The sequence below is a fragment of the Rana temporaria genome, chromosome 2 (assembly GCF_905171775.1).
Source record: "Rana temporaria chromosome 2, aRanTem1.1, whole genome shotgun sequence".
NCBI lineage: Eukaryota > Metazoa > Chordata > Amphibia > Anura > Ranidae > Rana > Rana temporaria.
In genome coordinates this window covers 475,131,421-475,247,819 of record NC_053490.1, presented here as the reverse complement: position 1 = coordinate 475,247,819, position 116,399 = coordinate 475,131,421, and the positions used below count along the sequence as shown (strand labels likewise).

The 116,399-nt window shown below is 45.9% G+C and overlaps 2 protein-coding genes across 2 annotated transcripts; both read left to right on the top strand.

Moving 5' to 3' along the window:
• Positions 1-24,859: 24,859 nt before the first annotated feature.
• Positions 24,860-53,180, top strand: LOC120927824 (zinc finger protein 654-like). Its single transcript, XM_040338746.1, has 8 exons — positions 24,860-24,958; positions 30,806-30,887; positions 32,736-32,871; positions 34,634-34,836; positions 37,809-37,948; positions 39,305-39,446; positions 40,056-42,363; positions 52,929-53,180. Coding segments are annotated over exons 1-8 (3,024 nt in total). The 5' UTR covers positions 24,860-24,956; the 3' UTR covers positions 52,940-53,180.
• A 19,286-nt stretch (positions 53,181-72,466) lies between these two features.
• LOC120927823 (uncharacterized protein C3orf38 homolog) lies at positions 72,467-91,820 on the top strand. The gene is made up of 3 exons (XM_040338745.1): positions 72,467-72,694; positions 76,555-76,760; positions 90,788-91,820. The coding sequence occupies exons 1-3, from the start codon at positions 72,568-72,570 to the stop codon at positions 91,337-91,339; spliced, it is 885 nt and encodes a 294-aa protein (XP_040194679.1). The 5' UTR covers positions 72,467-72,567; the 3' UTR covers positions 91,340-91,820.
• Positions 91,821-116,399: the final 24,579 nt, after the last annotated feature.

Genomic DNA, 116,399 nt, shown 5'->3' with positions numbered 1-116,399 from the left:
CATAGACCTCTATGGAGATCTCTCTGTATGAACTACAAGTCCCAGCATGTCCCCATAGGCCTCTATGGAGATCTCTCTGTATGAACTACAAGTCCCAGCATGTCCCCATAGGCCTCTATGGAGATCTCTCTGTATGAACTACAAGTCCCAGCATGTCCCCATAGGCCTCTATGGAGATCTCTCTGTATGAACTACAAGTCCCAGCATGTCCCCATAGACCACTATGGAGATCTCTCTGTATGAACTACAAGTCCCATCATGTCCCCATAGACCTATATGGAGGATTCTCTCTGTATGAACTACAAATCCCAGCATGTCCCCATAGACCACTATGGAGATCTCTCTGTATGAACTACAAGTCCCAGCATGTCCCCATAGACCACTATGGAGATCTCTCTGTATGAACTACAAGTCCCAGCATGTCCCCATAGGCCTCTATGGAGGATTTTGTGTATGAACTACCAGTCCCAGCATGTCCACATAGACCTCTATGGAGGATTCTTTGTGTATGAACTACAAGTCCCATCATGTCCCCATAGACCTATATGGAGGATTCTCTCTGTATGAACTACAAGTCCCAGCATGTCCCCATAGACCACTATGGAGATCTCTCTGTATGAACTACAAGTTCCAGCATGTCCCCATAGACCACTATGGAGATCTCTCTGTATGAACTACAAGTTCCAGCATGCCCCCATAGACCTCTATGGAGGATTTTGTGTATGAACTACAAGTCCCAGCATGTCCCCATAGACCTCTATGGAGGATTCTCTCTGTATGAACTACAAGTCCCAGCATGCCCCCATAGACCTCTATGGAGATCTCTCTGTATGAACTACAAGTCCCAGCATGTCCCCATAGGCCTCTATGGAGATCTCTCTGTATGAACTACAAGTCCCAGCATGTCCCCATAGACCACTATGGAGATCTCTCTGTATGAACTACAAGTCCCAGCATGTCCCCATAGACCTCTATGGAGATCTCTCTGTATGAACTACAAGTCCCAGCATGTCCCCATAGACCTCTATGGAGATCTCTCTGTATGAACTACAAGTCCCAGCATGTCCCCATAGACCACTATGGAGATCTCTCTGTATGAACTACAAGTCCCAGCATGCCCCCATAGACCTCTATGGAGATCTCTCTGTATGAACTACAAGTCCCAGCATGTCCCCATAGACCTCTATGGAGGATTCTCTCTGTATGAACTACAAGTCCCAGCATGTCCCCATAGACCACTATGGAGATCTCTCTGTATGAACTACAAGTCCCAGCATGTTCCCATAGACCTCTATGGAGGATTCTCTGTGTATGAACTACAAGTCCCAGCATGTCCCCATAGACCTCTATGGAGATCTCTCTGTATGAACTACAAGTCCCAGCATGTCCCCATAGGCCTCTATGGAGATCTCTCTGTATGAACTACAAGTCCCAGCATGTCCCCATAGGCCTCTATGGAGATCTCTCTGTATGAACTACAAGTCCCAGCATGTCCCCATAGGCCTCTATGGAGATCTCTCTGTATGAACTACAAGTCCCAGCATGTCCCCATAGACCTCTATGGAGGATTCTCTCTGTATGAACTACAAGTCCCAGCATGTCCCCATAGACCTCTATGGAGATCTCTCTGTATGAACTACAAGTCCCAGCATGCCCCATAGACCTCTATGGAGGATTTTGTGTATGAACTACCAGTCCCAGCATGTCCACATAGACCTCTATGGAGGATTCTTTGTGTATGAACTACAAGTCCCATCATGTCCCCATAGACCTATATGGAGGATTCTCTCTGTATGAACTACAAATCCCAGCATGTCCCCATAGACCACTATGGAGATCTCTCTGTATGAACTACAAGTCCCAGCATGTCCCCATAGGCCTCTATGGAGATCTCTCTGTATGAACTACAAGTCCCAGCATGTCCCCATAGACCTCTATGGAGGATTCTCTCTGTATGAACTACAAGTCCCAGCATGTCCCCATAGACCACTATGGAGATCTCTCTGTATGAACCACAAGTTCCAGCATGTCCCCATAGACCACTATGGAGATCTCTCTGTATGAACTACAAGTTCCAGCATGCCCCATAGACCTCTATGGAGGATTTTGTGTATGAACTACAAGTCCCATCATGTCCACATAGACCTCTATGGAGGATTCTTTGTGTATGAACTACAAGTCCCAGCATTTCCCCATAGGCCTCTATGGAGATCTCTCTGTATGAACTACAAGTCCCAGCATGTCCCCATAGGCCTCTATGGAGATCTCTCTGTATGAACTACAAGTCCCAGCATGTCCCCATAGACCTCTATGGAGGATTCTCTCTGTATGAACTACAAGTCCCAGCATGTCCCCATAGACTATTATGGAGATCTCTCTGTATGAACTACAAGTCCCAGCATGCCCCATAGACCTCTATGGAGATCTCTCTGTATGAACTACAAGTCCCAGCATGCCCCATAGACCTCTATGGAGGATTTTGTGTATTAACTACCAGTCCCAGCATGTCCACATAGACCTCTATGGAGGATTCTTTGTGTATGAACTACAAGTCCCATCATGTCCCCATAGACCTATATGGAGGATTCTCTCTGTATGAACTACAAATCCCAGCATGTCCCCATAGACCACTATGGAGATCTCTCTGTATGAACTACAAGTCCCAGCATGTCCCCATAGACCACTATGGAGATCTCTCTGTATGAACTACAAGTCCCAGCATGTCCACATGGACCTCTATGGAGATCTCTGTATGAACTACAAGTCCCAGCATGTCCCCATAGACCTCTATGGAGGATTCTCTCTGTATGAACTACAAGTCCCAGCATGTCCCCATAGACCTCTATGGAGATCTCTCTGTATGAACTACAAGTCCCAGTATGTTCCCATAGACCTCTATGGAGATCTCTCTGTATGAACTACAAGTCCCAGCATGTCCCCATAGGCCTCTATGGAGATCTCTCTGTATGAACTACAAGTCCCAGCATGTCCCCATAGACCACTATGGAGATCTCTCTGTATGAACTACAAGTCCCAGCATGTCCCCATAGACCTCTATGGAGATCTCTCTGTATGAACTACAAGTCCCAGCATGTCCCCATAGACCTCTATGGAGATCTCTCTGTATGAACTACAAGTCCCAGCATGTCCCCATAGACCACTATGGAGATCTCTCTGTATGAACTACAAGTCCCAGCATGCCCCCATAGACCTCTATGGAGATCTCTCTGTATGAACTACAAGTCCCAGCATGTCCCCATAGACCTCTATGGAGGATTCTCTCTGTATGAACTACAAGTCCCAGCATGTCCCCATAGACCACTATGGAGATCTCTCTGTATGAACTACAAGTCCCAGCATGTTCCCATAGACCTCTATGGAGGATTCTCTGTGTATGAACTACAAGTCCCAGCATGTCCCCATAGACCTCTATGGAGATCTCTCTGTATGAACTACAAGTCCCAGCATGTCCCCATAGGCCTCTATGGAGATCTCTCTGTATGAACTACAAGTTCCAGCATGTCCCCATAGACCACTATGGAGATCTCTCTGTATGAACTACAAGTTCCAGCATGCCCCCATAGACCTCTATGGAGGATTTTGTGTATGAACTACAAGTCCCAGCATGTCCCCATAGACCTCTATGGAGGATTCTCTCTGTATGAACTACAAGTCCCAGCATGCCCCCATAGACCTCTATGGAGATCTCTCTGTATGAACTACAAGTCCCAGCATGTCCCCATAGGCCTCTATGGAGATCTCTCTGTATGAACTACAAGTCCCAGCATGTCCCCATAGACCTCTATGGAGATCTCTCTGTATGAACTACAAGTCCCAGCATGTCCCCATAGACCACTATGGAGATCTCTCTGTATGAACTACAAGTCCCAGCATGCCCCCATAGACCTCTATGGAGATCTCTCTGTATGAACTACAAGTCCCAGCATGTCCCCATAGACCTCTATGGAGGATTCTCTCTGTATGAACTACAAGTCCCAGCATGTCCCCATAGACCACTATGGAGATCTCTCTGTATGAACTACAAGTCCCAGCATGTTCCCATAGACCTCTATGGAGGATTCTCTGTGTATGAACTACAAGTCCCAGCATGTCCCCATAGACCTCTAGAGAGATCTCTCTGTATGAACTACAAGTCCCAGCATGTCCCCATAGGCCTCTATGGAGATCTCTCTGTATGAACTACAAGTCCCAGCATGTCCCCATAGGCCTCTATGGAGATCTCTCTGTATGAACTACAAGTCCCAGCATGTCCCCATAGGCCTCTATGGAGATCTCTCTGTATGAACTACAAGTCCCAGCATGTCCCCATAGACCTATATGGAGGATTCTCTCTGTATGAACTACAAGTCCCAGCATGTCCCCATAGACCACTATGGAGATCTCTCTGTATGAACTACCAGTCCCAGCATGTCCCCATAGACCACTATGGAGATCTCTCTGTATGAACTACCAGTCCCAGCATGTCCCCATGGACCTCTATGGAGATCTCTGTATGAACTACAAGTCCCAGCATGTCCCCATAGACCTCTATGGAGGATTCTCTCTGTATGAACTACAAGTCCCAGCATGTCCCCATAGACCTCTATGGAGATCTCTCTGTACGAACTACAAGTCCCAGTATGTTCCCATAGACCTCTATGGAGATCTCTCTGTATGAACTACAAGTCCCAGCATGTCCCCATAGACCACTATGGAGATCTCTCTGTATGAACTACAAGTCCCAGCATGTCCCCATAGACCTCTATGGAGGATTCTCTCTGTATGAACTACAAGTCCCAGCATGTCCCCATAGACCTCTATGGAGATCTCTCTGTATGAACTACAAGTCCCAGCATGCCCCATAGACCTCTATGGAGATCTCTCTGTATGAACTACAAGTCCCAGCATGTCCCCATAGACCTCTATGGAGGATTCTCTCTGTATGAACTACAAGTCCCAGCATGTCCCCATAGACCTCTATGGAGATCTCTCTGTATGAACTACAAGTCCCAGCATGCCCCATAGACCTCTATGGAGATCTCTCTGTATGAACTACAAGTCCCAGCATGTCCCCATAGGCCTCTATGGAGATCTCTCTGTATGAACTACAAGTCCCAGCATGTCCCCATAGGCCTCTATGGAGATCTCTCTGTATGAACTACAAGTCCCAGCATGTCCCCATAGACCACTATGGAGATCTCTCTGTATGAACTACAAGTCCCATCATGTCCCCATAGACCTATATGGAGGATTCTCTCTGTATGAACTACAAATCCCAGCATGTCCCCATAGACCACTATGGAGATCTCTCTGTATGAACTACAAGTCCCAGCATGTCCCCATAGACCACTATGGAGATCTCTCTGTATGAACTACAAGTCCCAGCATGTCCCCATAGGCCTCTATGGAGGATTTTGTGTATGAACTACCAGTCCCAGCATGTCCACATAGACCTCTATGGAGGATTCTTTGTGTATGAACTACAAGTCCCATCATGTCCCCATAGACCTATATGGAGGATTCTCTCTGTATGAACTACAAGTCCCAGCATGTCCCCATAGACCACTATGGAGATCTCTCTGTATGAACTACAAGTTCCAGCATGTCCCCATAGACCACTATGGAGATCTCTCTGTATGAACTACAAGTTCCAGCATGCCCCCATAGACCTCTATGGAGGATTTTGTGTATGAACTACAAGTCCCAGCATGTCCCCATAGACCTCTATGGAGGATTCTCTCTGTATGAACTACAAGTCCCAGCATGCCCCCATAGACCTCTATGGAGATCTCTCTGTATGAACTACAAGTCCCAGCATGTCCCCATAGGCCTCTATGGAGATCTCTCTGTATGAACTACAAGTCCCAGCATGTCCCCATAGACCACTATGGAGATCTCTCTGTATGAACTACAAGTCCCAGCATGTCCCCATAGACCTCTATGGAGATCTCTCTGTATGAACTACAAGTCCCAGCATGTCCCCATAGACCTCTATGGAGATCTCTCTGTATGAACTACAAGTCCCAGCATGTCCCCATAGACCACTATGGAGATCTCTCTGTATGAACTACAAGTCCCAGCATGCCCCCATAGACCTCTATGGAGATCTCTCTGTATGAACTACAAGTCCCAGCATGTCCCCATAGACCTCTATGGAGGATTCTCTCTGTATGAACTACAAGTCCCAGCATGTCCCCATAGACCACTATGGAGATCTCTCTGTATGAACTACAAGTCCCAGCATGTTCCCATAGACCTCTATGGAGGATTCTCTGTGTATGAACTACAAGTCCCAGCATGTCCCCATAGACCTCTATGGAGATCTCTCTGTATGAACTACAAGTCCCAGCATGTCCCCATAGGCCTCTATGGAGATCTCTCTGTATGAACTACAAGTCCCAGCATGTCCCCATAGGCCTCTATGGAGATCTCTCTGTATGAACTACAAGTCCCAGCATGTCCCCATAGGCCTCTATGGAGATCTCTCTGTATGAACTACAAGTCCCAGCATGTCCCCATAGACCTCTATGGAGGATTCTCTCTGTATGAACTACAAGTCCCAGCATGTCCCCATAGACCTCTATGGAGATCTCTCTGTATGAACTACAAGTCCCAGCATGCCCCATAGACCTCTATGGAGGATTTTGTGTATGAACTACAAGTCCCAGCATGTCCACATAGACCTCTATGGAGGATTCTTTGTGTATGAACTACAAGTCCCATCATGTCCCCATAGACCTCTATGGAGGATTCTCTCTGTATGAACTACAAGTCCCAGCATGTCCCCATAGACCACTATGGAGATCTCTCTGTATGAACCACAAGTTCCAGCATGTCCCCATAGACCACTATGGAGATCTCTCTGTATGAACTACAAGTTCCAGCATGCCCCCATAGACCTCTATGGAGGATTCTCTCTGTATGAACTACAAGTCCCAGCATGCCCCATAGACCTCTATGGAGGATTTTGTGTATGAACTACAAGTCCCATCATGTCCACATAGACCTCTATGGAGGATTCTTTGTGTATGAACTACAAGTCCCAGCATTTCCCCATAGGCCTCTATGGAGATCTCTCTGTATGAACTACAAGTCCCAGCATGTCCCCATAGGCCTCTATGGAGATCTCTCTGTATGAACTACAAGTCCCAGCATGTCCCCATAGACCTCTATGGAGGATTCTCTCTGTATGAACTACAAGTCCCAGCATGTCCCCATAGACTATTATGGAGATCTCTCTGTATGAACTACAAGTCCCAGCATGCCCCATAGACCTCTATGGAGATCTCTCTGTATGAACTACAAGTCCCAGCATGCCCCATAGACCTCTATGGAGGATTTTGTGTATTAACTACCAGTCCCAGCATGTCCACATAGACCTCTATGGAGGATTCTTTGTGTATGAACTACAAGTCCCATCATGTCCCCATAGACCTATATGGAGGATTCTCTCTGTATGAACTACAAATCCCAGCATGTCCCCATAGACCACTATGGAGATCTCTCTGTATGAACTACAAGTCCCAGCATGTCCCCATAGACCTCTATGGAGAATTATCTGTATGAACTACAAGTCCCAGCATGTCCCCATAGACCTCTAATTATTATTATGTATATGAGGAATATGTTAGAAGCCTATTTGTGGGAGGAGTCTGAGGGTATATATCCCTCCTCCTCTGTCGGCTCATCTTTCAGGGTTGAAGCGGCTGAAGTACGTCACTTCTGGGCTCCGTACAGAGCGGCGGTTGGCCGCTGCAATGGTGTCGGTTCTTCTCCCGGGTCACGCCGGGCAGCATCGTGGGAGCCACACACCCCGCTTATCCCCGTTTCTCATCCAGCTTAGGGTATCCAGGTCACAGCCCCCTCCCCCTCACAGTGATCGGGTTACACCTTGTCCCCGCCCCCATGTCACACACAGGTGTCACCTGCCAGACACACACACAGCGCCCGCACACCATCACTCTTCATTAATGATCCAGCCGCCCTGCCCACTTTTATGACAGACCATTCTCTCCTCTATTAATGACAGGTCGGAACCGAACCAATGAACGGGGCCCAGCCTTCTACGTCAGCTCTTCCGGAGACAGAGTATTGACGGATATAGCGGACGTCCAATCACCTGCAAGCCGCCGAATGCTTGGCGTTCTCTTCACGCCCCTCCAGCAGGCTTCCCATGGATTGACATGCTTTTCACCCTATCACGTGGGAGAGTAGGCGGAGCAGGAAGGGGAGGGGGCGGTTGCCCGGCGGTAGCAGTACGCGCAGGTCGGAGACAGCGGCATGGCGGAAGACGAGAGTGATCAGGAGTCGGAGAGGCTGGTGGAGGAGCTGGAAGCCATAGTAGATGAGGAGCTGACGGGGATAGAAGTGGGCGAGCGCCGCTGCCGGGAATACTGCCGTCGGTTCTGTGAGGTGAGAAGAGCGGAGAACACAGAGAGACTGTGCGGGCAATGGCCCGAGCCTGCCATCTACATAGTGCCCTGCCTGCCCCCCCCTCCCATCTACATAGTGCCCTGCCTGCCCCCCCCCCTGCCATCTACATAGTGCCCTGCCTGCCCCCCCTGCCATCTACATAGTGCCCTGCCTGCCCCCCCTCCCATCTACATAGTGCCCTGCCTGCCCCCCTCCCATCTACATAGTGCCCTGCCTGCCCCCTCCCATCTACATAGTGCCCTGCCTGCCCCCCCCTCCCATCTACATAGTGCCCTGCCTGCCCCCCCCTGCCATCTACATAGTGCCCTGCCTGCCCCCCCTCCCATCTACATAGTGCCCTGCCTGCCCCCCTCCCATCTACATAGTGCCCTGCCTGCCCCCCCTCCCATCTACATAGTGCCCTGCCTCCCCCCTCTACATAGTGCCCTGCCTGCCCCCCCCCTCTACATAGTGCCCTGCCTGCCCCCCCCCCCTCTACATAGTGCCCTGCCTGCCCCCCCCCCTCTACATAGTGCCCTGCCTGCCCCCCCCCTCTACATAGTGCCCTGCCTGCCCCCCCTCCCATCTACATAGTGCCCTGCCTCCCCCCCTCTACATAGTGGCCTGCCCCCCCCCCCCTCTACATAGTGCCCTGCCTGCCCCCCCCCTCTACATAGTGCCCTGCCTGCCCCCCCTCCCATCTACATAGTGCCCTGCCTCCCCCCCTCTACATAGTGCCCTGCCTGCCCCCCCCCTCTACATAGTGCCCTGCCTGCCCCCCCCCTCTACATAGTGCCCTGCCTGCCCCCCCCCTCCCATCTACATAGTGCCCTGCCTCCCCCCTCTACATAGTGCCCTGCCTGCCCCCCCTCTACATAGTGCCCTGCCTGCCCCCCCTCTACATAGTGCCCTGCCTGCCCCCCCCCCTCCCATCTACATAGTGCCCTGCCTGCCCCCCCCTCCCATCTACATAGTGCCCTGCCTGCCCCCCCTCCCTCCCCATCTACATAGTGCCCTGCCTGCCCCCCCTCCCCATCTACATAGTGCCCTGCAGGTGTCAGGGTCTCTCACCTCAGCTGCCTGTGCCAGCTCAGCAGGTCCTTGCATGGCTCCCTCCAATCCTGGGGCTGTTAAGTGATGCTCCTGTCCTGGGGTGAAGTAAACTTGCAGCCCGAGCCAGTCACGTGGGTCCTGACTCCCGTGCTGCCCTGAGTTGGACTGACAACACCCAGGCCCCCCCCCCCGGATCAAATAAAGCAAGGGCCCCCCTATCAGGCCCTGCCCCTGGCCCAAACATGATCACCCCCCTGGCCCACACCTTTATTTTGCACAAAGTACAACTTCTGCCTTTTTTTAAAACACTGATTAACGGAGTCTAATGGGACCTGGAGGGGGTCTTTCTATAACCGTGTCCATTGGACAGTCTGTTAGAAAGGTTCTCCTCCACGCCCAATTAGAGTCTACAACAGAGTCTAATGGGACCTGGAGGGTTTTTTTTCTCTAACAGTGTCCATTAGAAAGCCTCTGTGAGAGAGAGATCCCCCCTCCAGGACCCATTAGAGACTTTCAAGGAGTCTAATGGGACTTGGAAAGGGGTCTCTCTAACAGAGGCCCATTCAGTGTCCATTATAGAATCTGTTAGAGTGCCCCCCAGGGTCCCATTAGAGACTGAAAAGGAGTATAATGGGACCTGGAGGGGGCCTCTTTCTAACAGTGTACAGTGAACACCATCATACACTGGTCCTAATGGGACCCCCTCCTTGTGCCATGACTCTCACCCTGCCTCAACCTCTCGCAAAGTAGAAATAAAATTGGTACTGTGTAGTGATCCTCTTACCTTAACTATGGGTATTGTGGCTGACTCCTGCATCCTCTGTGGGTGGCTGACTGGCTCCCTGGTGTGGGAGGGTCACCATGGCTGGCTGGCAGGCACCCTGCTGTGGATGGTCACCGTGGCTGGCTGGCTGGCCGACACCCTGGTGTGGGTGACTGGCTGGCATCCTTCTGTGGATGGTCACCGTGGCTGGTTGGCTCCTGTGACTGGCTACTTAATCCCTGCTATGGGTGGGCCACCGTGGCTGTCTGGTTTCCTGGTGTAGGTCATCATGGATGGCTGGCACCCTGGCCCTGCTGTGGGTGGGTCACCGTGGGTGGCTAGCTTCCTGCTGTGGGCAGGTGGCTGGCTGGCACGGTACACCCTGCTGTGGGTGGCTGGCCTGGCTCCCTGCTGTGGGTGGCTGGCACGGTGCACCCTGCTGCAGGGTGGTTGATGGCTGGCACAGTGCACCCTGCTGCAGGTGGCTGGCCTGGCTCCCTGCTGCAGGTCAGTGGGTGGGTGGCTGGAACGGTGCACCCTGCTGGGGCTGACGGAGAGTATTGCATAAAGCGGTAGTCATCAACCCTGTCCTCAGGGCCTACTAACAGTCCAGATTTTATGTATTACCTTGAGGAGATGCTGAGCAGCTAATGATATCACCTGTGATGTATTTCAGTTATCTTGTAAACCTGGCCTGTTGGTGGGCCCTTAGGACAGGGTTGATGACCATTGGCATAAAGGATTGTAACTTCACTCACACCTTACTTCAGGCTGGGTGTCTCAGTGCAAATCCAGGTCCTTGCACCTCTTCAGGGGGGGTTCTTGGATTCTTTCTTTCTGTCACGTCTTGTCTTCTCCTAAAGCCAGCGCCTTCCCCGGCCCCAACTCACAAGCTCAGCATGTGACTTTCGTGATGCCACTCATCCCCTCCCCTGACGTGCCACATGACCTGCCTTAGTCTGAGACTCCTGAGAGGTGGGAGTTGTAGTTTGCTGCGCTTAAGTTCCTTATCTTTAGTGCGGCCAGACTACAACTCCCACAATGCAGCGCAGCCTGCACAGGAGCAGCCACTCCAACTAACCAATCGAAGGCCGACTTCTAGCAGGGTTTCTAGCAATTTTTTTTTACAGCCAGCCTAGCAGCCTTTAAAGATAATGTGGACACCGGCCTGGGGGAAAATCTCCGCCCAGCCTGTGCCCCTCCATCTACATAGTGCCTTGCCCCCCTTCATTCTACCCTCCTATGTCTGCTGACACTGAGCTAAGAACCCTCTGTGTGCTCATATCTGACCCATCTACCTACCTGCTCATATCCGACTTGACCACCTCACTGTCCTGGATATGTCCATCTTCCCCCCTCTATCTGACCTGAGCACTTTTTGTCTTGTATGCCAACATACATGTCCATCTACCCGTTGTCCTCTCACTACCGTTCTCCTGTCCGATGTCATCTCTCTGACCTGTGCACACCCTACCCTTCCTTCTGACCCGACCACCTTCTCCTGGCCGATGTCACCAATCGCCATCTGCAGATCTTCCTGTTCCTCTTCCTACTCTTAAAAGGTGTCCGCTAAGGATGAGCTCAGGCGTGTTCGCAACTCCACGTGCTCCATTAGCGATGCGGAGTGTACGTTTACTGATGGGCCCACCAAGAAGCTGACACTCTGCGTCGCTAATCTCAGGCAGTGAGACATTTCCCGATCTGTGCAGCCACGGATCAATAAATGTCTTGCTGCCTGTGATTAGCGCTGCAGAGTGTCAGCTTACTGGTGGGCACATGGAATTGCGAACACGCCTGAGCTCATCCTTAGTGGCCACCTATCTCCTGTCAGGAGTCGCCCATATGATATAAGTGCCCGCTGTCTGCTGACCTCATTGTCACCTCACTTCGCTTACTTGACTTCCTTTCTGTGTGATGTCCATTTCTCTGATCCAAGCACTGACCTCACTTTCACTCTTCCGCTCCCTGATACCTGGCTACCCTTCACTGACTGATGTCACCTATATCATCTGAGCACATTTTGTTCTGTGTGATGACCTAGCCACTTACCTGCTCATCTAGCTGTCCTGTGTATTGTCACCCACCCAGCCTAAATGCACCGAACACCTCATATCTCACTACCACTCGTGTCACGCAACTAAGAACTCCCTGTCCTATCTGCTGACCTTGTCTACCTATTACTGATACCTGACCATCTTCTCCTTTCTGATGTCACTTGTCTACCTTTTACTGATACCTGACCATCTTCTCCTTTCTGATGTCACCTGTCTACCTTTTACTGATACCTGACCATCTTCTCCTGTCTGATGTCACCTGTCTACCTTTTACTGATACCTGACCATCTTCTCCTGTCTGATGTCACCTGTCTACCTTTTACTGATACCTGACCATCTTCTCCTTTCTGATGTCACTTGTCTACCTATTACTGATGCCTGACCATCTTCTCCTTTCTGATGTCACCTGTCTACCTATTACTGATACCTGACCATCTTCTCCTTTCTGATGTCACCTGTCTACCTATTACTGATACCTGACCATCTTCTCCTTTCTGAGGTCACCTGTCTACCTTTTACTGATACCTGACCGTCTTCTCCTTTCTGAGGTCACCTGTCTACCTTTTACTGATACCTGACCGTCTTCTCCTTTCTGAGGTCACCTGTCTACCTTTTACTGATACCTGACCATCTTCTCCTGTCTGATGTCACCTGTCTACCTATTACTGGTACCTGACCATCTTCTCCTTTCTGATGTCACTTGTCTACCTATTACTGATGCCTGACCATCTTCTCCTTTCTGATGTCACCTGTCTACCTATTACTGATGCCTGACCATCTTCTCCTTTCTGATGTCACCTGTCTACCTATTACTGATACCTGACCATCTTCTCCTTTCTGAGGTCACCTGTCTACCTTTTACTGATACCTGACCGTCTTCTCCTTTCTGAGGTCACCTGTCTACCTTTTACTGATACCTGACCGTCTTCTCCTTTCTGAGGTCACCTGTCTACCTTTTACTGATACCTGACCGTCTTCTCCTTTCTGAGGTCACCTGTCTACCTTTTACTGATACCTGACCGTCTTCTCCTTTCTGAGGTCACCTGTCTACCTTTTACTGATACCTGACCATCTTCTCCTTTCTGATGTCACCTGTCTACCTTTTACTGATACCTGACCGTCTTCTCCTTTCTGAGGTCACCTGTCTACCTTTTACTGATACCTGACCATCTTCTCCTGTCTGATGTCACCTGTCTACCTATTACTGGTACCTGACCATCTTCTCCTTTCTGATGTCACCTGTCTACCTATTACTGATACCTGACCATCTTCTCCTTGCTGATGTCACTTGTCTACCCTTTACTGATACCTGACCATCTTCTCCTGTCTACCTTTTACTGATACCTGACCATCTTCTCCTGTCTGATGTCACCTGTCTACCTATACCCGATACCTGACCATCTTCTCCTGTCTGATGTCACCTGTCTACCTATTACCGATACCTGACCATCTTCTTCTGTCTCTCACCTGTCCGCCTGTTTCTGATGCCTGACCATCTCCTGCCTGATGTCTTTTCTGCTGACCTGTCCGCCTACCGACTGATACCTGACCATCTTCTCCTGTCTGATGTAACCTGTTCACCTATTACTGATAAAAAGTTCATATGCAGTGCTTAATGGATGTATGAAACCCAAAGGGACAAGTGGAAAGGAAGGAACAAATTTGTTCATGGTGAAATGGGAGGGGGGGAACAGAAGACCCGAGCTTGTATTCTTGGGTTGGCATATTGATGACGTCCTCCTCTCATGGGATGATGATCAGCCATCACTATGTTCCTTTTTAGAGCAGCTGAATAGCAACTCTTTGGGGATTCGGTTACAATATGAGGTTGGTCCTTCCCAAATTCATTTTCTGGACCTTAATATAGAGGTGAGGGAGGGCTCTATCGTGACCTCTAACTATTTTAAGTCTACAGACCGGAATGGCTATATTGGCCAGGGGAGTTGTCGTCATCCCAAAGATACCATTTCTTTTTCCTAAATAGCTTCCTTTACCTTAGTGCAGTCCTCCTTCAGTTACCTCATCCTTCGATTTTGCTTTTAAATGTCCTTATTTCCTCTGAGAAATCCTCACTTCCTGTTCTTCTGTCTGTAACTCCACACAGTAATGCAAGGCTTTCTCCCTGGTGTGGAGTGTCATGCTCGCCCCTCCCTTGGACTACAGGAGAGTCCAAGGGAGGCCGAATTAGGCCGATTTTTAACATGGCCGCGGCTTCGGCCTAGCTCCGGAGCCGCGGCCATCTTGGTACACCCTGCGCGGCAGCCAACCAGCGGGCCTGTAACAGCCAATCGGCGGCGGCCACTGCCGACATCCTCCACTCTGGGGGGAAAAAACCGTCCCCTGACATGCTGCGCGCCCTGCCTCTGCCTACAAATCCCAGAATGCAGCGCGGGCTGGTAACTGCCGGCCCGCGCTGCATTCTGGGATTTGTAGGCAGAGGCAGGGCGCGCAGCATGTCAGGGGTCGTTTTTTTTCCAGAGTGGAGGATGTCGGCAGCAGCCGCCGCCGACTGGCTGTTACAGGCCCGCTCTGCCTTCTGGGGATTGTAGGCAGAGGCGGGGCAGCACGTCATGGCCAGGGATATTGGAACTTTCTTGTGCTGGGAGATGGAACGGAGCCTGGAGCGCTCCGCTGGTGGCAGTGAGGTGGCAGTGAATGACATTGGGCTGTACTGGTTGGGCACTGATGAGGTGATGCACTGGTTGGCACTGATAAGGTGATGCGCGCTGGTGAGATGCACTGGTGGGCACTGATGAGATGCACTGGTGGGCACTGATGAGGATATGCGCTGGTTGGCACTGATGAGGTGATGCACTGGTTGGCACTGATGAGGTGATGCGCGCTGGTGAGATGCACTGGTGGGCACTGATGAGGAGATGCACTGGTGGGCACTGATGAGGAGATGCACTGATGAGGAGATGCACTGGTGGGCACTGATGAGGAGATGCACTGGTGGGCACTGATGAGGAGATGCACTGATGAGGAGATGCACTGGTGGGCACTGATGAGGAGATGCACTGGTGGGCACTGATGAGGAGATGCACTGGTGGGCACTGATGAGGAGATGCGCTGGTGAGATGCACTGATGAGGTGATGCACTGATGAGGATATGCGCTGGTGAGATGCACTGGTGGGCACTGATGAGGTGATGCACTGGTGGGCACTGATGAGGTGATGCGCTGGTGGGCACTGATGAGGTGATGCGCTGGTGGGCACTGATGAGGTGATGCGCTGGTGAGGTGATGCGCTGGTGAGATGATGCACTGGTGATATGCGCTGGTGGGCACTGATGAGGTGATGCAATGATGGGATGCACTGGTGGGCACTGATAGACACCAATGAGGTGGCACTGATAGGCTGCACTGGTGGGCACTGATGGGCTGCACTGATGTGGCACTGACAGGCTGCACTCCACCCTAAACAATTATCTCCTCTCCACCCTAGGTTTTTGGAGATGAGTGGAAAAAAAAAAATATCGGTCGCAAAAATCGGCAACACATATCGGCATCGGCCAGAGAAAAACCCATATCGGTCTACCTCTAGTTGAGTACATATCATTTATATGTGTTGTAAAATACAGTTGTGCTCAAAAGTTTGCGTCCCCTCGAAGAATTGGTAATATACAGTATGTACCTTTTTATGTTTTCTTAAAAAAAAAAAAAGTGAGCAGGCAAAACACATTTCTTATGGGATTCATATTGAACTGTAGGTCATAACAGAATGGCACAATCCTAAAATAAAACAAGGCAACAAGTAAACCCATGAGATGACTCTTGTTCAGAAGTCTGCATGCATGCAGTCTTTTGTAATAGTTCTCTATAAGGGCCCAAATTCTTGCAGGTGTTATAGCTGCCCATTTGTCTTGGCAAAATGCCTCCAGGTCATGCAACGTCTTTTGGTCATCTTGCATGAGCCGCACGTTTGGGATTTCCCCAGAAATCCCTGATATTAAGGTCAGGAGACTGTGATGGCCACTCCAGAACCTTCACCTTTTTATGCTGTAACCACTGTAAGGGCAACCTGGCCTTGTGCTTGGGGCAATTGTGCCGCAAAGTCAAACTCCCATGCACAGCTTTCCTGCAGAAGAATGCAAATCGTCTGCCGGTATTTTCTGATCACATGCTGCATTTATTCATCTTACTATCAATGTTCCCAGGATTCCCTGTGCCTTTTAAAGCTCCCCCTAAAACATCAGCAAGCCACCACCATGCTTCACAATGGGGCCTGTTGACCAAACATAAAGCTTATGGTTGTGATCGTAAAGCTCCATTTTGGACTCCTCACTCTAGATTAAAGTGTGCCAGATGCTGTAAGGCGTGTCAAGGTGTTATCGGGCATATTGTAACCGGGCTTTTTTGTGGCATTGGCACATCAAATGCTTCTTTCTGGCAACTCGACTATTCAGCTCATTTTTGTGCAAGTATCGTGTTACTTGAAACGACCATGCCGTCTTTTTCCAGAGTTATTTCTTCATTTTCCGCTGTGTTTCTCCTCGGGTTTTTCTTTTGTATCCCAAATAATTCTTCTGGCAGTTGTGGCTGCAATCTTTCTTGCTCTACCTGACCTTGGCTTGGTATCAAAAAGATCCCTGAATTTTCCACTTGCGTGATTGAACAGTACTGACTGGCCTGTTCAAGGCTTTGGCTTTTTTTTTTTTATCCTTTTCCATCTTTATAAAAGTTAAATTTCCTTGTTGCGCAGGTCTTTTGACAGTTCTTTTTCTGCTTCTCCTAGCTCAGTATCTAGCCTGCTCAGTGCATCCGCAATTTAAAAAGCAACATTTTAACCTGGGTGTGCCACCTTGTGGGCCTGTGCCAAGGCCAAACATTCCAGGGTATGTAAACTTTTGAGTCATTTGGGTGATTTCTGTTATGATTTTACTGCTTCCAGACCACCCACCATCGTACGTTGGTACTTTGAAGTAGAATACCAGGGTTATGGCAGCAGATGGCTGCCAATAACCCCGGTATATTCTTAAATGTCAGACGGTCTTCTTTCTGATTTTAAAAGAGGTCTCTGCAGCGGATTTGCCACAATATCACTTTTATTGGGGGTGAGAGAGGGCCCCCCGAGCTCCATTTGTCTCCTCTGCTTACTAGAGCCGTCGGTAGCGGCAGAGACCATCGGGTCCTCTCCCCTCTGAGACAGGGAGCCGAGTGAGGGAAAGATGGCACCCACTCGGCTCCATAACATTGGATGAAGGAAGCGACTTCAAATATCGCGTCCACCCAATGGTTTTTAAAGGGGAAATCTTTATTTTTTTAAGACCTAGATTTAATTGCATTTAAGAGGTCTTGTCATGCTTTATTTTTTATTTATTTTTCTCCAGTCGCCTTTCAGGACAACCTTGGAGAGAGCGCAGCTCCGCCTCTTCATTAGGAAACACATGCTAATCTTTAAAAGCCCTCCTCTTCCACCATGGCCTCAGTTATTGTGTTTCCTCCGCCATGGTGGAAGCGCATGCTTGTGGACCAGGGGTGCTGCGCTCTTTCCAAGGTTGGAGGGGTAAGCCTTACCTTTTCTGTTTGGTGTGCAGTGGCCATCCCAGGCTCCCCTAAGGGTGGGGGGAGTCCTCCGGAGTCTCCAGCCTCTCCCTGCTCAGTGGAGTGAAGGCTCTACAGGAAGCGGCGCTGAGTGCCCAGGGGTCCGCTGTTTTGGCTCAGGTGGCCGGGCGGCTCACTACCGCATTGGCGGTGTTTATTTTTGAAACGCCGCATGACGGTCCCGGGTCCTGGCGGGCGGGTGACGTCATGCACAGCAGCGTTCTTTCCTGTAGAGGCGCGGTGACACGTGGTCCACGTCGCCTAGTAACGCAGAGGTCAGGGGACAGGCCTAAGAGCGGCGTCTTCCGGTTCCGGCCGTCTTTGATGACGCGCGGGCCCGGGAAAGATTTAAAAATCATTCAGTCCCGGCTGTGTTTCTCTCGGCGATGGAAGAACCTACAGCCATGGCGGAGACAGGCGCCTCAGACGCTGCTCAGGTCCAGGTAGGGGGGTACAGCGGTGCCTCTATCCTTACTATTGGGCTTATATGGTTGTTTGTTATTTGTCCTCCTTAAGGAGCCTGTACTGCAGGGTCAGAGGTAACTTCTCTTGGTCCCTGACAGTTGCACTGGGTGGTGTTTGATTAGCTGTGGATCTTTCTATCACATCCTCCTTTTAAAGTGGTGGCGGTTTTTTCCTTGTTTGTAAAAAACCTATTGTTTCTCCAATGGTAAAATACCCTCTTTTGTGTTTTAGGAGAAACAAAAAACTAAAAAGCCACCAACTCAAAGGAAATGTCCTTCCTGCAAAAACCCTCTCAGAGATTCATGGCAGAAGGCAATGTGTAAATCTTGTATTAAGGATTTAGTGGAAGAAGAGACATCCCAGCAATATAAAATGTTATTTTCTTCAGTGCAAGAACTTGCAAGTTCTTTGAATTCGGTCAAATCTATGTTGGTTCAGACTCCAGCAGTGCAAGCTGAACCCCAACATTTACCACCCAGCCCAAAAGCTTCCACCTCGAGGTCAGAGGTTGTGGATTCAGGGGATGAAGGGACAAGTACTCTTCGCTCACTCAGGGATTCAGATGAGGAGGAAGAGGAAGGAGAGTACAGAAACTCCAGATATAAAGTCTCTCTAGATGAAGTAGATGACCTTCTTGAAGCAATTTATACTACACTTGATATTCAAGAAGAGGAGGTACAATTATCTCTTCATGACAAAATGTACCAGGGTCTGGATGCCTCCAAACACAAGGTTTTTCCAGTTCATAAAGTAGTATCAGATACTATAAGAAAAGAGTGGAAAGATCCAGAAAGGGGCCCCTTCTTTTCTAAAAGTCTAAGGAAAAGATTTCCCTTTGAAGATAAAGACTCTGAAGCCTGGAATAAAAAGCCAAAAGTTGATGCTGCTTTTTCCCAGGTGTCTCGACGCACGGATCTTGCGTTCGAAGACATGGGGATACTAAAAGATCCCATGGACAAAAGAGCGGACTCCCTGTTAAAGAAAGCCTGGGACTCTACTTCTCTTAGTCTAAAACCTGCAATGGCCTCCACAGTGGTGGCAAGAAACTTGGAGTGTTGGGTGGAAAAGCTGATGAACCATGTTGAAGCTGGTACACCAAGGAAGGATATCTTGGAATCCTTTCCATTGATTCTAAAATCAATCAGGTACATGGCTGATGCGTCAGCTGAATCAATTAAGTTGTCAGCTAGATCCTCTGCCCTGGTGAACTCAGCCAGACGTGCAGTATGGCTGAAAACCTGGACAGGGGACACAGCCTCTAAAGTCAAACTCTGCGGGTTACCCTTCTCAGGGGACTTACTGTTTGGACCAGATCTTGAAAAGATTCTGGATAGAACAGCCGACAAAAAGAAGGCTTTCCCGGCTAAGAAACAACCTGTTAAAAAGAATTTTCGTTCTTTTCCACAAACCTCCAAAAAAGAAGAAAACAAAAAGCGCTGGTTTCCTCAAAGAGGTAGAGGAAGAGGAGGTATCCTCTTTAAGTCGCCCCAGGATCAGTCATCAAAAGACAAGTGACAATCTGACTCCTGTGGGGGGAAGACTGTCCATTTTCTCTTCTCAGTGGAGCCTTCTGACCAAGAGCCCCTTTGTGAAAAACATAGTTACACAAGGATACAGTCTGGAGTTTTCAGAGTGCCCTCCTTGCAGGTTTTATGTGACAACCCTACCAAGGGATCTGGAAAAAGCTTCCGCAATGATGAACCTTCTAAAGGATCTGATCCAACAGGAAGTTATTGTCCAAGTCCCAAAAGATCAGGAGGGAAGAGGGTTTTACTCCCACATATTCTTAGTAAAAAAGCCTTCAGGCAAATATCGCCTAATTTTGAACTTGAAGATCCTGAACAAAACTATAAGGTACAAGCACTTCCGGATGGACACCATTTATTCCATCACAAAGTTGTTAACACCAGAGTGCTTCATGGCCTCTCTGGATCTAAGGGATGCGTATCTACACGTGCCAATAGCGCAGGCCTCACAAAAGTTTCTACGCTTGGCAATAAACTTGGGAACTTCAATATGGCACCTCCAATTCAGAGCTCTGCCGTTCGGCCTCTCATCCTCACCAAGGATCTTTACAAAAGTGATGGCGGAAGCCTTGGAGCCTCTGAAACTGAGAGGGGTCTCAGTTGTTCCTTATCTGGACGACCTCTTATTCTTTGCAGGTTCAAGGGATCAGCTGGTTTCAGATCTCCAGACGTCCCAGGCTCATCTCGAGAGCCTGGGGTGGATATTGAATCTAGAAAAATCAAACCTAGACCCCTCACAGAAAATGAGGTTCCTCGGTTACACCATCAATTCAGTTCTGCAGAAGGTGTTTCTCCCTCAAGAAAAAGTAGAAAAGGTAGTTTCTGCAGTGAGCCAGATTCAAACGAATCTCCCAGTGTCAGTACGTTCTGCCATGGCAGTCCTAGGTCAACTTACGGCCTCGATTCCTGCCATTCAATGGGCAAGGCTTCATTCCAGACCCCTACAGAGGAACATCCTACAGGAGTGGTCTCACCAGGAGTCACTGGAGAAAACCTTCTCTCTATCATCAAAGGTAAAGCGGTCCCTCTGGTGGTGGAGAGATCCTTCCAATCTCACAAAAGGTCTCTCATGGGTCCTTCCCTCGGACAAACGTCTGACAACGGACGCAAGTTCGTGGGGATGGGGAGCCCACTTGGATGGACAGACCGCACAAGGGTCATGGACCAAAGTGGAGGCAAGGAGGTCTTCGAATTGGCGAGAACTAAAAGCCATTTTTATGGGTCTCCTGGCTTTTCAACAGATGCTGAAGGGTTGTCATGTTCAAATTTTGTCGGACAACACTACAGCAGTGGCCTATGTGACCAGACAAGGCGGGACCAGGAGCCAGGGATTGATGGAGCTGGCCAATCAGTTACTGACTTGGGCGGAGAGAAATGTGGCCTCTTTGTCAGCAATCCACCTAAAAGGATCCCAAAACCTGCTGGCAGATCTTCTCAGCAGAAAGAAAGTAATAGAAGCAGAATGGAGTCTAAGTCAGGAGATTTTCAACATGGTCTCCAAGGAATGGGGACATCCTCAAGTAGACCTTTTTGCCAGTCAGCAAAACACGAAAGTTCAAAACTTCTTTTCTCTCCACAGAGAAGACCAGGCGATAGGCATAGATGCTCTAGCCCATCCCTGGGATTACCATCTGTGCTACGCCTTCCCCCCCTTTCCCTTAATTCCATTGGTCTTAAGGAAATTCAGAGAAGAGAAAACAGACCTAATTCTGATTGCTCCCTTTTGGCCAAAGAGGCCTTGGTTCGCAACCATACTGAACCTGGCCGCAAAACCTCCATGGAAGTTGCCTCCCAAGAAGGACCTTCTAACACAGGGATCTGTGTGTCACCCAGAAACAGACAGGTTACATCTAAGCGCTTGGTTTCTGAGGAAGACATTTTGAAAAATAAAGGCTTGTCGGACAAATGGAAAAAGGACTTGCAGCCAGTACCTTAAAGACACAGGTAGCGGCTCTTTCTGTTTACTTAGAAAAAACTCTGTCCAGAGAACCTTTAATTTCCAGGTTTTTTAGGGCACTAGCTCGAAATAGGCCAGTGATCCTCAAAAGTTTTCCCAGTTGGGACTTATCGGTTGTACTACAAGGTTTGACGGGAGTTCCGTTCGAACCATTGGAGAATATTTCTTTGAAAAACTTAATCCTCAAAACAGTTTTTTTGGTGGCTATTACGTCAGCAAGACGAATCAGTGAGCTCCAAGCTCTGGCCATCACTGAACCCTTCTTAAGAATTTTTCCAGACCGAGTGATCCTTCAAACGGATCCTTCGTTTCTTCCGAAAGTATCATCAAAATTTCACCGGTCACAGGAAATAGTGTTACCCACTTTTGCTTCAAACCCTTCTAATGCTGGAGAAGAAGCGTTCCATACACTAGACGTGAAAAGGTGTCTTTTACAGTTTCTTTCAGTCACCAGAGATTTCAGAAAGTCAAATGCTCTCTTTGTAGCTTTCTCAGGTCCCCGCAAGGGGGAAAAAGCAGCCAAAAGTACTTTAGCCAGATGGCTTAAACTTGCTATTTCAGAAGCCTATAAAGCCAAAGGAGTCGTGCCTCCCTCAGGTATTGTGGCACACTCAACAAGGTCAACTGCAGTCTCCTGGGCCGAAAGAGCCGGCGCTACACCTGAGCAGATCTGCAAGGCCGCCACTTGGAGCAACTACTCAACGTTCCTAAGGCACTACAGGTTGGATCTATTGTCTGCCGCAGACCAAGCCTTTGGCAGAAAGGTTCTGCAAGCAGTAGTCCCACCCTAGGGTAAGTTACTTGTTTATCCTCTCCAAGGTTGTCCTGAAAGGCGACTGGAGAAAGACTTAGTTAGACTTACCGGTGACGGTATTTCTAAGAGCCTTTCAGGACAACCGCTGTTACCCTCCCTAAATGTTAAAGTAATAAGTTATAAAATCTATCATGGTGTTGTGGTTTTCTGTGCTATGTCTTCCAGAGAGTCGGACCACAATAACTGAGGCCATGGTGGAAGAGGAGGGCTTTTAAAGATTAGCATGTGTTTCCTAATGAAGAGGCGGAGCTGCGCTCTCTCCAAGGTTGTCCTGAAAGGCTCTTAGAAATACCGTCACCGGTAAGTCTAACTAAGTCTTTTTCTATTACAAGGGATGTTTTAAAAAATTCAAGCGTCCTGTCCCACCGAGCTTGTGCGCAGAAGCAAACGCATGCATAAGTCGCACCCGCATATAAAAACTGTGTTCAAACCAGGGCTGTGGAGTCGGTAGATAAATGTTCCGACTCCTCAGTTTTATGTACTTCCGACTCCGACTCCTCTATTAATATGCGAATGTATTTTATACATTCCTTGAGGGAAAGAAACGCAACCTACCACAGGACTACTGGCTGGGAAGCCAACAGTCTACTGTATTGCACAGTTTAAGCAAAAGACAAACACAATGAAAACAGTTTTTTTTATTCTAAAACATGATTTTCCTAGGAGAATCCCATAGTCATGTTTAAAGTTTAAGCTAACAATCGGAGTTTACAAGTTTTTATAGCCTTAGCTAAATGACAGCAGTTTTTCCAATGGTTTACAGCTTCAGTCTTGAACTATTGGCCCTCCATTCCCTTCACTTATACAAGTGTCTCACTCTCTAGTCCTGCAAAAAACATATTTATTTAATCCCTTATCAGTGAGAGGCTAGGTTACACATGGACGCTGCGTTCCCTGTAACACCAGAACACAACACTATGGAAAGTATAAGTATTGCAGCTCCTAATTGTGCGTGCGTGCCATATAGTGAAGCACATGAAAAGCATGCTTCTTCACGGTCACTCAACGTGTTCGTTTTGCGGTTACGTGAGGCACTGCATGCATTGGTCTTTATTCTTACAGTAGAGAAGTCATTAATTATAACTTTTTGTGAATTGGGACATTTAAACTTGCTTTTTTTTTTTTTTTATTATTCCAATCTAAATTTAGTCGGAGTCGGTGCATTGTTTGCCGACTCCAGGTACCCAAAATTTCCCTCGACTCCGACTCCACAGCCCTGGTTCAAACCACAGATGTGAGTTATCGCCACGATCGTTGGCACAAAAATGCCTCTTCTGTAACTCAAAACGTGCAACCTGTAGAATTTTTTTTTTTTTTATGTCGCCTATGGAGATTTTTTAAGGGTCAAAGTTTGTCGCCATTCCACAAGTGGATGACATTTTGAAGCGGGACATGTTTGGTATCTATTTACTCAGCGTAACTTCATCTTTCACATTATGCAAAACATTGGGCTAACTTTACGGTTTATGATATATTTTTTTTTTTGCATGAAACTTATTTCCCTAAAGAAACACGTTTGAACAATTGCTGCATAAATACTGTGGGAGATAAAGTTGCAATGACCGCCATTGTATTCTCTAGGGTCTCTGCTAAAAAAAAAATGTATGTTTGGAGGATCTATTTAATTTTCAAATGTAGAAGAAAAATGTCAGAATTGGCCTGGTTGGCAAGTGGTTAATTGTTAATGGCACCCCCCCCCCCCCCACCCATCTGTTAACACTTGCATTTTCACATGCACTAAACCACATCTTAGGCCCCTTTCAGACGTGCGGACCATGTGTCTGCTTTTTCATCCATTCGTTGCGGATGAAAAAGGGACATACATTGGTCCCTATGTGATTGCGGGTGTCGGCGGATGAACATCCGCTGACACCCGCAATCACCCGCCTCCGCAAATATCCGATTTTGCACATGGAAGAATGTCCTATTTTTTTCTTCCGTCATCGGATCGGATGAACACGGACACACGGTCCGTGTTCATCCGATAAGCCCCCCCCATAGGGGAGAGCGGAGAAAAGACTAGACAGGGAAACTAGATCGACAAGACACCGGCACTGATCAGGTGCAGAGAAAATGAAAGTGCATATGATTGGATGATGGAAGTCAGCAGAATTAATCTGGTCCACTAAGCCCTGGAAGAAAAAAAAATCTGTACAACTTCCCATGTCAATGTATAGTCTGTCTTTTAGTAAATCGAACTCCATGTCTATAAGATAATGATCATATTGTACATATGACAGGGTATTTCTTCATGTCTTTCAGATTGTTGAAGACTACACTGCTCGGTGGCACGTCCCATTGCCTCAGCTTCAAGTACTACAGACTGCACTTTGCTGCTTTACATCTGCCAGCGTGTCTTTCCCGGATGAATGTGAGCACGTTCAGTATGTTTTGAGTAGACTAGCTTTGTAAGTACACTTTTCCCTTTTAACACATTAGTATGATGTTTGAGAAAAGTTGTTATTTAGGTCACTAACACAAGCTTTAACCTATTGTGTCTATCCTGCTTGCTGTAGTTCATTCAGAAAGACATTCTACTGCCCTTCTGGCCCATATGAATATTTTGTTTCATTTTGCACTAAAATGAATGCTGTAGAGCGGCAGCTTTTCTCCACCAGGGTTCCTCTAGAGACGGCTGGGGGGTACCTTAAGGCCCCTTTCAGACGTGCGGATAAAAAAGGGACATACATTGGTTCCGATGTGATTGCTGGTGTCAGCGGATAAACCGCAGACACCCATAATCACCCGCCTCCGCAAAGATCAGATTTTGCGGACGGAAGAAAACCCTATTTTTTTTCTTCCGTCATCGGATGAACACGGACACACCGTCCGTGTTCATCCGATCCCCCATAGGGGAGAGCGGAGAAAAGACAGGGTGGTCCCTGCACAGTGTGCGGGGACCGCCCTGTCATCCGCCGGCTCAGCGGGGATATACAGAGCGATCCCCGCTGAGCTTACGGACACATGGAGGTGGATCATTACTGATCCGCCCCATGTGAAAGGGCCCTAAGTCAGGGTTTGCCAAAATTAGTTTGAATCTAGGAGCCAGCTAAAAAAAGTTAGGAGCCAGGTTTTTTTTGTTTTTGTTTTTTGTTAGTATTATGGTACTTTCACACTGCGTCGCAGGCGTTGGAGGTAAAGTTTACCGTAGTTTTTGCTGCGATTTTCAGCCGCTAGCGGGGCGCTTTTAACCCCTGCCAGTGGCTGAAAAGGGTTAAAACAGCCCGCAAATCGCTACGGTCGCGCTGCCTCATTGATTTCAATGGGCAGGGGCACTTTAGGAGCGGTGTATTCACCGCTCCTACAGCGCATCAAAGATGCGACTGGCAGGACTTTTTTTACTGTCCTGCCAGCGCACTGTTCCAGTGTGAAAGCCTTCGGGGCTTTCACACTGGAAAGACAGCAGTGGCTGTTTCAGGGCGCTTTGCAGGCGCTATTTTTAGCACAATAGCGCCTGAAAAGCACCCCAGAGGGATCTTGCAGATTCAACGTCTACGTCATATATTGTCCTTGTTAAGAAGGCTGCACATAGGGGCGGGCGGTGATGCATTTCAGGTATTTCTCCAGTACTGGACAATTTATGCAGAGGGCTGCGCACCATGCTCTCATACGCATGGCAGGGCTCATATTACATTGACAGTATCCACTTCAATGCTGCACTAGGAAAATAAAATATGCAATAAAGTTTTAAGGACTACTAGGCTCAGCAAGCCTACTATGGGAAAATATAGAATAAGATAAAGCAATTATCAGAAAAAATATATATATAAAAAAACAGATTTATAAATTCTGCATCTTATTAATAAAAAAACAATTTAAAAACTTTTGCTTTGTGCCCGGCAAGTAGGGGATGTCCTCTAGAGCTTGGGTGATTTTTGACCCCCCCAAAAAAATCATTGATTTAAAAAAATAATAAAAAAAAGATTTTTATTTTTAGCTATCTATAAGGCTGCTTTCACACTGGGTGGAGTCGGGGCGGCGCTGGGGGTAAAGCACCACTATTTTTAGCAGCGATTTACCATTGTTTTTGCGGGTGTATTCGGCTGCTAGCGGGGTGCTTTTTAACCCCGGCTAGCGGCAGAAAAAGGGTTAAAACCACCCGAAAAGTGCCGCCCCAGCAGCGCTTTGCAAGCAGTTCGGCCACCCTGCCTATTAATTTTAATGGGCAGGAGCGGTGGTGCACCGCTCCAAAGATGCTGATTGCAGGAGTTTAACGTCCTACCAACGCATCGCCTTAGTGTGAAAGGAGGACTTTCACACTGAGATTGCAGGGGAGCCATTTTTCAGGCGCTATTGTTAGCCCAAAAGCGCCTGAAAATCGCCCCAGTGTAAAAGGGGTCTAAGGGGGGATTCTTCCCAATGATCACAAATGTAAGGAGCTTTCTTCCATCACACTAATATACTGCGAGCTGTAGATACAGCAATTATTGACATTTTCACAGCTTGTGGTAAAGCACACTGTGGTGCCCCATTCATTTTGAATGGAAACCACATTAAAAATGCATATGCATTGCAACGCACAGTGTCCTGTGCATTGTGTTGCAGGAAAATGTAAACTGCCCCATATTTCTATTCATTGTGATGAGTTACAACCTGTTTGTCTTGAATGGGTTGTTTATCACAACATACGCACACGTGTTGTGATGCTAATTTGCTATGAAAGATGTAATCTATTAAAATCAAAGAGCTCAACCAGTTTCTAAGATCATACATCTGTAACAATGGAACAACAGATCATTCCTTGCTCAAAGATACCTAGATCATACATTTGCAACCACGTAATTTACTCTGATAATTGTGTTTAAAGTCTCCCTCTCCAGCGGGTAAAACCAAGTATTGAACAAGGCACCATTTTTCTAGGTAAATTTGTTTCTAAAGGTGCTATTGACATGAAATTCTCACCATATGTCGGTAACAATCCATACATTAAAAAAACAATATTACACAAAACTTTACAACCTGGAGTCCTCTAACCAGACTCCCGTCCAAAAGGCCCGGAGGGCGGAGGCAATTGGGAACTTTTTGACCCAGTAATGTCCAGGGCAAATTCGGGAGGCACTGTCTTGTCCTCTAAGATGATAGACACCTTTAATGCTCTAGCGTCCCCGTCTATCCCAATGGGTCGTCTGTTGGAAGCTCGCATAACGGTTATACCGAAAGAAGGCAAAGACGCTTTGCAAGTCCAGAACTACAGACCGATTTCTCTTCTCAATGTGGACATTAAACTGTACGCCAAGATCTTAGCAAATCGGCTATCCCGCTCTTGCCCGTTTTGGTCTCCCAGGACCAGGTAGGATTTGTCCCTGGAAGAGAGGCCAGGAACAACACTATCAGTTCATTGAATCTACACCATTGGCTTACTGTTTCCAAGACACAGGGCTTATTCCTATCCCTTGTCGCGGAGAAGGCGTTCGATAGGGTGGCCTGGGACTACATGCGGGAAGTTTTGAAAACAATTGGCCTTCACCCTCGCATGTTGGCACATATTTCTGCATTGTATTCTAATCCCAGTGCGAGTGTACCAGTTAATTCTCACCTATCGGACGCCTTCTCCATAAGCAATGGTACCCGCCAGGGCTGTCCCCTATCTCCCCTGATTTTTGTTTTAACCTTGGAGCCCTTTCTGAATAAACTGCGCTGCAATCCCGATATTAAAGGTCTGACAGTGGGAGGTAGGGAATATAAAGTTGCAGCTTTCGCTGATGTACTCCTTTCTTTGTCACTGCCGAAGATATCCCTACCAAATCTCCTGAAAGATATAGAGGGCTTTGGAAAACTATCCTATCTTAAGATTAATTATTCAAAATCCCACGCCCTGAATGTGTTGCTCCCGAGGTGAAAGGGTGCCGGAGTTCCTTTCCGTTCCTCTGGAGTGAAAGAGCCATTGCATGTCTGGGCATTCAAATTACGACAAACTTGACTCACCTCTATAACGATAACTTTCTAACTGCCTTTAGAAAGGCCCAACAGGATTTAAAAGACTGAGGAGCCCTCAATGTTTCTTGGTTTGGCTGTTCCGCTCTCCTGAAAATGATAATTTTGCCACGCTTCCTGTACCTCATGCAATGTATCCCGATTGGCTTACCTCCCTCTTTCTTTGCGATGTACAAGATGGCCGCCTCGGCGTTTATCTGGAAGAATTCTCATCCTCGTATCAGATATACGCGACTTACTCGCCCAAGGGCGGCATCGGTCTTCCAGACCTATTCAACTACTACCTGGCGGGCCATCTTGTGCGAGTCGTGGACTGGAATGTTCATGAGACTAGGAAGGGATGGGTGGTGCTGGAAAAGTCCTTTACAGTTTCCCCTTGATTCACTTCCTTGGATATCACTGCGATACTGGCCTCCAGAACTTAAGGTACATCCGCTCATCCAACCTTCTCTTAGGGCCTTCGGGCGAGCGACGAAGACTCCGTCATTCTCCTCGGTTCTGGGGCCATTACCCCATTAAGGGGTAACCCGGAATTTTTAGCAGGCCTATCCTCTTCATTCCTGAAACAAGAATGGCCGCATGACCAGGGTCCAAGCACGTCCGTTCTTCTTTCGCGGATCCCCCCGTTCCTACGAGGATCTGGTGTCCGAATCCCCGTCCAACTCCTTCCCCTTCTGGTCCTATAGACAGTTAAGGCACTTCTTCTCCTCACAAACGACCTCCAAAATCTGGACAAGACGATTAACGCCCTTCGAGAACCCTCCTACACAAATTCTCGCCAGCGGTCCCGGAGATGTGCTGGAGATGCGGGAAGGGGGACCATGCTCCACATATGGTGGGAATGTGACTCCCTCCAGCCATTCTGGAAAGAAGTGCATGACCTTATTGCACACGTTACTACCTATAACCCTAGATTACTCCCCAGCTCAGTATCTCCTCCACCACACGCATCTGACCAGATTCGAGTACTTTAAGTCCTTGGCCATGCACATGGTGAATGCGGCGAGGCTCTGCATCCCGGTACATTGGCGCTCTACACACACTCCGACGATTAGGGAATGGTTTAGCAGGATCTCCAAAATTGAAGAAATGGAAGAGCTAGTCCATATCTCGCAAGAGCGCATCGAGAAATTTACAAATACCTGGGCATGTTGGACTCGCTTTAAAACAACTCAGCATTTCCAAACCCATGGTTCTTAAACAGCAACCACTGTGTACCTATCCCTACTGAATTGCCGTTGCAGTGCCCAGTTGGAGTGACCCCCTCGGTGGAGGACCGCCGACACTGACGAACCCCCACCGCTGGTCCCTCTCCTGAACCCCTCCTCCCTCCGCTTTTCCTCCTTTTCTCTCTTCCTCCTTCCTTTTTCCTCTTCATGTCCTCCCTTCTCCCCTCTTTCTATCTGCTTTTCTCTCAGAAAATACTCTGTTTTGAGTATCGGCCATATTGCCACAGCTTAACAGTCCCAGACGATGGGTTGACTCTTATCAGACATGCTTACCCTAACACTTTTTTTTGCTGTATGTATAGGCCATGTAAACCTGCATCAATCTATCTACGTACTTTTCATGTCTGTACATTGCATTGTTCCAATATTTCTCAATAAAATTGTTTATGGAAGAAAAAAAAAGAAAAAATACAAACAATTCAGTTCAGAAATTATCCGTGGGTTTTACGCCTTCGTTCTCAAGAAACCTCATGGAGGAGCGGAAGGTCTCTAACATCCACCAGCTCTGTGATGTCACGGGGGAGTGGAAGAGGACTCCAGTGGCAACCTGTGAAGCTCTGGTGAACTCCATACCCAGGAGGGTTAAAGCAGTGTTGGAAAATAATGGTGGCCACACACAATATTGACACTTTGAGCCCAATTTGAAAATTTTCAGTTAGGGGTGTACTCACTTTTGTTGCCAGTGGTTTAGACATTATTGGCGGTGTGTTGCGTTATTTTGAGGGGCCAGCAAATTTACTCTGTTATATAAGCTGTAACTCACTACTTTACATTGTAGCAAAGTGTCATTTCTGCAGTGTTTTCACATGAAAAGATATATTTACAAAAAGTGATTACATCCATACAGGGGGGGGACTCAGAGCCCTGAAAGCAGTCAGTCTGGAATACTTTTCCCTGCCAGGCACACAAGCAAAGCCTCTCTGCATGCTTTTCAGATCTCTGTGTAAATGAGCCCAAACAGTGGGCTACTTGTGGTGTGAATGCTTGCAGTGATTTAATTTTTTTGCCAGTGTTATTATTTGATGTGTTTTTTATATTGTGGTCTTTCCTTTTAGGAGTCTTTTTGAATTGATGCTGTTTTTTGGAAAAGATGAGTTTTATGAAACTCCTTTGAAAGACATTCTTGGCTCAGTGCAGGTAATTTGTTTTGTCATCTTACGACTCGTTCATACTAGTCCACGTGCATGCTAAAACAGGTGCGAGCTGATGTCCACAATGTAGCAACAGTGAGGAGTGGTGCCTTTGTTGCACTGCAAGGCATTGTTTTAATAAAAAAGAAAAAAAAAAGCACAAAAATAACATTTCCTTCACTTCTGTGGACCACTGCTGTCAGGTTTTATTGTAGATCTCAAACTGGAGGAGCGTTAAAAAATGATCTTAGAAAGTACTATTTTACTGAAAGGGTAGTTGATGCTTGGAGTAAACTTCCAGCAGAGGTAGTGAGACCGTCAACAGTAAATGGCTTTAACCATGCTTGGGACAAACATGTATCTATATACAAGAAAAAAAACGGGTAGACTCGAACTACTGTTTGTGTGGGTGGGTTTTTTTTTTTTTTTTTTTTTTTTGCCATCATGTTTCTGTGTTGGGGAAATTCTTTCTGTTTTGTCATGATTACCATTATCACCGAGAGTGAATGTGTGAGAACATTGATTTTTGGGATGTCACCAGAACAGGAAAAGAAGAAAAACCCTCCAGGGTCACTAGTTCTTGTCCTTTACTTTTCGAGGGGTTTCCTCTCAATACTTGGTTTGGTGTTGGGATAGGAAGTGGAGGAAAATCTTCCCTATTGTACATATAAAACCTGACAGGGGTTAAACCCTCCCTTGCTCTATCCAAAATGGGGGGCGGGTGGATTTAGTTCTACGCAATAATGCATGTATGAAATGAAGAGAAAATATATCATGTGTATTTGGATCTTGAACCTTAGTGGTCGATAAGATTACAGGACCTAGAAAAAACCTTGAGCTGGGCATTTTGGCCATGGGATCCAGAATAAAAACCTAAAGAAAATAAATCTGCTGCCAGAAGCAATAGATTTTTAATAGAGAAGTATGGACTTTGTAAAAAAAATATATATATTTCTATATCGAGAGAGAACCGCTGATTGCTCCATTTCCCCCTCCGCTCTGAGCAGAGAACCATGGCGGTCAATCTCCTCCGACTCTCTGCTCTCTCCTCCAGCACTCACTGGAGCGCTGGGCTGTGAAGGGGGTGGGAGCAGCAGGCTCAGGCTCTCAATGAACAGAGGCTGGTCCAGGCTGCTGGGCGGATCCTGGCTATATGGCCGGGATCTTTTTAGAGCCTAGACTGGCTCCTGTGACCCGTTTTCAGCTGACAGTGGGCTGAATGAGCTGCACTCTTGTGATCCATAGGAGAAGTAGGGCAAAAAAGCTTTGATCATATTTCTCCTTTTTTTAAAAAAAAAAAAAATTATCTTTTTAAATATATAATTTTTTAATGAAGTAAAAAGTAGTGTAAATATCCTTTTATTTTTATTTTTTAAATAGTCTTGTCACGTGTGAGGGAGCGCACAAACTCCCCCCAAAGTTGCTGGAGTGGTGACCTCACTAATTGGCTCCTATTGACTAAGTGTTGTCCTCCCTCCTGTCCTCTGCAGCAACCCCTCTCTGACCACAGGGGAGCCAAAGCTGCTGGATCACATGACCAGACCGGACTAATAAAAGATATTTGCACTGTTTACTTTATACAGACTATGCGGGGGGGGGCAGAATTTTCAAGACTAATTATTAGCCTCATCTACCACTTTAAGAGGAAGAGTTTTTTTTTTTTTTTCTCTTTTATCTTAAACATTTGACACCATATCCCTATTTCCCCAATGGATGATCTCTGCCTCCATGATAATATTGCTAGAGGAAGGCGGCTTTGTTTTAGTGGAGTCTGCTGTTTCCAACACCTTCTGCGCTCCTTGTTAAATAAAAATGGCTGTCTAAATAAAGCATTATGTCTTTATAACTTTTTCAGGAATGCCATGACCTTCTAATGCGATATGACAATATAGACCTACGATTAGCCACGTGTGTAATCAAGGATGGAGGACCCTGGGAGGATCCTGTATTACAAGCTATACTTAAAGGGAAATCTGAACCTCAAGACATTGGTGAGCAATTTGCTTGGAGACTAAATGTCTGGGAAAACTATAAATATAGGAAATGCAATATTTCTGTGCTCCCTGAGTGAGCAAATAAATAGAATACATGCAACAATAAAATGCAGATAATCTGTACTGTAATGTGGTGTTTTTTATTTTATCTATTACTGGTATAGTACCATGAATTTACGCTTTAAATGCATATTGTACATTCACATCAGTTCCTGCCCTAAAGGAGCTTACAATCTAAGTTCCCTAACTCACATTCATACATACACAGGAGCCAATTTCCCCTTTTCACCCCCTGGAAAAATTGGCTGCTCATGACCAAGCCTTTTTTTGCGATACAGCGCTTTAACTGCTGTACCCAAACAAAAAAGAGAAAATTTTGAAAAAAACACTATTTTGTACCTTTTGCTATAATAAATATCCACCTTTTGCTTTAAAAAAAAAATAAAAAAATGTTCCCTCCGTTTAGGCCGATATTTATTCTTCTACATATTTTTGGTAATAAAAATCTGTGTATATTGATTGATTTACGCAAAAGTTATAGCATCTACCAAATAGGGCATAGATTTATGGCTTTTTTTTTTTTTTCTACTAGTAATGGCTGTGAGCTGCGAATATTTATTTTTATACATCGGGACAGCGACATTATGGCGGAGAGATTGGACATATTTTTGGGACCGTTGACAATTTTATACAGCGATCAGTGCTATAAAAAAATACACTGAATACTGTGTAAATGTCACTGGTAGTGAAGGAGTTTAACTGTAGGGGCATGGGACTGACTAGAAGAGATGACAGATTGCTGTTCCTAGCTGGTAGGAACTCACGATTTGCCTCTCTACTCCTCACAGAACAGGGATTTGTGTGTTTATGACAGCAGCTGGTCGGCAGTCGGTTACTCTACCTAGCTGCAGCTGTACCCCACTAGCTCTAAGACCAAGAACTGAGTAATCACATGACAGCTGATCACTTAATTTTCGGTAGGGATACACTGATATATCTGCCGAAAATTGGGTTATTGGCATTTTGCTAATAGAAATAAAATAAGGTGCCGATAATGGCATGTTGTATCCTGTTGCCTTTAATGCAAGGTCACGTCCCGTTGCCTTCAATGCAAAAATGCCATCCACATTATTTAAATTTAAAACTTTTCTTAACTGTTGGTTTTTGGCCAAGTGCATTCTGAATTTTCAGTTTCGGTTTCAGCACGGGAATTTTCATTTCAGTGCATCACTAGTTTTTGGTCTTCAGTGTCAGTCACCATTATCTGCTATGATACTCCTCCAGCACTGGAGCGTCAGGATGTGGAGGGGGTGGGAACGGGTGGCTCAGGCTCTCAGCTGTGTGCTGGGAGACTGAGCCAGCTGCCAGTCAAGCATCTGGGTAAATCCTGACTTTAACTTCGGGATCCTTCAGGAGCCTGAACTGCCTAAGTGACATCAGCCTACAGTACTTTTAATCCACTGTCGGCGGAATCTGGGCCACAGAAATAAGTGTGACCCAGAAAGAGCAGTATGGCCAAAAAAGCTAAAATGTGTTGGTTTTTAATTTACAGTAAAATATAGTTTTAATGTAGCTTTAGACAGTTATTTTAGCCTTTTTTTATTTTCTGAATCTTCAATATAGGAAAAGGTTCACTTAATTTTAAATCCACTTTATAAATGTTATATATAATGTTTTATAAATGTTAATTATGATTTCATAATGCAATTTATTCTGTAGGTTTTCAACAGTGTTAATATCTTGTATGTTCCCTTGGCAGTGGACAAATACCTGGAGTCTGAGAATCAGCTGTTCTTTGAATTCAGAGTGAGATACCTCATTGCCTGTGAACGCATTTCAGAAGCCGTGGCTCTGATAACAACCTGTCTGAGTCATCCGGAAGTCAGCAGAAATATCTATTACCATCAAGCATACTTCATATGCCTGCACATGACCAAACTAACTGATAAGTTGCTTCCTGAGGTATGTTCATTATATCTAAAGAAAATATCCGTTTCTAATGTGTAAACATTGGATTAAAATGGAGCTCTTGGTTTTTTTTTATAATGTCCTTGAAGCACTCCTAGGTTTCTAGAATTTTTAAAGCCCAACGCTGGAAAACTTGTAAATTCTCCATTTCAATGGGGCTGTATTTGTCTACAAGGATTTAACTGCAGCATCCTATGGAGCCGCCACCCTTGCAGGCAGGCAGGGAGTAGAGCTTTGCTCTCTACACTTTGTACATAGAAACACAAAGCCCCATAGGCCTAGGCTGGTAAGGCACTCTCCCGCTCCTCCCTTTTGCTCTTTCGCTCCTCCCTTTTGCTCTTTCGCTCCTCCCTTTTGCTCTTTCGCTCCTCCCTTTTGCTCTTTCGCTCCTCCCTTTTGCTCTTTCGCTCCTCCCTTTTGCTCTTTCGCTCCTCCCTTTTGCTCTTTCGCTCCTCCCTTTTGCTCTTTCGCTCCTCCCTTTTGCTCTTTCGCTCCTCCCTTTTGCTCTTTCGCTCCTCCCTTTTGCTCTTTCGCTCCTCCCTTTTTGCTCTTTCGCTCCCCTTTTTGCTCTTTCGCTCCTCCCTTTTTGCTCTTTCGCTCCTCGCTTTTTGCTCTTTCGCTCCTCGCTTTTGCTCTTTCGCTCCTCGCTTTTGCTCTTTCGCTCCTCGCTTTTGCTCTTTCGCTCCTCGCTTTTGCTCTTTCGCTCCTCGCTTTTGCTCTTTCGCTCCTCGCTTTTGCTCTTTCGCTCCTCGCTTTTGCTCTTTCGCTCCTCGCTTTTGCTCTTTCGCTCCTCGCTTTTGCTCTTTCGCTCCTCGCTTTTGCTCTTTCGCTCCTCGCTTTTGCTCTTTCGCTCCTCGCTTTTGCTCTCCCGCTCCTCGCTTTTGCTCTCCCGCTCAGCAAATAGTTTACTGGGGAAGGTTTATTGTAGGGTTGTCCCGATACCGATACTAGTATCGGGACCGATTCCGAGTATTTGCGGGAGTACTCGTACTCCCGCAAATACCTCCGATACCAGAATAGAATACTTCGCCGCCAATGCCGTTACGCCGCCGCCAATGCCGTTACGCCGCATCCCCGCTACCGCCGACTGACTGTGTAATACGCGCGCCGTTCCATTACAGCTTTGAATAGCTGTAATGATTGGCGCCGCCTATAGACACTCCCCCTTGCTCGGGTGAACTGTCCAATCCCGAGCGAGGGGGAGTGTCTATACGCAGCGCCAATCATTACAGCTATTCAAAGCTGTAATGGAACGGCGCGCGTATTACACAGTCAGTCGGCGGTAGCGGGGATGCAGGACAGGTAAGCGGGACATGGCTGGCTACATGGGGGGAGACATCGCTGGCTACATGGGGGAGACATCGTTGGCTACATGGGGGAGACATCATTGGCTACATGGGGGAGACATCGTTGGCTGCATGGGGGAGACATCGTTGGCTGCATGGGGGGGAGACATCGTTGGCTGCATGGGGGGGGAGACATCGCTGGCTGCATGGGGGGGAGACATCGCTGGCTGCATGGGGGGGAGACATCGCTGGCTGCATGGGGGGGAGACATCGCTGGCTGCATGGGGGGGAGACATCGCTGGCTGCATGGGGGGGAGACATCGCTGGCTGCATGGGGGGGAGACATCGCTGGCTGCATGGGGGGGGGAGACATCGCTGGCTGCATGGGGGGGGGAGACATCGCTGGCTGCATGGGGGGGGGAGACATCGCTGGCTGCATGGGGGGGGGAGACATCGCTGGCTGCATGGGGGGGGAGACATCGCTGGCTGCATGGGGGGGGAGACATCGCTGGCTGCATGGGGGGGGAGACATCGCTGGCTGCATGGGGGGGGGGACATCGCTGGCTGCATGGGGGGGGAGACATCGCTGGCTGCATGGGGGGGGAGACATCGCTGGCTGCATGGGGGGGGAGACATCGCTGGCTGCATGGGGGGGGGAGACATCGCTGGCTGCATGGGGGGAGAGACATCGCTGGCTGCATGGGGGGGAGACATCGCTGGCTGCATGGGGGGGGAGACATCGCTGGCTGCATGGGGGGGGGGGGAGACATCGCTGGCTGCATGGGGGGGGGGAGACATCGCTGGCTGCATGGGGGGGGGGAGACATCGCTGGCTGGATATGGGGGGAGACATCGCTGGCTGGATATGGGGGGAGACATCGCTGGCTGGATATGGGGGGAGACATCGCTGGCTGGATATGGGGGGAGACATCGCTGGCTGGATATGGGGGGAGACATCGCTGCATTTGTGGACACATTTAAAAAAAAGTATCGGTATTCGGTATCGGCGACTACTTGAAAAAAAGTATCGGTACTTGTACTCAGTCCTAAAAAAGTGGTATCGGGACAACCCTAGTTTATTGTGTTTAATGGATTAACATTAAAATATTGTGGGTTTAATACTATTTTACCACTTCCCAACCGCGCTAAAGCCAAAAGTATACTAAAGCTCAGTCGTCTAGTTCTGGGAGACATCCTCATAGTGGTGATAACATAACACCAAAAGAAAGCTCTGTCTAAAAAAATTATAAACATTTCATAAGTGTACAGCACTGAAAATTGGCCTGAGCAGGAAGGGGGGGTGAAAGTGCCCAGTATTGGAGTGGTTATGTATCGGCGTGTGCCATCTTTCCTGTTCAGCACCCTGAAAAAAGGGCATCTTTCGGAATGGTGTGTGTGTGTCTGTCAATTTTAATCTTGTACTAGACAGTCTTAAGATACATGCCTGTTAGGTCAAAATAGTGTTTTTGTCAAGGGCAGCATCAGTGAAGTGAGACAAGGTGGGAAATTTCACCACTGGAATCAGAAATATGAAGCCAGTGAACCTTTAAATTTGCCAGTAATTGAGGTATCGATACCACTTTGAGTAAACTGGCCCTTTATAGACCATTATCAGTTAGGTTGGCATAACACTGTGTGTGTGACAGATGATGCTATATAATATGCTGTTTTTTCATTTTAGCATGTGCTGAGAATGGACACCAGTGATGGTGTAAGCATCATCTGCCGCATTGAAAAAGAGGGCAAGACGGCTTTGGCACTGCAGCTGAGTGAAGCTTTTCTCATCACACAATTGCAGACCGGAAAAATGTATTGTGTATGGTAAGTGTGACACGGGGGGGGGGACAGTAAGTCGCATTTTTTCTTTCTTCATATGGCAAACTTGTTAAAGGGTTTGTAAACCTTTACGGTTTTTCACCTGGTGAAAAACCTTTTGTGCTTTCTTACCTGAACCTGGTCGCTTCAGCGATGGGGATGAGCACAGCATGCGGCTCTCCGTGGGGGCAATCGAGAAGAGAAGGAGCCAGGAGTGCAACGGGGGGATCCCAGAAAAGGAGGACCGGGGGGCCACTGTGCAAAAAACAAAGCTTTACAATCACTTTAATTTTTAGGACTAATTGGCAGTTGAAAGATCACAGCATCTTTTCCTTGCATGTTTTACATGGTGAAGATTGTTCACACTTGTGGGGTCCTTCATTTTTTTTTATTTTTTGTTTTTTTTTTTTCACTAAAGAAACCCCCCTTGTCTCTGCTGGTGAACACGGAAAACAATTTTATTTATTCACGTATGTTTACCTAAAGAAAAAAAAAAAAAAATCCTGTTCCCTAAAATCATGTTATATAGCGCAGTGCTTGTGCTGTGTCATTTGGCCCCTTCTGTCACCTAAAAACCTGGCTGATCTTGCCTGGTTATACCCTCCCCCCTGTAAACTGACAAAGGTTTATCATGGCTGCTGAGTCCTGACACCGTGGTCAGTTTACATGCCTTTGTTATCCACAGCTCTGCTCTGTCCTCCTCTTCCCCCCCCCTCACTCCCTGCCTGTCTGCTCGTGTCAGTGCCTGCCCCTGCTCTCATAACTACTATGAAATTCTTTTACCCCCCCCCCCCCCCTCTGTAACATAACAATGTGTGGCTGTGTTATATAAAAAAAAAATGTTAAAAGGGGCGGGAAACTTGGTTTCCAGGTCCATCCCAAAACGGCTGCACACTGGGGACATTAATCCTCCAAACATTTTATCCAGGACATGCATACTCCTGAGTAAGCGGAAGAATTTACATTATTGGTGTGTGGGCAATTTTGTATGCGACATGCTTGAGTGAGAATGGGCTCCCACGGCCAGCACTTTTTTTTTTTTTTTTTTTTTTTTTTTTTATACTTCCAATTCGAAGGAGCGCTCCACACGATGTTAAAAAAAAAAAGTAGTTATTGTATACCACCAAAGTAAGGTTTTCTCTAACTCAAAAAATGATATAATCATTTTGGATAGAGCATTGTGTGATGAAGTAGTTTTTCAAGCTATCACAGCATGAAAAATGGCCTGGACAGGAAAGTGGGGCGGTGGTAAAATGCCAGTACTGAAGTGGATAAAGGTAATTTAGAGCATTTCTAGGTGTCAATTCTAAATTCTCTCCTGATATGTATATACTGAAAAATCTAAAATTCTGCTATTCGCAGGGAATTGGTTTTCATATGGAGTAAACTTCAGTTAAAAGTCAACCCTTCAAAAGAAGTCTATGTAGAACAATGCTACAACATGCTGAGGATTGCAGCCAATGTTAAAGTCATCTTTCCCTTCATGAAGACCATCAGAGATGAAGTAAGTGCGTATATGGTTTAACATTTGAGAAAACAGAATTGCATTGAACAGGCCACATATGCCACCCCACACTTTTTTTAGATATTTATTTGTAAAAAAAAAAAAAACTTAAAAAAAAACATTTGATATATTTTCGTTTTTGGCTGTAACATGACAAAATTTGGAAACTTTTTAAAAGGTATGAATACTTTTTCAAGGCACTATATGTATTTTTGTGTGTTCTCCTGAAGACACCTAGAGTGCATGGGGGTGCGTGTGAACTCTTACACAAACATGTTAAACCAAGTATCTAGATCTTATGCCTGTATATTTTATTAAATAAAAAAATATTTCAATATAAGAAGAAACATTTTAGAAGCGAGTGCGGTGTTCATACGTTTTCAGAAGAGTAGTGGTGATGTGTTCTTACTTGAGGTCGATTCTTAGGACCTAAGTAAATGATACCTGTGGATTTTAATACATTTTGTTTTGCATTTATTTTTTTCAGGCTGGTAATAGAATTTAAATCCTGTTTCTGCATGAGAACAGAGAAAGCTTTAAGAAACACAAGAGTAAATAAAATGGACTATTACTGAATTGAGATCTTCTAACACTGGTTTTTCATTTCAGGTTGGTGAAGCTGGAGTGCAGCTGTCGGTGGAGCTGTGTGGATGTGCACTACAACTGGATCTTCATAATAATCCTGAAACAAAATCTTTAATTTATAAAACTATAGCTTACCTGTTCCCCACTGACTTGGAGATTTGCAGAATCTGTGCACTATCGGTTTTCTTTTTGGAACGCACTGTGGAATCCTACAAAGACGTGGAACGTTTGTACAAATACTCTGATGAGGATTATAATGAGTTTAATAGCTACGTGGAGAACCGGGTGCGTTTTGAATTGCTTCCTATCTTAAAAAGAGGCTTATTATTTGATCCAGAATTCTGGAACTTTCAGATGATTGAACAAAACTGTGCAGAACTCCTTGGGGAAAAGGCTGCCTTGGTTACAGATACACAAGAACAATCGGATAATCCGCTGGAACCCAATTTGCCTCCGGATGATTCTGTGATGCAATTACGTAATGGAGTATTGAAGCTCAAAGAGAGAAGCTGTAAGCTAAGACTGCCTTTTCATTCTAGAAGGAATCATACCATACCTAGTCCTAAGCAAATGGAGCATAATGTTCCTAAGCATCCATGTATTTTGTGCAAAAAGGAATTTTTAGGTGGTCACATATTTAGACATGCGCAGACCCATCACGAAGGAGGCTTCTTTACATGTGTTCTATGTGCCAGAAAGTTCAGAAATAAAATAAATATGCTTCGACATTTAAAACATCACCTAAAGAAAATGCAAAGGCATTCAATGGTGAAATCTGCTGATGCTTCCTCAGACAATGCTATGCAGGTTTGTTCAGATATCGGTGAAGTTAACTCCTCCGAGTCATTGGTGGTTTTGGAAAATGGCAGCTCTAGTAGTTCGACCAGTGAAGGGCTGAACATCCTTCACAGTCAAGAGACTGAAATGCAATGCATGGTACCTGATGAAAACCACCTAACGGATCATAACATTGAACTTTTACATCATTCAACAGCTACTCAGACCTCTTTCTCCACTGATGTTAGTAATACAGATGATGTGTCTGCTGCACTAGGTGAAATGGAAGCAGTGGAGGAAAAGTCTGACAAGGCCTTTACTGAATGCATTAAGCTAAATGGGTCTGTCTTTGATAAAGGAGAGCCTGATGTCAGCCACAAGGTTAACTACCAGTGCCCTGCTAAGGGATGTCACCGCGTATTCCAGCGTGTAAGGGCTTTGAACAAGCACGCACGGAAATCCCACCCATCTGATGAAAATGTACAGCAACACATAATGGCGTGGAATAAGGGCAAATGCCGGTTCTGTCAGAGAAAGTTTACCAACGGTAGGCATTTCATGGACCATTTAAAGCGACACACTTACCCAAATGTCTACTTTTGCCAGCAGCAAAGCTGCAATAAAAACTTCAAGTTTGTAACTCATCTTGCAGAGCACCAGCTAAGCCACGAATCTCTAATATTTCAGTGTGGCTTCATAAACTGCACTGAGGTTTTTGAACAAATCTCTTCCCTTTATGAGCATGAAGCTCAGCACTATGAACAAAATGCTGGAGAGGTTGGTAACGCTTTACCAGTCGAAGAGCCAGTAAGTCCTGTTCCTGTATGTAGCCTGCCACAAGAGGACATGGATAACAATCAGCGGCTTACAGAATCTACTAAAAAAGTACAGACTGTCAGTGATGAAGTAGTAGACTTGCCAGTTCCCACCTGGAAGTCTAGAAAAGAAGTTGTAGAACCAAAGACTTATAAACAGACTGAGAAAAAAATGAATGGGGAAGTGCAAACAGCTGAGCAAACTCTACAACCGAGTTGTAATGACTCGGAACCAACCAACGCCGATAGCTGTCAGGAGACCGTTCAGGAAACGCCATCAGTTGTTGAGGAACAAATTCCAAATGGATATATTGTGCAGGAACAGACTGTTTCAGAAGAAGTAGACACACCTGTAACATTGGATGGCACTAGAGAAACTGCTACAGACATAACGCTGCATTCGGATACGGCACAGGACGTTGAGCAAAAAAACATTGCAGTGGAAAATCGTCTTGAGGACGCTAAACCAAATCAACCCGCTAAATCGGCACCAGGTGGTACACGGCTCTATAGCAGGCCCTTGCCTCCGAGTTACCTAGATGAACAGTATATTAGCATGCCAAAACGTAGAAAAAGTAGCCAGGATCGCTTTCATGAAAACCATTGCGAGTCAAATACATCAGTAGAGAAACTGAGATGCGGGAAGTGCCTAACGAACTACTGTAGCTCAGAAGCACTTGAAGAGCATCTAGCACAAAAGAAATGTCAGCTGTATTTTGGGTTTGACTCAGATGATGAAAGTAAGTAGTGTGGCTGCACAAAATGGTTTGGTTTTAAATGCCAGTTGTCAAATAGAAAGCCCCCGGTACAAAAGATTTTGAGCAGCCAAAAGCAAGTCAGATTGTCACATGTAGAAAGATTCCTCCTGAAACATGCATGTGTGTGACAGACAAAGCTCTGATACTTCTGGATAGTGTCGGCTCTTTCTTCTACTGCCCTTCTTCCCCCTTCCTATGGCCTTATTGATGGGTTGTCCCATTAGTAATAGAAATATATGTGAGGCAGGAGGGGACAGGCAATCTGTCACTGCTGGTGGCGGAGATTTTCCTGTATTGAATGACTCCGCCATATAAGGGACAAGGAGAGTCGCTGATCCAGAATATGCAAGGAGAGTCGCTGATCCAGAATATGCAAAAGGATAAAGTATTTTGACACGTATAACATTTTTGTTCCTGGTCTGTAACTTAAAGCGGATTTTCACCCTCATATTCAAGTTCCCTCTTCTCCACCCCTCTTCCCCTACTTTACATGGGGAGTGTGTGTGTATATGTATATGTATGTATATATATAATATAATATAATTTATTTATTTTTTTTCTTCATAAAGAAGTTCCGCTAGTTTGACTAGACAAATGACTAGACATGTGATGCGCTCCCTTTGCCTCCTGGGATATGTATGTTTCGTATCCCAGGAGGCATAGGACTCCATTGAAAAAGGAGGGGGAGCAGGGCTAGGGGCACGTCATCACAAGGCCTGGCTGCTGAACCCGGAGTGTCAGCAGGCCTTGCGATGTATAAGAAGATGATGAATGGCGTAGGGCAGGATTCTAAAGGACACCACTGGATTTACTGGGCGGGTAAGTATCCAAAATGTCCCGAACCAGCATCAAAGTAGGATGGGGTTTGGTAAAAAAATAAAAGGGGGGGGGGGAGCTGTAGATCTGTTTTAAATTATTGAAACCAGACACTGCTAGGCAACTGGTATTTTTAGATGGAGGTCAGCAAAGGCAGTAGCTATGCTTCTAAATACTAAACTTAATGGCATTTTTAACGTGTATGAAGGAAAGGAAATGATAGGAAATCTTTATACTCCTACATTGTGACAGCAAAAAAAAAGGAAAATTGGGTTTACATCCGCTTTAAGTCTGTAATTGGTGCCAAAGGTGCTTCAACAAAGTTGAGCAAAGGCTGTGAATACTTGTGTACGTGTGTGTGGTTTTTTTTTTTTTTGTTTTGGCAAAGATTCCAAACGAACGAGGTTGTCATTTATATGGGGTATTTTGTAGCATTTTGAGGGGGTGGGATTTTTTTAATCCATTTTGGAATAAGGCTGTAGCATAACAAAATATGGAAAAAGTGAAGTGCTGTAAATGCATTTAAAAAAACAAAGCCTTTATTCACTGCCTCTCCAAATAATAGTAACACCTTAAAGTGGAACTTTACCCATAAAAACTTGCATACAATAATGCTCTTTAGCAAAGAACAAATATTTCACATTAATAATCTAATTCTATCAAAATTAATGTACGTTGTAAATTTGCCTCCAGCACTGTTTCTTCTTCCTGGAGGCTGCCATTTTCCTGAGTCGCTAAGCAGCAGTAAATCTTTAGGCTGTCAGAATATTGGCTTCTACAAATATGACCGTGCCTAAAAATAGAGAGCAACTGAGCATGTGCAGAGCAGGGTGAGTTTTTTGCTGTATAAACAGGATAGCCACTTATTTTTAAAGTGAATAAACGGGTAGTACCTGCTCTGTGCAATGGGGTGCCCTGCAGGGTGCCAATGGATTTCCCCCCCCCCCCCCCGCTGCTTCCTATGAGGGCACCCGTGTCAATCGCGAGCTAGGCTGCTTGCCTCTATTCAGACACTCGGACCCACCCCATGCTCTCAGGTTTTGATTGACAGCAGCAGGAGCCAAGCCTCCGAGAGCAGGGACCAGGGAGAAGAGCTGTTGCAGATGTGCACAGCCCTGGATCCAGATTGGGTTCAGATTAGGGGGAGCTGTGCTACCATTAAAAGGATTTTTTATCTTAATCCAGAGAATGCATTAAGGTTGGGAGGGGACTTTCACCTTTACAATTACTTTAATGTTGCATATAGCTACAGTGAGGAAAATAAGTATTTGAACACCCTGCTATTTTGCAAGTTCTCCCACTTGGAAATCATGGAGGGGTCTGAAATTGTTATCGTAGGTGCATGTCCACTGTGAGAGACATAATAAAAAAAAAAATCCAGAAATCACAATGTCTGATTTTTTTTTAACTATTTATTTGTATGATACAGCTGCAAATAAGTATTTGAACACCTGAGAAAATCAATGTTAATATTTGGTACAGTAGCCTTTGTTTGCAATTACAGAGGTCAAACGTTTCTTGTAGTTTTTCACGAGGTTTGCACACACTGGAGGAGGGATTTTGGCCCACTCCTCCACACAGATCTTCTCTAGATCAGTCAGGTTTCTGGGCTGTCGCTGAGAAACACGGAGTTTGAGCTCCCTCCAAAGATTCTCTATTGGGTTTAGGTCTGGAGACTGGCTAGGCCACGCCAGAACCTTGATATGCTTCTTACAGAGCCACTCCTTGGTTATCCTGGCTGTGTGCTTTGGGTCATTGTCATGTTGGAAGACGCAGCCTCGACCCATCTTCAAAGCTCTAACTGAGGGAAGGAGGTTGTTGCCCAAAATCTTGCAATACATGGCCCCGGTCATCCTCTCCTTAATACAGTGCAGTCGCCCTGTCCCATGTGCAAAAAAACACCCACAAAGCATGATGCTACCACCCCCATGCTTCACAGTAGGGATGGTGTTCTTGGGATGGTACTCATCATTCTTCTTCCTCTAAACACGATTAGTGGAATTATGACCAAAAAGTTATATTTTGGTCTCATCTGACCACATGACTTTCTCCCATGACTCCTCTGGATCATCCAAATGGTCATTGGCAAACTTAAGACGGGCCTTGACATGTGCTGGTTTAAGCAGGGGAACCTTCCGTGCCATGCATGATTTCAAACCATGACGTCTTAGTGTATTACCAACAGTAACCTTGGAAACGGTGGTCCCAGCTCTTTTCAGGTCATTGACCAGCTCCTCCCGTGTAGTCCTGGGCTGATTTCTCACCTTTCTTAGGATCATTGAGACCCCACAAGGTGAGATTTTGCATGGAGCCCCAGTCCGAGGGAGATTGACAGTCATGTTTAGCTTCTTCCATTTTCTAATGATTGCTCCAACAGTGGACCTTTTTTCACCAAGCTGCTTGGCAATTTCCCCGTAGCCCTTTCCAGACTTGTGGAGGTGTACAATTTTGTCTCTAGTGTCTTTGGACAGCTCTTTGGTCTTGGCCATGTTAGTAGTTGGATTCTTACTGATTGTATGGGGTGGACAGGTGTCTTTATGCAGCTAATGACCTCAAACAGGTGCATCTAATTTAGGATAATAAATGGAGTGGAGGTGGACATTTTAAAGGCAGACTAACAGGTCTTTGAGGGTCAGAATTATAGCTGATAGACAGGTGTTCAAATACTTATTTGCAGCTGTATCGTACAAATAAATAGTTAAAAAATCATAAATTGTGATTTCTGGATTTTTTTTTGATTATGTCTCTCACAGTGGACATGCACCTACGATGACAATTTCAGACCCCTCCATGATTTCCAAGTGGGAGAACTTGCAAAATAGCAGGGTGTTCAAATACTTATTTTCCTCACTGTATACCTGCAAAAGGGACCAGCCTGATGCGATCTAGCAGGACTTAATTTTCCCTTTTTAGTTTTATGGTTGTTTACAAAGTCACTGCTGATGTATGATTCACATGAATGAAATAAATACACACACGTCCATTTAATAATTAGACTATGACACAATCGATAAATTTAACACAAGGCATGTAAGATGTGATACACAGTTGGTGTACAGAACGCCCCAATAATTGTAATTTCCTGCTTTTTGATTGGTTCACTGATTGTCCTAGAAGTCTGCAATAAGATACAAGTCAGATTTTAGGCATTCTCTGTAGCAAAAAATGTATTTTGGGTGAGATGCTCCAAATGGTTATTCACTTCACAAGAGATGCGCCTTCAAGTTTCCTTGTTAGAACCCTGCAAGCGCATCAGCTGATTAATAATGAAAGTCACTCCCACTCCCTCTGCAGACAACAAACCGCTACTTATTCAGAACAGAAGTGGATAGAAATCTGCGAGAGTTTACAATTTTTGCCATGTACATTGATCGCCCATGGAGGATTTTTTATTTATTTTTTTAAATAAAGGTTACTCTTGGAGCTCCTCATTTTCAGGGACTCTAAAGTGATTGGACAAGTTAATACTATTCTAAATTGCCCGATTTGTTTCTCAATAATGTTGAAAATAACTTGCAGCAAACTCCTACCTCTAGTCCAGAGTTTCTCAACCAGGGTTTCTAGGGTTCCTCCAGAGGTTGTTAGGGGTTCCTTGAGCAATTTCTGCCTCTCGGATAAGTTACCCCTGACGCCAATTATATTTTTAGCTATCTGTAAGGGGGAAAGTCCTCCCACAAGTGTAAGGAGCATTCTTCCCACTGACCATCACACTAATTATGAGTTGTAGATATAGTATTTTTTAGTAGGGGATCTCTGAAACCAAAATTATTTAAAAGGTTGCTCTAGTGCAGTGATGGCGGACCTTGGCACCCCAGATGTTTTGGAGGTACATTTCCCATGATGCTCCACTACACTGCAGAGTGTGTGAGCATCATGGGAAATGTAGTGCCAAAACATCTTGGGTGCCAAGGTTCGTCATCACTGCTCTATTCTAATGGACGTTGCCAATTGCTGCATTTTCTCCCTAGTAGTACTTTCCAAGCCTTCACGGTAGCTGTCGTCATTTGCTGCTTGCTTGTTGATCTTTCTGCCTTTTTAGTTTCATATATATTTTATTTATTTATTTTTTAAGAAAGGGGGAAAAAAACAAAAGAGAAACAGACAGCATATATGGATATTACATTACAGCTTCCTCTTCAGCTATATTACATTGCATATATTACATCAAAAGAAAATAATACATCCACAAGGTCTTAAATTCCAATATAACGGGGAAAAATGGCAAAAAAGAATACTATTCAGTTTCATTTTTATTAGATGAAAGACCTGTTCAGTTGGGTTGAGGTCAGGTGACTGACTCAACCATCGAAGAAAGATCTTGTGTTGCTTTGTCTGATTGCCCATCTGTACTGTGGGGCCATCCTTTCAGTTTTTAGCAATTGGCTGAATCTAAGCAGATAACAACCCTCTTGTATGCTTCATACTTCATCCAGCTGCTTCTGTCCACAGTCCTCATCGATAACAGTGACCGAGTTTCGTTGGGAGCCATACATGTACTGTAATACTGCCTCCCAACATCTTTTATGGATTGTGGTGTGCTTTGGTTCATGAGCCACTCCTCCACTTCTCTCTACTCCTTCTTTTCCCATCACTCTGGTAGATATGGTCAGTTCAATTTGTGTGAAGAATATTGTTCCAGAACTGGGTAGAAATGTTATGTTTATCGGTGGTTTGCAGCTTGTTGGGAAAAATCTGCTTCTCTTGATTGTAGACAATAACATTGCTATGCTTGCCTCCCAGAGAGTGTTTGTGACTTGGGTAGATGTTGTGAAGGTGCCCGTCTAGCATCTCATTCGGCATAGTAGCGTGAGCTACAGTATGCCTTTTATATATTTTTTTTTGGCGCCGTACTCACTGTGTAATCGCGTACTAAAGTTTCCGGGGAATGGGCGTTCCTATTCAGAGGGCTCGTGATTGACGGCCGGCTATGGCGCGTCACGCTTCACGGAAATAGCCAAAATAAGTGTTTGCTCTTCACGGCGCCTGCGCAGTCAGCTCCGATGTCTGTGCGCAGGAGCCCTATAGCGCCGGGAAGAGCCGAGACCTACTCCGGCTATCTTCGGGGAGCGTGACGTGCCATAGCCGGCCGTCAATCATCTTCCCTCTGGATAGGAACGCCTATTCCCCGCGGGGAGTCAGAATCTTCACTATAGGATTACACAGTGAGTACGGGGCAAAAAAAATAAAAAATAAAGGCATACTGTAGCTCGCGCTCCTATGCTGAATTTAATGTTATAATGTTGTTACTGAGGGTGAACCACCGCTTTAAGCTCACCAGTGTATTTTTTATTACAAATGGATTTGGCCACTTGTAGTGTGTGTGTTGTGTTTTTTTTTTTTTTTTTTTTTTTCCATCACTCCAAGTTTGTTTTTGTTTCCCAGCCTAATACTGGTCTACTTAACTTGCTTACACAGGGGGAGATTTACTGAAACTGGAGATCGCAAAATCTGGTGCAGCTATTCATGGTAGCCAATCCGCTTCAGCTTATCTAATTAAGCTTTGACAAAAACAAACCCTGGAAGCTGATTGATCTCTATTCAGAGCTGTGCCAGATTTTGCCATGGGGCCCTTTTACACATGTGGGCAGTGTGTCCGTATTTCATCCATCCGTTTTCAGATAAAATATGGACATACATGTATCCCTATGGGATAGCGGGTCCGCTGACACCTGATCTCATCAGTGTCCACTATACTCCGATTCTGCAGACAGAGGAAAAAAATTATTTCCATCTGCGGATCTGATTAACACGGACAGACGCTCCGCGTTCATTAGATTCCCCCCCCCCCCTTCATAGAGGAGAGCGGGAGTTCTGACAGGGACCCGCCCTGTCATCTGCCGGCTCAGCGGGGATCAACGGAGTAATCCCCGCTGAGCAAGCGGATAAGAAAGGTACGAATCCTCACGGGATCCGTACGTGTAAAAGGGCCCTTATGATCCAAAAAACATCCCTCAGTGAGGTTCTCCATGAGGGTCCTGGGCCTCATGTTTGCCTCATTTTAAAGCCACTTTGCTCAGTTCCACTTAAGGCCTCCAACAAAATACTTTGTTTGCCTGAAACAAATACAATTCATATCTCAACTCCCCCATGCTACTCTCTGGAAAATAGTTAATTTTATTCTCCCATAGTCACTGAAGATGGTACAATGTCAGCCTGTGGGCTATATCCATTGTCAGGAGGGTACCAGGAGTAAAACGGCCTTTAAAGTATATCTGATCATCTCCTGTGTGAAAAAACGCTGTCCAAGAATCTCTGCTGTCCACATCTCAGGAGTGGATAATTGAAAGGTTAATCTTCTCAGTGGGAATGTTCCCTTCATCCTAACGTCTTCAATTTATTATGTAATAAATTAGGGACCTCCGATGTGGACATCTTCCCAGGTTGAAAAACAAGTTACCAATGTTTGTGGCCACAACCAAGGTTCACTTCTAGCAATAGCATTGGAGGCTTTGGCCAGTCCCTGGACTGTTCAGTTTAATATCTGCCATCTCTCCAGTGTAGATTATTTCTCAAATGCTTTTGAAAATTCGAGAAGAAATTGCTGGTTCTCATTCTAACAAAGTGGCCTAAAAGAACTGGTACACAGACAATCGGACTTCTAGGAGATGACCCCTGGCAAAAATTTCAACCCCGGAGAGGTTACTCTGGTGCCTTGCATTCAGGCCTTCCTTCAGTCGGGACTATACCAAAAATGTGGTTTTGAGTACTCTTAAGGGAAAGGTTTTGGCCTTGTCCATTCTATTCCAGAAGCCTTAGGTTTCACATTCACTTGTTAATACCTTTTTAGGGTGTCTCATAGATCAGACCCCAATTATAGCACCATGTGCTTTCTTGTGATCTCAATTTGGTCTCTGCCTTGCGGAACCCCATTTTTAACCCATTAGGGCACTCGCCATGGGTGATCTCTTCAGCAAAGTAGCATTCTTAATAAAAAAAAAACAGTTGGGACTTTATATGAGGCTTTGAACAGTTAGAACAAATGCCTTCATCCCTATTAAATGGGAGAATGTGGGACTTTATATGAATCGTGCAGCCAAAGAGATAACACAACAGGGTGTGTCTGGTGGGTAGTACATAATTGATAAGAACCATATATGTTACATAATGGCACATTGCAAAACTAGTTAGAGGGGGTTCACCCCTTTTTTTTTTTTTTTTTTTTTCTAGCATTAAATCAAGCATAGTAGCGCGAGCTACAGTATGCCTTTATTTTATTTTTTGGCCCCGTACTCAGTTTAATCCCGTAGTGAAGTTTCAGACTTAACTCGGGGAATGGGCGTTCCTATGCATAGGGAAGATGATTGACGGTCAGCTATGGCGCGTCACGCTTCTCCGGAAATAGCCGAAATAGGACTTGGCTCTTCACGGCGCCTGCGCCTAGTCTGTGCGCAGGCGCCGTGAAGAGCCGAGACCTACTCCGGCTTTTTTCGGTAAGCGTGACGCGCCATAGCCGGCCGTCAATCATCTTCCCTCTCCATAGGAACGCCCCTTCCCCGCTGGGAGTCTGAAACTTCACTATGGCATTAAACTGTGAGTACGGCGCCAAAAAAAAAGGCATACTGTAGCTCGCACTACTATGCTTGATTTAATGGTAGATTGTTGTTATTAAGGGTGAACCACCGCTTTAAGCGCATAAAGTTTATTTTATACAAATTGGTAACATGTGAGTTCATATTGTAGGCAAAGATAAAAACCGAACTCATTGACGTTTGTCTTCATAATATAAACATGATAAAATCTTGAATCTTGGTACACTTCAATAGGCCTAGCATGTGTAATATTGATATGTTGGTCATCTTAAATTTGTATTAAAGAAGGGCATCTGATAGCTCTATGTGTTTCGTGGCTATCGCCACTCATCAGTAGCAGAAGAAAGACAGCAAGAGTCTATAAAAATTTTAGAATTAAAAGTTACTATAATATGGAAATTATAGAAATATATGTATACATCTAATCATACCTACAGATCAACAGTAGATCTTGGTGCAAGCATGGAGAGCCGGAGGCTGGGAGCTGAGGTAGCTTAACCCACGGCAACTAGATGGAAATTTGGCAGCCGAGACCAGCAGTCCCTGGAAATAGTGTCCCATATGACTTGTCACCATATATAACAAATGTAAATAATATAATTTATAATGGTATATAAAGTGGAAATGGAGTGACTAATATAAATATTAAAGTGAATATGTTAGTGCTGTGACCAAGAAAAATGAATGGGTGGAAAGACTATGCAAGAAGGTGAAAATAAAGTGATAGAATAGTGAAAAGATAATGCTATAATCCCACGAAGGGAGATAAAAGTGAGTACAAACAAACCCTATACCAAGCGGCACAATATTACAAGGAAAAAGGCTGCAGAATGAAAAAACTACCACAAATATACCTGTATGAACAATAAAGTCCATGTGGTGCACCATTGGAGAATAAAACATGGGGATTGTCCTGGTTAAGCTGAATGAAGTGTGTGTGTGTGTGTGTGTGTATATATATATATTTGTGTGTGTGTGTGTGTGTATGTATGTGTGTGTGTGTGTGTGTGTGTATATATATATATATATATATATATATATATTATAATAATATCTCCAAACTAGCCAGAGATGGACCACCAACGGCACGCTGGCAGCCAATGGGAGAAAAGTGCCAAAAGCTGAGCAGCAGACCACTCGACAGCGGGGGGCTAACCTCCTCGAGTAGGACAAGAATAATAATGCTGGCGTGCTCACGCCACCTTAGGTGATGCGGCGCTGTGGGCGTGATGTGGATGCGCTGCGCAATGTCCACCCAAACCCCCACAAAAAACAGGAGTTGGGAGTGAAGGGAGGACGCCTGGAGCGCATCGCAGCTCCTGGGATTGAGAACAAGAACAGCCAAACCCCTCATCCCAATGCACCACAACCAGAGCAAGGGATTTGCAAGGCACCCACTACCTCGCTTCCGGTCAGATCACTGTGGCGATCTTAAAGGAAGTTTGGGCCACCCTTCTGCTTCCACCCCCCCAAACAGCCATTACAGGTTCCAGAAAACTGCAGGACCAATCGCAAATCGCAGCGTGGCTCACACATGCATAGTTGGAAGCCGGCAGTGAAATCGATGGGCTTTACTCCTGTATTCCCTTAGTAAAGATGTTGGCACCTGCACCTAAAGCCGATTTGAAAAATTGGCTTGGGTGAGGCCAGTGCTGGATCCCTGGGCAGGTAAGTGTCCTTGTATTAAAGTCAGCAGCTACAGTATTTGTAACTGCTGACTTTGAATTATTTGGGGGGAGAATGGAGCTCCTCTAACATTACTGATCTCCTGTTACTTTGTTTAGCATGCTCAGAAGTACTAAAGAGCTTTTTACCCCACCCCATGACCTGGTGCTGGGCCAATCATGAAACGCCAGCGCTGTCACATGCTCTTCCTTTCTTCCATCCCCAAGTAGAATAGAAAAGGAATCAAGGAATTTTGAATATTTGCTGGTGAGGAAAATTTGTTGTTTCAAACAAAAATACTTGGCACATGTGTGTGAATAAGCCTCATAGTAATGAATGAGGTTTCTAATTGTAAAGCATTATCGGGTCGATATAAAAACATTTGAATGGGTCCAACAGAGAATGCTTACCATTATATTTGCATTATATAATTCTATACTGCATATTCTATAGTATGTGTTGGGTTAAAGTGAATTTGCATGAGATAAAGCTTGAATGTATTTAGAGATCTAATATGTTTAATCCATGTTCTCATAGGTGCCTGGTGAAAAGCTGCACAAGAAGACAACACCATCCCCTTTCCCAGTATCAATTTGGCCTTATTAGGACTTACCAGCGTTCATATTTTTACTGAAAATACTCGTGGAGTGCTAGATGTGTATTTTAAGTCCAAAAATTAATCATGTTCATTTTCACATTTTAGCAACAGAGAAAAATCGTGCCATGTAATTTTGAAGTGTGTACTGCCTTGATGGTTGGTTTGAATAAAATATTTTATATTTATCACAACTGCCTTTGTCAATCTTCCTCTAAAAGGACCATTGTCCACTCACCAACGTAAACTCCCTTTTTATTTATTTTAATAGTTTGTACAGTTTTTTCCAGGAGTTTTTGTACACGTGAATACAGCCATATTTGCTGATTTGTATTGCTTGTTAATGTGATTTGGGTGTTACGATGATGAATACAAACTGATGTCTTGTTCAGTAGAACAGTATAAAGAGCATTGAAGATTTTGCATTGGCCAACAAGAGTATAGATCTTTTTAGTAGGTTCAGCTCTGAGATATTAAATCTGGTATTTTTGCTGCAAGAAATATACCTACTAAAGGTTAATTTCATCCAAAACCAATATTTGAAGCGATTCGTAAAGGTTGTGTTTTTTTGTTTTTTAAGTCGATCAAACATGGTATTCTTACCTGCTCTGTGCAGTGGTTTTGTCCAGAGAAGCTCCGATCCTCCTCTTTAGGGGTCCCCCTGCTGGTGCTTCTAGCTCCTCTTCAGTGTTTTTCACCTTAAGTGCTTGCTGACATACAGACAGGTGTGTGTATTTCGATCCCGTGCTGGCTCTGTGTGTCCATATACTGGCCACACTGCACTCTGCTCATTGGCTTTGACTGACAGCTGCAGGTGCCAATGATTACTGCTGCTGTCCCTGAGCCTATAGGGGGGGGAGAGGGGCACAGTGCTGGATCAAAATCAGGTTTAGATAAGTATTTAGGGGGGGCTGGGCTGCACATAAAGTATTTTTACCTTGATGCAGAGACTGCATTCAACTTTTAACCCGTACAACTACTTTATGGGTCCTTTCACATGGCCCGACGGACTCTGCTTTGCTAAGCAGGGGATCGATCCGCTGATTGTCGCTGAGCAGGCGGATGACGGGGTCCGTCTCCGTTCCACTGTGCTGAGATGGACCTGTCAGAACCCCACTGTTCTCTATGGAGAGATCAGATGAAAACAAATCGCCTGTCCTTTTTTCATCCGATCAACCAGACGAATGGAAAATAGGGCCACAATCTGTCTGGATTTCGTGTACAGGATCGGATATTAGAGGGTGTCGGCCACTGCTGACATCCGCTGCGCCATAGGCAATGGAGGCTCCGATCAGGTCCGCCTGAAAAACTGAGAGGTGGACCTGATCGGAAAGTCCATGTGAAAGGGGCCTAAGTGTGTTGTGTGTGTGTGGGGTTTTTTTTTTTTTTTTTTTTTTTTTTATGGTCCGTGCCTAATCGTTGCCAGCTGTTTGGTAATATCAGTGGGCATGAATTTGCACACATCTACCAAAGCCATTTCAAGCGGTTTTGGTTTTCTAGCTTGCAGAATGTGATCGGGGTGACCTCATCTAAAGTTTGAGCACCTAGGACTTGGGTTGGAGGAAATGGAACCAATAATTAAGGCTGGGAGGTCTTGTTGCTGGAGTCCAAAGAGGTGTGAAAAGCCAAAAGATCTAGACCCGTGATCATCAACCTTGTCCTCGGGGCCCACTAACAGGCCAGGTTTGCAAGATTACTAAAATACATCACAGGTGATATAATTTGCTGCTCAGTGATTGCAGTATCCTTGTCTGCATCTCCCCAAGGTAATACATAAAACCTGGCCTGTTGGTGGGCCCTGAGGACAGGGTTGATGACCGCTGTCCTAGAGCACCAAACTTTGCCTATTTCTTAACTATTCGTTTTTGGGAGACTAAGGGCTCATTTTACATTTGCTTCGTCTTCAATGCACATTAAAGCGCCTACCGCTTCAACATGGTTTAATTTTTTTTTGGTGTGTTTTTGATGCTTCGGTTGTGCTTTAATGAAGCTTGGCAGATGTGTTCATATCTCATACCTGCAATACCTCCAAAACAAAGTAAAGCTGAAACCTCAATATTCTCACCCTATGAGTCCCTATACATTTTATGTAATATAAATGAGATCCATTTAATACAATGTGAGTTGCTACAAAAAAAAATACTATATTGGAGATATGATCACACACATAGATTTGTGGTTGTATTCTCATGCAGTTACCAGACATGCATTGTAAAAATTTTATATCGGATGGTAAATATGCTTCTAAACACATTGCACATTTATTATTTTTTTTTATTTTTTTTTTTGGCGCTGCTTTTGGACCTCCCATTTGTGATCAGAAAAGAGAGATGTCCATCAATAAGTGAAAATTCAAGTAGAATTTTGTTTTTTGTACATGCCTCCGCAAAATGCTGCTCAGAGTTCATTGACAGATGTAGGACTTGCGCGTAGTGTCTTACTCCCTGTAGGTGGCAGTGTGTATAACCCAACAGTGACGCACAGAGTGCTATGTCCACAAGTAAACTCCTGAGAAAAAGAATTTAACGCTAGCCATTGATTGAAATTTGATTGGTTCAGTCAGTATACATTGGGGTAGATTTATTAAAGCGGAGGCTCACCCTTAAAATCATCTATATACCATTAGATCCAGCATACTGCTGACATCTACAGTATGCTGGTATTTATTTAATTTTTTTCACTGTACTTACCGTCTTATAGTTCTTTTCATCCAGGTCCGAGTTCTCACTCCCACGGGGAGTAGGCATTCCTATGAAGAGGGGTAGATGATTGACGTGCGGGTAAGGCACGTCACGCGTTCCGAAAATAGACGATCTGGGACTCAGCGCTATACTGCGCCTGCCGTGTAGAGCTGACTGCGCAGGCGCCGTATAATGCCGAGTCCAAGATCGTCTATTTTCAGAACGCGTGACGTGCCTTACCCGCACGTCAATCATCTACCCCTCTTCATAGGAACGCCTACTCCCCGGTGAGAACCCGGGTAAAAAGAACTATAAGAAGGTATGTAGAGCGAAAAAAAAAAAAAATACCAGCATACTGTAGATGTCAGCAGTATGCTGGATGTAACAGTATATAATTGTTTTAGGGTGAACCTCCGCTTTAAGACTGGTGTCTATTGCCAGCTTTAGAGAACTTCCTATCATTTCACAAATGCACTGGATTACCATAGTTTATATTTGCTTTGATATGGTACTTCATTAGGTTCAACTCCACCCAAGGCTAATATCTGTTTTGTGCAGTTGGTAGCAAATCGCATCACATGCTTCCTTCTTAAACCTCGTATACATGGGCAGAATGTCGAGACATTTGCCGGTACAAAAAATACCGGCCGACATTCTGCCCGTGTGTATGTTGGTTTGTCTGACCAGAGGCTGGTCATTCGGCCGGCTTCTGTCAGACGTGCATGCTGGGAAAACCAGCAGTTGACTGACTCCCGATTAGCACTGTCAGCCAATGGCAGAGAGCATTGATTTAAGGGCTCTTTCACACGTCCTGTCAGTTTCTTTTGTCCGCTCCGTTGGCTCAGCGGGAATCCCCGCTGAGCTGTCGGCGGATAGGGCGGTCCCCGCACACAGTGCAGGGACCGCCCTGTCTCAGCTCCGCTCTGCCCTATGGGGAACCGGATGCAGACGGACCGTCTGTCCGTCTGCATCAGTTCCGTTCCGCCGGACGGAAGAAAAATAGGGTTTTCTTCCGTCCGAAAACCGGATCCCGCCGGACGCGGACGCTAGTGGATGCTCCATCCGCTAACGGACACGTTCCCATAGGGATTCATTACAAGTCCGTTAATGGACTTGTAATGAACGGACATGTGAAAGGGGCCTAAGTGTTCTGGGGGGGGGGGGGGGCTGTCAGAACACAGCAGCTCAGTGGGGGGAGATCGCTGGACTAACCTTGCATGGTTAGTGTGGCTTTAGGCTTGAGCCACAGATTTTTTTTTAGTAGCTTAGTTTTGCTACCAAAGTGGACAATGATTTTATACAAGTATAAGCAAACGATTGATAAGGAAATTAAACAAATGGCAGCATATAGCAGTAATCAACTTCACATGATCGTGATGCTTCATTCATGTGTGATTGGTTGGCTACCAGATTCTGCTAAATTCTACTTGTGTCGTTTATTCTGTAAGGAGCAATTTGTTTTGCAATCATGCTCTACTCCCCCTTGCAATAAGGTGCCAATCACACGCGCGATTTTGTCATGTGACAAATCAAGTCGCACATACTTACCTAGGTGGATGCACCGATGCTGCATCTGGCCCCCAGCGTCTCTGCACTGACAACCGAGCCATCGAACACCACAGAAGGCTCGGTTCTCTCAGCTCCCCGAGTAGGCTTGTAGTTTTCGCAACAGCTGGAGGGCTACCCGTTGTAGACCCCTGCTTTAAAGGATCAGGATCTCCTCCTTTGTAATTCTAAGAAAATAAAAAAAACGCTTTAAGAGTAAATATCCAGAGTCTGACATAAACCTGGTTTTGACTGCCTCTCTATGTAAGGGCTTATGGCATACAGCCAGTTAAATCCATTTGTATAAATATTTCATACCTAGTTGTGGAAGTGGCTTATCTACAGTATCTGGGGGGGAAAAAAAACTTTGTTCACCAATATTAAATATGTCTCCATATCAAATATCTGCCTGCACTGAAAATGCCAAGAATAGAAGCTTGAATCTGTAGGGTACTGTAAAGCCGGTCACACACATTACACATTCATTGTACAAATCATGTATTCCATTCTAACCAGATGCATCACTTCTTTCTTGACTGAATGGAACAGAAATATTAATGTGTTTGGCAAACTTGGAATCCAGTGCGGTCATCCTAACTGGATGAACTTGTATAAAACAGATCATTGGAATCTAGATCTAAACATTGAAGGCAACACTTTTATTTTTATTATTTTTATGTTCTTTTGTACTATTCAGCTGGAAAATACCTCATCTGTTATCTTTAAATGGACCGATGGGGGGGGGGGGGCGATCACACTACAGTTTTTGTATTTAAAAAAATTGGTTTTAAATTAATAGCGGGCTGCACTAAATACGGTTCATATGCGTTCTTTCCAATTTTTTTGCTAGTTTTAATCATTTTCCTGTTCCCTATAACTAACTAAGCCATTGGTTATAGCTGTCAGTATTTTATCAGGTAATATGGCACCTTTTGCAATATGACCTACAGCAAACTTCCATTTCTAGAGCTGCAAGGTAGTGTGGGGATAGATTATTAAATGCAGCATAAAAGGACCTTTAAAAAAAAGGGTCTTCAAACTACGGCCCTCCAGTTGTTCAGGAACTACAATTCCCATCATGCCTAGTCATGTCTGTGAATGTCAGAGTTTTACAATGCCTTATGGGATTCCGCAAAAGCTGGAGGGCCGTAGTTTGAGGATCCTTGCTTTAGTGGTTAAATAGTGTTATGCCTCTGGTCATTTCTAATATGTATTTGCTTTCAGTAGGATAAAAATGGAGCCGCTGGGATAACAGGCATGTGGGTGTAGAAGGTCACAAAATTCCGAAAATATTTGCTTGCCTTGATAATTCAAATGCAAAAACAAAGGGAGTTTTTAGCGGCATTTAGCATATCTCGGCTTCTAATGAGATGCTGTAATTTTAAGAAGGAAGGGGCTACATTCAAGGCAAACCTGCTCTCAATTTATTTATGGAGTTATATATATATATATATATAAATTATTCATAACATTTTGAGTCCTGAATCAGTGTGGTTTTGCATATATTTGGAAATGTATGCAAGAAAACATTGAAACTTTCAACTAAAATTATAAATTTTTGATTAGCTGGAGAGTGTTGTGGGAGATTTAAGAATAAAAATAAAAATTTGTATTGCCTTGATAATCCCCCCTACCCCACATACTGTGCTGAATGAAGTAGACATGCATACTTGCCTCATTGGAAAGAACTGTCCAACTGGAAAAATTATTGGCATTTTGCCCAAGATGTGTTTTTACCTCAGATGTAAATGCTTATTGGGGGGGTTGTAATATTTCTTAAACATGCAATTTTTATTTTCAACAGGCTAGACCTAGTTTGCTTCAGTACTGAGTGTCTGAAAATCATTTGATTAATGAGACATTTAATTGATTTTAAAATTAAATTTGTCTTAATCACTTTTTAAATATACTTCTATTGTCCGTATAACTGTTTTTGTTGTTATTCCATATTATATTTTAGTTTTAAAACAAACCTGTACTCCATTTTAGGCTGCACTACGTCGAATTGGATGCGGCTTTCCCTGAATCCAATTTGCATGTCGGGAGATTGTGGCCTGTTCTCTATGGAGCCGGTTCACCTGGCTCCGGAGCGAATTGCATAGGAGTCCTGTGTGTCTTCTGGTCTGTTTTCAGGTTCGAATTCAGCCAAACATTCGGACTGAAATCAGACCTGAAACGGTGAACAGGGACGCACTGGACCCCTGTTTAGCCGCTCTGTGCAGTAGTGTGAACCCAACCTTAAACTTGTATAACCAAATGTCCTACCTTTTAAAAAGAAATGCCAAAACATGGCTTCTATTATTAAGCTGGGTTTACACTTATGCAGATTATTTTTATTATATTTTAGTTTTAAAACAAACCTGTACTCCATTTTAGGCTTCACTACGTCGAATTGGATGCGGCTTTCCCCACATCCAATTCGCATGACAGATTGTGTCCGGCTCTCAGAGCCAGTTCACACATCTCCGGGGCGGCCACAGAGCGCATTGTACAGAGGTGCTTTGTGTCCTTGGCTCCTTTTTCAAGTCTGAATTCAGACCTGAAACAAAGAACAGGGATGCAGTGTGCCGCATCTGTATTCAGTGTGAACCCAGCCTAATGCCGCATACACACAACCGTTTTTTATGACGTTTTAACCACTTACCCCCCGGACCATATTGCTGCCCAAAGACCAGAGTACTTTTTGCGATTCGGGACTGCGTCGCTTTAACAGACAATTGCGCGGTCGTGCGACGTGGCTCCCAAACAAAATTGGCGTCCTTTTTTTCCCACAAATAGAGATTTCTTTTGGTGGTATTTGATCACCTCTGCGGTTTTTAGTTTTTGCGCTATAAACAAAAATAGAGCGACAATTTTGAAAAAAATGAATATTTTTTACATTTTGCTATAATAAATATCCCCCAAAAATATATAAAAAAACATTTTTTTTCCTCAGTTTAGGCCGATACATTTTCTTCTACATATTTTTCGTTAAAAAAAATCGCAATAAGCGTTTATTGATTGGTTTGCGCAAAAGTTATAGCGTTTACAAAATAGGGGGTATTTTTATGTCATTTTTATTATATTTTTTTTTACTAGTAATGGCGGCGATCAGCGATTTTTTTTTTCGGTACTGCGACATTATGGCGGACACTTCGGACACTTTTGACACATTTTTGGGACCATTGGCATTTTTATAGCGATCGGTGCTATAAAAATGCATTGGAGTACTATAAAAATGCCACTGGCAGTGAAGGGGTTAACACTAGGGGGCGGTGAAGGGGTTAAGTATGCCTGGGTGTGTTCTTACTGTGGGGGGGGGGTGTCCTCACTAGGGGAAACACTGATCCTCGGTTCCCGCTCTGTACCGAGCGATCGCGTGTGCCCGGCGGCGATCGCGCCCGCCGGGCACACGCACGGAAGTCGGGGGTGAGCGGGGGGCGCGCGCCCCCTAGTGGCGGCTGGGAGAGAGGACGTCATATTACGTGCTCTCGCCCAGCCGAGCCACCTTGTGGACGTATAATGACGGTGCGCGGTCGGCAAGTGGTTAATGGTCATTAAAAACGATTGTGTGTGGGCTCCAGAGCATTTTTCTCGATGTGAAAAATGGCCATTAAAAATTTATAACATGCTCTAATTTTTCTCGTAGTTTTTCACGTCGTGAAAAACGGTCGTGTGTAGGCTTTGATGGGAAAAATGCACATGCTCAGAAGCAAGTTATGAGACGGGAGCACTCGTTCTGGTAAAACTAGCGTTCGTAATGGAAATAGCACATTCGTCACGCTGTAACAGACTGAAAAGCGGGAATCGTCTCTCACCAAACATTTACTAACACCAAATCGTCAAAAGCAGCCCAAAGGGTGGCGTCATCTGAATGGAACTTCCGCTTTATAGTGCCGTTGTACGTCACTGTGCTTTGCTCGAGCATTTTTTTTTTTCACGATCGTGTTTATGCAAGGCAGGCTTGACAAGAATCGCGTCGAAAAAATTGTTTTTTTCTAGAACATTAAAAACGTTGGTGTGTATGTGGCATTAGACAGTGAAATAAGCTAATGACATGAAGTTTGTGTGATCTGCTTTTAGGCAGGACTTTTTACTTTTGAAGTTTTAAAACAAAGTACAGGTTTGCTTTAAAGTATAAATCCAGGAACAAAATATACAATATTGCATTACATTGTGTGAGTGTTGTCACCCTAGGACTGGAAGAGTGTTACTGGCAAGATCACCAGGTACAAATAAAGAAAAGGCTGGAATAAAAGGTAACTAAAGCAACTACCAAGTCCAAAAACTTTGGGGAAGAATTAAATGTTAGCGCTGTGGTAACACATTACGTGCATGTTTCGGTGACTTTCACTTTTCACCCTAAAGCACTAAGGCAATGTAGCTCCAATGCACATGAGCTGCGTTAAAACACACAAGAAGGGCAAAGTGTGAATGGAATCTTAAAAAATGTTTTTTTTTTTTATTTAGAGGCACTTTAAGAAATCGTAACAATAAAAATAAATTAAGTGCAATACAAATGTTTTTCTATTAATATGTAAGATCATTTTTTTCCTTTTTGAAGTGTTCCTGTGTTTTGTTTTTCTTTAATACAAAATAGATCCTGTGATGCTCTCTAATTTATATTTGACCTGTACAGATAATTGTGTTGAATGGATAAATGCACTTTTTCATTTGTGTGTGTGTGTATATACTGTACAATATGATACATGCTTCCTTTTCCATGAACAATTACATTAGGCAGAGCCGCAGGCCTGCAATAACTTGTAGTGATTTCTCAAACTGCTTTTCTATTGTACATAAACTATTTAATAAAAGTTTTTTTGTTAATATTAAAATTGTTTCATTTTTTCTGTTTTTCTACAATGCAACCTACAAAATGTAGTGGCATTTTCTAAATGTTACCATGCAAATGCACGTATTCATCATTTTTTTTTCTCTGGAAGCTGGTACATTTTTATGATAAGTACTTGCTTTCATTCTCACCTAAATAAGGATGACATACGGTATGCTTGGCCACATGGCCACATGTCCTAGGAGGCTGCAGGACCAGTGTCGCTGCACTTGCCTTGCCCCACCAATCTAAGATGGCAATACTGTAGAGCCGAAGCCCAGCAAGTAATTGGCTGCGGTATGACAGCTCTGGAATTCCGGTACTGGGTATGCATAGTTGGTAAGGTTGAATAAAGACAACAGTCCATCCGGTTCAACGTGTGTGTGGAAAAATCATTTCCCATATCCCTGTATATTTTCGTTAAGATGCACGTCCAAGAGTCTTTTAAAATGATCCATTCTTAGGGCTCATTTCCACTGGCATTTTTTTAGCCTTTTTTACAGCTTAAAAACGCCTGTCCATGTTTATTTTGAAAAAAAAAAAAAAAAAAGTTTTTTTTTTTTTTTTTTTGTGAGCTGGAGCTCAAAAAGGCCGCGGTAGCGTTTTTGCGCGTTTTTTTTTTTTGTTTTTTACAGCTCAAAAACGCCTATGCCTTTTGCAGCTCAAAAACGCCTATGTTGGCATGATGCTATAGAATAAGGCACTCTCATACTTTGAATGCCATTTGCCCGGCCATGCAACCCTTTTTTTCTTTCACACAAGAAGCTTTCTTTCGTATTTAATCACCACTGGGGTTTTTATTTTTTGCTAAAGAAACAAAAAGACCAAAAATGTATTCGTTAAAATTTTGTAAACCCAATGAAGTTCTATTATATGCAACTTAGTCATGCAGTGAAAGCCCAGAGTAGTGCTTCGGAGTGGATCTCCTCCCCAACCCCTTTGTTTAATTTGATCGCAAGAGCTGCTAATACCAAGGGGTTTATATCACAATGCTACAATATGCTGCTGCACAGTTTTTTGACCAAACACCCACTGAGAGTGAGGGAGAAGTGGGCCCGATGGAAGGCGAGCAGTGGGAGGAGGCCCTACAGGCGGTACCAATCTGCTCTCTGAATGTGTCTCATAAAGTGTCGCAATTGTACCTACTGCTGAGGGTGTATTACACCCCTCATAGACTGTTTGCTATGGGGCTGCGGCCCACCCCACTATGTACCAGGTGTAAGAGGGATCATGGTGACTTGATTCACCTGCTGTGGAGATGCCCGAAGCTTCACCCCTATTGGAAGGGGGTAGTGGACACCATTAACAGGGTGTTCCAGATCTCATTGCCTACTGACCCAAAACATTGTCTGCTCCTTATATTGGAAGAGTTGGAATGGGAAGAAAGTACTAGAGTGGCTGTAATTAGGTCTCTATTCTTGGCTCGCAAGCTCATGTCTCATTGGATATCGGAGGAGTCTCCTAGTCTGAAAGAGTGGATCAATACAATGGAGGATATGCTCCGGAAGGAGAAAGTGATATACCAACATAGAGGGTGCTCCCAGAAGTTTGAGAGGCTGTGGGGCGCGTGGCTGGATGTACCGGGATGGCCCCGGTGGACCTGGTCACGGGTAGATTGCTGGGCCTGGGTACCTGAACATGGTGTTTAGATCGTGACTGGGCCTCATCTGCGGGATATGGGGGTCCTTTACGGTGGGAGGAGGAGGCTGGGCAGGGCCGGGATTGGCTAATAACATGTATGTGGTTGGTGCAGTGGTATGGTTTATTTTGCCGGAATTTGTACTGGATTGTTTTTTGTTTGTAGCCTCGATGTATGTTTGTTTTTACTTGTGCTTCATTAAACTTTTTTTTCTGGATTAAAAAAAAAAATAATTGTGTAAACCAGTAATCTTTCTCCTGCACTGATAGATGACACTGACTGGTGGGCACAGAGTTAGGGAGAGATGTCTCTGTAACAGAAGCCGGTTACTTTTATTTATTTTTAATTTTTTGCTCTCCTCACGATTGGCGTGAGCAGGGCCGGATTAACAATGGGGCTGATGGAGCTGCAGCTCCAGGCCCCTTTCTCAAGATATGCCCATTTGCCCAAAAAAAAAAAAAAAAACTTTTTTTTTTTTTTTTAAGATCGAATTTGGGGGGTTGTAGCTCGATGACCAGAGGTCACAGAAACCCCACATTTGGGGGTAGGCATGGGAAGAACTACCCCACAACTGGTTAAAATATGGGACGGCTATCATTTATGGTTCCGGAGATACGGGCCTGCTTGCACAGCCTGTCAGAAGCTACATTCAGAGCGGCCAATATAAATACAAGCTGACACACTGCAGCAAACTGATAGGATCACAGGGCTTATAATAATTATTTGTATATTACTCATGGTAATTAACCCCTTGCCACCCAGGCCAATTCTGACACTTCTCTACTACATGTAAAAATCATCATTTGTTTTTTGCTAGAAAATTACTCTATGGTGGTCTTTGCACTTTTTATGTTGCAGGGTACAGAGCTGCACGATTCTGGCTAAAATGAGAATTGCAATTTTTTTGCTTAGAAGATAGATCACGATTCTCTCACGATTGTTGCGGCGTAACATCATCTTTCACATTAAAACAAACAAAAAAAAAAAAAATGGGCTAACTTCACTGTTTTGTTTTTATGGTTTTTATTATTCATTGAAGTGGGAAAATGCAGTGTGACATAACATATTGCAGCAATAGCCATTGTATTCCCTAGAGTCTCTGCTAAAATATATATAATGTTTGGCGGTTCCAAGTAATTTTCTAGCAAATAATATTGCTTTCTAACTTAAGAAACAAGTGTTGGACTTTAAGTGGTTAAATTTAGTTACAATGTTAGTTACAATGTTTCATTTTGTTTACAAACTTCGCAGACTGCCCAGATTTGTTCTTTACACACAGAAGTGTATCCCTTTGATCTAAGAAAGGAAGTGTCAGTTACAATGTTTCCTGTTAAAAACTTGGCAGACTGCCCAGATATTTTCTTTTGACAGCTGAAAGTCTCTCCACTTGTTATATGAAAGAATCAGCAATCTGCATTGAAGATCGTCAGGGGGGTTGATTTGAGATCACGATTTTTTTAACGATTAATTGTGCAGCTCTAGCACGGTATTTGCGCAGCAATTTTTCAAACATGTTTTTTTGGAAAAAAATGTTTCATTCATTAAAAAAACAGTTAGTTAAGTTAGCACAATTTTTTTTGGTATCCTAAGCGATGCTTTACATTTTTTTAGGTTACATGTTTAGAGTTACAGAGGAGGTCTAGTACTAGAATTATTGTTCTCGCTCTAACGATCGTGGCGTATGTAACCTGTGTGTATCTGGCTCTGATACTACCAGTGCCTACCCAGCCACTGACTAGTATCTCTCCCCAGCCTGTCCCCACACACCCTCTCACCTGCTGACCTGTGGATGGGGGAATCACTCCTGCAGTGTTATTGTGTTCTGCCAGTGCGTACAATGATCAGTGTTGCTAACTTTAGCTGGCAGCACTGATTGTTTTAAGAAAAAAAAAACAGGCTGGTTGTACTCAAGTTGATTAATAGATTGACTTGTGTAAAACCAGCTAGCCCATACATAGATTGACTATGGCTGGTCTCTGCATAATTGGCGTAATTTCAATTCATGTATGACCCGCTTAACCACTACTCAGTCCCTAAATATCCTTCCACTCCTGTACATAGTGCTCACTGTCATACTCTCCACACTCCTCTCCTGTACATAGTGCCCACTGTCATACTCTCCACACTTCTCTCCTATACATAGTACCCACTGTCATACCCTACACACTCCTCTCCTGTACATAGTGCCCACTGTCATACCCTCCACACTCCTCTCCTATACATAGCGCCCACTGTCATACCCTTCACACTCCTCTCCTGTACATAGTGCCTGCTGTCATACACTTCTCTCCTGTACTTAGTGCCCACTGTCGCACCCTCCACACTCCTCTCCTGTACATACTGCTCACTGTCATACCCTCCACACTCCTCTCCTATACATAGTGCCCACTGTCATACCCTCCACACTCCTCTCCTATGCATAGTGTTCACTGTCATACCCGTCACACTCCTCTCCTATACATAGAGCCCACTATCATACCGTCTACATTCCTCTCCTGTACATACTGCCCACTGTCATACCCTCCACACTCCTCTCCTGTACATACTGCCCCATCATACCCTCCACACTTCTCTCTGGTACGTACTACCCTCTGTCATACCCCCTCACTCTTCCTGTACATACTGCCCATTGTCATACCCTTCACACTCCTCTCCTGTACATAGTGCTTTTTTCCGTACCCTTTGTACTCCTCTCCTGTACATAGTGCCCACTGTTAGACCCTCCACATTCCTCTCCCTCACCTGCACATACTTCCCACTTATATACCGTCCATACTCCTCCCCTATGTCGCTTACCCACAAAAACAGTTCTTTAAAATTATACTGAATATCCTCAATGTTACCAGCTCTAGAATGGACACACTTTTGTTAGTTCAACTAAAGGAAATCTCAGTTCTCATATTTGTTCTGCCCCATTATTAGTACTCATTTAATTTTGTGATTACTACTATGATGTATAGAGGAACATCGGGGATCTCAGCTACTCTAAATTTAGCACTTATATAAAAAAGTGGCCCTGAAAATATTTTTTAAATGTTGGCAACTGTGCACTTAGGCACTGCCCAAGGGCCACCGTCCACCGGGTCAGTAGGGGGCCCCATGAGAGGCTCCTGGGATCCTGTGATAATAAAGCGGTAGTAAACTTTCCTGACATTACTACTTTTTAGAGGCCCTGGGGTAGGTTATGCCACAACGTACAAGTATGCACAGCATATTAGCACATTAATGTACACTTCAATTTTCAGACTGAGCCCTCCAGTGCTGCGATGAATCAGGCGGGGCCTGGACACTTATATCTTCACCCGGTCTTCCTTCTGGGTTCTGTGCCTTTGGTCACTTGCCTTGGCTGGGCTGCGTTCATGTCATTCCCACGCATGTATTTATTATTTATTACACCCCATTCACACCTCCGCGACAAAACGCCCGACGCCGGCCGCTCGTGGGGAGAATTCCCATTGCTGTCTATGAGATGGTTCACATCTCATAGACGCCGTACACCTGCGGCATGAAAAAAAGTCCCGGACCCTTTTTTTCAGGCGGCATTGGCGTTCGGCCATACAAAGCAATAGGAAGGATTTGTAAAAAAAAAGTTACACTATTCGCGGCAAAATACGCCGCGTACGCGGCGTTACTTGTCGCGGAGGTGTGAATGCAGCCTTAAAGGCCCCACCAAAATCCTCAGCACCAGGCCCATGATGTTCTTAATCTGGCCCTGGGTGTGAGGAGAGCAAAAAAAAACATAACCAGCTTCTGTCTACTTCCGTGATCAGCTGTCATTTGTTGACAACTGATCACATAGTAAGGGGCCGCTGTAAGATTGGCCCTTTACCCTGTTCTGCGATCCAAAGGACTCGAAGATGACAAAGTGCGCTGCAAAGTTTTACCTATGATACAGCAGTTGGGTTCTACTGTGATGGTAGTTTTAAAAACTTAATTAAAAGTATTCACTATCTATACCCAATAACTGTGAAGTTTGGGGCAGGCCACAGTAAATGTATAGATCACCTAGTGCTGTAGTGCACTTGGCGCAGAGTGGGGACTGCAAGGTTCCCATGTGGTATAATTCCAAGGGTGTAAAGTGGGCACAAAGAAAAATGTAAAGCTGCAAAAGTTTCTGGGCTGTACCAAGAGAGCAGGACAATACAGACTCAAAGGCGTTATCCCAATGATCATCTTCCAAGGTACCTACACCTTATTCCCATTTGTCTTTGGCTCTGCAGGGATACCGCTCAAGGTAAGTCAAGAGTAGCATTTCATAGCAGTGAGAGATAAACCCTTTAGCTTCCAGTTCCAATTGTAAATATGGGTGTTGGAGATGGCTGTATACAGGCAGTCTCTGAGTAACAAACATCCAACTTACATACGACTTATACTTTCAAAGGAGACAACAGGAAGTGAGAGTAAAGCTACCCCTAGGAAGGGAGATTCCCTCCTGTAAAAGTTAGCATGGGAAAATGGTGTCTCAACTGATGTTTAGTCAATAATCAATCAAGCTGCATTGGGTGTGAGGATGCATAGGGACAGTCTACTGCCAAAGCATAGCAGATATCCATTTGGTGCTTTTCTAACAGTTGGTGTAGCAACTTTTGCCTTGATGGAATAGTCCTAGAAAGGATAGTCCTAGAAAGGAATGTCCAACTTTTCCAGCAGTAGCTTGTATTTTGACTTTTGCTATGCTTCTGAGATGCAGTGACGGGGTACCACGTACAGGTTTACTAAGATGGCATGCCTGGGGAGTGCCATTGGGATGGTCCCCAGATTGATGAGTCACCCCTTTGTGAACCTTGGACAGGGTACAAGCCAGCGACCATTCTTTGGGCTCTACCATCACGGTGGCTCTTGAAGTTTCTTGTGGGACCCAATAGGGAGAAATCAGACCAACTCTTGGAATAGCAGCTTCTGTTTGGGGGTGCACAGACAATCTCAACCTGCATGGGCTGTTTCCTGGTAGCCCTTTGTTAAGCTTCACAAACACACAGAGTCCTGTGCCCGCTGAGCAGAACATTCTAACTTGACCAGCAAGCAGGGCAGGTCCAAGTCTTTCAACATGTTCATGCCCAGAACAGGGGTTACCGAAGAGCTGACTGGGCCACGTGTCACTACCACTCCTAGCTAATCCACCTCTTAGGCCTAGTACACACGAGAGGATTTATCCGCGGATACGGTCCACCGGACCGTATCCGCGGATAAATCATCTCGAGGATTTCCACGGATTTAGATCCGATGGAGTGTACTCACCATCAGATCGAAATCCGCGCCGAAATCCCCTCGCGATGACGTGTCGCGCCGTCGCCGCGATGATGACGCGGCGACGTGCGCGATGCTGTCATAAAAGGAATTCCACGCATGCGTCGAATCATTACGACGCATGCAGGGGATCCCTTCGGACAGATCGATCCGGTGAGTCTGTACAGACCACCGGATCGATCCGCGGGAGCCAATTCAAGCGGATAGATTTGTAGACATGTCTACAAATTTTTATCTGCTGGAATTGGGAAATTTCCGCGGATAAATATCCGCAGGAATGTACACACCATAGAATCTATCCGCTGAAACCGATCCGCTGAGATTTTTCAGCGGATGGATTCTATCGTGTGTACGGGGCCTTAGTCTTCAATCTGGATCTTCACCCAGGTGATACCTTCCACCAGGATGGGCAAGTTGGCTGCTTTAAGGGATAGCCAGGAGGAGTCCAGTTGTTCTTGCATGCCAAACCAATGGATATAGAAGTCATACTCCATAACTGTGACTTCAGACCCTGTGTGGATTGGACATGGGACCTGCAGACCAATGAAAATTACGGACATCATTGGGCTGTGGTTGACTGGGACTTTGTGTTGCTGGTCCCAGGGGTCGTCCCTCTGCCCCAAGAGCCACTAGTTTATCAGCAGTGTGAGTATGCTTTTAATTTCAGGTCTGCCGCAGATTTTTTACTTGCATGCCCATAACAACTACATGAACAGCACTCACGGTCTTCCTCTGTAGCAGACTCTCGCCCTTAGAGGGAGGGGCTGAATCCCATTGAAGCAAAGAAACTCCTGTTGTTTCAGATAAGATACGGCCACGTTCAGTGGGTTCTCTTTAGTGTTGTCTGTATGGCGGATAGTGGTGAGGGGGTCAGAGTCTCTTCTTTCATTTGCGGCGGGTCATACTTTTTTGGTCACAGCTACCGTTGCTTCCGCATCTTCCTGTTCCGACGCAACCACCACAATATCATGGAGAGAGATGGCAGGTTGTACTTTGATTCGCTCCTGCAGAGCCCTCTTGACTGGGCCTTCCTTCAGTCCTGACACAAACTGGCCCCTCAGTATTTGACCTGAGAACACAAAATGCATGAGACTTTCATCCTCCTGATATCTCTGGACAAAAAATCTGCTCCTCAGCTCTAGGCCAGTCATGTTTTCCCTGAACAGGCCCTCTAGGTGTGTCATGATTTGCTCAAGTTTGGCCTATCCTCTTCCGTCAGAGCCATTACCGCTTGTTGGGCGTCATCCTCCAAGTTGTTAATGGCCAACTCCACAGCCGGGCAGAAAACTGGTACAAGCACTCTCTAGTCTGTCCTCACGATCTGCCATGGGCATATTGGAGCTATTAAACTTAGGCACCAGGGCAAGTGCCATCCTATTAGTGCCATGGTGGTGCCTGCTCCTGCTTCTACACCCGCTGCGAGAAGTGACATATCCTGCCGACTGCCGCCAGCGTAGACGCAGTGTGGTGCGGCAGCAATAACACACACACTCGGTCCAGGTGCAATTAAGATAACTTGTACTGAAGTAGCGGCAAAACAGGCAGGTGGAAGGAAGCCCAAATGGGATGATAACAGAATGTAGTGGAGCAGGTCACCCCAGCTGACAGTGTCTGTATGGAGGGGCAGAATGCGGCCTGGCCAATCTGAGCCAAAGTAGGGAGGTTTCCAGAAACGGATCCCTACACTTTCCCTAATTGTGTGGAATTAGGGAAACTTTTCCTGCCACTAATACTGTACCTGACAGATGGGTGACCTGTCCGTAGGCTATCCCCATGCTAAAAAGTGAGCCAAACCCAGGAGACAGGGTCTTAAAAAGACTCTACCTGACCCAAGTTGGCCACCAGAGTAACTTGGGCTGCCAGCATCCAAATGGATCGCTGCTTAAATGACCCAGTGAACTATATAGGTCCCAAGTTCTTCTTGGCTTTCTCTCCCTCTTCACTGCTGCTGAGCGCCACCTGCATTGGAGAAAGCAGACTGCGCCTGCCTACAAAGAGCTGAGTGGGAAGGTGCTCCTGGGCATGCATCTAATGCAATGTTTCTCAATTCCAGTCCTCAGGCCCCCCCAACAGGTCAGGTTTTCAGGATTTCCATTATTTTGCACAGGTGATTTGATCAGTTTCACTGCCTTAGTAATCACCACAGCCTTTTCATCTGAGGGAAATCCTGAAAACCTGACCTGTTGGGGGGGCCTGAGGACTGGAATTGAGAAACACTGATCTAATGGGAGGTGGAGGTACAGGTAAAGAGGCGAGTTTGGAGAGGCACAGTGGTGCACTTGTTCTAGATCAGTGGTCTCCAAACTGCGGCCTGAGGGCCCGATGTGGCCCTTTGCATGCCTTTATCTGACCCTTGGGGCATTATTCCTCCCACTGATACAAGGCACTATTCCTCCCACTGACACCATTGATGGGGGGACTCCTTCTCCCACTGACACCATTGATGGGGGACTATTCCTTCCATACTCCTAATGCCAATCATGGGGCATTGTTTACTCCCATTGACGCCAGGGCATTTTCTACTCCCACTGTCCAGTCCATCCCCCTCAAAGTCTGAAGGACAGTAAACTGGACTTTTGTTTAGAAAGTTTGGAGACCCCTGTTCTACTCTCACTGGCCTCTATAGAGGTCTATGGGGACATGCTGGGACTTGTAGTTCATACACAGAGAATCCTCCATAGAGGTCTATGGGGACATGCTGGGACTTGTAGTTCATACACAGAGACCTCCATAGAGGTCTATGGGGACATGCTGGGACTTGTAGTTCATACAAAGAGACCTCCATAGAGGTCTATGGGGACATGCCGGAAATTGAAGTTCATACAGAGAGAAAGAATTGGTGGGAGGAGCGGCAAAGCAGAGGGCTGAAGAGGCGGGCGGTATTAGGATCATTAGCATTCGTGAGTATAGTAGGAGGGAGCGGCAATGCAGAGGGCTGGAGAGGCGGAGTTCCGATCGGAGCCGAGAGCTAGGGGGAACCGATTCCAAGGGGAACCATTCTGGGCACAACACCAAGCAATTAAACAGGTGTACTTAATAAAGTGGCCGGTGAGTGTAGATGATCAGAATCGATCAGAATAATGAAGACTTATACCCAATGGTGTGTTCGATCAATTCTTTTTTTTTTAATTTTGGCATTTCAGATTGCAGTTCTATATGGATTTGTTAAAATACTCTCTTGAATAGATGAATAGGCCATACACCAATGATTTTGTCATGCTCGATATTACACAAGCGCATTTTTGTTTTCAAATATTTTATTGAAATTTTTCATTACACAAGCGCATTTTTATGTCGCAACCGATCACACAATTTTAAGGCAGTTGATCGAAGTGGATAGATCATCAGTCAGAATCCAATGATCAGATCGTACGGCCACCATAAAATAATTTTTTAGGTGATGTAAACACAGCTTCAGTTTTAGTTTGTGGATTCATTCTCTGTATGCTGTTCTTCACCCTCTCAAAGCAGCAGTGGTGATGAATTGATTACTATAGCAACCTGGACTCCAACAGCTGCTGAACTACAACTCCCGGCATGCCGCAGCGCTGCCGTCACCGGAAGTAGACTGTGGGCTTTAGTTTCGTTTCTGGGCTGTCAGTCGGCTCGGAGCCGGAAGTGGTGCTGGTGACAGAGGGAGAAGGTGTGTGTGCGCCATGGCGGGACTCAGCGCCCGGGAGAAGGAGGGGTGCCGCCGGCTGCTGGAGGGACTGGACACGGCGGAGCTCTTTTCTGTGGCGGAGACGGTCACCAACCGGCTTATCTGTGTGTACAACCGGGAAGGTGAGCGGGCAGTGTGTATGGAGGGGAGTTGTACAGTGACAGGGCCTCTTAAAGTGACAGTGTCCTCGTGATCCTGAAGAGTGTGTGGGAGTCGTACACCCTGCGCGTCGTGGTCAAACACTCTGTGTGCTGTGGTTATGCGCCCTGCGCGTCGTGGTTATGCGCCCTGCGCGTCGTGATTATGCGCCCTGCGCGTCGTGGTCATGCGCCCTGCGTGTTGTGATCATACACTCTGTGTGCTATGGTTATGCACCCTGCGCGTTGTGGTTATGCGCCCTGCGTGTTGTGGTTATGCGCCCTGCGCGTTGTGGATAACCACAACGCGCAGGGCGCATAACCACAACGCGCCCTGCGCGTTGTGGTCATGCGCCCTGTGTGTTGCGGTCATGCGCCCTGCGCGTCGCGGTCATGCGCCCTGCATGTTCATGATCATACACTCTGCGTGTCGTGGTTATGCGCCCTGCGCGTCGCGGTCATGCGTCCTGCATGTTCATGATCATACACTCTGCGCGTCGCAGTCATGCGCCCTGCGTGTCGCGGTCATGCGCCCTACATGTTCATGATCATACACTCTGCGCGTCGTGGTTATTCGCCCTGCACGTCGTGGTTATGCGCCCTGCACATCGCGGTAATGCACCCTGCATGTTCATGATCATACACTCTGCGCGTCGTGGTCATGCGCCCTGCATGTTCATGATCATACACTCTGCGTGTCGTGGTCATGCGCCCTGCATGTTCATGATCATACACTCTGCGCGTCGTGGTCATGCGCCCTGCATGTTCATGATCATACACTCTGCGTGTCGTGGTTATGCGCCCTGCGCATCGCGGTCATGCGCCCTGCATGTTCATGATCATACACTCTGCGTGTCGTGGTTATGCGCCCTGCGCATCGCGGTCATGCGCCCTGCATGTTCATGATCATACACTCTGTGTGTCGTGGTTATGCGCCCTGCACATCGCGGTCATGCGCCCTGCATGTTCATGATCATACACTCTGCGTGTCGTGGTTATGCGCCCTGCGTGTCGCGGTCGTGCGCCCTGCATGTTCATGATCATACACTCTGCGCGTCGTGGTCATGCGCCCTGCATGTTCATGATCATACACTCTGCGCGTCGTGGTCATGCGCCCTGCGTGTTGTGATCATACACTCTGCGCGTCGCGGTCATGCGCCCTGCGTGTTGTGCCTCATTGATAGACCCTTTGCTCTTTGAAGAGTGACCTGAATTCAGATTGCCTCCACCGTGGGCTGTTCATGGTTGCAGCACAGCCCCATCCACTTCAGTGGGTCACAGTTGTTAACTGGCAGCACCCACCAAGTGCGAGACGGGGTTATAATTGCGGCTAGGAAACAGAGCATCACTGCTGCGGCATGTGTAAACTCCAGGCCACTGCCCTCCCACCTAAAGGACCCTAAGACCCCTTTCACATTCATTTAAGTGTGACTTTTTACACTGGGGCGGTGCGCTTGTGGGACGTTCCGAAAAGTCCTGCAAGCAGCATCTTTGGGGCGGCTTGGGAGCGATGTATTTAGCACTCCCAAAACGCTGTGCCCATTGGCTTGAAAAGCGATTCGTAAGCGCCGCAACACTGCAGAATTTAATCCCTTCTTTGGGTTTAAAAGCGTCCTGCTAGTGGTCGAAATGCACCGCTAAAACGAGCAGCGCTTTAATGCGGCCCCAGTGTGAAAAGGGTCTAAGCCCTCGTTCACTTTGAATTCGGCTTTGAAATCATGCGACTTCATCTGAAATTGTCCAAAATGTCTTGGTATTCTGACGCCTTAAGAGTTCCCTTCACTGCAACCAACCCCTGAAAAACAGCCCCACACCTAATCCCCCCTCCACCAAATGATTTGGACCAGTGCACAAAACAAGGTCCATAAAGACATGGATGAGCGAGTTTGGTGTGAAGGAACTTGACTGGCCTGCACTGGACCTCAACCCAATAGAACACTTTTGAGATGAATTAGAGCGCAGGCTGCAAGCCAGACCTTCTCGTCCAACATCGGTGCCTGACCTCACAAATGTGCTTCTGGAAGAATGGTCAAATATTCCCATAGACACACTCCTAAACCTTGTGGACAGTTCAAGCTGTTATAGCTCAATATTGAACGCTACGGACTAAGACTGGGATGCCATTAAAGTTCATGTGCCTGTAAAGGCAGCTGTCCCAATACTTTTGACAATATAGTGTATATTGACTATAATTATTTAGACACATTGGCTGCCTGGTATCTGACACTTGTCTGGGCTCTGCTTATGATTTTTCTTGAAATATAAAACCTAAGTTTATCAACAAGTAAAAACAGAACAATCAGCACAAGGGACATAACATACAGTTAGTATGATGTATCCCTTGTGTTGGTTATTTTCCTTTCAGTTGAAATTTTCCTCTGTCCTACCCTCACTGCTGTATTATTCAGGTGCAGTGGAGGGTTAATACAGAGAGCTTGACTATGCCCGCCCTTTCTTGCCTGATCCTCCATTCATGGAAACTACTACAGCTTTTGCTGAATGGGTGAATGTTTGGTAGCTCTGCCCCTCCAGTCAGAGATCCTGTGTCATTCATGCTGTAGTATGGCCTTTATGAATGGTGAATCGAGCAGCAAAGGGCGGGCATAGTCAAGATTTCTTAAAGTGGAGGTTCACCCTAAAACAATTATATACCATTCCATCCAGCATACTGCCGACATGTACAGTATGCTGTTTTTTGTTTTTTTTTCCGCTCTACATGCAGTTTTATTGTTTTTTTTTTTTTTTTCCGGACTCCCGAGGGGAATAGGCGTTCCTATGAAGAGGCGTAGATGATTGACATGCGGCTAAGGCGCATCGCGCATTCCGAAAATAGCTGGACTGGGACTCGGCTCTATACGGTGCTATATGGCGCCTGCGCACAGACTAGGAGCCGTGTAGAGCTGACTGCACAGTCGCCGTATATAGCCGAGTCCAAGTTTGGCTATTTTCGGAACGCATGACGTGCCTTATCTGCACGTCATTCATCTACGCCTCTTCATAGGAACGCCTATTCCCCGCCGGTGTCCGGAAAGAAAAAGAACTATAAAACGGTATGTAGAGCGAAAAAAAAAACAGCATACTGTACATGTTGGCAGTATGCTGGTTGGAATTAGGGTTGTCCCGATACCACTTTTTTAGGACCGAGTACAAGTACCGATACTTTTTTTCATGTAGTCGCCGATACCGAATACCGATACTTTTTTTAAATGTCATGTGACAGTTTTCAAACCACAATACAGACTGAGGATATTTTCTTTAGAATTATGAAGAACTCTAACTCAAGACATTATAAAAGAATAAAAATGAGTAAAAATGAATAAAAATGTTTTATTTGCTTGTCACGCAGTAGTAAAAAACTCAAAGAATTTTCATAGAACATGTTGATAAATACAAAAAAAGTATTCTATTTAGGTATCGGGAGCATTTGCGCGAGTACGAGTACTCCCGCAAATACTCGGTATCGGTCCCGATACCGATACTAGTATCGGTATCTGGACAACCCTAGTTGGAATTGTATATAATTGTTTTAGGGTGATCCTCCGCTTTAATGACAGTTCCTGAGGGCCCTTTAACTGTATAAACCACCACCGCACCTGAAGAGTATGGCAGCGGGTAGAACAGAGGAACATTTCTATTGAAAGGAGAAGAATCGACAGAAGGGACACCATACAAGTGTACTAAGTATAAGTTATGTCCCTTGTGCTGATTGACCTGTTCTTTTTCGCTAAATTTCAGCTTTAATAGTTATCAGATTGCTAAATGCTACGTTTTATTATAGAGTGAGAAGAACTTTTCTCAGGAAATACATTTTATGTATTATTTTTATGTTTGTTTAAATGTTTTAGAGGCCATCGATGCCATACTAGTCTACAGCAAGGATGCTAAAGAGCTCTTGAAGAGGCGGAAAGTTCACCGAGATGCAATTTTTAAATACCTGGCTGCTGAAAAACTTGCAGTGCCACCATCTAGTGAGAAGAGTCAGCTGATCCAATATGCGATCGATCACTGGGCAGGACCGAGAGTTGACAAGGCATCAGTCCCCGAAAAGAAGGTTAGTGGGGCAAAGTCATTTTTACAAAACAGCGGGGTCGTCTTTTTCATATAGCGTTGTCACCCCTTCTGGAAAAACAAAATCCAGCCATTTTATCTTTTAGCTATTAATAGCATAGAGCCAGGACTGTAAAACACTGACTGGGTGTCAGTTGTCACTTACTGTGAGTCTTGTGTCAGCAGCCCTATGTGTTGCACATATACACTTGTGTAGTGTATTTTTCTACAGAAACCACTACAGTCATATATAATTCAGTAGTCTAGAGCAGTGTTTCTCAACTCCAGTCCTCAAGGCGCCCCAACAGGTCATGTTTTCAGGCTTTCCATTATTTTGCACAGGTGATTTGATCAGTTTCATTGCCTTAGCAGTTACCACAGCTGTTTCATCTGAGGGAAATCCTGAAAACATGACCTGTTGGGGCGCCTCGAGGACTGGAGTTGAGAAACACTGGTCTAGAGCATCAGTGAAAGGCTGTCTTTATCAGACCATCAGATAAAACCACAAGGAAAAACGTACACATAACTGTTTTGTAATAAATGCAGCTATAATCCATTAAGTGCCCACCGCTGTATGTGCTTTTTAAAATATATGGTGTTTCATACCTCATTTCTCAGTGTGTATATAACTGTATATACCGCTTATGTGACTGGCTGGCCCAGCCCGCCTCTCTCACACGTCTCTGGTCTCGTCTCTCCTGACGTCAGTGGGAGTTTTCAGCCCCGCCCACCGACTGTAGCTATCAGATCAGAAAAGAGGCGGGCGGCTGACGTCAGAAGAGACGTGTGAGGAGAGAGGCAGGCCGGGCCAGGCAGTCACATGAGTGGGATATATAGTGTATACAGAAATGAGGTATGAAGCACCATATATTTAAAAAAGCACATTCAGCGGTGGGCACTTAATGGATTATAGCTGCATTTCTAAAAAAATATGTTATTTTGACAGCCACGCTCGGAGCGCTCTCCCAAAAGGGGTGGGGCAAGTTGGGATGACGTCGGGGACACCCAAATCGTGATGCATCGATGCAACGATTAAATTTGGCACCCCTAGCATCCACATAGGTGAGTAGGGTTCAAGAAAAAAAAACTTTCGCATTCTTCTCTTTTATTCATCCAGGTCACGGTGTAGCTAGTAGTAGTTGGTCACATTTACTTGGATTTGTTCTGTAATATTGAAGACGTTTCATCACTTATCTAAGATGCTTCTTCAGTTCTAATAAGTGTCAGGAATCATACCTCTGCATTTCTCCCACACAGGTAGCACTGACACCTTAATCCAATCACTATGGAATGTGTAGATTTTGATGCTTTCCAAGAACAGTATGGAAGGTGTGAACCTTGTGGAACCACCTTGTTCTAGCTACTTAAACCTTCCTTGGTGTCAGGAAGTCTGATACATTGAACCCAAAATGGCAAACCTTTCTCCACCTAACCAGCTAGTGATATCATAATAACAGAAAAACCAGACTGAGGAAAAGGACATTCAAAATCTATTAAAATATTGTTCTTCAGAGAGATACTATCACCTTGTCCTTGCAGGGCAAAGTGAGCGTCTTTTTAGGTGACTTGTTTGACCAATAATGTCTCCTAAAATACCAATAAACCTGCAACATTCCAGGATTGAAAATGATCGACCCTAGCATTGGGATCATGTCTGTGTTTCTGCATGTAGGAGCTTCAAGCCGAGGTTAAAGGAAACTTGTTCAGAGAATATATCTAGACATATCCCTCCTGGATGCCTGAGACCTCCATGGTGGGTTGTCAGAATGGAGAGCCGCAAGAGATCAGGAAACATCTTTTCGCTGATATCCCCTGTGAAGAGTGAAACTGGAAGCCCTCAGCTGCAAGCATTTCCAGGTTCAGAGCTGCCAATATCTGGCCTCCCTGGCGGGTGAAGAAGCTAATCGAGCACATTTTGTGGTCATTTTGCTTCAAGCATGCAAGTGTGACATTAAGGGTGTAACAGACCCCTAAAATTTCATTAAAGCGGAACAATACTTGCCTCAGCTCCAGCGATGCAGTGCCCCAAACTCTATGCCCCAGCCACTGACATCTTTGGGCAGCCAGCTTCTGGATCTATTGGATGTAATAATTGCCATGTGTGGGAAGATCTGTATAGCCACTGTGTCTCTTCAGATGTCATTGATTTTGACAGGCTGGAGCCACGGAATACCCAGGCATATAAAGGCAACACTATACAGAGGTATGGGTCACTTTTGGTTAACAAAGTGAATGAACCCTTAAAGTGGTTGTAAACCCTCCACTACAACTTAATCTTTTTAAAACCTATATAGCGCAGGCAGCTGATCACTGCCTCTGAAAGTGCACTCACTGTTTTGGTTTCCATAGTGATCGTCCTGCATTGTTCAGCGATGTTAGTCGCGATTGTGCACTAGGTACATTGTTTAACTAGTTGTGCCAATTCTGCTGAGTCATTAACATTCACTATCTTCTTCTCAGAACGGCACAGTTGAACAGAGGCGGCTCTCTAATTAGGCAGATAAGGCGGTCGCCTAAGGCCTCGCACGCACAGGGGCCTCGCGATCGCCCAATTGAAGAGCCGCCTCTGCTGAGTGACAACAATGTTGCCTCAGCGTTAAGCTCCGGCCAGCAGCGGGTTAACATGCCTGTGAACTCCACGGCCAGGCAGTGAAGAGAGGGGTCGGAGCATGGCTGAGTCGTGAGGAGGAGGCGGGGCCAGCGCTGTGTTGTCCGGGGGGAGAAGAAGGGGAGGAGATTCCAGCAGCCGGAGCACAATTCCCGCTGCTCTGGAGACACAGATCGTGCCCCCCAGCCGTCACCCCCACCGCTGGAGTGCTGGTCCCCACACACCCGGAGGCTTCTGGCATGCCGTGGCGAGAAGGGGAAGAGGAAGGTACCGCTGAGGAGGCCCCACGAGCGCTGTATGGAGCCCCTCTCTGGGGCTGTCAATTGATGCAGGGAGGGGGGGACTGTGGCTCCAGCTGCAGAGAGAGGCACAGTTACCATGCAATGATGCCACAACCCTCTGCAGCCAGCGACCACCAACATGAGAGAGAGACAGCCCCCCCCCCACCTATCCATGTTCCTGTAGCATGCCACAGCCAGAGACTAATCTTTATATTCACTCCCTGTCCCATCCACTTCCTTCCTCCTGATCACGTGTCACTAACAGTAAGTGCAGATCAGTCCTGTGCCAGTGTCCAGTGTATTCTCCTGTGATTGGCAGCCCCTGACCCCTCTCTTCACCATGCCCTTACTACTGCCTATGCAGGGCTCCACTGCGGGGGGTGGTTGAAAGGTCCCAGTCCAGTGCTGATCCTCAGCCATGGCCTGGAGCTTTGCATCCTGCGCTGGCACTGCCTGCTGATTGGCTTCTCTGCTGCTATCTCCTTCACTGACACCAGCACTGAGATAGAGAGCACTGACGCCGGCACCGAGAGATAGAGAACACTGACGCCAGGACTTTAAAGCTCTTTATACGTGTCATTTATACAGTTAATTTTTCTATAGCTTTAATTATTTTTCCCATTATGGTTGTGAGTGGGGCCTCATGTCTAGGTTTTGCCTAAGGCCTCACGAAGCCTAGAGCCGCCTCTGCATGTGATCATCGCCTTCCTGCTTCTCCCCTTTGATTTGCCTTCAGCTATGGGTTCGATCTTTTGCCGTAGTAATAGAAATTGAGATGGAGGCTTGGTTTCGATGCTACGGCATATGCGCAAGATTTGTAAGGGCGGAAATGACGTATCGAATTGATTCAAGAAACTGCAGTAGAAATTGCGCTGCTAATACCCGGAAGAGAAGATATTCTAAATAAGATAAAATAGGTATTTCTTTATCGTACATCACGGGACACAGAGCAGCATAGCCATTACATATGGGTTATATAGTGTACCTTCAGGTGATGGACACTGGCACTTTCCGACAGGAAGTTCCCTCCCTATATAACCCCCACCCATAGTGGGAGTACCTCAGTTTTTTCGCCAGTGTCTTAGGTGTTGGTGCACGTTGAGGCTGTGCCTGTAGTAGTCCTTGGGACCAGGGCCAGCTGACCGGATCAGTCCAAGGTGCTTCATAGCCAAAGTGGACGGTACCCGGGCCCCAATTCGTGGATGGGGTTTTGCCTATAATGCCTCTCCTTGGAGGGCTGGACCCTGGGTTCCAGGTCTGGTTTCTATACCTAGAGAATACCTGTTGCCAGTGGTGCTGTATAGGTCCAGGTGTGTGGTGTTCTTTTAAGACCCCGGTCCCTGAAGGTCTATGACCATACCCACGGTGAAGGGGGAAGATTGGGCCTCTTGCAGAGCAATACCCTGCGGCGTGGAAAGGTAAGCAGGGGGCCTACGGAACTTGGTTTGTCAGTAGGCTTCCTACAGGGGATTCTTGGGCAGCCTATTTATGCCTCTGTGCATGGGCAAAGGAGAACCACAAAGTTTTCAAACGGGATGGCTCAAAGCACCCAGGTATAGTTTCCCCTGGCTGGGCTAGTAGGCTGCTGCTGCTTCTGTCACAAGGAGGGCCTTTTTGGGCAGGGTGTTCCACAGAGAGGGAACCATACCATTAGGGAGACAGTTGAAAGCTTCCTTTTTACCTGTGTCTGCTGCTCCAGCGTTTCAGGAGTCATGGGATTCCATTCCTGATGCTCCTCTCCACACGGCTTCCTGCTTCCCCTGGTGGCGTCCGGCGCGCGCGCGCGCTTTATTTATTCTTGCGCGCGCGGCGACGCCGTGGGGAGGGGGCGGGTGACGCCGGACGGCTCCTCCTCCCTGCATACAGGGAGGATAAATCCTAAAGGGCTGTTCAGTCTGTGAAGGCTGTGGAGGGACACGGAGCAGCGATGCTGGCTACAGCATAGGAAGGTTTGACAGAGCTTTCTGGCACAGTGACACCCGGTGGCAGTTGTTGGAAGTACACCTTACTAAAAGAGCCTCTGGCTTAAAATTTGCATTCAAAGCCTGTGTACTAAGCAGCGCCTTGAACACTTAGGGGTGCTCACCTAGCCCAGCATTAGGGGGTCAATACCAGACTGGTAGTTGAAGCCCTTGGGGCTCAGTATTGATTTTCCTTTTTTATAGGTTATGGGAGGTTTGGAGTCTCTCTAAACATTACCCTATCCTATTGTTTCACATTTATTTGATTATATGTGTATTTCCTCCAGCTATTAGTCAGTTGTATACTAGCGGAGTGCCTCAGAATTTGTATATTATGGCTCCTAAGGGTGCAGGTAGCGCTAAAAGCGCTAAGACCGTTAAAAAACCAAAGGGTTCTCCATCAGGCTCTGAGGATATCCAAAATCCAGCGGCCCCTACTGCTCCGGAATGCCCGGAGGTTGTTGTCCTAGGTGAGCCATCAGGGTTGCTAGGTGCTACGGCTGGCCCTACTCAACCAGCTCCTTCCTATGTGACGGAAGAGATGTTAGCCTCCACCTTGGGTGGATTGGAAAGGAGGATGGCCACTCTAATTACGGCATCTTTGTCAGGGAAGAAGCGGGTTAGATCCCCATCTCCCAGGTCTGAGTCTCTGGAGGAGGATATCCTCTCCGCTGACGAATTGGAAGATCCAGGAGACCAGACTCAGGATCTCCTTGACCATTTAGGTTCTGAGGATTCTACAATAGAGGAACCTTTTTCAGCTTCTCACGCAGAAAGACTGTGGGTTCAGTCCCTAACGGATATGGTGTGGTTGGCTTTTAAGATACCTGTGCCTCAGCCTCTGGCCTCCGCGGTATCCTCATTGGGCTCCCTGAAAGCGCCCCAAGCCAATTTGGTATTCCCGGTACATCCTTTGTTAAAGGACCTGATATTTCAGGACTGGGCTAAGCCGGACAGGATTTTTCTGCCTCCCAAAAGGTTCGCAGTCATGTACCCCTTAGAGGAAGAGTTTTTCGAAGAAATGGGCTGTCCCTACTGTGGACGCGGCCATCTCATGTGTCAATAAGTCTTTAACGTGTCCAGTAGACAATATCCACATGTTTAAAGACCCTGTGGATAAAAGGCTTGAGACCTTATTGAAGGCATCCTTTGCCACAGCGGGGGCAGTGGTCCAGCCGGCTGTAGCCGCCATTGGCGTCTGCCAGGCTTTAAAGGACCAAGCAAAGCAGGCCCTAAAGGACCTCCCAGCCCAACAAGCTCAGGAGCTGGCTGACCTACCTAGGGCCTTATGTTTCGCGGTAGACGCAATCAAGGATTCGATCCAACAAGCTTCTCGCTTATCCCTATTTTTGGTTCATATGAGGAGATTGCTTTGGTTGAAAAACTGGTCTGCAGAAACCCCCTGCAAGAAACTCCTTACTGGATTCTCCTTTCAGGGAGAAAGATTGTTTGGAGAAGATCTTGACAAATATATACAAAAGATCTCTAGTGGTAAGAACACCCTCTTGCCGGTTAAGAAAAGGTTCCGGGGTCCCTCTTTTAAGCGTCCAACCTCTCCAGTCCCAGGGCCCTCATTCTCTAGGCAGTATCGACGGCCTCCGGGACGCGCAGCTGCAAACAGGCCACAGGGGCAAGCTGCAGGGAACAAGAGACCATGGAACCGTAAGCCGGTTAAGGCTGCGCCTAAGGCAGCCTTGTGAAGGGGCGCCCCCACTCTCTCGGGTGGGGGGAAGACTCCGGTTCTTCTCGGAGTTGTGGGGGGCCAAAGTTACCGACCAATGGGTTCTGTCCTCAGTGACTCAGGGGTACAAGCTGGAGTTTCGGGAGTTCCCCCCCTCCTCACTTTCAAGCGTCAAGACTTCCAGGCGACCCTCAAAAGCAGGCATCGCTTCTGTCCGCCCTAGAGCGACTCCTATCTCAAGGAGTGATTATGGAAGTACCAGCAGGGGAGCAAGGACAAGGGTTTTACTCAAACCTCTTCATTGTCCCGAAGCCAAACGGCGACGTCAGGCCTATACTGGACCTAAAGTCATTAAACCGCTTTTTAAGAGTCCGGTCCTTTCGAATGGAGTCCATTCGCTCGGTGGTGGCCGCCCTTCAAGGAAGGGAGTTCTTGGCCTCCATCGATATAAAGGATGCGTACCTGCACGTTCCGATTCTCCCAGGCCATTACAGGTTTCTGCGTTTTGCCCTAAACTATCGGCATTATCAGTTAGTGGCCCTTCCGTTCGGACTAGCCACGGCCCCTCGGGTTTTTACGAAAATCCTGGCCCCCGTGTTAGCCATCCTAAGGGAACAGGGCATTCTGGTCATGGCCTACTGTGACGAGATCCTTCCTCGCCCAGGTCCTGCTCTCCCGACACTCCTCTGCTACCAGTGAGTCAGCTTGCAGATTGCAGCGTCTGATGGTCCAGTCATCCAAGGTTCCGGGGTCCGAACTACAGCTATGTGCCATTCAGACCCATTAAGAACAAACACCAGGCAGGCTGTATGTAAGTTCAAGCAGGACTCTTTATTTTCAATTACACAGCACACTTTTATACAGAATTTGGAACATCCCACTCCCAACAACCGCTTTCCTATTGGTCAATTGTAAAGTATATGCAGTCTTCACTCAGGTCCCCCTTGACCATGCAAATGAGGACTTGAAATTGTCAACAGGGATTGGTCCAATAGCTTGGATAGAAAGACTTGTGTATTGAGACAGAAGCCCCAGGGGGTAATCAATGTACACAATAACCCGGTTCTAGCTAGACGGACTGACTCCGACACCCGCTCTTAACCTGCAGAACACAATAAAAGGTATTTCGCAAGCTGGTTCCACTTAGCATTTCAAAAGCCTTGCATTGAATGTCCCTCTCCTGTGTAACAGATGTCAAGTAGAAACACTTTAATATCTCAAGGTCCATGACATTACTTCCCCTGGGAAACAGTCCAACAGCCGCAGTGGGACCCAAACGGGTCAACTCGAGGATGTTGGAAAAATAGTCTTAAAGTTCCAGGACTGTCTGCTGGGATGACCCATCTGCCTTCCTGTTTTGAGGTCCTGGCCCATAATCGGACGGCAAGAGGCTCACATTCAGTCCTCTCCAAAAGCCCCTGTCCCGGCTAGGTCTGTCACACATCACCCCCTTTGGCAGGAGACTAACACTGGGAGAGACCCCAATTCCGGTACCCCCCCAGTACCCCAGATAACTTGTCCCAAACAGAGCATTACTCACCCAGCCAATCTCTGCCTCTCTCAGAGAACACGCCTGCCGCTGGGGAGAGGCCTGGACTGGCCCTTCTCCCTGGAGTCCTTTCAGCCGCTGGAGAGAAGACAGGGTGGCTGGGCTCAGTTCATCATGCCGTTGGTAATCTGGGCCAACTGGCCACCATTCCTGGGGTATACCAGTGGAGACTGCAGTCCCATCCACTGATGCTAGGTAAAAATCCCCCAGTGCTTGCAAAGCAAAGCCGACATCCTCCTGTCTCAGTGCCGCACCATGTTCTGGGGTTGTGTCCATGGAGATCGGAGTCCCATCCACTACCACAGGAACCCCCTCTCCTGTTAGTTGAGAGCAGAGGCCTGGGGCACTCTGCTCTGTTGCCAGCTCTTCCGCTGGGTTGCTGTGAGTGGAGACCACAGTCCCATCCACCGATATCCGCTCAAGCTGTAGTGGGGTGCAGCCGCCCGTAGCATCCTGTCCTGCTGCCAGTGATTCAGCTGGGAGTACGAGCTTTACCACCTCAGCTTGTTGCTGGGGAGGGGGGCCAACCGCCCCGGCTCCCTGGAACTCCACAGTTGGTCCCAGTACTGGGCAGAGATGGCTAGCATTCTGCCCTGTTGCCAGCACTTCTGCTGGGGGTGCATAATCCATAACATCCTCTGAACAGTCCATACACTCTGTAATCTGTGGCTGGGGAGTGATCGCCATCTTCTCACCCTGAGCCTCCGGAACTGCCACAGGGGTGGGGCAGAGGTCTTGATCCCTCTGTCCGGTGACCAGCGCTTCAGCTGGGGAAGTTCCTTGTAACTCCACAAATACTGTACTTGGTGCTGGGCAGAGCACAGTGAAGTTTGGCCCTGATACCAGCTCTTCTGTTGGAGGCTCCCCAGGTTGTTCTTCCTCAGCAGAAAAGTCTATCAAATCCCCTGTCTCTACAACTGGTGTCTGGGGATAGAGGTTCACCATCTCCTGTCCATGGAACCCAGAAGATGCTATGGGCACTGAGCAGAGGTTAGCAGAGCTCGGCCCTGCGGTCAGCACTTCAGCTTTGGGAATGGCAAGCTCCCGATTTTCCACTGCTGATTCATCAGCCAGGATTTCATCACTGTCAGCTGATATTTCCTCATAGTCCCAGGTAAAGGGAACCTCACCCTGCTGCTGAGCGGAGTCTAGCAGCTGTTTGTAGGCGATTTCCAGTTCCCATTCCTGAGCGGCCAGGAATTCCAAATCTTCCTGTAACCAGTGCACTTCCGGGACATTCAGTCTTCGCTCTCTGTGCTCCATTATTTCCTCCCAACGCCACTCCCGATCGCTCCCAAAGTTGGGATCCCTGGACATCCTCCAATACAACAATCCCAGGCCATCATAGTCAAAGCCTTCCGTGGGGCTGTCATCCGCTGACCACGGGCACTCTTGGACTACATACCACCGGAGGGCTCTGTAGCTCTCGTCCAACCGCATCTCTTCCCGGATCAGCCTGCTTAACTCTGCTGTCCACTCCTGCTTTGGTTGTTCCCCCAATAACAGCATCCGTACTTCATACTGTGACCAGTACCTTACATGGATGGAGGGGAGAGCTTTTCCCTGGTGTCGCTGCTCGCGGGCTAGCGCTTCTTTCCAGAGTTCGCAGCGGATCGAATCAGACCATCCAAGCAGGACCTCCTCTGATACTGGTCCTCTGCGCTGTATCTGCTTCTCTCGCAACCTCCTTCTGAATTCCTCTTCCATGGTTACTGATATCTGTACCTCTCCTCTTCTTTCATTTGGTGCTGCTTCTTTAGGCGTTGTCACCGATCGCCGTATTTCTGCAATTCTCAGCTCCTGTTGCCGCTCTCGTTCTCTCTGTTGTCGCTCTCGTTCTCTCTCATCCTGCCGCTGGAGGTCTCTAATGGTATTCTGTATGGCGGTCTCTGATGGGTTCGCACCATATAATGCCAACCGCTGTTGAACTCGCTGCTGGAACAAGTCTTCAACTGACCGGGGTCCTGCATCACCATCCCTCTGATCCATCTCGGCTAGCGCAATGATCAGGGTGGCCTTGTTCTTCCCACCGGTCCCTCCACGGCTCTCAAGCAAGTCTTTTAGCATGGTTCTCCTCCAGGCTGCATAGCTGGTCATTCATGGTGGTGGTTTGGAGTTGTCCCAGTAACTGGAGAGCAAATCCCACCGCTGCCAACCAATGTGACGAGATCCTTCCTCGCCCAGGTCCTGCTCTCCCGACACTCCTCTGCTACCAGTGAGTCAGCTTGCAGATTGCAGCGTCTGATGGTCCAGTCATCCAAGGTTCCGGGGTCCGAACTACAGCTATGTGCCATTCAGACCCATTAAGAACAAACACCAGGCAGGCTGTATGTAAGTTCAAGCAGGACTCTTTATTTTCAATTACACAGCACACTTTTATACAGAATTTGGAACATCCCACTCCCAACAACCGCTTTCCTATTGGTCAATTGTAAAGTATATGCAGTCTTCACTCAGGTCCCCCTTGACCATGCAAATGAGGACTTGAAATTGTCAACAGGGATTGGTCCAATAGCTTGGATAGAAAGACTTGTGTATTGAGACAGAAGCCCCAGGGGGTAATCAATGTACACAATAACCCGGTTCTAGCTAGACGGACTGACTCCGACACCCGCTCTTAACCTGCAGAACACAATAAAAGGTATTTCGCAAGCTGGTTCCACTTAGCATTTCAAAAGCCTTGCATTGAATGTCCCTCTCCTGTGTAACAGATGTCAAGTAGAAACACTTTAATATCTCAAGGTCCATGACACCTACTTAGACGATCTTCTGGTAGTCGACCACTCAGCGGCCGGCTTAAATCGGGCAGTGTTGCTAGTAGTAAACTGCCTAGAGTCCCTGGGTTGGGTTCTAAACCGGGACAAATCGGCCTTACAGCCCACAAGAAGGTTGGAGTATCTAGGTCTAATTTTAGATACAAGATGACAACGGATCTTCCTGCCCCAGTCCAGAGTGGACTCGATAAGGGAGTTAATCCAGATTGTCCTAAGCAGCACAAGGCCATCTATACGCCTCTGCATGCGCCTGTTGGGAAAGCTAGTGGCCACCTTCGAGGCAGTGCCCTATGCCCAGATCCATTCTCGGAGGCTACAGAGAGCAATTCTCACGGCCTGGGACAAAAGACTCCAGGCCTTGGATCTTCCCATTTCTCTTCCCTATGCGGTAAGGCAGAGTCTGTGTTGGTGGCTAGTCACAAAAAATCTTCTGAAAGGAAGATCGTTCAGTCCCCCCTCATGGAGGATAGTAACCACGGATGCCAGCCTATCGGGCTGGGGTGCAGTCCTAGACGATTTAACCCTACAGGGGAAATGGTCAAGGGCAGAATCAGCCCTACCCATAAATGTCTTAGAGATCCGAGCAGCTCGGTTGGCTCTTTTGGGCTGGACGGAGATTCTGCAGGGCTCCCCAGTAAGGGTACAATCCGACAATGCCACTGCCGTGGCTTATATAAACCACCAGGGCGGCACCAGGAGTCAGGCAGCCCAGAGGGAGGTAGATCGGATCTTTTCATGGGCAGAAGCCCATGTCCCCTGCATCTCAGCTATCTTTATCCCCGGGGTGGACAATTGGCAAGCGGACTTCCTCAGCCGCCAACAGATGTCCCCAGGGGAGTGGTCCCTCCACCCCGAAGTGTTCCAGGACATCTGCCGGAAGTGGGGTACTCCGGAGGTGGACGTTATGGCGTCCAGATTCAATGCCAAAGTAGCAAAGTTTGTCTCTCGAACGAGGGATCCATTGGCCTGCGGGACGGATGCCTTGGTGTGCCCTTGGCATCAGTTTGCGCTAATCTATGCCTTCCCTCCAATACGGATGCTACCCCGTCTTCTTCACAGAATTCAAAGGGAACGCAAGCCAGCGATTATAGTGGTCCCAGCGTGGCCCCGAAGACCTTGGTACTCCTTGATAAAAAGGATGACGGTAGAGGAGCCTTGGGTCCTCCCTCTACGTCCGGACCTCCTCTCACAAGGGCCATTCTACCATCCTGCCTTACAGGCCCTAAATTTAACGGCCTGGCGGCTGAGTCCCTGATTCTCAGAAACAGAGGCCTTTCAGGGCAGGTCGTTTCCACCCTTATAAGCGCAAGAAAACCAGTTTCCAGGTTAATATACTATAGGGTGTGGAAGGCCTATATTACCTGGTGTGAAACCAGGAAATGGGATCCCCGCAAATATACCATTGGGAGAATCCTGGAGTTTTTACAGTTGGGAGTGGAAAAAGGTTTGGCGGTCAGCACAATCAAGGGGCAGTTGTCTGCCTTGTCGGTCTTCTTCCAGAGACCTTTGGCTGCCCATTCTTTAATGAAATCCTTTTTACAAGGTGTTATTCGGGTGAATCCCCCGATTAAAGCTCCCCTGTATCCTTGGGATCTAAATTTGGTTCTATCGGCCTTGCAAAGGCAGCCCTTTGAGCCCTTGTCCGCGATCCCTTTGGTCCTTTTGACTAGGAAACTAGTGTTTCTGGTGGCCATGGCATCCGCCAGAAGAGTGTCGGAGTTGGCAGCCTTGTCATGTAAGGCACCTTATTTATTACTGCATAAGGACAGGGTCGTTTTGCGGTCGCTTCCGTCCTTCCTGCCTAAGGTGGTGTCTAATTTTCACCTTAATCAAGATGTGATTCTTCCATCATTTTTTCCAAAACCTTCTTCTAAGGAAGAGAGGTTACTACATTCCTTGGATGTAGTTAGAGCTGTAAAAATTTACTTGGAAGCTACAGCCCAGATTCGTAAGACGGACGTCTTATTCATTCTGCCAGAAGGGCCCAAGAAGGGCCAGGCAGCGTCTAAAGCCACTATTTCTAAGTGGATTAGGCAGACAATTATACAGGCCTATGGCCTGAAGGGGAAGAGTCCACCCTTATCGGTTAAGGCTCATTCCACTAGAGCTGTGAGTGCCTCTTGGGCAGCGTATCACCAGGTCTCTATGGCTCAGGTCTGCAGGGCAGCGACCTGGTCGTCTGTCCACACATTTGCAAAGTTTTATCAAATGGACGTTAGGAGGAACGCTGATTCAGCTTTTGGGCAGGCGGTCCTCCAGGCCGCAATTTAACCTCCTCCTGTCCGGTGGCACCTCCTGTTTGTTTTTTTCTGGTTGTCTCCCTCCCCTCATGGAGCATTGCTTGGGGACATCCCATATGTAATGGCTATGCTGCTCTGTGTCCCGTGATGTACGATAAAGAAAAAGGGATTTTTAATAACAGCTTACCTGTAAAATCCTTTTCTTGTAGTACATCACGGGACACAGAGCTCCCACCCCTCTTATGGGGAATTTTGGGATGCATATTGCTTGCTACAAAACTGAGGTACTCCCACTATGGGTGGGGGTTATATAGGGAGGGAACTTCCTGTCGGAGAGTGCCAGTGTCCATTACCTGAAGGTACACTATATAACCCATATGTAATGGCTATGCTGCTCTGTGTCCTGTGATGTACTACAAGAAAAGGATTTTACAGGCAAGCTGTTATTAAAAATCCCTTTTTCCTAACCTCCATTCTTGGCCGATTTATAAAGCCCCATACACACTATCAGTTTTCCTGATGGTTTTCTCTTCAGGTTTACCAAAACCATGTAGTACAAGGGCCTGCCTGATTGCATTCAAATTGAAACGCTTAAGGTTTGACCTCATATTAGAGGGTTTTGGTAAACCTGAAGAGAAAACCATCAGGAAAACTGATAATGTGTATGGGGCTTACGTGTTTTAATTTGTAATACTTAGCAGGATTTATAAATTGGAAAAGAAAAAGAGAAAACGTCCGGGGTTTCCTTCCTCTTTAAAGGATTAGTGCATTTTAACAAAGATGGAAAAAAAAGACCTGGCCCTAGGACAGTTGTGTAAATCCAAAGTTTTGATTTATCCCAATTCCTCCTTCACAGCAGAAATCGGCAACGTTTAAAGGGCATGTTTGAACCTCTAGGCAATGTAACGTAATAATGATTCTTTTTATCTTTTTCCAGGGCCAAGAAGCAGAGCCCCATCAGGAGTCAACTGACTTTAATTTACTTGGTGAAAAGTTTTGTGAGTGGTTCTACGTTCTCCTGAACTCCCAGAATCCTTCCTTTGGACAAGTAAAGGGAGAGTGGGGACCTCAGCACTTCTGGGAGAATGCCATACTAAGGTTTGCCTATAATGCAGCAGAGCAAGCTCTAGAAGAACACATTGGCTCCCAGATGGCGAGTCTCCGCCTGCTTGCACTCACACGAGATGAGAGACTGATATTTAGTCCTAGTACTGACAGAAAAGGATTAAAATGTGTGTCTTCTCCGCATGGCCTGGTAGTGGTGGCAGTTGCTGGTACAATCCAAAGGGACGGGGCCTGTTTAGGAATATTTGAACAGATCTTTGGACTAATACGCTGTCCGATTGGTAAAAATTGGAAGATCAAGCATGTGGATCTGAAGGTCTTGGGGCAAAACTCTCTGAGCTCTGAGCAGACAAAATGTTTGCCTTCTATTACCTATGAGACTAAGGACTTGGAAGTCTTCTTTTCTGAGTCTGCCAATGACTGATGGTTTGAACTGTTTATGGAACACAAATGATTTTATATTTCCAGCATTTTCTCTGCTGGCCTGTGATGTTTTTTCAGTTCTAATGAAACACAGATCAGCAGAGAGTCAAATTGAGGATAATGATGTACACGCTACTCACTTTAATTGCCTTTAATCCCAAAAATATGTAAAAGTGCTTCTAATGTTATATACAGTGTGTTATATAAAGTGTTAAATACATAAAGGTATTCACATTTGCTATCAAGTCGGAGATAGTTGTATATTATCAGGCATTTTAGACTAATGCTGGCCATACTCTGAATTGGCCGAAATTTGAGCCACGGGGGTGCGCCTGCCGGCATCGCCCAACTCAACCAAACTTCAATCTGATAAATCAAAGGAGATGGGTGAAAAAAATGTTCAGGCTGAATGGTGCCAATAAGATACAGTCACTGTTGTGCTCTGTGTGTGAGTGAACTACAAGCCCTGACATACTTCTGCTGACTTGTAGTTCATTGAGTCTTCCTGACGGTGTGAAACTGCCTGTATGATGTACGGCAGGGATATGCAATTAGCGGACCTCCAGCTGTTACAGAACTACAAGTCCCATGAGGCATTGCAAAACTCTGACAGCCACAAGCATGACACCCAGAGGCAGAGGCATGATGGGACTTGTAGTTTTGCAACAGCTGGAGGTCCGCTAATTGCTTATCCCTGATGTACGGGAAGACGGCTCACACGTACAGTCTGCAGGAGATCTGCTGATCACTGCTGCAATGCTTTACAGGCTCCTTGGAAGAAAAAAATAGATGCACATTTTTCTTTTTCTTTTTTACCTGCAAAAAATTTGTAATTATTTTTTATTTTTTAAAGTGAACTTATCCTTTAATTCATCAAAGCGCAAAGGAATGCCTAGTTTTTACAGACTTGCTAGCATGAAAGTATTGCAGAAGAGACGTCTGCATAGTATCATTTGCAATACAAACCTTCCTGCAATTTTGTTTTTTTAACTGAGGTTCCATGTTAAAGCGGTATTAAACCCAAAAACAAAAATGTCACATATTGCAGCTTACCAATCATTCTATGTGGTGGCTGCATTATTTTTTTATTTTTTTTAATTTCTGTTTTCTCCTGGTGATCTGGGCAGTACCTTGAATGTATCAGCAGCATTGTCCATCTGATGGGAACTGTCAAATGTATTAGCAGATTTAAATATCCTAACAAATTGAAGCCAAATTCCAGCTCACACTTTAAAGTCAGTTACAGCAAACTTTTTTTTTTTTTCCCTTCTGGAATAAAGGTTTTACATGAATAAATAAAAGCTGATCATTGTAAGCACCCCTGTCAGCGTTAAATGGTTTGTCTCATGCATGTAAGCTATTGCATCTAGAAGAGAGCTTGTTTTCTTGTGGGCCAGATCATTCGATGAAAATAGAAGGCAAAAAGCCTAAAAAAGAAAACCAATGCAGGCAACCCATTTTCAGAACTGGTTGGCTGCAATATAATATATGTTTGTTTTTGGATTTAATACTGCTTTAAAGGGGCTGTAAAGGTTTGTTTTTTATTTTCTAAATGGGTTCCTTTTAAGCTAGTGCATTGTTGGTTCACTTACCTTTTCCTTTGATTTCCCTTCTAAAAATTTATTTTTTTCTTTGTCTTAATCTCTCACTTCCTGTTCCTCCTCTGTAAGCTTGCCCCCATCATCTGAGCCATTCTGGCTGGGGGTTAGTCGGTGTGCTCGCCCCCTCCTTTGGGACTATATCCCTGCGGGGAGACGCTGTGTTTACAGCCATTTCCATTGCCGTGCATTGTGTTTTGGACACAGGCCAGCAGATTGTTAGTATTTTCCATTTGTCTTCTTGTATGATGTTCTGAATGGTAAAAAATGGCTTGGCAAACCTTTATTATTTTTGGAATTAACAGAAGATTTTTTTTTTTTTTAACCTAAAATTAGACCCTCTCATGTGGCGATAGGCAGGGGTCTTTGCCTAGGAGACCTTGTGTGTTTTTTTTTTTTTTTTCTGAGCTAGGAATACCCTTTTCTTTTTTTCTTTTTCTTTTTGTGTGTGCGTGTGTAAACTTTTCTAAAGGGATTTGCATTTAAAGGGGTTGTAAAGGTAAAACATTTTTTTTTTCCATAAATAGCTTCCTTTACCTTAGTGCAGTTCTCCTTCACTTACCTCATCCTTCCATTTTGCTTTTAAATGTCCTTCTTTCTTCTGAGAAATCCTCACTTCCTGTTCTTCTGTCTGTAACTACACACAGTAATGTGAGGCTTTCTCCCTGGTGTGGAGAAAGCCTCTTGAGGGGGCGAGCAGGAGTGTCAGGATGCCCACTAACACACAGCTCCTTTCTCTATCTGCAAAGTAGAGTGTCCTGACTCTCCTGCTCGCTCCCTCCCCCCTCAAGAGGCTTTCTCCACACCAGGAAGAAAGCCTTGCATTACTGTGAGAAGTTACAGATAGAAGAACAGGAAGTGAGGATTTCTCAGAAGAAATAAGGACATTTAAAAGCAAAATGGAAGGATGAGGTAAGTGAAGGAGGACTGCACTAAGGTAAAGGAAGATATTTAGGGATTTTTTTTTTTACCTTTACAACTCCTTTAATCTCTGCAGCATAACGAAGCTCCGTGAGTACCATTATATATGCATACTGACTTAGTTTGCAATGGATCTTCGTGTGAAACATAACATTTGGGCACTGGGAGTCCAGTACTTGGCAGTAAAAGGTATACTAAAAGCTTTTTTTTTTTTAATTAACAATCATGTTCTACGCCTGCTCTGTGCCGAGCAGCCCCGATCCTCCCACACTAGGTGTGTGCCCCCAGAGAAAGCTGCTTGTGCTGGGGGCACTCGTGTGCTCGCCCCCGAGCCCCCCAAGACACACAGAGTGGGGCTCAGCCTTACCAAATGCAGGAAAGTAAAAAACCTTCAACCTTTACAACTACTATAAGCTTTTTACATTAAAGTAATTGCTAACGTAAGGCTTTAAAGCTGACTGCCCATGAAAAATTATAGGTCTGCCATCTGTAAGCCCCCCAAACAAAATTACCTGGGATTTACCATTTATGTGGGTTTCGGAGTACCCAGGAGGCAGACGTGAGGCATGCTAAGGGCACCTGCACCCTCCCGGAAGCATTGGACGGTGGGGCTGAGTTTTTTTGTTATTTTTTTCCTTACTTTTTAATTATTTTATGAAACTTAATTTTTACCATTTTTTTGCAGCTCATTCTATTTGTCAGTCTTGCACTAAAGCAGGGATTCTCAAACTACGACCCTCCAGCTGTTATAGAACTATACATCCCATGAGGCAGTGTAACACACTGACCTTCACAGACATGACTAGGCATGATGGGAATTGTAGTTCCCTAACAACTGGAGGGCCGTAGTTTGAAGACCCATGCACTAAAGGATCATCGAGCTGGAAACCACCAATCCAGTCTGTGGGAGTTGTGTGTTGCTACATATTGAAGCATTGTGCTAAGGTGCACCCATGCCCAGACTATGGACCTTAAATTATTTACAAAGACATAACGGGTAGTAAAAGTCTTAAAACAAGCCTGATATTTAAAGCTGCATGAAATGAAGTAATTCATCCTCAGAGATTGCGACTTTGGTTCTTAGAAAGTTCTAACATCTTGGAAACACCTGTGATGTGTTTATGATAGAGGGCTGCAAAGATTTTGTTTCCGTAGAGGGAAAAGAGATGAGATTTCAGTGCCTCTGTTGTGAACTGTAAAGATGAATTTCACCACAATGCCTATAACAACTGAGGGTGGAACTGAACATTGGAAGCAGTGCTCAAAATAAGATGGGCAGAAGGCAAAGGAGATATTTGTCCATTGTCTCCCGCAGCTGATCTTTCCTTGTTCTGCACTGTGTCTCTGAGTAATGGTACTAGCCATCATGGTGGAGGCAGATCTGCTTTCTCATGTTGGAGCCCCCAGCAGGAACAGGGAGCAGCACAGTAGTGATATCACCAAATCGCACTTCATATCTCCTGAGACTAGTATTCAGAGGCAGCAGTGCTTTAGATCTCAAACTTTTGATGTATGTTATGTTTGCTTCAGTATGATATGTATAAATGCAAATATTTGACCATTCTGTAAATTAGATATGATTTTTACAGAGACTTTATTAATAACAGAAAATATTTTTTGAAATGCTGTAATGTTAACATTCTGTGTAGAGCTACAGTAAAGATGGGTGAGACACGCAGATGAAGCGCTATATGTTCTTGTGTTTGTCTTTTCTGATACTTGGGTAACTTTGGAAACTATTATTATGGGTACTGATATTGCTGAATGCCTTTCTAAAAGTACACTTTCCTGGTTGTCATTATGGTCCAGGGGCCTCTGCATTTTCTAAGGCCACTTTCACATGGGTGCTGTAGAATCAGCAGGGCGCCTGAGAACAGATCGCCTGCTGAATCGAAGCAGAATGGGAACAGATGTCACTTTTTTTTTTTTTTTTTTTTAATTTTTTTTTTTTATAACAAGGGCAGGACCCACACGGCCCGACTCAATACATGTCATATCTGAATACATTTCTGAATACACACTCCAATCAACGGTACAAAACATGGTACATTGTAGTATATCCAACACATCAACATAACTGTCCCTCCTACCTCACATAGGAGGGGGTATCCAACTCAACATGTCTGTAGAGTGACCCGAGCACCCCAGGAGATTACGCCGGCGCCTTAACCGGCCCAAAGTCGCAGCAATGAAGCGGAGCCTCCCCTGGATGTGGGAGTCGGATCAGAGCCAACCTGTGGTGGCGTCGGTCGCATGCGCCCTAGCCCTCCCTTTTCCATTTATCAAGGAAGGAGAGAATGAAATAGAGAAGAATCTAAGAGAAAGGGGGGTAGAATAGGAAGCGGTCAGAGCTTAGGGGGAGAGAAAAGAGAGAGAAATGTGGGGGGTGGGGGGGGGGGGGAGGGATGAGGGGGATCAGGCCCCCGCACCGAAAAGGAACACCCGATCACTTCCGCACTGCCCTAAACGGCCTCCTATATAGACCGGGGGAGGGGGGTGGGGAGACTGAAATCTCACGAGGGGACATGTATTCATACGCCAGCGGAGGGGTCTCTTAGTGCTTGCCCCTCAGCGGAGAATATGAAAATGTTCCACAATTGCCAGGTGTTAGTGAATGTTTCCTGCCTGTTTTGCGATGTGAGGATGAGATCTTCCATGTGCTTTATCTCTTCCACCTTAGTCAGCCAAGAGGCGATAGTCGGTGGAAGTGTGGCTTTCCAGTGAAGCGGGATGCAGGCCTTGGCTGCGTCGAGCAGGTGTCTGATCACAGACTTTTTGTATACCTTCTCCGGGATGTTCGATGCATGCAGGAGAAAGAATGCAGGATCGTCTGGTATGATGCGGTCCGTGAATTTCTGGGTCACCTCCCGTACCACCCGCCAAAAGTGGCGTAGGCCGGGGCATGACCAGAAAATATGTAGGAGTGTACCCTTGTCAGCTTGGCATCTCCAGCAAAGGTCTGACGTTGCCGGGAAGAGTTTGTGAAGCAGTGCCGGGGTTCTGTACCACCTCGACACCAATTTATAGTTAGTCTCCTGGGTTTTGGCACAGATGGAGGACTTGTGGGTAAATCGGAGGATGCGCTGTCGTCTGGATTCATTGAAATGGCAATTAAGTTCCATCTCCCATTTAAGCAAACCCGGAGGTGCAAAGTCTGCCCTTGGTACGTTTAAAAGTTCATAGACTACTGAAAGCGTGTGCGTTATGGTGCCCGAGGTGTCACAGAGTTCCTCTAGTGTCGTGAGCGGGCGGTCGTTAGCAGCAGGGGGTGTCAAGGAGTGTAGGAAGTGGCCTAGCTGCCTGGACCTCAAAAAGTCCAGTCGGAAAGGGCCCGCGGGGTCCGACAGTTCCGCCACGGTGTTCCAACGTCCACCCGTACTGAAGTGGGCGGCCTGGCACAAACCCGCGTCGCCCAGTCTCTGAAAGACTGCGTCGTGCATTCCCGGTGCGAACCCGGGGTTTCCCAGTATGGGATATATAGGCGAGTTGGTAGAGGATATGGTGGCCTGGGAAATGATACGAGCGCAAACTCGTGCCGTGTTACCGATAAGTGGGTGCCGTCGGACTTCCACCGGTAAAGTCATGTAGCACCAGGGGGCCCTGTTGAGGGGGACTGTACTTTGGTTTTGTTCTAACTGTGTCCATAATTTGGTCTCTTGGTGCCGACACCAGTCTACCAACCTCCCTAGGTGAATTGCCCGGTGATAGTCCCGAATGTCAGGTAGCGCAAGCCCGCCGTGGTGTTTAGGTAGGACTAGTAACTTATGCGACAGACGCGGTCTCTTCTTAGCCCAAATAAACTCGGTAAATGCGGACTGGACCTGCTTAAAGAATGATATCGGGATGTGTACTGGTAACGCTTGCATAAGGTAGAGGAATTTCGGGAGGATCGACATTTTTAAAATGTTACACCTGCCCACCCAGGAGTGCAGACCCGTGTGCCACTGATTCAGCAGCGATCTAATGGTTCTCAACAGGGGAGGGAAGTTGAGGTCGTATAGTCGCGAGAAAGTGTGGGGAATATAGGTGCCCAGATATTTCAGGGCAGTCGTTGTCCACTTCAATTTGAAGCTGGATTGTAGTTGTGAGAGTTGCGCCTGCGGTATGCCCACTCCCATTGCCGCTGACTTTGCAAAGTTAATTTTTAAGTTGGAGAGCGCCCCGTATTTTGCGAATTCGCGAAACAAATTGGGAATAGAGACCGAGGGAGCCGCGAGCGAGAACATCAGGTCATCCGCGTAAGCCGACACCTTATGTTGAGTGTGGTTAATCGTCACCCCTAAAATGTTGGGATTTAGGCGTATCTGGCATAGGAACGGTTCCAGCGAGAGGGCAAAAAGAAGAGGGGACAGTGGGCACCCCTGGCGCGTCCCATTCGTGATTGGGAAGGATTCCGAGATCACCCCATTAGCTCGCACCTTAGCCGACGGGTCCGCATATGTTGCCGAGATCCAACCTAACATATTGCCTCCCAACCCTACGTGGCGCAGTGTAGCAAACATAAAAGCCCAGCTGACCCTGTCGAACGCTTTTTCGGCATCTGTGCCTATAAAGACGCTGGGGGTGTTAGTGCGGGTGGCCGAGTATAGCAGGTTTAGGACCTTAATGGTATTATCCCTCGCCTCTCTCGTGGGAACAAACCCAACTTGGTCTAGGTGTATTAGGCGGGGTAGGTGGGCCTGCAGTCTAGTGGCTATAATTTTGGTGAACAGTTTAAGGTCCGAGTTAAGTAGGGAGATAGGTCGATAGCTCCCGCAGTAGGTCGGGTCTTTGTCATCTTTGGGAATAACCGCAATTTGAGCTTGGAGTGTCGTAGTGTGTAGTGTTCCCCCCTTAGCAAGGCCGTTAAGGAGTCTGGCCAGATGGTCGCCCAGTACTGGGATCAGTGTCTTGTAGTATTGGAGCGGAAGTCCGTCCGGCCCCGGTGCTTTCCCCAATTTTGTGTTATTTATCGCAAGCTGTATCTCGGGCAGCGTGATGGGTTCCTCTAGCAGGTCACGTGTCTCAGTAGGTAGGGAGGGCATACCGGACGAGGTTATGTAGTCTGTGATGTGGTCAGGCGGTGGAGGCGTCGTGGGTAGGTTGTATAGTGACTCATAGAATTTTTTAAATTCCTGAGTTATTTGTTGGGGCATGGATACTTTTTGTCCCGACGGACAGTGTACATACGGTATATAGGACGCCAGCTTCTGGGATTGCAGGGACCGTGCCAAAAGCCTACCGCATTTGTTGCCTGATTCGTACACCTTTTTACGAGAGATCTGAAGTGCCGATTTCGCTTTGAAGTTGAGTAGGTCAGTTACCTGCGCCCGCAGTGTGTCAAGTTCGTTTCTAATCCGGCTCGTCTGGGTTTGCTTGTGTCTAGTCTCCAGGTCCTGGAGTTTGTTAAGAAGGAGAGTCAAGTGGGCTGTTCGCTGTTTTTTAAGTCTCGCCCCGTGTTTTATGAGTACCCCCCGTATGACTGCCTTGTGTGCTTCCCACACTAGGCCCGCATCACTGTCAGCGTCAGTGTTGGTTTGGAAGTAGTGAGAGATTTCCTTTGTCACATCAGCTAGTACTTCAGGGTTCTGTAGCAGGCTCTCATTGAGCCTCCACGGTGGCCTCTGACCTCTGTGGAGATCGGACAAGGCGTATCGCAACGTCACCGGGGCATGATCCGACCAGGTAATGGACCCCAGCGAGGAGCCTCTCACCGCCTGAAGTTGGTTGTGGGGAAGCAGGAAGTAGTCGATACGCGAGTATGTGTTATGGGGACGAGAATAGAAGGTGTAGTCGCGCTCGCCGGGGTGAAGAAGGCGCCAGACGTCCACCAGCTGTGAGGCGTGGAGGGACGAATGGACAGCCCTGCGCAGGCCTCCAGTAGTAGAGGAGTGCCCTGTGGAAGTGTCCTCTGCAGGGAGCAGGGGGACGTTGAGGTCTCCTCCGAGGATTAATTGACCCTCGGAGAACTTGCGGAGTAGAGTCAAGTGTTTTTTAAGGAAAGCGTCTTGCTGGCTGTTCGGGGCGTAAAGGCTCGCAATGGTCACCAGAACACCACCTATCCGGCCCTTGAGGAACAAAAATCTCCCCGTCGGGTCAGCAAGAACAGCCCCCAGGGACCACGGTAGTTTAGCCGAGATTAAAATAGAGACTCCTCTAGATTTAGCCTCTGAGTATGTTGAATGGTACACTGTCGGGTAGAATCTGTTTTTAAGGATCGGGAAAGTGTTTTCACGGAAGTGTGTCTCCTGCAGTAGAACGATGTCAGCGTCCAGGCGCCTCATATCGTGAAGCAGCATCCTCCGCTTTTCGGGAACATTCAGTCCCTTAGCATTTAGTGTTACAATCTTAATCTCATCCATGTTTGCGGGGGGCAGGGGCAGGGAGGGGGTAGGGAGGGCGGAGGAACGAAGAGGACAGAAGCAGTAAGAGAAGTGGAATACAGAAAAAGACAAAGAATAGAGATGAGAGAGAGAACCCTGGTGGTGACCAGCCTCACAGGGGGTGAGACGCGTCCGCAGAGGGGGTGTACCCGCAGCGGACGCTAACCAGCAAAGCTGGGTATCTAAAGGTTCTGCAAGAAACTTGCAACTGCGCTCCCCAGTAACGCCTGGGTGACGAGCGCTGTCCTAATTGGGAGTGTGCTCAGCAAGGGCTCTCGGGAGGCTCCCGATCCCTTCCCGACCACAGCGGCCTATATAAAGTGTATGAAAGTGGGCCATAACCAGGTGGTTGGTAGTGCGTGTCATGGAACAATACACATAAAACAACAAATCATGAGCAAGATACATGTAAGACAAGAACATCGAGCTATTCAGGGTAACCGATTCAAACACATCCCCAGATATCTCAACTGTAAAACAGGCAGATGAACATAACATAAATCAAAGTGCATAAGCTGACTTCTAGGCGAGCGCCCCCCAGGACCCCCTCCCGCAACACCCCCCCAAGCCAAGCACCCGTGACCAACAGCGCCCCCCCAAGTCTCCCCGCGAGGCCAGGCAGCCCCGAAGAGCGCCCCCACCTCCCACTAGACCGGCAACGTAACATTTTCGGGCCGTGGCCCCGCCTATCATTTCGGTCAAGTCAATCCCCCCTATTGCAACTCACGCGATCCAGCCAGTGTGGATAGGCAGTCTCTGGAGGTCCTCAGCAGCCAGGGAGTAGTCAGTCTCGTGGAACCTCCAGGTTTCGGTGTTCAGTGAGTCTGCCAAAGCAAAAGAGGGACATAGAAGCAGTACTGTAGGGCATAGACATTGCGGGCATTCATGAGTGGGGGGATGGTAGTCTTCCTCTGGCCGCAGCATAGTTTCTCAGCGTTTCTGCTGTATAGTTCTCCGCATGTGGCAGGGGGACATCAACACCACCGGACAGGGGGGGGGGGGCCAGGAGAAGCACCACACAGGGCACCCGAAGGCCAAAGGGAGGAGGCGCGGGGGGGGGGGGGCACAACCCGCAAGGGGGGGGGGCACGGCAGTAATAGGGCAAAACAGACAGCTCATGCAAAGCCTAGGTGGAAGCCTGATATTAAGCAATTAGGACTCACGTGGCCCGGTGGCAGAAGGGTTTCGGGCTCGGCCCCGGGACCTCTGTGACCATGCCCGGGTATCAGGTCTTCCGGCAGGCGGGCCCGATCGGCCCAGCGGTTTCGGGATCCTCATCAGCCAATTCGGTACTTGGACCGGTTCCGCTCCCAGGAAGGCAAAAAGGTCTGGCAGATCTGTCGGTGTTCTCAGGGTGAAGGAAGACTGTGCCCTGCGGAAGGTGACCGCCAGGGGGTAACCCCAGCGGTAGGTGCAGCCGTGTCTCCTTGCAGTTTCCAGGACCGGCTTTAGCATCGCCCTGCGCTGCAGCGTAGCTCTAGAGATATCTGGGAGGACCTGTATGTTTGCCCCGTCAAAGTCAACGTCACCCCGGTCCCACGCTTTGCGAAGTATTGCCTCCTTTTGCGCGTACCTGTGCAGGCGACACAGCACATCGCGGGGTCTGGAGGGATCCACGGCTCTGGGCCCCAGGGTACGGTGTACGCGGTCTATCTCTAGCGTGGGCGGTGGGGACTCCAGGAGCCTGTGGAAGATGGCCGTGACTGTCTCCGCCAGGTCTTCAGGGCCCGTGGCCTCCGGGATTCCCCGCAGCCGCAGGTTATTTCGACGGCTGCGGTCCTCCATTTCTTCCAGGTGGAGCTGCATCTCTCTTGTCTCCCTCGCTTGTAAGTCACGGGTCCGCTCCAGGGCCGCCACCCGGGACTCCAGCGCTGTCACCGCAATCTCCCCCGAGGACACCCGCGTGTTAACATCATGGATCTCGGTCCTTACCCCCTGGATGTCTCTTTTGTGCGCCTCCTCAACGCGCCTTATCAGGGATTCCATAGCCGCCATCGTGGGGAGGGCCTGCAGCATGGTGCGGAGGTCTGCGTCCAGCTGGCTCATGACAGGGTCGGGGCCGTCGGACCGGAGTAACGCCGGCGTTCCCCCGAGGGGATCCGGGTCTGGAGAGAGTGCCGCGGCAGGTGGATGGAGCATGTCGGAAGATAGCTCCGTGCGGGGTTCACGTGTCGCCGCCGTAATGGCGCCTGGTGTAGGCCGCAGTGGATCCCCGAAGTAGCGGTGGATGCTGGCCTGGGACGTCGGATTTCGGGTCCCCCGGGTCGCCGATCGTGTTCTATACGGGTTGGGGGTGCTCATGCCGTGCCCACATGAGATAAAGTGTTTCTGGTAGCCGCTGCGAGTCGGGTCAGGCCGGGAGCTCCTCTCCTGCACGTCTCTACTCGGCCATCGCTAAGCCACGCCCCCCAGATGTCACTTTTTTATGCCTTCACAAACTGGAGCTTTCCTGTACCTACAGTGGGTAAAATTATTATTGAACACGTCAACATTTTTTACATATAAATAGATTTCTAAAGCCGCTATTGACATGGAATTTCCACCACATGACAAGAACAACCCATGTAATCTATACATACAAAGAAACCAAAACAAATTACCGTATTTATTGGCATATAACACGCACCTTCATTTTAAGTGGAAGGTTTCAGGAAAAAAACGTAAATTTAAAATAAAGAACTTTGAAGCAAAATAAGGGTCAGTGGCCATCAATGCAGTCTCACAATTGCCCATCAATTCAGCTTAATCAATGCCCATCTGTAGCCTAATAATTGCCCATCGTTGCAGCTTGATTAATGCCCATCTGCAGCCTCACCATTGCCAAGAATACAGCCTGATCAATACCCATCTCGCCTCAGATTACTACCGACCCAGAGGGGGTTGAAAGAGCGCCGTCAGATTACATACAGCGAGAATCTCCCGTTTACTCGGCATCCTCTTTAATACAAAGTTCCGCCTCCTGGACTGGCTTCTATGATAGACAGAACACTGGTCCAATGCCGGCCCAGGAGAGGCCACTCTGAGGCAGCCCAAATTGCAGAATCGGCATATAACACGCACACACTATTTGCAACCGATTTGCATGGTGAAAAAGTGAGTGTTATACGCCAATAAATACAGTAAGTTCAGAAATTAAGTTATGTGTAATAAAATTGAGACACAGGGGAAAAAAGTATTGAACACACTAAGACCCCTTTCACACTAAGGACTTTTTCAGGCGGTACAGCGCTAAAAATAGCGCTGCTATACCGCCTGAAAAACTCCTGTCCAGCCTGATCAATGTGAAAGCCTGAGGGCTTTCACACTGAGGCGATGCGCTAGCAGGAGAGAAAAAAATCTCCTGCAAGCAGCATCTTTGGAGCGGTATGTATACCGCTCCTTCCCATTTAAAACAATGGGAAACCGCGGTAATACCGCCCGCAATGCGCCAATGCAGATTAACCCTTTATCGGCCGCTAGGAGGGGTTAATACCGCACCTATTTTTAGCGGCACTATACCGCCACCGCGCCTCCCGCCCCAGTGTGAAAGGGACCTAACTGAATCCTTTGTTGGTAATGACCGCTTCAAGGCAACTAGTCGCATGCATTGCTCAGGTGTGACTTTGGCCTCATTCTTCCACACAGTCTTCAAATCTTGAAGGCTCCGTGGGCCTCTTCTATGAACTCTGATCTTTAGTTCTTTCCATAGATTTTCTATTGGATTGAAGTCAGGTGATTGGCTGGGCCATTCTAGCAGCTTTATTTTCTCTCTTTGAAACCAACTTAGAGTTTCCTTGGCTTTGTGTTTGGGATCATTGTCTTGCTAAAATGTCCCCCTTGTTTCATCTTCCTGATAGATGACAGCAGATTTTTTTTTTTTTTATCAAGAATGTCTAGGTACATTTTTCCATTCATCCTTCATCCAGCCCCAAACCATGAGGTTCCCACCTCCAAACTTCACTAATGGTATGGGGGTGTTTTTGTGGCGATGTGCCGTGCCATTTGACCTCCAAACATGGCATGTATTATGGCATCCAAAGAGTTCAGTTTTGGTCTCATCTGACCAGACTATATTCTCCCAGTATTTTGCAGGCTTCTCTAAATGTTGTGCAGCAAACGTAAAACAAGCTTCAGCAATGGAGTCTTGCATGGTGAGCGTGCATACAGGCCATGGTGTTTGAGTGCAATACTTATTGTAAATAGGGGGTACTAGTGTGCAAACTAAAACTAATAAGTAGCTGCCAACATAAATGGTGTTCCCACACTAAAGATATATGAAAAATCAAAGAATGTGGCGTTTACTAAATAATTAAATATAAATACTTGTTCCTCATGGGATACATATACCCTCACATAGAATAAAGTGCATACAGTAATAATAATAAAATGTGCAAATAACAGTGACATCAATAGTTCTTCCAGGAAAAATGTGCAAGAAATAATCCTATTACACAAATTACACCAACATATATAATAGCATATGGACGTATCCAATCGTGCAAAAAAAAGTTCCTCAAAATACAGCAAATGGTTTGCTCCAGCCTCTCACCTCCATACAGTTAAAAAAACAAGCCTCTCTGTAGATAGAGTATTGGTTCCACAGCAAATGATCTGTTCCCAGGACGTCCAAGGTAAGATAACGCTCACAGAGGAATTAAAGCGGAGGTTTACCCAAAATCTCAACAATATTGTAACACAATCCTTGCAACATGTACATCATCAAAAGGTCCAACATTTTTTTTTTTTTTAAGCATATATAAGTGCCGTAGCATTTCATAAAGCGACTTCCGGGATTCCCCTCCCGTGGTAGTAGGCGTTTCTAAGCCTTTCCCCGGCGCCGCAATGCAATGTGGGACTTAGCTGCAATGTCTTCTGGGAGCCATGTCATGTTTTTTTTGGTTGTGCATACCATCACAACGGGGCATGATGCCACCCCTTGTGATGGCAACCTGTTAGTTTACGGCGCTACTCGCCGTAAACACTGCGCAGGCGCGAGAATGAGCGGTGAATGCTGGGAGCTGAGCATTCACCACTTTTAGGAAATAATTGCTTATGGTCTACACAATGCCCACAAGCAAAATGGAAACTCCCAGCAACGGATTTTAGAACTCCTTCTTTGCCACAAAAACAGTCAGCGGATACTTGCAGAGACGAAACAAGTGAGTGTACCATAGTATTGTTAGTTTGGCCGCGGAACCCCCGCTTTAATCTCCCAACTCATTCATATCAAATAAAAAATAAGGGAGGGCTCCATGGTGTAGTAATTTTTTCAAACATATTTAATACTAAAACGTAGTAACTCACAGTTCAGAGTAACACAAAACAGCGTGGTAAACTGATTTAGATTTGTAATGATTCACTGGTATAATCTGTGGAAATAAGCAAAGACAAACGAACACACACTCACTCAGCTTCTGGGGGCTGGAGCTGTAGCAAAAAGCAGACACACACACAGAGATGTAGCAGGTAAAATGTGAGCAGAAAGAACAGACAGATGCACACACAGAGAATGTAGTAAAAGAATGAAAAAGGAGAGAGGGAGGCGGCCCTCTCCTCTTAGATTTATTGACTTCATGATGTCACAAAATACACACCCATCAATCCCTCCCCATCACCCTTGTGAGTCTTTTATTGGTCAATTCATATAGAAGGGTGGTTTCTCCTCACAAGTCCATTTCATGTTCTTCCAAAAGTCACACAGGCTCCTTCTGGGGTCTGTAAAAGTCAGGATGTGGGGGATGGGCAAAGTCAGTTTCCTATAGAGAATCCACAATTGCTTATCCAAAGTGAAGTTTCCAGGAATGCAGGGGGGGGGGAATGGGTTAGCTTCCTTTGAAAAGTCCACACGAGCCTCTGCTTCTTAATTTGGAAAACAGTTCTGCTTTTCACAAAACATCAAATCCCTTTAAAACAATCTCTGATAGAACTTATCAAGGAAAATAAGCAATATACTAAAGAAATATTAACCGAAATACACTTTAATATTTCTAATCATAACATAAAATTTTCATTTTAGTTTCACGTCTATCACAGCCCCCCCTTGAAATTAATATTTTATCAGTTTATTCTCTTTGTTATTTCTTAACAGACAAGGACGGTAATGGAGGACACGGTCCATATAACAAAACATTATCATAACCAATATAAACAGAATTGCTATACCTATTTGAGTACAAATGTGTTATCACCCAAAATATTGTCCGCAGGTGACATTCTAAATGCCCCCCCTTGTTCACCTAATATCCTGTATAAGGCCATAATTTTATACAAAGTCATTTGTGAAGTGGCCTCTAGGTGTTCAGTAATATACTGGAATGCATCCTTGTTTATAGTTAACAAACCTCTATTGACCATAGCAACCAGAATTTATCCAATCTACATTTACATTACTAAGTTAAATTTCATAAAAGCATCCGTTCCCACCAAATTACTATATTTCCCTTCATTAGCATTTTAATTTTATATTGGGCTCTGTCCTAAATATTTTATTTCCTAAAGAAACTTTATTACATTACACTAGTTTTCAGGACTGATCATGCAGCATGAATATTCTTGTCGCATGTCTGTTTAAACAAACATAGCAGCCTTCAGCATAAACGAACATACAGAAGTTTCATTGTTCCCCTACATGGATCCAAATATAAGAGATCAATTATTCTTCCATTAATACATTCGTCAATCTGAAGCCTAGAAAGTGACATTTTAATCCATAAATCATCATCATCTGCATCATCTATCCATATTGTATTTTTATTTTTAAACTATTTTAACTGACTTTCTTAAGCTATGCAGATTAACACCATTATCATTCTCTTTAAAATGACACCCTCAAAGTAAGGTATTCTTCAAACCAAATGGTGCAAAAACCCACAGTTTAGTAACATATGAGAGAAAGAAAGAATGAGAGAGAAAGAAAGAGAGAGAGGAAAAGAAAGAAAGGAAAAGAAAGAGAAAAATAATACTTTATTAATAAGGGCTTTCTTTCAGATCTTCTAATGATTGTGTACAAATTACCTTTTATTATTAAAGAAAGATTTACCCTCATAATACGCTTCCATAGTTTACTTAACATAAACTCTGATATTTATTTATTTTTCCCTTCAAACTAGGCAAAGTTGAGGATGTTTACACTGGGTGTCTGATTTCAACGCTAGCACTGATACAGTGTGTCAGACCATGTAATCTGATCTCCAGCATCTTCTTAGGGAAAATCACTTAAACAAGCTCTTAAGAGGAAACATCTGTTCCCCCCCATGCTTGGAGCAGATTGTACAAGTTTTAGACCATATACAATCCAATCGAATTGCATCGTTTTTCTCATTTTTAACTCTTTTTCAAAAATTTTAAAACATATTTGGTTTGTACATCTGCCAAAAATCATGTACATCACATTATACAACGACATTTCCCAACTATAATAACGAAAAAAGATCGCTTAGAGGACAAATCTCATGAAATCCACTGACCAGTCCCTGCGCATGAACCGACCATTGTTTTCTTTCGATAATGTCACTCATAATTACTCACAATCTATATTTTATCAGAAATGTCATTTTATAATAACTTTTAACACTTGTTTATTTTTTAATTTTATTTTTATAATATTTTTTTATAAAGTTTTTAGATTGAACATAACTTTCGTACTTTAATATTTTTCCTGGGGAACCTTATAATAAACCAAACCCAAGTTTAGAATCTGTTGTAAACATTGCTCAAACCTCTACTTATTAATTCTTACAACCAGATCTGTAGGATTCCAGTTAAATATAAAATACCATGTTGTTTACCATTAACTGAATTGTATACAATTCTTCACACAATCTCAATCAACAATTTTCCCATTAAACCTTTGTTCTAATCCCATATTTATGCTTTGACATGTCATAATACATTTTCAGTTGTTGGGGTAAACATATTCATAAACATTTACAGGCAGAATTAAACTTATTAAAGAACTTCTTTACACTCTGACATTAATTAACTAATTACCCCATGTAACAAGGACCCCCCTTTGAGATTTTCCAACCCACAAACCCCAGTGGTCACAATCCCATGTATTTGAAAAAAGATATATAATTTCATTCAGATTTGGGCGGCACAATCCATAATATCACTCATCTTCCAGAGAATATTTTCAAAGGAACCTCTTAATCATCACCCAGGGGATATTGGTAATTATCGGTACCTACATCAGGAATGCGAGAAAAAACTCGTACACGAATATTAGTTACCTATTTTCAAAAGCGGTCACATAATCATAGCTCATAACAATCTAATCTAGAGACTGTCTCAAACAAGATTTCAGAAAGGGATAATGTATTGAATGCTCCCCCCTTGGGGCCCCTTACCCACTTAACCCTGAGGATGGCATGGCACAGCATGTGGAATAAAACCATTTAAATGTACTATGTAAAATGTTCTACTGTTCCAATGTGATACCCAGAATCTCCTCATCCCTCATTTGTGACTTGTGAACACAGCTTCTGTAGTCATGAACGCCAGGATTTACACACTCTCTCTACCGCTTTTGGGCACCCCATGCACACAGGACAGCATATAAGCGGATTCTACCTTCAGGTAGGTCTGCCACTCCCATCTACATCATTCTCCTCCCTTACGTGTCTGTCCAACGAAGTGGCATTGTAGTTACCCCCCCCTGGACAGACTAAGGAGGGCATGAAGAAGAAGGCCCGTGGGCCGGAGGGCACAGAATCCAGTAAGGGCAGCGGGCAGGAGGCGACACCATATGCGTTCAGAACGAGGCAAAGCCTTCAGCAGGGAAGAGCATCCGGGCAGGCCCATGCTTCCTCCAGCCGGGCATACAGTTGGGCAGAACGTGAGGGGAAAGAAGGGGCACGGCCTCAAGCAGTCGGGCGGGGCCCATGCTTCCAGCAGGCATCGTGGGCAGAACATGAGGGAAACGAAAAGACAATAACAGGCCCTGGGTATCACATTACAACAACCAAACTGGCAAAAAGCCCTCTATGTATCAAGTCAAAATACAGTGCATGGCATCGTCAGTGTAAGTGGGCAACCCCGATTAAAAAGGATAAAAAAAAAACAGGACGGGCTGCTAAACTAAGCCCAGCACCATTAGGAACAATTGCTTATTATGTGTATCAAATGTCTGTTCCATATTTTTTAAACCTCAGGAGAAATATCCCATTATTTCTAGTTAAATCGAATTATCTGATAAATCAGCGTACAATGTAACAGGCATATTCAGACCAATTTTAATTGTACAGAAACAGTTGCAATATCCCAAGTCAACCTTTTGTTAAAAAAAAAACTCTGTGTTACAAAAAAAACTGTCTCCTAGGTTGTCGTCCCTGGGGGGGAAGAGGGGGGCTATCCTCCAACTTGCTAATGTGGCAGAGCTCAGGGCGGGCAGGATGCAGGGGTCTGGACCTCCCACATTCCTCACACACCCAGTTCTATCCCCCCACCAGGGAGGGGGCAGGAGTATATATTATATCAGGGAGGCATCCCAGAAATATAAAAAAAAAACAGCAAAAATAATAATAAGAAGAATTCATTCACCACTTGCCAACAAGGAATTGGGAAAAGGGATCAATGAATTTCAATGGGAAGAAGAAAAAAAGGGTTGAAGAAAGGAGAAAGAAAGAGTTCGATTCCAGCACAGAGTTGAGAACCCAAACGAAAAGTGCATGCAAAGAAAGACACCATAAGTTATATGTTACAGACACAATGTACCATTAGACGCAATCAAATCACTTCTAGCACAGTCAGTACAATCAGCATGCTACATAGAGGGAGGGGAAGATAGGGGGCTGTGTAGTAGGCAGCAAAGAAAGGGTTGGACGGGAGGATCTAAGAAGAAAATGGTGGAGAGGGGAGGAGCTATGAAAAAAGAGCGGCAAAGATTTGGAGAAGACAGGAGGATCTAAGAAGAAAATGGCGGAGGGGGGAGGAGCTATGAAAAAGAGCGGCAAAGATTTGGAGAAGACGGGAGGATCTAAGAAGAAAATGGTGGAGAGGGGAGGAGCTATGAAAAAAAAGCGGCAAGGATTTGGAGAAGAAAGGGAGGAGCTAAGAAGAAGATGGCGGAGGGGGGGGATCAGGAATTAAGGAAAAAAATAAAAACAAAGCAAGGAGAGAAGGAAATAGAAAAATTCAACCTTCAGCCAGATATTAAAAACAGAAGTCAGCGACAACAGCAGTCGATTTATATATATATAAAAAAAAATAAAAAAAACAGATATTCTATTCAGTCAAACACAGTTATCCAGCATAATAAAAACACATACATACTGAGAAAGACAAATTAATCATCCCAGCAAAAAAAATAAATAGGAAAGGCACAGAAATGAAAAAGTTTCCTGTTCAGACTGCAAAGAGTTAAGTATGCTATCTATTGCAAGGCTCAAAGTGAAATGGAATCCAGCTGTGACAAAAGGCATAAGGTTTCAGGTCACAAATTAGCACATTTAGCAGAGCAAGAAGCCAGACACAGAATTTAGCAGCCTTTGTCCAGATAAAGGGTTAGGTAAGCTAGCTATTGCAAGCCAGCTGTAACAAAAGGCAGAAGTGCAAGAGAAAAGCAGGTTAGATATGAGAATAGACACACAGCTTAGCAGAGGACACACGCAACAACCCCCTCCAGCTTTCGACCCCCACCTTTCCTTACAGAGGAAAACTTAGTAAGCAAAAAACCCCAGCGAAATTCAAAGCAAGGCAGATGGGAGATATCTGACTCCACACATATATCTCACTACATTCATACACAAATAATCCCCAGTATCCCAATGTACCCCAATTTATCTAACAAAAAAAAGGGGTTTTGAAATATTTATCACAAGCCTAAATATAACAAAAGCCCATATATACTTCGCAGCTAACTTCCTTAGAGCTGAATCCCAGACTCAACCAAGCCAGCATGCACTCCCCGTGCACACCACCTTTATCTCTTTGCAACAGCCAGTACCTAGCTTAGTCGGCCGATTTCACACACCCCACAAACAGACAGCAAACAACCCACAAGCTACTCGCACCCTTCTACTCAAGCTACTCGCACCCTTCAACTCACACCCTTACAGCGCACCCTTCTACTCACAGGCAGCAAGACACCAAAAAAAATTAATAGCAGTGAATCAGCACAAGCCGGGGTTCACTTCTGGACCAGAATTATTCCGTCTGTTTCAAAGGCTCGGAATTTGCAGACAAACTAGATGGGAATAGAGGCCGTCTAGCCTGTAACACGGTGTAAGGGAGCCAAAAAAAACTCGCACTTACCGTGTTTAGGGGTTCATGACGCCCCTTTCAATGGTAGACGGTCCCTCAATTCTCAGCCAGTTTCTTGTGCGTCCACAAAGTCCGTCCTTGAAGTCCAAAAGAAGCACGTTGGCGCCAATTGATTTAGATTTGTAATGATTCACTGGTATAATCTGTGGAAATAAGCAAAGACAAACGAACACACACTCACTCAGCTTCTGGGGGCTGGAGCTGTAGCAAAAAGCAGACACACACACAGAGATGTAGCAGGTAAAATGTGAGCAGAAAGAACAGACAGATGCACACACAGAGAATGTAGTAAAAGAATGAAAAAGGAGAGAGGGAGGCGGCCCTCTCCTCTTAGATTTATTGACTTCATGATGTCACAAAATACACACCCATCAATCCCTCCCCATCACCCTTGTGAGTCTTTTATTGGTCAATTCATATAGAAGGGTGGTTTCTCCTCACAAGTCCATTTCATGTTCTTCCAAAAGTCACACAGGCTCCTTCTGGGGTCTGTAAAAGTCAGGATGTGGGGGATGGGCAAAGTCAGTTTCCTATAGAGAATCCACAATTGCTTATCCAAAGTGAAGTTTCCAGGAATGCAGGTGGGAGGAAATGGGTTAGCTTCCTTTGAAAAGTCCACACGAGCCTCTGCTTCTTAATTTGGAAAACAGTTCTGCTTTTCACAAAACATCAAATCCCTTTAAAACAATCTCTGATAGAACTTATCAAGGAAAATAAGCAATATACTAAAGAAATATTAACCGAAATACACTTTAATATTTCTAATCATAACATAAAATTTTCATTTTAGTTTCACGTCTATCACAAAACGTGGAGACTTCTGGTTTTGGCCGCGGCAAGAAGTGACGACACTCGGCTCTTCGCTGACGTGTTGTGTCACTGCTCACATGACTTTATTAAAGGGTATAGAGTCGGGTGTACAAGGCCGGTTCATATAGCAGATTCCGCTGTCATGATAACAGTATATTCTAATAAAATCTTGAATACTTCTCAAATTCTTAATAAAAAGCACTATAATACATATGTATAAAATCCTCACGTATATAAAATATATAAAGTATTAAAATATATCTATAATTAGAAAAAAATAATTTTAACTTCAGCATACTAACGTTCCCATAGGATCTCTCTTAATACAGGGTACTCCATCTAGTGGACATATAGAATACAACACTCATCTACACTATTATGCCGCGTACACACCATCACTTTATGTGATGAAAAAAAATGACGTTTTTAAAAACGTCACTTTAATTGACTGTGTGTGGGGGAAAACGTCGTTTTATGTCTTGTAAAAAACGACCAAAAAAAATTGAAGCATGCTTCAATTTTATGTGTCGTTTTTCAAAAGTGCACTTTTTACTTCACAGAAATTGACCGTGTGTAGCAAAAAACTTCGTTTTTTAAGTCGTTTTTTCATCCACGCATGCCCAGAAGCTACTTATGAAGCAAGCTTCAATGGTAAAACGTGGTGGAACGTAACCTCACTTTGCAAGAACATTGTGAGAAAAACGATGGTGTGTAGGCAACTTCGTCTTTGAAAATTGAAGTTTCAAAAACGTCATTTTTTACTTCACAGAAAGTGTCGTTTTTTTTCATCACATAAAGTGATGGTGTGTATGTCAGTGAGGACATCTAGTGGACAATTATAATATAGCATTCATCTACACTGTTTAAAATCAGTGGCGACACCTAATGGATATTTAAAAAAAGGCAATCATAATGAAGAAAGAAGAAACACTGAATCAATAGTTGGATATGAAACTATTTAAATCAAACCCCACATTATGTCCTAGCGGTGCTAAAGTAAGGAGCTCATGTATCCAATGGGATTCAGACTGACTTAATTTTATGATTTTATTATGCCCCCTCCAATGAGGTTTATGTTTTTCTATCCCCCACACCAATAGGGAAGAGGGGTCTCTATTATGGTACTGAGCGTAGTGTCTCGATAGGCTATGTTTGGGTAATCCGTTTTTTATGTTTTGTTCTTAGTCTCTTCCATAATTCTCTTTTGGTTCTTTCAATATATTGAATCCGACGAAGACATTCTAAAAGATAGACAACCCCTTCAGTCCTACATGATATGAAATCTTCAATAAAATATTCTCTCCCAGTTACTGTAGATTTAAAACTTAATTTCTTCTTGTCTGCAAGTATACATTTTTTTTACAAGGGTAATATCCCTTTCATTGAAAGAAGGAACATTTCCTTTGAGCAGGTGGATCCAGTACATTATTTGAGATTAGGTCTCGGAGTTGGAGCTCTTTGGTATTTAGGGTGTTGGGGTGCACTCAAATATAGCACTTTTCATTAACCTAAATTCAATCAGTGAAGTACATTTCAGGGCTTTTTGCCCTATTTATTCAAAAGTAAATACTCACACAGGTTACCCTCATAGGGATTTTCAGCATCACAACAACAAATCTAGACTTCAGCCTTGTGACATACCAACTGCCCAGCTTGGGGCGCACAGGCTCTGTCCTAGTTACAGGATTATGAGTGATGGCTTGATCAGATCACATTGTCTCTTCGTGAGGCCAGACAGGACACTCTCCCAGTGTCTGTTCACATGATGCTCCTGCAGCAGCTTCTCTCCAGGGAAAAGAGCCTAAAACATAGACAACCCTTTAAACTAAGATGACCAGATGTTTCAAATAAAATCCGGGGACATATTTTTTTTATTATTGCCAAATGGTAAACTATTTTATAAGCATATTATATATGCTTCGTCCATGAAAAAAAAAAGATAGTTCATTTTCAGATAGAACTATCAAATGTTATTAAGATAAGATAGAGAAAAAACAGAGCAGTGCCGTGGCGTAGGGGGGCCAGGGGGTGGTTGCCCCGGGCGCAAAATATATAGGGACACAGCGGCAGGTTACCTGCAGCTCTTCTCCTGCGCTGTGCAGTCTAGGAGACTGTGAGCTCTTCCGCTTCACTATGAGAAAGAAGTTGCGGGGCAGTCCCGGCTTAGGCTCCAGCGGTGACTGACAAAGCAGTGAGTAAATGTACACTGAAGACCATCCATGATGATCCCAGGGATTGTGACCGTGCAGAGACTGGGAGGAAGGAGGAGGGCAGGCGACTCACGAGGCAACCTCTCCATTACATGCCACTCCCCACACACAAGGTCCAGGATCCTGGCTCATGCTACATGTTGTCCGTCCACTCTGCCGGCCCCACAGCCCAGACTTTCGACCACCGCCGCTTCTCCTGAGTCCTGTCTGTTCCTGTCAGTGTGCTGCTACGCGGCCCCGGCACTCTGACCCTGCACCGACCACCCCAAGACTGGAGGAAACCAGAGCCAGGAGGATGAGGCATCATCCACACAGACAGAAGCCCCTCCTTACCGGAAGCTGCACGGACATTGTGAGTACTCCTCTACAGAGGAAAGCTCTGTACAGGATGATGGCAGCCAGAGGGGGGGGGGCTGGGGCTGAGCTCTGAACTGGCATCTGTGGAAAAGAGAGCTTTGTATTTGGGGGAGATGTACACAGAGCACCCCCCTCAACCCTGACACAGCGCACCCCTGTCAACCCTGCATGCCACACACAGCGCACCCCCCCTCAACCCTGCACACCACACATAGCGCACTCCCTTAACCCTGCACGCCACACACAGCACACACCCCTCAACTCTGCACACAGCGCACCCCCTCAACCCTGCATTCCATACACAGCACACCTCTCAACTCTGTACTCCATACATAGCGCACCTCTGAACCCTGCATTCCGTACAAAGCGCATCCCTCAGCCTTGCACTCCATACACAGTGCACCCCTCAACATTTATTGCTAAAAATTAGTTCTAGTTCTTCTTTTCTGTCTATTTGTGGGTCCCGTCACTTCCGCAGTCAGTGGTGTGCAGGTAATGAGATGATGTGCTGTAACCTCTAGCAACCAATCAGTGAGCCATAATGATGTGCTGCAATGTCTAGCAACCAATTAGGAAGCATTAATAATGTGCAGTAACCGCTAGCAACCAGTAAATGGTAATGATGTGCAATAACCTTCAACAACCAATTAGTGAACAGCAATGATCTGCTGTAATCTCTAGCAAGTAATCAGTTTGTAGTAATGATATGCAGTAACCTCTATCAAACAATGGGTAAGCGGTAATTATATGCAGTATCAACTAGCAACCAATCAGTGAGCAATAATAATGTGTGTAGTGGACAGTATAGCAATCAAGTAGGTCAGTGTAGTGGTCAGTATAATCAGATAGGTCAGTTTAGTGGTCAGTGTAGGAATTAGGTAGGTTAGTATAGTGGTCAGGTAGGTCGGTGTAGGAATCAGGCTGGTCAGTACTACTGTAACAGCGGAAGGGACCCAGAGAGTGCTAAAAATCAGTGGGTGCTGACAACCCACGCTACGCCGCTGAAAAAGAGTGCAGAGTTCAGGAGCGCACTACATAAACAATGCAGGGCTCAGGAGTGTGCTACATAAAGAAGGCAGGGCTCAGCTGTGTCCATCAATGCAGCCTTACCAGTGCCGGTGGATGTCTGGTCACCCTACCTTAAACTATAAGGGATGTACGCACCTGCACAATCAGAAAGCTGGTTCCCAGTAAAATGTGGACACAAGGTTAGAAGCTCCCAAGTTTCTACAAAACCTCTGAACTCCAGAATCCAATCCAGGTGTTACCTATTATTGAGAAAACTTCAAAACCCATTTTCTCCACTAATTTAGTGCAGTCCCATTGACTTCCATAGGTGCTCCATCTGTCTGCCAAAGCGACCTCACAAGGTATACTCACCAGCTCTGTATAGTGGTTTTGCACAGAGCAGCCCAGATCCTCCTCTTCTTGGGGCCCTCGCTGGTACTCCTGGTCCCTCCCTCCTGCTGAGTGCCCCCACTGCAAGCAGTTTGCTATGGGGGCACCCAAGGCAAGCTGCTACTGTGTGTCCATTCAGACACAGAGCCGTGGATCCCGCCCCT

Excerpts from the sequence above, each read along its gene's own strand:
- LOC120927824 (XM_040338746.1), top strand. Across the intron at positions 34,837-37,808 it reads CTGATAAGTTGCTTCCTGAG|CATGTGCTGAGAATGGACAC; the intron begins GTATGTTCATTA and ends TTTTCATTTTAG. Across the intron at positions 39,447-40,055 it reads TGAAGACCATCAGAGATGAA|GTTGGTGAAGCTGGAGTGCA; the intron begins GTAAGTGCGTAT and ends TTTTCATTTCAG.
- LOC120927823 (XM_040338745.1), top strand. The coding sequence starts at position 72,568 with ATGGCGGGACTCAGCGCCCGGGAGAAGGAGGGGTGCCGCCGGCTGCTG. Across the intron at positions 72,695-76,554 it reads CTGTGTGTACAACCGGGAAG|AGGCCATCGATGCCATACTA; the intron begins GTGAGCGGGCAG and ends TAAATGTTTTAG. Across the intron at positions 76,761-90,787 it reads CATCAGTCCCCGAAAAGAAG|GGCCAAGAAGCAGAGCCCCA; the intron begins GTTAGTGGGGCA and ends ATCTTTTTCCAG.